Raw genomic sequence first — 144179 nt, 5'->3', positions numbered from 1 at the left:
TTCCGTTAAAGGAATCCAGGGGCTTGCCATTCTTTTCGTCCTTGTCCCTGGCATCGGACTTGGGCCGTGCAAGCCCCAAAGGAACATGAGGGTGAGTAGTGAGGGACTGATGCCCAGCTTCATTTGCTCACCCAATACTTGTTTCCCACTAAGGCTTCCGCTGGTGTCCGGAATGCCTCTGGCTTCCGCTGGTGTCCGGAATGCCAGCTCTGTCCCTGAGGGCATGGACAGATAGTCATAACCAGTGCCTAAGCAACCACTCACATATTTTGTATTTAAATAAAGTTGTGGCCAAAATTATGCCAAAAACCCAAACAAAAATTGATGTGTGAAGTGTGAATTATTGGGGGGTGGCAACTGTGGGACTCAACACGCAAAGCGTGTTCTCCATAACCAGAGAGCACGGGTTGCGGTTGGGGAAACATGCCACCTTGCCATGACTAGGCAGATTTGAGAAAATCCAAGCCTGTTAAAGGGTTAATATTGGGTTGCTGGGGAGTTCTGTATGTTGCTAAATTCAGAGGAGGGGTAGAGTCTATAAATATAGGGAGCCAGGGGTTGGACTTCCTCTTGGCCGTTTTGCTTTCGGATCACCCGCCCTCCCTCCCTTTAATAGGAGGTTTTCCTGATCGCTTGACCTTGCTATTGCCTGTCATGGTGTCGTCCGCCTTGGTGCGGGGGCACAGTAGGAATTTTGCCATTGGCTGATTGGCTGGTGCCATTGGTTTTCGCCTACTGCGTAGCAAATCGTCACAACTTGTAAGGTTGGCGGTTAGGCATTGGTTAAGGTGGTTCTTGGAGGGGTAAGTGCCTACCCCTCCAAATGATGCGAAGGGAATTCCGTTAAAGGAATCCAGGGGCTTGCCATTCTTTTCGTCCTTGTCCCTGGCATCGGACTTGGGCCGTGCAAGCCCCAAAGGAACATGAGGGTGAGTAGTGAGGGACTGATGCCCAGCTTCATTTGCTCACCCAATACTTGTTTCCCACTAAGGCTTCCGCTGGTGTCCGGAATGCCTCTGGCTTCCGCTGGTGTCCGGAATGCCAGCTCTGTCCCTGAGGGCATGGACAGATAGTCATAACCAGTGCCTAAGCAACCACTCACATATTTTGTATTTAAATAAAGTTGTGGCCAAAATTATGCCAAAAACCCAAACAAAAATTGATGTGTGAAGTGTGAATTATTGGGGGGTGGCAACTGTGGGACTCAACACGCAAAGAGGAGAAATAACACGGACACCCTCAGGGAAAGAACCACATATATCTATCTTAATAGAGCAACACACACAAATGTATCATTGAAGATCATTATGAAATGCATTTGGATATGGATGACTTGGATATGCAATGTTAAAACTACAACTTTGCTTTTAAAAATATATTTCTTTCCCCATCTGAAATAATCAGAAATCACTTTATGTTTTAATGCAAATTAAAAATGATAACATTTTTTTCAGGAATCAGAGGCCTTGCACATCAGAGGTGTTGCAAAATAAGGTCTGCTTTCTAATCCTAGTACTTCTCCAGATAATTTACTTATTGAGCACTGATTTGCTTGCATAAAGCTTACTTGGGGGTTATCCAGTATTTATTCAGATTTGTTTGTGGGGAGGTTGTATGATTAAAAGTGTTTATCCTGCATTCAGCCTGATCTATTTGTGGGGTGTTTATATGTCTTCCTATTAATCTCGATTCATCCCACACTTTTTGATGCATGTCCCCATCACTCTACTAACTGCAGGGAGTCACATTGTTAGCTAAAGTGGATCTGTTGCACTAGCATACCAGAGTGCTTTAATCTACACTATTTTTGCAAACCTAAATTTCCTGCTATATGAATCCCTCCTGCAAAACACTTGCAGACTCGAAGCATCCCTACTATGTTGTTATTAAGTTGAATCCACCAAGAGATTCTCCTGCACAAACCTTTGACAGAGCACAGTCATCCTCTTCCACAAGCTCATGTTCACTTAATGGGGCAATCCTAAGCGCGCATGCTAGGATGTAAATCCCATGGGGTGAGACAAACAATTCATAGCAAAGGATTGTGCTGCATTTATATCTATGACTATATTAGTAGGGACAAGAGCAGACATCCTATTTTAGTTTCTTAACTATGCTTAAGAGACTGGGAGCACATGGTGACTTCACATGGTCTTCTTCCTCCTCTGCTCTCCATACAGATCTTCCCACTTTGGTTAATCCTGACACTGGAAGGGGAGAAGGGACCATGCAGGAGAGAGAGGCAGGGACAAGAGGGGGAGCAAGTGTGTATGTTCTTGCTCTTGACTTCTTGGCCATGGTCATGAGAATGAGAATGCCCCAATATGAAAACTAGAATAAAGATGAGGAAAATCTGTATCTTATTTAAAGCCATTAGCAAAAGCAAAAAGTCAATTGATTCTAATGGGTTGGGATTGCACTCTGTAGGTTAGCTCCAGACTTGCACTCGGTGGAATTCTGCTTATCCTGGAGGAAGAGAGCATGGCAGTAATTTCTGCCCATTCTTTCCTGCTTCCCACCCCTCTGCAGTCTCCTGTACCACCTGGATGATGCATAAGACCACAGCAGGGGAGGGTTCACTGCAGGAGAAGGAAGGGGAAATCAGAAAAAAGCCACTCCAATCCCTTAGGTTGGGAACCTCTGCTTGATTCTTGTGCCTTCTATATTCATGGTGGGAGAGAAAGTCTGGAGCCAACCTATTCATATGGTGTTTTTTTTAAAAAAATACAATTTTGGCAACCCGTAGGTAACCAATGACACAATATTCAAACTTCTTACTAAATTAAAGCCCTAGGGATCATTCCAAAGTACATTGTTTAAAGCTGGAAACATGAAGCTGGTGAATATTTTTGCAGTGGCAATCTTTAAAGGCGAGTGAAATGGAAACCCATAGCTGAAATATATCATTTGTTATCTTAAAAGCAATCTTATGGTTTTGAAAAATGTTTCCATTGCTGACTGAGGGAGTAAGGTCAAATATATTAATGCCATCACTAAAAGAAAATGGAAATATCAAATTTATTATGCATTTATAGAGTACTACATCATAATTTAATATGTCCTAGTTCTGCACCTATTCTTCATATGGAGTGTAAAAATGTAATTGTCTTGATGAACGATTCTCAAGGTATCCATAAATGTTATTGATTTTGCTAAAGGTGTTGTGAAAAAGGTATTTCTGTACGTGCAGGCACATGGATTTATACAAGGGCAAGCTTAATGATCATTTGTCTAATATGTTAGTGTTAAGTGTAGTGCCATGACCGAGCCATTTTTAAAAAGAGACTTAGAAATGGAAAGCAATACTTTTGTGCTTCAGACTGGCACCTACCCAATTCCAAATTCATTTATTCAAAAGAAAGTCTCATTTCTTTCACTGGAACTTGCTTCCACCTACATGGTTTCTGATAGGATTGTTGTTTTATTGCTTGACGCTACAAAACTGATCAGGATAAAACAGAAAGGACACATGGAACAACTGTTTGAAATAATTGTGTTTGGCATTATGGTAGCCCAGGATCACAAGCAGAAAGCTGTTATGTGAGACATCTATGTTTATAGAGTTAGGAGAGGACAATCCTAAACTGCTGGAAGTCTCATTAACCTCAGTTGGATTGTCTTCTGAGTAGGCTTCTAATTCTGCAGTCTGTGGCCAACTCTTCTGCACGCCATCCTTGAAAGGGCACTTTGGGTCCATACAAATCCATGCATGAGAAAGTTATGGTCCTTCCTGTTACTTTTGCCTAACAGCAACAGCACATCTTTGAGACATTGCACCTTTGAGACATTTCTCCAAAGTGATCTTCCAAACTGAATGAATGGGTGGGAAAAATGGAAAATGCAGTTCAGTGTGGACAAGTGTAATACACTCTAATTTTAAAAATATATGCATGGAGTTTAAGTGACCAGGAGCAAGGGCTTGAGGTTGTAGTGGATAATTTGGTGAAGATGTTGACCCAGTGTACATCAGTTGTCACAAAGGCAAATACCATGCTTGGGATCATTAGGAAGAAATTGAAAATGAAACGCCAGTGTAATGCCATTAAACAAATATATGGTTTAACTAAACATCAAATACTTTTGCATAGTTTTGATTGCTGCACCTCAAATAGGTTAGTCTAGAATAGGTTCAGAAAAAAATGCAATCTAAATTATCAAAAGATGCAGAAACTCCACTTTTAAGAAAGATTACAGCTTTTGGGGATTTTTTGAGTTTAGAGAAAAGGCAAGTAGGAGTCTACAGTGTTTAAACTATGCATGGTATGGAGAAAGTAGATAGAAAAAAGTTGTTTTCTCTCTCTCATAACACTACAACTCATGAACATCCATGAGACAAATTCATGGACGATAAGGCTATCAGCGACTATTAACCATGATGAATGTAGAAATTGTAGAAGGGTGCTCAGTTCATCTGACTGTTTACCCGGAGGTTGGCTGTTTAAGCCCACCCAGGGGTGGGAGTAGACAGGATTCCTGCATTGCAGAGAGTTGGACTAGATCCCTTCTAACTGTGCAATTCTAAATCTATGAATGGGTTCTGCCTTGACAGTTGGAGGCTGTATGTTTTTGAATACAAGTTGCTAGAAACTTCAGGAGGGGAGATTTCTATTGCACTCAGATCCTGCTTGTGGGCTTCTCATGGTTATCTGGTTGGCCACTTTTAGAAGAAGATGCTGGACTAGATGGGCAATTGGCTTGATCCAACAGACTCAGGATTTTTTTTTCTTCTGCTTCTTCTCCACCAAAGATAGATATGTAATTTTCATGAGGATATGATTTTCCAGTTAGTAATTTCCACTGTACTGCAAATAAGTTTGGAACTTAACATTAGTGTGCATTGTTCCACATTAGTGTAAAGGCAGAGAGACACTTTTAATAAAGGTACTTATGATATAATAGGAATAATAATAATATTTTGCATTTATACAGTACATTTTGGGTGCTCAGAGTGCATCACAGCCGTTTTCATTAATCAAAGGATGGTTCTCATGTATTCTGGACTGTGACGTCAAAGTAGGTTCATCAATAAAGATTCATTATGTTAGACTCAGATTACACAGAATTGCACTTTGTCTACTTAATACCATTTGATTGCAACTGAGTGGGAAGATAGAGGCATATAGAGTTGCAAACAAAGCTTCCTGAATATGTGCTTCATGCCAGTCTCAATAGTATTCCTTTTAAATCTTTTAAAATATGATTATAACAGCTTTTAGGTTGACAAATGGAAATGCTGACGAGTTCCATATGGATTCTCCTGTAACAGCCTGTATTAACTCACATATATATGTGTGTGTTAGATGATATAGACTTCCTAAAGTAACTTGAAATGCCTTAACCCATCTTGCAAAGTACAGTGGTACCTCTGGTTAATACTTAATTCATTCCGGAGGTCCGTTCTTAACCTGAAACCTGAAGCACCACTTTAGCTAATGGGTCCTCCTGCTGCTGCTGCGCCGCCACCGCACAATTTCTGTTCTCATCCTGAAGCAAAGTTCTTAACCAGAGGTATTATTTCTGGGTTAGTGGAGTCCGTAACCTGAAGCATATGTAACCTGAAACGTATGTAACCCGAGGTACCACTGTACTTTCACATTCTGTCACTTAAAACCATTTCAGCCATCTAAGAGTGAGTTGGCAAAAAGAAAAGCAAAAAGAAAAACACAAACAAATTTTGTTATGCCAAACTTCTCATAAACAGAAGTATAATGTCCAGATCAAAGGAAGTAATAGTCCTGCTCTATTCTGCCTTGGTCAGACTGCACCTGGAATACTATGTCCAATACTGGGCATCACAATTTAAGAAGGATATTGACAAGCTGGAAACTGTGCAGAGGAAGGTGACCAAGATTTTAAGGATCTGGAAGCCAAACCTTTTGAGGAACTGTTAAGGGAATTGGGGATGCTTAGACTGGAAAAGAGGAGACAGAGAGAAGATATGATAGCCATCTTCAAATATCTTAAGGGTTGTCATATGGAGGAGGGAGCATGCTTGTTTTCTCCTGCTCTGGAGGGTAGGACTCAAACCAATGGCTTCAAGTTGCAAGAAAGGAGATGTTGACTAAACAGTGTGAAAACTTTCTGACAGTAGGAGCTGTTCAGCAGAGGAACAGACTCCTACAAAAGGTGGTGGACTCTCCTTCCTTGGAAGTTTTTAAACAGAGGTTGGATGGCCATCTGTCATGGATTGGTCCCTGAAATGTCTGCACTGCAGTTCACATGTGTAGAACCCAAAGAATGTAGAACCAAAACATGTGACCTATGCTCCCAAAATGGAATGGACAGAACTTTAGGCTGTCTGCAGCCTCCTAACCAAGCAAGATAACCAAGGGGCAGACATGGGGAGCAAGATAGGCATCCCAAAGTGGAGTAGGACAGCATGATTCTAAACCTCTCCAGCTCCACACATAGGTACATAGGGTTGTTTTATTTTTAATACTAAAGTTATTTGTGAAGATACTAACACACACATCCTAAAGACAGGCATAACTGCAAAGGCTCACAGAGCAACTTTTGTTGACATAGCAACTGCAGATTCAAGAGCACAGGGCAAATGCCTGCTGCCAAGGCTGCATACTATTCAATCATTGCAAATTACACACACACAGGTTTGTTCTGGTGTTGGTGTCTCTGTGATGGATGGAACTGGTATACTGAAATGCATAGGCTGCCATTCTGCTCCAAAAGCCATCCTGGTTGAGGTGCAGCCCCTACCATAGTTTCCATTTTTTACTTTCCCCAATTTGTCTTCCCCCCTTTTATCTTATTACACTATTTAAATTTATATATACAGCCAATCTCCATATGTTATCAAGAAGAACAACAATTAGCTTAGTTCATACTTCATATATCAAACAACAGTCATTAAATAATCAATGCAATTTAGTAATCAAAACTTGCCCGCAACTGTAAGCTATCCAGTATTATTCCATCTTCATATTTCTTTATTCATACTAATTCCTAGATTAATATTTATTAATGACAGAAAGAAACAGCAATCTTCACCCTACAATATCAATTTCTGTTGAATATTGACAGGTGGAACAATACCCACTCCCTTTTCCTTGCATGCTGTTCTGGGGTTTTTCTCAAAACCCCAAGCCAATTTTGGAGGTGTGGGAGAAGGGGAAAGACCCACTGAACAAGTGGAAGTCCTTGTGCTGGGCTCCCATTGATGGGTTCATTAGGTAAATCCTGCCCAGAATATTGAATTTAACATTAATTTCAGTTGGTCTGCACTGAGTAGAACTTAGATAGATACAACCCGTATTCTATATAATTACATAGAGTGGAATTCAACTAGCTTTTACAAGAGTGGACCCAGTGGAATTAATGGCCATAACTTAGTCAAGTTCATTAATTTCATTTTTTTAATAGGATATTTATTAAAAATTTTAAGATATTACAAAATGAAAAAAGAGAAAAACACAAAATAAGAAACAGTTAAAAACAACTCAATCTTTCCATTACTTATTTTTCATTAGCTTGTTTCCCGGACCTCCTCACGCCTCCCTTTTTTGTATTCCAGTTCAATTTATTAGTTCAGCAAATCCTTCCCCTCTTTGTTTATCCTAGTCTTTAATCTTAAAATATTGTAACATTAAATTTTTACCTATTAGTAATCCATTTTTCATATTCCCTTATACAATTACAGCTAAAAACCACTTAATTTCTATCCAACATCGTTCTAACATTCATTAATTTTACAATATTTCTGTAAATAGTCTTTGAACTTTTTCCAATCTTCTTCCATCGACTCTTCTCCCTGGTCACGGATTCTGCCAGTCATTTCCGCCAATTCCATATAGTCCATCACCTTCATCTGCCATTCTTCCAGGGTGGGTAAATCTTGTGTCTTCCCATGTTCATTAATTTCAGTGGATCTACTCTAACCAGTAAATAATTATTTCATTTTTCAGCATGTTTCTTCCATGCTGACACTGTTAAGAATCTGGATCATGTTCCCACATAACTGAAGGCCATGTTTTCAACTTCTACAAGCACTAGCCCGCCTACTATGTCTGGGAAACGTCAGTGATACCAACACATTTTTCAAGGTTTCAGTCTTTTGGGGATGGGCAGCGATAAATGCATCCACTCAGTGACTTTATCAATCATCTTCTTTACCCAATAGTGGTAGAACTGCTATTTTTAGAATGCTAAAATAATTTGGAGAAGGACAGCATCAAAGGGACTCAGCACTGGTTTTATTAAGAAGCTGTCCTGTCAAATCAAGCTGATTGATTTTGCTGTTGTTGACAAAATTGAAGAGGGGAGGAAAAACAGTGAAAAGGGAAAGAGCAGATGTAGCTGTAATGCCGCATGGCATTTGATACTATGCCCTGGAATATCCTAAGGGGAAAATTAAGTTAAGCTGGCTTCGAAAGATATACAAGATTAGATGGATCAGGCGCTGGCTCTCTAACTCAGTGAAGAGTAATTATATGCGCTCCTTTTCAGATTGTCCAGTGGGATACCATGACAGTCAAGATGGGACATCATCCTGCCAAACCCTTTTAAAATTAATTAACTAGAAAATCAAAATATGTATTTGTTCTACCATTATAATCAATGGCAAACAGTCAAGCAGATATTTAAAAGAAAGCTGGGTGCTTTCTTTCCTTTCTGTTGGGTCTCAGTGCAACATTTCCTTCAGCACTGGGACTGAACTCTTCTGCAGCTGACCTACTCCTTTGTCTTTTTCAATGTAGCATAGGAGGTGACCAGCATCAGGCTGGGGAAAAGGGCCAACATCCTACAGGCAATTCATCATCCTTTGCACAATGGTGTAATAGGAGCAAATGTGTTGTTTGTGAGGCCAGCAGAGTCTTCCCATAGAAATGGTGTATTTTATCATTCAATGATGTACATTTAGCACTATGGCATATCAGTACTTTTTCTGGGGGGACGCAGGGGGACACATACCCCTAAACATTTTGGGAATCTAAGTTTGGCCTCATTGAGGGGCAGTATTTTAATATGAGTAAGAAAATGAGAGTACCCCTAAACATTTTGACTCAAGAAAATCACCATTTTGAAGTTCAAATTGGGGAAAATTAATACAGTAAATGGACAAAAGTACAAAGATTCACAAAATGTTTAGGGGTATGTGTACCCCTGAATCCTCCCAGAAAAAGCATTGCCTTTACCCATTGTTGTGTTTTTTTTTAAAAAAATAATGTTTAGGGGTACTCTCATTTTCCTACTCATATTAAAATACTGCCTCTCAATGACTTAGATTTACAAAATGTTGAGGGGTATGCGTCTCCCTGCATTCCCCCAGGAAAAAAAGCACGGGGCATACCCATGCATGTTCAGTGATGCTTCAGATTTGTGCTGAAATGTTTACATGATGCAGTGTAAACTTAACATGCAAGAATTCATTAAAGCACACAATGACTGAATACAGGGCTATTTTGCTCTTTAGGCTTGTGGTTTCAATCAGTTTCGAAAGAAGGCCAGAGAAGCTGTGTGTGGGAAACCTGAGTCTATTTCAACAATGCTGAGATGACTGTCTCCAAATTATTTTATGCCAGTATCAGCAAGTTATACCATATATACTGGGGTATTAGTTTAGCTCTCTTTGATACTATGCAGAATGAGCTTCCTGGGGGGGAAAGAGAGCAGTGCACTAAGCAGAAGCAGGCATAATGTCAGCGTATTCTCTGGAGCCACCTCTTGGGTAAAGCAGTCAGTGAACTTTGCTCTGAAAATATAGCAATTCAGGCACAACCATTTTAGCTTAACTTTTTTTTCCTGATGTGATAGCTTTTCACAGGCACAGAGCATTCATACATGCTGAATGAGGCTCTACTGGGAGACTTAGCTCTTATTTCTGCTTCCTCCTCTTCATTTGGGCTAATGCAATATGGTTATGGAAAAGAATTAGTTTGTCTTTTGTACAGCATAATGGAATAGTTGACACAGTGTAAAAATGGTTACCCCAAGTTTAACTGAGTGTTGTGCAATCCTAAAAAAAATAAAATGCTGGCAGGGTTTTATTTTTCAAAGACAGTAGCCTCAAATTAGTAAAAGTGCTTATTAATAATCAAAGATTGCTGGCGTAGTTGGTAACCTTGGTGTAAAGTTTGGTTATCTCTTCTGCTGCAGCTAGAAGCTACCAGAGAAAGTGACCAGCAGGCTACAGCAGGATTCAAGACCCATCATTGAAGCTACCATTAGAGAGAACAGTAGTTTGGTGGGAGGCAGAACTCATGTGATCACAAGTAGGGTTCAAAGATAGGGTTGCCATATCTTGAAGAGCAAAAAAAAGGACAGCCCAAGCCACTGCCAGCCCAAGCAGGGGACAGAGGGGCATGGATGGGGGTGCATGGGGGTGCTGCTGTGCCTGTGTGCCTCTTTCCCCCACTTCAGCTGGCAGTAGCCGCCGTGTGCAGAGCGCCCATGTGCCTCTTCCCCAGCTTGGGCTGGCAGCGGCTGCAGCATATAAAGGAGCCCAGGCCCGTGCCCGAGCCACTCATTCCCAAGCCTGAACCAACCACCCCAATAAATAAATAAATACCCCCAAATCTGGACATTTCCTTTAAAATGTAAATATCCCTCCAGATGGGTATGTTGGCGCCCCAAAAGAGGACCTGTCCAGGATTTCCCAGACGTATGGCAACCCTATTCACAGAGACAGGATAAAGTTGCAGAAGCTTGGGATTTCTTAAATGACAGAGATGCAACTGGTTATTAGTATGCCTTCTATTGAGCTTTATTAAAGAAATAAAGTGTTTTGCAAATGGTTCTACTAGCCACACTCATTTCATCCCTGTACCTGGAAATTAGATGTTTACTGACTCTGCACTTCAAAGTTCCTTCTATTTCGCTATCATCTTCAACAAAGATTGAGAGGACTGTCCTCCATGAATTTATCTAATTTCATAATAAGATTGTCCAGGCTAATGGTCACTTTGAAGTATGATAAGTAAATTATGTACTGCTGGGATAAATTATTCCTTTTGTCTGTATCATCTAACATTGTACTGTTTTATTTATTTCATTAAAATATTTCTAATTCACCCTTCAGCAAACCTGACCCCAGGACAGGGTACAAGCAAAATGAAAAAAGACAATAAATATCTGTATATTCCATGCCACCATGATGCGTCCAGAAGTCAAAACATGATAAATAACTATTGATCTACAGAACTACACAGTTGCTTCCTCTTTCAGAATAACTAACAATCATTTCAACTGGGCTTGGGAAAATTGCACAATGGCGCCTCTCTGCCCAAGTATGCTAGACTTGTTGGCACACAGCTCTGTGTTTGGGCAGGGGGCTGGGAGTCAATGGGAAGTCCAAAGGGAAGTCCAAAAGCAGGGCATTCCAGGCAAAGGTGCTGTCTTGGCTTAGGATGCATTGAATCTCTAGCTGTCCCCATTGGGTCTGATATGGGACTAATGCTGATCAGCCTGGTAAATCAATTTCCTTCCCCAACTCACCTTCTCCCGCAGCTGTCATGCAGAATAGGGCAACAGATGTGATGGTGGCTCTACAGTTCCATTAAGCCCTGCTTGAACATCAGCTTTGGACTGAAACCTAAGCCCATAGATGTCCAAGTAAATCAGTGTGCTTTGAGCAGGTTCTAAAATGCAGGAAATGCATCTCTTAGGCACTCAGGGTAACTCCGACTTTCAACCACAGGTGGACAGATTTGCCGGTAGAAGCATCCCTTTTCTTTTCTTTTCTTTTCTTTTCTTACTGTAAGCTACAAGTATTTACATGTATCAAATAGACACACCAAAGAACAAACAAAATTCCAAACCAGAGAAAAGCTTGGCAACAATAGCATGGCAGTTTAGCTAACAGAATATTTTTTTCTCCTTATGGTCCAATAAAGAAGACAATCACCATTGTCATATTTGTCAGCCAGAGGGAATAAATGCATCATAAACAACATTAAGGGATGATAATTCCCTGGACATTTGAATCATTATTATTTTTTTACCCATTTTGTCACATAGTGTCTTTGTACTGTCAATCTTATTCGTTTGAAAAATAGAACTACTGCATTCTGCAAAAAGGCAACTCTTTATTTTGTTTTTCCCTTGATGATATGGATTTGATGTGTAAGCTTTTCCACAACAGCATTTCCAAAAGTTTACTTTATCAAAAATCTAAAATAAGAGTCCGATTACTCATCCAGAGTTATGTTTTCACATGTAGCAGCTACTAACTTAAATCTAATCAAGTCCTTAAATAGTACATTATACACACACCCATTCCAAGTCAAACCATAGAAGTAGCATTAATTTTCATGTTTTAACCATAGTTTGTCCAATGATGGTGTTGAATTTCCTGAGTATCTCACCCCAAAATCCTGTGGTACATTCTGCTAATAAAAAGTAGTACCTCATATGTGCAATTCTCTCCAAATCCACCTTTGTGACAGGAAGGAGAATTTATTCGTGTATCCTGAGGCTTTGAGGAATTAGGTTGTTATTTTCAACTGCAATACATGTATATGCTTGGAGTTTGATTTTAACTGGTAATATTACATAAAAACAGCCTGCTGGATCTAGCCAATGTTCCATCTAGTCCAGCATCTATTTCTTACAGTGGCCACCCAGATGTATGTAGCAAACCCTCAGGCAGGACCTAGGCATTCTCCCCTTATATGGTTTCTAGCAAAGATTCTCCTCCCTGGAAGAGAGGGGAGTGGTTGTGGGCGGGAGACCGAGCTCCGCCCCTGGTAGGGGGCATTAGCCCCCTCCCCTGCTACCTGGCTGGCGCCCACGCCCACCGGAGGTGGCCAACCAGGTGCCTCCGGGGGGCGTGTGTAGCAGCTTAATGCTGTGGTGCTAGCTCCGCCTCCTCCTCATTCGTTGTCGTCCCTCAGCGAGTCACCCACCCTCCACTCCCATTTAGCTCAGGGTATAGGTTTTTTGGCCTTGCTATGGACCTTAGGTTGGTCGCCCTGGTTGGCTGGGGGGCCTGGTAGGAATTTTCCCATTTGGCATTAGGCCTTTTGGTTTTTTCGCCTACCTCGTAGCAATCGTCACAACTTTTGTGGTATTGGTGGATAGGTTAGGCATTGGATTCATGTGTTGTGCTGTGTCAAGGGCTAGGTGTGGCCATCGCCTATGCCAGTGTTTCCCAACCTTTTTTGGGCAAAGGCACACTTGTTTGATGAAAAAAATCTCGAGGCACACCACCATTACAGCCCTGTGACGTCAGCGCGCAGCGTCACGCCGGGAGGGACGCACGAAAGTGTAAGTTTCAATTTTTTCCCCTCCCCCTTGCCGGGGAACCTCCAAGCTTTGGGGGTGGGGGGGAGGAGGCAGCAAAGTGAGGCAGGAAGGAGAGCGCGGCTTGGCTGGGTGAGCTTTGGCAGGGGCAGGGAATGAGAGCCGCGAGGCGGGCGCTGCGGACGGAGGCGCTGCCCGCCGAGCTCGCAGGCAGCCAGGCAGGCAGACGGCGAGAGCCCCGCGCTGGGCGGCCTCTCCTCGCTGCCACCGCCCCGCCTCTCGCCACCCGACTCGCCCGCCTCCCTCCAGGCAAAATCTCGCGGCACACCAGGCAACATCTTGCGGCACACTAGTGTGCCGCGGAACAGTGGTTGGGAAACACTGGCCTATGCTATCTACCGTGGGTTATTCCGTTAAAGGAATCTGGCGGTCGTGTATTCCGTCCGATGCCTGCTTGGCGGGAGGCCATGGCACGACCCTCGGTGACATCAGGGGGTGAGCCTATAGTTGGATGAGCATCAACAGGCTCCACCTACTGTTGAATAAACCCACCACCTATAGTCATCCAATGCCTAAGCCAATACCTTTTCACTGCTGTAATCAATAAAGTTGTGGCCTTTTCTTGCCCATTAACCTTATATCACGTGTCCTTGTGTATTTATTTCACATAGCGGGGTCGGGCCCTCGATCCACAATTGATAATCAGAAGTGTTGTCTCTGAGCATGGAGAGAGAGCATAGCCACAATGGCTAGTAGGCATTGGTAGCCTGATCTTCCATGAATTTGTCCAAGCCTCTTTTATAGTTATCCAAGTTGGTGGCCATCACTTCCTCTCATGGGAGCGAGCGCTACAGTTTAACTGTGCACTGTGTGGCATTTACTAATACAATTTACAACAATTGTTATTATCGTGATTTTGTTTTGAATTTATTGGTTGTGTACTGCCTTCTGCACCAACATGAAGTAGAAATTCAGGATTGATCAGGAAGGGGGAATCGAAGACCTTTCAGAGTCAAGATATTGAGCAGCATGCCAAAGGTCTACATATGGCCATCTCACTTGCCCCACTCTCTCCCTATGTTAAGGGCACAATCAGTTCCAATCCTGGAGCAGCAGAGATGTGGTTGATGCAGACATCTCCCAAATTTGGCAGAAGCCTCCAAGGATTTGGTTTTACAGCAAACACAGAGGCATAACAAGCCTCTGCCCCAGCCTTCATATAGGGATGGGGAAGGTGTAGATATGTGGGTTTGCCTCTGTGCTTCAGGGTTGTTCCAGGTGTCCAGCAAGTGAATCAACCCTCCATACTTCCCTCTAGCTCTGACCTGGAGGAGACATGGGTGTGCTATGTATTTGGTGTGCAATGAGCTTGGGTGATGGGAGTTGTAGTCTAGTGACATCCAGAGTGCTGCAGTTTCTCCAGCCCTGTTCGAGGTGGCAAGTTGGGCTATCTAAACGCATAAACATATCAGCTTAGTATTTTGCATACTTTCACAAGCTGTATTTCCTTTTTGTAATCTTGAATAATAATGTATTTGTTTTGAGCATTTTCTCCCTTAAATTATGTATACTCCTCCTTAAAGACAACTTTCCACCTCTTTTTCCTTTAGGATGTATTTAATTAGTTTAATTTAGACAATTACCCTTCTGGCATCATCATTAAATTGAATTGAGTCTAATTAGCATTTTAATGTACAATAAATAGCACTCTGACTTTTTTTGTCACCTCATTCTATTAGTTTTAGTTGCAAACCTACAGACCTATTTTGTTTTGCTTTGTCTCCACGTGTTTTCTCAAGAGCAGTGTCATGGGAAAGCTTAACAAAGATAGTGTCTTTGTTGATAGTCTTCATTGTTGGTTGTTGCCCACCCTCCTCCACTACATCAGATATGATCAGTGAAATCAAATCAAATAGCACACAGAGTGAAATAGTCATTCTCACACTGCAGGCCTCAGAGCATGCTGCTTTCAAATGTATGGGATGAGATGCTCAAAAATAGCTTAGATATCAACAACTAGTCATTGTGCTGATGTAGTCATGAGTGGTAGAGATCATGCTCAACAAGTCTTTGGTCAACATGGTACCCTATATTACAAATATTCCCAGAACCTATTTGATTGAAGTTAAGATCCACTTAACTTTACCACATGACCTTTCTTGTACATCTTGTAGCGTTGGCAACTTTCTAGATTAAAAAGGTCAAGTTTTTTTGTTGGTTTGTCTTTTAGGATTTGGCACAGGCTGGGGAAAGGACTGTTTTATTTCTGATATACTACACTTGAGAAGCAGGTATGGGTGTGTGCAGCATTAGCCTGAATGCACAGCATTAAATTTGATCCCTGGGCATGCCCATGGAAACTTGACAAGGTCAACTCTGGTGAGCTTCCTTGCTTGTTTCAGTAATGACAGGAGTGATGGTGCTGTGGAGAGAAGGTTGAAGAAAGACAACAGATAGTAAGGAGGAACTATACTCCTTTGGTGTCTTATTTCAATCCCTAACAAATGGCTGTTTCATGTCTACCATACCAATCACGGTGCTCACTTGCTTGCCCTGTGTAGCATATGCTTGTAGGTGGGAATGTGGGCAGAGCAGCCAATGGAGAAGAGGAGAAACTATCAGAGAGCAGGTGATGTGTCAGAGTGGACAGTGTCCCCTTTGCAGGTGTATTCAATGGGCAGGTGTGGTAAAGACATGAGAAGGATTTGGGACAATTTCTAAAGTATCTTCTGGGATTGGAGCACTCACTGATTGTCAGAGCTCTCTGATTCTTCAGTCTAAATTACCAATGTAGCTCTGTATGTTCACTGACAAAACACAGCAGCAAAGGAGTAATCATAAAAAAGATTGCATCAAGATTCTTTATGTGCGGGGTTTTATTGCCTCCCTCATGTACTCTCTGCATATTTGTAAAACACTCAGAAGCTTGATAGGACTGTTCATGCAGTCAGTGTGTCCGTCCCAGTGTTCTGTCTATCTGTAAATCTCATTTGGTAATGTATGATTAGGGAAAGACATAAATGAAGTGAAGAACCCGAATGCCACCTAAAATTGTGCATGAATCAAGCAGAAAGCAAGGACTTTTTTGTGCCCCTTTCCAGCTCCTTGGATTTAGCTATGAAAAAAATATTCCAAAGTATTTTGAAGTGACAGATACGTATTTTTAAAAGATACAGTATAGAGTCATATATATTTTAGTAAGTCTGCAGAAGTTTGCCTGAATTAGATGATACCTTCAAACAGGAAGATAATACTGAAGTCTTGTGGGGAAGGAAGAAAAAAACCTTTAATGGATTAGTTGGCAATGCTTTTCTTTAGTTTAGCAGCAGGAGTTTGGTGGTGGTATAATGGAACAGCATGACGCAGTACTAGGAACAGGTGTAAATTGCTCAGTGTTTTTACTTAACACAGCAATAGGGTATTTCAGTTCATAAAGAAATGCAGTTACATTCTCAACACACAGCTTGATTGCATTGTTGGAATAGTACAATTGGTAATGTTCAGAGCAGCCAATGCAGTCAATGGGAATCCATAATAAAGGACTGCCACTGCTCTGATAGGTAGATTGTACAATAATAACCCACGGAAACTGTAAATACTGTCATTTTAATATCAAAATCTTCCAGCTTGCAGAAAAACAGTCTACTAGGTAGAAAGATCTAGCCTAGCCTTCTTCCTGCTACATGCTAGTTTTCTACAAGTGGGGTTGTTTTCCTTTGTTCTTAAGGTGGAGAATATTCAAAGATGCAGTGTCCCACCAAGAGCTCGAAACAGTATGGTTCCAATTACTCAGCACTGCGTGATTTGACTATGTGTGCAGATAAGCTCAAACATAGATAAAAAGCTCCTGGATAGGGGACCCTCTTCTGTGTACATTTTGTGTTGCATTCGGCAACTTCTTGTTACAAATTAAATATTTATTTAATAGGAATGGGGCTGGTAATAACAGTTTGCAATTATTACTACTTCTTAAAAGGAAAGTATCATGTACCACCTTAAATCATGGACTGATTAAAACAGCATGGGAATATATAAATCGACCATCACGTATTTATTTAAACACCATTTTTTCCATAACTGCCAAATGCATTAACAGCTGACCAATATTGTATACTGGGATGCCAGAGTGAGTCAATAGTTCATGATAATAATAAACACAAAAATGAAAAGGTAAAGGAGAATACATTTCATTCCGTTATTGACTCTTGTTTCATATTATTATTTAAGGGCTCCGAAAGAATATGATCCCACAGTTCCAAGTGGATTATTTTTCTGAAAGACAAGAGACGTGGGCTGCCTAGAGGATTTGAACACAGCTATTTCTGAATATCTGATTACTTTAGTTTTTGTAAAGTGAAGCAATAAAAAACAATACAGTGGTACCTTGGAAGTCGTATGGAATCCAATCCGGAAGACTGTTTGAGTTCCAAAACGTTCGGAAACCGAAGTGCGGCTTCTGATTAGCTGCATAATAGAGCTAAACTATTAGACAAGGGAGATCTGTATACATTATAGATTTCAATCCATGGAACTATGAAGCTGGCAGACCTGACCTGAGATCATTTTTCTTTTCTTTTGTTCTCTGTGGCTTGCATGATTGCCACCGTTTCCCAGAATAGGAGGTGTGGCTGAAGAAATTGAGTGTGTCCATACAACTTCAATGCTTTGAGTTTTTATAGCTGGAAAAACCACTCCATGGACAGGATTATATGAACCAAGCGCAATTCACTAATTCCTCAGATGACACTAGTAATAAGTTAACTTTAGAGGTCACTGTCAAATTATACCTTCCATGAAATATTTAAGAACGGAATGCAAAGACTGAATATTTTAAGCTTCAGGCATTTGTTCTCTCTCTCTATATATATAATATATAATATAATATAAAAGAGACACTTCCACTCTGGGTAGCTAGATGCTGACACCTATCCATCCTTCTGTTTTCTTCATGTCCCCAAAGAACTTGCAGACCATAACATGGTGAATCACACAGAGAAGACCAGCTGAATTTATTTATTTTAACTTCAGGGTCAGAATTTTGTAGGTAACAGCCAGGATGTGAATGGAATTTAGTGTGACATGTCAGGATCGAGGTACCGCAGTGTGAAAGAAACAGGAGTGGTAGTCCTATGAGCAGTAAAACTATCAGAGTAAATCCCTTGTGTGACTGCAGCCTGAGCCATCCTTGTATGGACAGTACATTGATAGAATTTATATCATCCTATACTTTACATTAGGGACGCGGGTGGCGCTGTGGGTTAAAGCCTCAGCGCCTAGGGCTTGCCGATCGAAAGGTCGGCGGTTCGAATCCCCGCGGCGGGGTGCGCTCCCGCTGCTCAGTCCCAGCGCCTGCCAACCTAGCAGTTCAAAAGCACCCCCGGATGCAAGTAGATAAATAGGGACCGCTTACTAGCGGGAAGGTAAACGGCGTTCCGTGTGCTGCACTGGCTCGCCAGAGGCAGCTTTGTCACGCTGGCCACGTGACCCGGAAGTGTCTCCGGACAGCGCTGGCCCCCGGCCTCTAGATGTGAGATGGGCGCACAAACCCCAGAGTCTGTCAAGACTGGCCCGTTCGGGCAGGGGTACCTTTACCTTTACCTTTATACTTTACATTATGCAGTCTAGTATAGGGGATGATTTTTATTTTCAACCTCCTTAATTCTTCCAGGATATATATTATAAACTGTCAGGGACTCGAGTGGTCTAATTTATAAGACCATCACACAGAATATAGTGTTCATACCTTTTCTTGATTTGGAATGCCACCAGTAAATGGCATAAACAGAAGGAATTGCTGTGTTAATGTAATAAAATGGACTGGTTTCCTGTTATAGAAAGTGAGATATGGTATTGCATGCATCTTTCGCTCCTTATTGTTCTTCTCTTCTCATGTATAATATATTTACAGCAATGAAGACCACACATTTATTTCCCTAGTCGGAGCAGTTTTTGATGGAAAAAATAAATACTTATTAATCACGGTCAACTCTTCATTATTATAAATAACATCATTTTGCAGTATCTCTCTTTTACAGGGTTTTCTCATTGACTGGTGGCTTAGATTAAGCTTGTCCCTGGGCACTAAAATTAATGGTATTTCTTTGCAGATTATACTGATTTCTTTTGGCTAAGACTTGCATAATTTACACCTCTGAATGGATTTCAAAATTGCCTATTATTTCTGCAATGGGTGCTTCACCTCTTTGAGCGAAGGAGAAACAGAATTATGGATTTGGCTCTGAAGAAATGCAGCAAGGATGGCAACAGCTTTAGATTTAGTGCTGGAGAAATAAAAAAACAAAGAGAATTTTATAGACATTCCATGGAACAATAAAGCTCTTTCATCATGGAGATCACTTTGTAAGTTGGTTTCATTCCTCTGACCTTTTATTTCATTTTCTTTTACTCTAGAATTCTAGGTTCAAAGTTCATCTAACATATGTGTATTTATCACTAGGATAAGAGAAACTAAGTACTTTACTTTTTAAAAGAGAGAGAGAGATTGAGAGAGGGAAAAAATACCAATGAAGGAATATGTTTTACTGGCTATATCGTTATGAATTCCTCCCACATGTAAGAGAGTTCAACAAAAGGTAGTCATTGCACATTCAGAATTAGTCTGTACAAATCTCTGAACAAGCTCATGACCCTGCTTTCATGCTGCACTTTTACACTTTTGGAAAGTGCTTGTTTTATTACCAGCCTGTAAAAAAAATAAAAATACTAATAATGGAACAAGCAGGGGGAAATACATTACACTTGGCTTCACACAATCTGCATTTTCTGTACAGCTTCTTGGGAGAGAGACTTTGCTGGATCACTAATGCATTGATGCCCCTCACTACATCAAGTTTTGCATAAGACAATCATACTAATCCAGGAAATGCATACAGAATCAGGTTGTCACAGTCCTGGAATCAGTGGTCAGCAACGTTAGGAACCTGCTGAGGTCTCAGGGTCACTTGTCACTACCCAATCCTGTTCATCCTTCAGGACTACTACTGGTTGCCCTGGTTGCCATCACCACTACCAAAGCCATGGAGCACCACTGTTGTTGTTGCTGCTGCAAGTTGTTCACTTCATCTGCTCCCCCCTCCACACACACACACACACACACACACACACACACACACACACCATGTTTTCATGGTAGAGAGCAATGGCAGAACTTCCTCATGGGATGCAAGTGAGCACTCAGTTGTAAACTACAGCAACTAGACACCATGTTAAATTATCCATGCACCATGCCCAGCTTAGCATTGGGCATTGCATTTTGAGTAATATAACATCCGTCAGAGCTGATTGCTGGCTCAGTTCCAGTTCAGAAACACAAGTGGCTGCAGCATGTAGGAGCCACCGATTGAGAAATGCATCCAGTGTAGGATTAGGAACCCGATTGGCAAAAGCAGTGCATAGGGGCATGTTTCTGTCCTTGTAACATAAATTCATAGGGAAGTAATTACTGATGGTCATTTCCACTTGGATGACATGGAAGACATTTGTTGCAAAATATTGGATTGTATTTATGTCACAATATTACCCACCACAAATATACCCACAACTCCAGGAGAATGTCATCTACAAAAAGGCATTAAATGACATCAGGTCCAAAGCTTCATTTAGGTGCTAGACATTGATAGGTGTGTTGTCTCATGCCAGTTACAGCCAAACTAGTTAGGAGAGAATGAGGCCATGGGGGAAGTTATGTATCTCCCAGAGATTCTTAACGTTCTCATTATTTTCTCTTACTACATCAGCAGATGTAAAACACTGTTTTGACACTGCCTTCATTGTACAAGTTCTTCTCAGGTATGGTTTCAAACAACAGCTTCCTAATTTCTGGGAGGGAGTTACAGGAAAATTACAACTAAGGTGACTGTAGGCTATTAGGCATCCAAGTCATGCACTGATAGCAAACTAACACACAAGCTGTCATAGTTTATAGACATTGTAGCTCTCTCTCCTCTGCCTCTTTCCAGGATTCATTGACTGCTAGATATCCTCTCCTTTTGCAGCCCATTAGCTCCCAGCAGAAGGTCTCAAGCGCCACAGCATTCCATTTTCTAATTGCTTCAGCTTCACAAAGAGCTCAGATGCAACTATTGCTTGCTACTTAGTCACAAAGCATATTTCCAATCAGAATAACCAACCAATACATCTTCTATAGTTACTGACTATGGCTTGATGGGTAATATGATACCAATTTTTTTTCCAACTATGAAGTGCCCCCCCCCAATATATATAAATCAGCTAGATATCCCCAAAGACCTAATTTGACTCTAAATATCTCAGGATAAGCATGCATACATTTGTTTTTGCTAACCATCATTTACTTATTTAGTTTTTTCATGTATGGGTTGAGCCAATGACCTGGAATGAAAGAGTCTGTGTGCCCAAGTCATATTTACGTCTGTGTTTCTAGAACAGCACTACCTCTCATTTGCTGCATATGCAAACTCTTTTGAAAGAGAGGGGACCTGCATGCACATTTTGTGATAGAGTACAAGAGCCTGTCAAAGGATGATGTAAAAAGTTTCACTTGACATACCCATTTAGTACCCCTTGGGAGAGTGAACTGTCCAAGTCTAATAATGTCCATAGTGATATTTCCAAATCTAACAGCATTGGTCTGGTGCTTCTTTAAAAATAACGCATTTTAAATGTGTATACATATTTATTTATAAATTTGTGAGTTGAAGAGACATACCATTCATAAAGCATGTGAAGCTGATGCATTCTTCTAAGGCTCGTTTGATCACCAACATATTCAGAATTGCTCCAGCTACAGGAAAAGTCAGGGGTCAGCAAGGTTTACCTTGCCTGAGCCAGTTCACTCCAGCGGAGATCCCTCCATGAGCCAGATTGCGGGCGGACGCACAATTTCCAGCATCTGTGGTTGTGCAGACATGATTTCCGGCGTCTGCGCAGATGCGATTTCCAGCACCGCGGAGGTGAGTTCCCGTGCCGCGCTGCGCCAGTTTAGAGCTGCACATGGAGACTCGCCAAGTGGGCAGCTCGGTTCAGGGGCGGCTCATGGCCCTGTTAAACGACCCCCATGGGCCGCTTGTGGCCCATGGGCCTTAGGTTGCCAACCCCTGGGGAAAGTTGTCTAAAGCATCTTTCATTCATGCACGTTATACTTATCCTCTAATTAGCCAGTTAACATATTGGCTAAAGTTACAAATCAGGTAGCTGAAACCATAAGGAGCCTAAAGAAAGGAAATTTCAAGAAACTAAAGGTTGCCAATTAGTTCCCTGATTTTTGAAAACAAGCAAAATCTTTCTTGTCATTCTGCCCCACTGCAAATATTGTGTGTGTGTGTGTGTGTGTGATGAGAGAGAGAGAGAGAGAGAGAGAGAGAGAGAGAGAGAGAGAAGGACTGAACTAATAGAGAAAATAGCCAAAATAGAGAAAATGCATCTCTGAAAACAAATTTGAAAAGAATCAGCATAGGCTAATTTATATTATAGATGCCACATTAAGAAATACTATAATCTAAATAGGCATGCAAAACATCTCATCCTAATGGGGAAGATTGTGGTGAGGACTCCTGGGGCCCTGCTCAGTCTTCTCCTCAGGTGCTAACTGTTGGTGAACAGCTTTACATCCCTATCAATATCTCTCCTTGTGTGTTTTTTATGATTGACCTTGCCTTGGACCAGACATATGACCACCCTGGTTTTAAATGGGGCAGATATAATATGCTTAGGATCTGAGCAGGTTGCAAATATGCAAAGGAAATGCCCATCATGTTGTGTACCACATAAATGAATGCATTCATCCAGAATAGAGATAATTGAACTAGTTTATTTGCTTGCTTAAAATTGCATCAGTAAATTACAGAATTACACTAATGGGTATAAGGCTAAACTAATTTAAATCCATTTGCAGTGATTAACTGGTAAATATTTCCTAATAAAGGAAACCCTATGCATCCTATTATCAACCAGCCAAACCATTGAGGACCATGCCTTATTCCTCACTATTATCATTTAAGCCATGCTGTTTGGATAAGAAAGTGATTTAGAGTGCAATTCCACTAGTATTTGATCCTATGCCACATTCATTAATTTTAGTGGGACTTATTTGGAAGAGGGGTTGATGAATAGTTCCCCTAGGCAGCATGTTTAGCATTTGTGAAATAGTCAACAATTTAGGCATCCTTTTTATTGTTTATCTACAAAATATCAACAACTGCAAAAATATCTGAAATATGTTAGTAAAATTCTATGTTCAAAACAAATCTCTCTAAACTTCTCTAATGGTCAACTAAATCATAATTCATACAGAGATTTCCCATATGAATTGCACTGGACTAAGAAAACAGTCCACTATAAGCTGATGGCATTTGGTTACTGTTAATAGATTAGTAAGAGTTCAAAACATGTTCTAAATGTATCAGATTATAAGCAGCTCAACATTTGCCCAAGACAAATACACGTTCTGAGAGTGCTGCTAACATATTTCCAGAGGGGACATGCATGCCCCTACCCCATTCCTTTCAGAGAGACAATTCATGAATTTTTGCTCCTGAAGGGAGGGGATAGAGAAGTCACTAGTAAACGTTTCACCAACTGGAAAGCAGGTTGAGTCTGGCTTATTAGTCAAGTCCTCACTCTAAATCCTCCACCTTTTTGTCTGCCAATACTCCCTATGAGCAATTTGGGCGGCGAGGGGAGGCAAGAGAGAGAGAGACTCCTTGTTTTGTATCTCTCTCTCTCTCTCTCTCTCTCTCTGCCTACTCCACACAGCTAGCACTAACTAGACTGCCATTTGGGGATGGTGTGACATGCTTGCCAGTCTGGCATGGAGTCTGCACAGGTAAGGAAGTGGGGGAGAAAAACAGTAGGTATAACAAGGCATGATTGGGTTAAGGCAACTTTCAGAAATCTGCCTGATGGAAGAATGCAGGTGGAGCTGTGCTCTAAACCAGTGAGCCTCTTGGGGTTGAAGATCGGAAGGTTGGAAGTTCAAATCCGCATGATTGTGGTGAGCTCCCATCGTTCTGTCCCAGCTTCTGCCAACCTACTGTAGCAGTCTGAAAGCACACTAGTGCAAGTAGATAAATAGGTACCACTGCAGCGGAAAGTTAAATGGCGTTTCTGTGCACTCTGGCACTCATTACGGTGTCCTGTTGCACCAGAAGTGGTTTAGTCATGCTGGCCACATGACCCAGAAAGCTCTCTGTGGACAAATGCTGGCTCCCTCAGCTTGAAGGAAGATGAGCACTGCACCTCATAGTCAAGTTTGACTGGACTGGACTTAGCTGTCCAGGGGGTCCTTATGCCTGATGGGACTTGGGTGTGCCCTTTAGAACTGACACATGCATTTTGGTGAACACTGAACAATGAAGAAGAGATTTGTGTAATACTAAAGTTTGCAAAACGTTTTCTCAGAAGTAACTCCTACTTTGTTCAGTGAAGCTCACCCAGTAATTTGTTCAGTGATGTAACCTGAGGATGGTTTGATAAAAGATATAATCTGGTCCTAAACTTTATACATCCTTCAGTGGTTCTCATATGGCAAGAGTATCCATTATTTATCTGGCATATGTCTCTGTTGCTAGGCAACAAGCGAAGCCATACCACAAAGCATCTCCCACTACTATGCACTTGCATTTCATGAGTCTCTTGAAACATTGTTCTCTCAGTTATTGAGTGACCTTTTTTGGTTACAAATTGGTTTGAATTCATAACCTAGATTTATGCCAACGAACATGAACTGTCTTTACAAACACTGGCTTCGATTTGTGGCTGCTGTAAATTGATGCTGTTTCATACAGTTTAATGGAGCTATGCAGATTTACAGCAGCTGGAAATATCTCCCATTATATAGTAGCCTTTCTGATAACAGGGACTTTCATATATCGACTATAAATTCTGAACCACTTAGAGAGAACCAGAAAGAGAGCTGGTCAAGAAACTGCAAGTAAAGGCATTTTGCAGTAGACATACAGTTTTCATTGAAATCAACATTTCCTCACAATAAGAAATCTATGTAGCCAAGCTTTTCTGGTGGGGGTGGGAGGAGTTAAGAGAATAGTTCTATCCAGCATTACACATGTCTGATGTCCAAAATGCTTAAAAATATTTTTGAAGATGACCAAATACACACAACATTCCTAAGAAGCAAAATAGGAAGAAAACTGCAGATGGGTATAAAATTCAGATATGATGTTTGGATAAAATCACTTCCTTGAAAAGAAATTGTTACAAGTTGTCCAATTTCACAAGAAGCTTCCTCTGAGTTTAAGAAGAATGCTCCTAAATTTTTGACACATTTCATGGTAGATACTGTGTAGCAGATATGGGATACCAAATAAGGATATGAAGGACTGTGACAGAATTTAGACTATAACAGGGCTCAAGCACCTTTAATCTTCTGTGCGCACAGTCTCTGTGTGAATCAGAATCTATGCAAATAATGCCTATAATTTTGGACCCCACTCATTAAAGGGTGGTTATATGGTGTGTAGCTCTCTACAAACAAAAGTCTCATTACAGTATAATGCACAGGTGAGTGAGGTGCACTAGTTCTGGTTAATTTGATGCTTTGTGCAGAGTATAGATGTATGTTTCTAACGATATTGACTCCCATTGTTATATTGGGCATAGACACAACTAAAGCTCAGTTCTGATGTTATTCCAAAACCTGACAAATGCCCATGCATTTCCACCTCTTCTCTTCCTGTCTCTTGTGTACCTTTATGCTAAACTGAACTGAGAAAGTGAGACTTTAACACTGACTACTCTAGGATATCAAGCAAGGGTCAAATGATTGTTTGATACATGACAGTTTATGGCCTAGGGCTGAAATAAAGACATGAGCATGTATAGCTGAGTTGAATAAGGGCCACTTTATAAAACTTAAAACCTGTAGAGGGAAACAAAGGAACTGACTATAAATCAAATCCCACAGCTTTAAGGATGACCTATCCTCTGCCTGTTCAAAGACAAACCAGTTTGCTTGCCCCCTACCTCATCAACAACCTGAAGGTAAGCAGGGAAGCCTTTCTGCATTGCTACCACCCAAGGGTTCCCAAAACTCCAGGTGTGAGACAAATTGACCTCAGAGGCAATCCATGTATTGCTCCTGGTCCTGACAAATTAACCATATTAATCTATCTGAGAAACACTCTGATGACCAGATTAATTTATCTATCAATCAACAATTAGGAGCCAGATCCACCTATTGGACAGAATAGCTGAGTATTAAGACAGTGTACCTAATGGTCTCCTATCACATAGTATGGAGTAGGTGACAAACACCAGTCATACCACAATAAAGGGAGGGAGAGTGGCAGCCAAGGAAGAGAGTGAGGAAAAGGCAGGGCAGGCTTAAAATGGCTCCATTGCCTCATCTCAGCACGCTGACATGTAATGTGCCAGCAATCAAATTGGCAGCAGCTGCTTCAGTACCAGTTGCAAACTCGCCTCACTGTCCAAAGCAAGCTTGAGCAGCAGCATAGGGATTTTCAGTTCAGATGTCATGGGAAACTATGGTTTAACATACCTGGAAGTATTGCATGACAGCATGTGAGAGATGTGAGACCACATGGTCACAATGTTCATTCCTGCTCCAGTCAACCTTAGTATAAGATTCACTGAATACAACAAACTTACTTCTGGACAAAACATGCAAAGGAACATATTATAAATACTACTGGATCATGTTCATTAAATTTAGGTTGAAGGCTTACCTATTTAACAAATTATATTAGAAAACAGATATATTTTATCCTGACAAGAGTTTGCAGAATATGTGAAGAAAGAAATGCAATGGGATAGAAGAGTGAAGGAGTTTCTACACATTTCTGTTTTGTTGTAGAATTATAATTCAGCATCTGTGAAATCTCATATGGCAATCTCATCTTTATTGTGTTCCAGCATAATATGTACATATGGGATATTTCACCTGACAGGGACAGACTCAATATTGCTATAACTGCTGCTATTAATAAGTCACCCAGAACAGAATATCCCCCCAAAGTGTAAGAGAATATGTTGTTTATATTATTAACAATACTGAGCAGTCAACACATTTGCATAGGACAAACATGTGGTGTATTGAAAGATAATAAGAACATCACTGACAAGGTTGTGTTATAGGGTGATGTTGATTAATATGCAGCCTTTAGCTAATGAAATACATGTTGCACACAATGTTCAACAGAGGTGTCATTTTTTATTTCCAGTATGGCAAATTATATTAGCTTTTATAAACAAAACAGGAACTGTGCATATGCACCAAGGATACAATCCTAAACACTTTCACTAGCACACTGAATTGAATTAGCATTACTTATAAGAAAATAAACTTAGTGTTGGGGTGCAGAAGTGTTTTAATTGATCATGGCCTACTTTATCTGATACAGTGGTGCCTCGCAAGATGAAATTAATCCGTTCCGCGAGTCTCTTCGTCTAGCGGTTTTTTCGTCTTGCGAAGCAACCCTATTAGCGGATTAGCGGATTAGCGCTATTAGTGGTTTAGCGGCTATTAAAGACTTAGCGTCTATTAAAGGCTTAGCGGATTAGCGGCTAAAAGGCTATTAGTGGCTTAGCGGCTTAGAAAAAGGGGGTGGGAGCGGGGGGAAATCGGAACACTCGCAAGACGTTTTAGTCTTGCAAAGTAAGCCCATAGGGAAAATCGTCTTGCGAAGCAGCTCAAAAACGGAAAACCCTTTCGTCTAGCGGGTTTTTCGTCTTGCAAGGCATTTGTCTTGCGGGGCACCACTGTATGAGAGTCAAGCAAATAACTACGAAGGTAGCATTTTAATCCTTCCACGCAAGAACAACAAAAACTCCTTAGAAAATCCAGATAACATAATTAATTGTGCTTCCAGATGAGGTTTGCAAAGAACTTGTTAATGTTGCAAATGTGTCTTTATAATGGAAAGCACAGTATTTGTGACTCCTACATGTTCAACTTTCATGAAACACAATTTGTTAGAAAATGGCAGGCTCAAACAAGAGAAGAGCACATGATGCATTAGTCTTGGATTTACAGCGTAGCCTTGAAATTTTGAGATACATAACCAAGAGACCATCTCTTCCCATTAGTTTCTTCATTGTCTCCAAGATGATGTTCATAAGAATTAGGCCCACTGCATAAACATCCTGATTCTTTTTAGTGCAATGAATTGACAGGATGAAATGGATAATGATAGTTCTGATCCATTTCTCTATCCAGAAGCAGCCTCAGCCCCTTCAAACTGCACTGAAACATAGAAAAAACTAGACATGAGAATCATGTTTCCATGTACATGTTATTTTTTAAATATAAATTATAGCTTGCATGTGGGGCCTGATGATCATCAGGATTGTAGCAAGCAGGAGATGCATTTAACCCTTTCTCCCCTGCTGCAGTCTGGATGAAAATTGCTTATCTGACAGGGCAATCTGATATATGCTTACTCAGAAGTAAGTCCTATTAAGGTCAGTGGGGCTTATTCATAGATAAATGAGCATAGGGTTGAGGAGATTTCACCCCTCCCATATCCAAGAATCTCCTGAGGAGTCTGCTGATTCTCCAGAGAGGAGGAGGCGTGTTCTGCTCTCTACTTATTCTGCGCCAGCACCACATCAAAGAGTCAGTCAGTCAGTGTGTCGGAGAGAGAGAGTGTTAGAGAGAGATTGTGTGTTTAGATAAGGTTGCTGCTAAGAGCAGCTGCAGACACTCAGTGCGGTTCAGCATTCATTTATGCTTAGACCTATTTAGCTCTGTATATAGTTGTATAATAGTTGTAGATAGAATAAAGAAGATATTCTACAGAGCTGCTCTCCGAGTTGTTTATATACCCTGCTAGACTCTGCTAGACTCTGCTGTGCGACGACTGTCTTCTTGTGGGAGTGAATCCGGTGCTCACAACTCTAAGCTGTGAGTCCACAGCACTTTGACCTGTTCCTGTGCAGAAGGTGGTCTCTGGAAGTGCTACCCAGCTCGCCAATCCCAGTCGGGGAAAAAGTGGATGAGTCCAGTTAGTGGCACTGGCTCAAGGGTGATGCTGACAAGGGTTATAGCCTAAAGCTGTTATTTGCACAACTGGGCATTTTCTCCCCATGCAATTTACATTCCTAGCAACTGCAAATGTTCAGTACATTTGCATAAAATAAATGTGGTTTATTGCATGATAATAAGATTATCACTGACAAGGCTGTGCTGTTGGGTGCTGCTGATTAATGTGCAATATAAAGCTAATGAAATAGATTTTGTATGTGATGTTCATAGACATAGGATGTCATTTGTTTCTTTTACAATCTGGAACACATTTACTAGCACACTTATTTCAACTGGTCTTATTGGTGCCCAATATGCATTTACTTTCATTGCAGATAGTAGCTTCAGAGAACAATCTTCATCATCAGGACACAGCAGGGGAGTAAAGAGCTGGATTCCCCCACCTTCCATTTCTGTTCACATTAATCAAGTAATGCAATTTTATTATTTTTAAAAATAAACCCTCTGCACATTAGATGCAAGGGCACATTTAGGGTGTTTCCAGTCTGTCACTCTTTTCAAGTAGGATTCAATCAGATACCATCAAATTCATCTTGCACAATTACAGTTAATTGGGAGGTCTAAAATAACAAACCCACTTCCCACAAAGATTGGACTTTTTGTGATAAGGGAAATGTGGGAAACTGTGGGAGAACAGTTGTTTGGTGCAACATTGTCTTACCTTCCCACAAACAAGTCAGAATGAGTGCACACGAGATAGCCAACATTCTCACGTTCCTACAAACAGGGTAAACGCACAAGAAACAGGTTTCCTGGAAGTTTTTCTTTTTTCCGGAAGTGTTGTTAATGTCACATCGAGTTTGGCCATGTGATCCAAATCAGTGTACCCTTATTCCATCTGCATTTCTCCTGATCCTTATTTATCCTCCAACATTTTCACTTCATCTCTAATTATCAAGGGGTTTCTGCTACTTGCTGACATAGATTTTAGGAATCCATATTCCTTTTTCCACTGCAATTTTTTCTAAGCAAAATCTCCTGAAGCTGCTATTTGCCCCATGGGGAAAGTGTATCAATAGTTATTTGATGCACAGCAGCAGATAGTATTGGTGGGTAGCGGTGACCTCCTGACGGCTGATTCACTGGGAGGGATGGAATGAGCAAAGGCAGTGGGGAGGTTGGCACAGTGCAAGGACAAAAGTGGAGCCAATCCAGCATTCCTGATGGTGTGTTTGCACTATGCTGACCTTTCCATTACCTTTCCTCTCCTGCTCTGCACTCCCAGTAAGCAGCAGCAACAAACCAACTTATGATACATGCCTGCTCTTATCCATGGGGAAATGAAGGGCAAGATTCACCTAATGAACCCAATCAGCAGAAGCCCTGTGCAAGGACTGTCACTTGCACAACAGGGCTTTTCCCTCTCTCCTCCCACCATGCATCCTACCCCACCATCCCAATTAGCTGGGGGGGGGGTGTCAGGAGAACCTACAGAACAGCATGCAGCGGGAAGGGAGAGGAGCATCACTCCATTTGTCAGACAGAAATACTGGCCCTGATGGAATGATCATCTCAGTGTGATAAATTCCTCCCTGTTGTTGTTTAATTGTTTAGTTGTGTCCAACTCTTCATGACCCCATGGACCAGAGCACGCCAGGCACTTCTGTCTTCCACTGCCTCCCGCAGTTTGGTCAAACTCATGCTGGTAGCTTCAAGAACACCATCCAACCATCTCGTCCCCTTCTCCTTGTGCCCTCCATCTTTCCCAACATCAGGGTCTTTTCCAGGGAGTCTTCTCAGGAGGTGGCCAAAGTATTGGAGCCTCAGCTTCACGATCTGTCCTTCCAGTGAGCACTCAGGGCTGATTTCCTTAAGAATGGATAGGTTTGTTCTTCTTGCAGTCCATGGGACTCTCAAGAGTCTCCTCCAGCACTATGGATCACTCCAGCACCTTCATGGATCACTGCCTTGCTGTGGCGAAGGGGCTTGAATAACTCAGAGAAGCTATGAACTATGCCAAGCAGGGCACCCAAGATGAACAGGTCATAGTGGAGAGTTGTGACCAAACGTGATCCACCTGGAGGAGGAACCGGCAAGCCACTCCAGTATCCCTGCCAAGAAAACTCCATGGACAAAGACAACAGGCAAATTCCTCCCTAGATTGAGGAAATGACATGGAAGGAAAGGACTGATTTCCATCTTCCACTGCTATGGATCACATTTGTTGATGTGGCTTATTGATAACTTGCATCGTAGCTTGTTTGACCCAAAGCCCCGGTCCTGGCTGCGATATTCATAATTATGCTTGAGTTATACCTCTTTTTTCTTTCTTTTGCTGGAGGCTATGCAGTTGAATGCTCAAGCCACATTTGATTTAAACAGGTAAATTATGTTGGAACTATTGATCTTTTTTCTCAGAAGGCAGAGAGTTCAACCCTTACACCAAATAACATTTATTCCCAAAGGTAATCACATTATCGCCAATGGAAGCAGTCCCGTGAACAAGTGCTAGAAAGAACTGCAGAATTGGCCTGTAAGTAATTCATGAGCTGTGTGTTTTAACCTTCACTCCTCAGTTAAAGCATTTATGAGTCATGACTCACACTTCTTAATACAATATCAGGACATTTTCAAGTGTAGTCATGAATTACACTAATTTGCTTTCACCTCCATGCCCTGAAGTTATCAGACCTTTTCAGTTGTACATGGAGCATTTTGTCAGCATCACTTTAGAACATCGTTTATGTAAACATGTGCTTAAAAGCCTTTCTGTTTAATTATGCAATGCTATGTCTGACAGATTACAAGTGAACAAAAGCTCTCTTATAGTCTGAGGCTTCCTTATGACTATTTTTTGTATGGGTCAATTGCAACGTTCACACATTTTATTTGTATAAGCCCACAGCAATGGATAAGAAAGTTTTGTGGTTCCTTAGGAACTTTACATAAATAAAAATCCAGAATTTGGAAGAGTCTGTTCAGCTGAGAATTAGGTCAGAGTCCATATGCTATATTGACAAGGTTGTATAAAAAGATCATTACCCTCAAAAAAGGAAAAAAAAAATAGGGGAGCTAATCAGGTTAAAATGAGAACATAACAAAATGCCTTCTACTGAGTCAGACCTCTCAGAACTAGTTGGCAATACCCCCTAGGGGATGGTGGGTTACCTAGGCAAGGGGCACTGGTATCAGGTGGCATCACAAAATCAAGTTAATCATTGTTGCTGAATTAAACTAAATAATTTTGAACAAATGTGCAATTAATGGTTACTGTTCTGAATTTTATTGTGTTAACTTGAGTAGGTTGTGCAAACTACTATTCTGAATAATGCTTTTTTGTAGGGTAGTGTAGGGGACACTGGGGAGCCACATGGATGGTGGACTAAAGTGGTTTGGGAACCACTGCTGTAATTCATTTTTTACCCTGGCTAGCCATGGTACTTCTGGTTTTGGATAGGTGTCTTTGACCCAGCCCTTCCTGGAGATCTAGGAATTGAACTTGGGAAATTCTTCATGCAAATAATTAACTCTACTGATGTGTTAAGGCAGCAGGGACAAGTATCTCACTAGCTCTTGGGCACTTGCGACACCTTATTCAATTATTTCTATTACTAATATTATTAATATTATTTATTAAATTTGTATATCTTTCTTCCTCAAATCTCAGGGTGATTGACATCATATATTTTTTCACCAGACATTTGGAAATTTGATGAAAGATCTTCTCTGCTGCTTCTGTAGAGTTTGAAATTTATTGAACAGTGATGTTTTAATTGTACTTAATTTAATACTTCTTATTTTGGGTTTTCCAGGTAAATCTCATTTTTTTGTTGCTAGGTGTTTTTTTTTTTTAAAAAAACAATTTTTACTTTTTTAAAAAAAAAATTGTAAAAAAAATGGTGGTGCTGCATAAACAAGCACATTTTTCCATACCAAGCATTTCCTAAATGGCTGGTTTTGCAGAAGCCACTATAAATCTGACCAGGAAAATTGGGGAGACATGGTGGACACCCACCTTGGGCCCTGGAAATCAGTTCAAGTACAGCCTGTCCGCATGGGAGCAAGCAAGTCAGCATTCCTATGCACATTTACTGGAGAGTAAGACCCACTGAATTTAGTGGATTTACTTCTGAATAAACATGCATTATATTAAGTGGCATGTTGAGTTCAAGGTTGTTTCAGAACAATTTTGCAAAGGTCGTCAATCTTGAGAGGTGACTTTAAAGCATCTGGAACACCACATGCTAAGTTTATTTTTAGTGACCATTTGTATTTCCTTAGTGATATGATTTTGTCCTTGCTGCGCATATATATATATATATATATATGCAGGTTTTGGTGTCTTCGGGTGTCTTCCCGTGTAAGAGTCGGGGTGTCTGTGCGACGTTTCGACGAGGTCTCACTCGTCATCTTCAGGCTGATGACGAGTGAGACCTCGTCGAAACGTCGCACAGACACCCCGACTCTTACACGGGAAGACACCCGAAGACACCAAAACCTGCATTCCTGTACCCGTGAAAATCTACGAAAGCATATATATATATATATATATATATATATATATATATATATATATTCAATTAATTCCACATAACTTTGTTCTATAAAATGGTTCACATCTTAATAAATGCCTTTGAAACACATTGTCCTAGGAGAAGAGGAGTCAATGTGGAAATGATATTGTCACGCATCAGAATATTTGAATTGTGTATGTAAAAGTCTGATACAACTGGTTCTTTGTCCTCCAGAAAGCAGATGAGTTATTAGGAACAGAAGAATATAAGAGGAGGATCAGGTCATTGCCCATGTAGTCCAGAATCCTGTTGTCACAATGGCCACCCAGAGCTCTCAGTCATACAACATGTTCATAGCACATTTAACCTACCCATGTCTATCCCTCTTACAAAAACATGGAATTGGAAAGTTGGAGGGTATCCTGAGGGTCAATGCCAGAATCTCGACAGATGGTTCCCCCATCCAATTTGAAACCATCCCGGACCCTGCTTAACTTTGCACATATGCTAGCAGTTTTATTACTGCACCACTATGAACCCGCCATTGTCCAAAAGATACAGCTCACAATTCATCACAGAGTTTGACGCACCTTAGCAAATTGGTTTCAATAAACTTAAGTCTAACTTCAGTAGGATTGTAGCCACAGTGTGACACTGCCCTAGATAATCTTTCAGGATGGTGCATTGTTGAGAATTTAGATAGAGATGGTTTCCTGTAAGTGAACATGTAAAGGGTCTTTCACATGTACAGCTTCAATAGACATTTATTGTAAGTGCCAACAACTGAGGGTGACATATAAGTGAGTGACCCAATGGAAGACACAGCATTTGAAGCATGCGGACTGTTGACAGGGGAGGTAATAAAAACAGAGAAGGATGTTCATCTTTTATTGCCTGGTATCCATCTATCAGTCCTTTGGAGTCAAAGGCTTTTCCTCTCTCTTGGAGCCTGTGCCTGAGGAGATTCTTAAGAGGCAAGGTGATTTAAGAAGAAGTGTTTAGAAAAGGGTTTTTATGTGGTCCCTGCATTGAAGAAATATAAAAGTTCCCCAGTTACTTTGAAGGGAGGGGGGAAAGAACTTTAAAGATAGAAAATGTCATTCCTATAATAAGCAGTCAGTTGAATCTTGGTAGAGAAATTAGTTTTATTATCAAGTAGAATTTAGAGATTATCACAGAAGATCCTGCGTAACATAGAAAGGACAAAAGAAATGGCTTTGTGCGTACAGCGCCATAATACTGTACCACTGTCAGTATGCTGCATGCATTACGTTTGACCTGTGTATATTGAAGTTTTTGCTGCTAAAGCTACTTTCAAGATATTACAAACCATGCTGTCTGGGCTTGCAGACACAGACTGTAGAAATATGGTTTTCCAAGTGGTTATGACTGCAGTGAACCAGCCTTACTGAAAAGAAAGATTTGCTTTTCAGCAGATGTGCATAGGATAGTGCTGTAAGAATTACAGTATTTAACAAATTGTGTCTGGAATCCTCTGCACATCCTCTACACAGTTTGTTGTACACAATGAGATTGTGAAAACATGCCTAGAATTGCACTGTCAGGGCACATCCAGACCTCAGGAATTTCCGCACCTTTGGCTATTTATGGCAGAATTCTCTGAAACCCCTACTTTTGAGCTAGAAGCATAAATGCCCAAAGTTCAAGTCAACCATGAGCTTTAAGCAAGTGTCTCAGGGATAATTCTGATTTTAGTTTTCTAAAATGAATGCATGCATTTTAGTGTTTTAAAGCAAGCCCAGCAATTTATCCTTATACAAGTGTATTATGATCAGGCTGAAAATGTAAAAGATACATGACTGTATTCAGGCATTCTGTCTCATCATGAGAAGGGAAGTGTGGGGCTGAGCTTGATGGTACTGCCCTCCCTCCACAACTGCTTGAGAAGAAAGAGTTAATCTTTTAGTGTTGCCACACCTATACTTTGGAGCACGCTGCCAATTGGCATTAGACTGACACCTTTACTATATATTTTATAGACACTGGCTATTAAAAAAACAACAACAAGCTAAAGAAGGCATACACATACACATACTGATTTTATCTGTTTTTCAATCAATCATTGTTATACATATATTTGTTTTTTTAACAAATACGTTTTTGTGGTTTTAGCTGCTTTTCATTGAAAGGTTTATTATGTATACCACTTAGATGGCTTTGTGTTCAAGCAGTTTACAAATTTTTCTAAGTAAATGAATAGTTGTGTTGTGCTTCTGGTTTATCTCCAGCCCATTTACAGTCTGCTCCATGCATATATTAACATTAAAAGTAGGTTCCTCTGTATTTGTGAACATTGCACCCAATTATAAATAGCCCCAACTCACTGTGTGAAACTTGATTTTCAAGTTCTTTTTTATGATGGAATTCTTTTTTCACAAGCAGAAAAGCACAACGGGGCTCATTCAAATGTGCTTACTCTTTATATTTGCAAATTCAGCATCATATTTTTTTAATAAAGAAGACTAATTTCAGCTCCGATGTAGAATTTTATGATAACAATTGTGTCTCATGAAAACTTTCTTTGAATAATGACAGGAATAAGAGCATGATCACCGTAGCCAAAAATTGAGAAGTAGACTGTAAAAATGTTTATGGCAATCTATCAAAATTGAGATGGTATATCCAGTAAGAAGCTATACTGGTGGGACCCCTGGTGTTATTTAGCATTTTCATTAATGATTTGGAAGAGAAGGTAAATAGCTTGGTAATTAAATTTATAGAGGATCCTAATTAGAAACTGTTTTAAACATCATTGAGGATAAACTAGTGGTATAATAGGTCCTAAAGGCATTAAGAATGTGGCCATGAAATGAAATTCATCTTGGGAGAAAATGCTAATGTATCTGGGCAAAGATATCTGAACTGCAGCCACTCAAAGGGAGGTAACATTTGAGCTGACAGAGAGCTGAGAAATTGTACCAAAAACAGCTATGAGCAGAGAATCAAACCAAACCTGAATCTGTGCCAAGAATGGAACTGAATTGCTGTTTTTGTCTGGATTCAGAACAAAACCTTAACCATTCTTTGCAAGCCGCCACTGATTCTGCAATGCAATAAAAGGCAACAATTGGATGATCAGACAGACTTTATAAATAAATAAATACATTCTGGTCCCCAACCAGAATGAAACATGGGCATGTTTAAGTAATTTCTCTTTCTGTGTGCAATCATTATGCATTTTGAATTGGTTCTGGCTCCCATCTTCTTGAAGGACTGGAAAACAGTGGCAGGGCAAAGAAAGGCTTGGTGTTTTAAGGATGATGAGCCCAATATGCTACAATGAAAGAGGACAATGTATTAATGAATTCATTTGCTCACCTTGTATCCTGCACCTTCAATATAACTATGCTCACACTGAAAATGAGAGAGAGAAACATAAACTCCTAACAATCATTTAAAAAATTAAGATACAAGATAAAAATCAGCCAATAAGAAATAACAGCACTTTATATAAGAACAGAGCTAGGTTGCATTCAAACAGCATTTTATTCTGTTTTCCTCATGTTTCCTTCCCTAATAATGTCTCAATTTGATCTTATCTTTCACACAACGCAAAAGCAACTTCTTAACTATCTAGCAAAATCTAGTGGAAGTTTAAGACTAGTCTCTGTCTCTGTGTTAGTTACTTCCAGAAATATAGTCATTTACAACCTTGTTAACCTGGAAAATTGTGGGGGTTTTGCACTATAATTTCTCTGTGGTTTTGATGGTTCACACCATGTGATGACACTGGGGGTAGTATTCTGCCAAACAGTTCTTTCCTGCCATTTTCATGAATGAATCATGGGGAAACAGAAGCATGCAAGTGCAAAATGAGTGATGACATGTCCAATGACATCAGCAGTTGCATCAAACCACACCCACTGGCATTAATTACATTTAGCACAATGTGGTGGTAAAAGCCAAAGATCCATAACCCAACAAGTGATGCTGTGTAAGGGAAATATTAGAAACTGGCACAGAAGAACTAATAGTCTCATTAATGCCTGGTACCAAAGTGACATCAAGACAGGCACCTTGGGGAGACTATTCTAAGGTGCAGAAGGCGGTGATCTACAGACAAACATTTGCATTGCTTAGGATTACAGGCCACTTTTATATATTCCCATCACATTGTCATGAAGGCTATTTATAGATATGTGTTTCTGAGATGCTGTTGCAATTTCTGGGAAAACTTAGAATGAATGGTTAATTAATACTTGACTAGATAAATGATACAGTATAATAGAAAACATGGTGTATAAATCAGTCGAGTACTACTTCCTTGATACAGACAAGATGCAATAATTGATCTCTTTTCTTTTATACAACTGTGATAATTTAAGAGATACCATCAACCATATTCTGAAAATGAGTTAATTAAGCATAGTTGCCTTGTAGATGAATGTAAAATTACTGCCGCCTCCTCTTTACTTTTCAAAATGGGGACAGTGTATGAACAGGGAGCAGCCAGAGTCAGAAATCAGGTAAATAATCTGTGGGGCAGGACTGGGGAAACAGTGGCCCTCCAGATGCTACTAGACTACAATTCTCATTAGTCCTGAACCATGCGGGATGTGGCTTATGGGAGTTGAATGACATCTTCAGCATCACATGTTCCTAATCCCTGCTGCAAAGCAAGGGATGCATAGATGCATAATGCACAGGAATATAGCTTGGGCAGAAACCTAGACATGACCTGGATGAAAGCACATAAAAGCACTGCTATTCCTATCACAGAAACAGGATACAGATGGAAAAGATTAAAGACCTTAATAAGGACCCGTGCACAAGAGAAAGAACAGTGGCTCATTTTCCAAGATTCTTGAAGCCAGATCCTGCTTTCAAGACTGCCTGCCCCCCCCCAAAAAAAGGAAAGGAAAGGTGGGGAGGCAACAGTTTCTTTTTCACAGACCATCCAGTGGATGCACTTGCCACAGGATGTTGTGATAGCAGCTGACGTAGAGGATGTTTTATAAATAACACTCCCATTTCCCCATAACTTGGGTCCTATGATAAGTTAGGCTGGCTCCATCCTATATTTACTAGGGAGTAAGGCTAATTGTATTAATTGGGATGTCCTTATCAGCACATGTATGCATACTAAGAAGTAAGTAAGGTAAAGGTAAAAGGACCCCTGGATGGTTAAGTCCAGTCAAAGGCTGTGGTGCTCATTTCACTTTTCAGACCAAAGTTTGTCCATGGACAGCTTTCCCCATCATGTGGCCAGCATAACTAAACTGCTTCTAGAGCAACGGGACACCGTGACAAGTGTCATTGTGCATGAAAATGCCATTTACCTTCCCAACACAGTGGTACCTATTTATCTACTTGCACTGGCGTGCTTTTGAACTGCTAGGTTGGCAGAAGCTGGGACAGAGCAACAGGAGCTCACCCCGTCACACAGATTCAAACTGGTGACCTTCTGATCAGCAAGCCCAAGAGGCTCAGTGGTTTAGACCACCGCACCACCTGCTCCCTTTACTCAGAAGTAAGCTCATGGAAGGGATTATTCCCACCCCTTCCTCCTTCCTGCAACTACCTGCAGCCATGAAAATCCTCTTTCAGAGATACAAGCAAGAGAGAATTCCTAAGCAATGTGGAATGGGGCAGGAGGGGAGGAGGAGAAGATGAGGAACATTACTTTCATGAACTGCCTTAAGTTATCTTAGGATACAAGTCTGATGTTGGGCGATATCCTCTCCCTCAAAATGCCCCATCCTAGATTGTATAAGAATATGTGTTGCAGGCGTTTCCTTGTTTTATGCTTTGAGAAGTGTGTGCAGTCAGAAATCTCACTACCTTAAAAAAAATAAAAATAAAAATCTTGACAGAAGAGGAATGCTTCACCTGTGGACCATACATTGACAATAAGTACTTATTAACTGGGTTTCTTAAAATGTTACCTGTGCAAAGGTGTAATGAAGGCAATTTGTACATCCGACTTACATTTCCGGTTCAGACCAAACTTCAGCTGTGTCATAAGCATTCTCTTGGCAGTTCCCGTAGAGAAAGATGTCACAGTTTATAAAGGAGATGAATGCATTCTTCAGGAGGAAAGGAGATCTTAGCCCAGCAGGCACCTGTCATCACAGTACTTATCACTAACCACAGCTCTTATTGCATGTCCAAGCACAGGGGCAAAGGACAGACTGAATAGCGAACTCAACTTGTATTTTATCTGAAGAAAGAGCTTTCTTCTTGTTCAAGGTTAAGCCTCAATAATGGGCAATGTGGGGAAAGGTGTACTGTTCAGCCCTCTGCTCTACCATCTGTAAATTAATAAAATATTTAAAAGCTTTATTCTCAAGGGCTCATAAACTCATAACTTTCATAAGTACTCTGTAAAAGGCAGAGGGGGGAAAAGAGAGAGAGACAAAAATCAAAGCCCTGCACCAAAAGGTGTCCTTTAAAATGTATCTCCCCTCTAGTCTACTTTAAGGTGGCATTAGAGTTGACTGAAGCAGCAGCAAGATGCCCTTCCTCTTGAGGGCTTAAGTGTATTTAATCTCACTAATCCTGAGTATCCCAATGATTCCCTTAAATGTATTTAAGTTATTTACTGGACACATTTAATCTCTAACATCACCATTGCTATTGGGGGGAGTGCCCTTACTTTGCCTCTTGTTCAGTCCCCACATCACCTGATCACTAGTCATGCTAGCTGGGGGGGGGTGGAGGGTTAGAGATCAATCAATATTTGGTGATTCAAGGTTGTTTGTGGAAGCAGGATTGGCAGCCCCCCAGGCAATGAAGCTGAATAATGCTCTTTGCACCCAGCTGCAACTGAAGCCTCATAGGACTGCAGCCCACTGCAACAGTTGCTACAGCAGTACCTTTCTAGTCCATAAACTGAGCCTTTGATCCCATTCCTTAGAACTACTCCATTGACAATGTTTACACAAATTGCAAGGAAGAGACTCACCACATGCATTATTCTCTTTGCAAATGATGAATCCAAATGACTGGATATCTGTCCCTCACAGTCATAAAATAAACAATTCCACCAGTACACAGTATATATGCCAGTAGACAGTCAAATAGTATTTCTTTGGGTTGCAAAACCTTGACTGTACTGTACTGAAGATGTTAAGTAGCCTTTATTTATGTCAGAAGCTCTTGCATACCAATAGTCTTGGGGGTATGGTGAGTTAACATTTTAGCCATTTTACTCTGTTAATTTGCCTTTAGTAATTCCATATGGAGCAGACTTGATTTATGGAACATCAATCTTATTTGTTTCTGAATTACCACTACAGTGTTACCTTGGTTCTCAAATGCCTTAGTTGTCGAACAAATTGGATCCCGAATGCTGCAAACCCGGAAGTAAGTGTTCCAGTTTGTGAACTTTTTTCGGAAGCCGAACATCCAACATGGTTTCTGCTTGAGTGCAGGAAGCTCCTGCAGCCAATTGGAAGCTGAACCTTGGTTTCCAAACAGTTTCAGCAGTCAAACGGGCTCCCAAAACGGATTGAGTTTGAGAACCAAGGTACCACTGTATTTGTTTTGATTTTAGAGCATAATCTATGTTACCAAGGGAGGAGGCATAAAGCCCTGTTGCAGTAGTAAAAGAACTTCTCCTGACTTTCCCTAGCTAAGTCGATCCCCAAGTGTGCATATTTGCCCACTCATATTTTGCACTAACTCCCATGTCTATACCTGTGTTCACAGATGTGTGATACTTGATATCTTTTTGCCAGAGTTCATTGCACCATGTGGTGATGATTACACTCCACCTTCAATTACTTTAATTACTTGGAGAAATTAGCAAGAATTGCTGGGTTGAAATTTGGGTTAAAAATAGGGGGGGGGGCATTTATTCATAAAATAAAAATGGTGGTCAGCATGGCTTTGTGACTTGAAGACCCAAGTACAATTTGGCCACCTCATGAGAAGAAAAGAAAAGAAAAGAAAAGAAAAGAGGACGGAATGGTTGGACAGTGTTCTCCAAGCTACTAACATGAGTTTGACCAAACTGTGGGAGGCAGTGGAAGACAGGAGTGCCTAGCATGCTCTGGTCCATGGGGTCACAAAGAGTCGGACACGACTAAATGATTAAACAACAACAACACATAGTACCCAAACCCATATTGTCTGGACCATCAGTTTAAGCTTAACATGTTGCTAAGATAGACATAGAGATAGAGGGAAGTGGGATATCTTAATGTAGCCATATAAGGAGTGATACTAGAGAGTAGTGGTATGAATCTGGCAGGCTAAAATGCAGGGCTAAATACCCCAGGGCAAACGACAAATTCACGTGACATGGTTTTGCCACAAAGGGTTTCTACAAGGCTGGAAAGATAGATTTAAGAAGAGGAGGAAGAGGTAGAGAGAAATGATAATCTATTTCAGGGAAAGGAGCTGGTTTCCAAGTTTCAGCTTGACACAACAGTAGGTTGTGAAGCAGGGTTCTTGAAATGGCTAAGCTCAAGTCTAGCAGTCTGCTTCTCAATATATGCAGACTGTGGATACCTATGTCTTGTGCTTCATCCAGTTATTTCAAGAATTCAGCAACCATCCTGAGGGGGGAACCACTTGACTTGCTACATGCAATCTGTAATTTCTCAAGTAAATCAATATATTTTACTATTCAGTTATAATATATACATATTATTTACAATACAAAAGGGGGAAATTGCTAGTGATATAGCTCCAAAAATTCATGGGCAAACAGCTGGAGGATTATTTTCCTTCCCTTGCATGCTTTAGAGAGATTAATATCCAAATTTTAAACACTTTAATTAACCATTCTTCATTATCCGTCATTTTATTTAGACCTTTCTTCAGCTTCTTACTGACACTTTGTGGCTATTGACAATTTGCTTATTGTAGGAGTTGTGAAAACTCCTTTACTTGTTCTTCATCTGCCCTGTGTCAGTGGATTAAATGCTGTATAAATTACATCCATAAAGTTTTATATGAAGTTATGATTAGCTAAATGTTTTAGTTATCCCTTGACTCATTTGGATACATACTACGTCATGAGCATAAGGGGAATCTCGGAGGATTAAAATAATGGAAAAGAGGGCCCTGGTGCTGAAAGGTACTTTTTCTTCTTATTAATTGCATGCATTAGTAAGATCTAATATACTCAGCCTCTAGGTACACTTAGCTAAATGGAAATTATTTAGTTCCAAAATGGTAGTTATTAATGCCAAAGAGGAATGCTTAACTATGTCCCCTTAATATAAGTGAGTTCTCTTGCTACCTATAGCAAAGGAGGATTGTTCTTTATTACCCTATTAATTAACCTTCCATCCCACAGAGAAAACAGCTATATTAATCTCTTGATACTGAAATCTTTTCAAATATGGTTACCTCATGGTCACTGAAAATTAGAGTAGAAGGAAATAGGTAGCTATTAAACACTAAAGCTGCACTCCTGTACATACTTACATCAAAGTAAGTCTCACTGAATGCAGGACTTTTTTTCTGATTACGCATGCTGAGCATTAAAATGTTAGCAAGGATGGATAAATATCTTAACTTCGGTTTTTCTCATTTTCTTACTCTCAGTTTAGGATTATTATTATTTTCATGCTCATCAAAATTTGGTGAGGGGGTCAGTGAGCAGATCAAGCAAGTTGATGTTCCTCAACCCCTGTGTTTGTATCTGTTGTAAAATGCTTAGATTTTTTTAAAAAAATGAAGTTGTGACATACAAAACAAACCAACAAACCATTTAATTTGCCTCATATTGTCCTATTCCCATCCCTGCCAGCCAAGGAAATCTATTTGGGATAAGACAATGCACATTGCTCTGATGCTACAACATTTGATTAATAGTGGGGAGGAACAATTCAGCCTAAAAATGTGTTTTCCCCCAGCAACCAGAGCAGTAGCCCTTTCTCTGCTCTTCCTCTATGTTAACAGCAGATGGAACACATAAAGTACATCACACATTATTATAGCAAAGGAGAGATTGGCTACTAGGAAATTAGGGAGAAATAAGAGAGGGCAGTTGATCTAAAAAACATGGTCAGGAATGGTGGGATGAGCACATCTAAAAGACACAAGGTTTTCTTGTAAATGGAAGGTTGTCTTATTTTTATTTGAAGTAACCTTTTTTATAAAAAAAAGTGAGAGCGGCTTATGGCATGTAAGCATGCTGCATTGTTTTGCTTCATTCCCTCCATATTAGTTAAATTAAGTTTCTGAATATTCTCAAGCTCAATTTTCTTTGAATGCTCCATAGTCTAATATTGGATGCACAATCAAATCAGTATAAATTATACCCTCTGATGTCTGGGTGCTCTCAATTCTCTTTACCTTAGGGTGCCGTAATTTGTTCTTTCTCTGGAGTTAAAACTATATCATTCCTGACTGTGTAGATAACAGCACACAGGCAATGTCATGCTGTTCAAATAAAAGGATAACCTACATGGTGTTTCCATGCTCTGTTATTTGACTTTCACAACATAAAAGTTGATTCTGGGTAAACAGGATTAAATTTCCTCTTTTGTGCTTGTGGATGAGAGAAGTCAAATAAATCTAGTTCAGATTGTGCCATGAGAGATTCTGCTTCTGATTGGCCTTCTGCCTTATATGGGTATCATCAGTGATGAAGGGAAGCCCCTATGCACACATCTTACTTTACTGCTGTAGACATTATGGTGACCTTTGTGAATTCCAGACTCTACATCCCTTCATTGGACCCTGTTGTATCCTCCTTAATACTTTATACTTTTTCATATGGTTACTTAGGGTATTCCCTATGCCAGTGGTTGTCAAACTACTCCTACTGTAGAACACTTGAAAATATGACTAAATATGAAGAAAAATAAAGTTACAATATTTTTTCCCCTAGTTTCAGTGCCAACACCATTGTCAAAACCATGGGCCAGGTTAGCTTTTTCAGTAATCTGGTCACGGGCGAAACAGCCTTGATCTTCTGGCAAAAACAATAAATCTCAATTGTTCTGTAACTTTTCCAATAACTACTTGACTGGCACAAGTCGTTAGTTGTATGTAGACCACAGTTTGAGAATGCATGCCCTGTGCAATGTAATCCCTATTCTGCACACTCAACATTACTAGAGCAGGATTTGCTAGATGTCATGCACAAGGTAGCTTCATCCTCAAAAGCTGGCTGCAACAGAAGGGGTTGGATACCTGAGCCCATTTTCAGTCAGGAGGAAATTGCCACTTTTTATGGACAGAATGATTCATTTTCACTTAGCCTCACAGGCAAATGGGGGTGGGGAGGTACTACATGTTGTTTTGAATTTCATCTGCACCATGCATAGGTTTGGTCAGAGTCTGATCAGGGTCTACATGGGAGACTGCCTTGAGCTTCATTGTGGAAGAATAAATGCACTAAATAAATAAATAGAAAGCCACATAGGTAGTGGTTTGTCACTCTGGCTAGCACACTTCTTCAATAAAGATACTGGCTCTGCGCCATAGGGCCCATCCCCTTAAAGGTGTTTATAACCTCATTTTTAGATCCTTCCATTTCCTTACCAGGGTCTGTATGCTTCTTCAATCTGTTTTGCCAAGCTGCAAGAGGTTCTTTTGGATTCAGGATGGCAATTGAAGAAATACCAAGCATGCAATGTTTTATTTGTTAGCAAAGTCACTTCCTCTCAATGCCTCTCCTTCTGATGGTCGGTGTTGAGATCTTCTGGCATAGAGTACATGTGGATACCAGCCTACATCCTTTCGAGGAGTGAACTGGGTATAGAAATGTATTATGTCATGAGAAAGGGTTGTGAGCTTCTAGTGAGATCATAGCATGAGAGAATACCGTGATGGGGTGGTGGGCTTTCCTTCAAGGCCATTGAGATATAGTATAGGACAGCTACCAGGAACCTTAGGTGCATGAGGGCCACCAGGGGGCGCATTGGAAGATGGCCGACAATAACATCTCTCCAACCCACACGAGGTAATTAAGAGGCTGATATGGGAGTATGCAGCCTCCCTTTGTTGCCCCAAGGGAATGGGGAATGCTGCCTTGCCTGCTGTGTCCATAATTCACCCCAGGATTCAAAAGAATGGGGTGAGGGCACTAGGCACAAAGCCCTCGGGGGGGGGGTCCGGCTCTCCCGGACGCTGTCTCTGATCGCACACTGGTTTGCATCAGCTTGAAATATATAATTGGAAAATGAAGCAAATGCACATATTTCAAGTGAAGAACGGGAGTGAAGACTGCTAACTGAAGTGACCTCTGTGAAACGAGAGCAACGGGCTGGATTTAACGGAATACAACATGAAGAAAATACACCAGGTTCAGTATGCTGGAGCGGGACTGAATGGGGGGGGACTTTTTATTTTCTTCTATGTGATTAATTAATAACCCCTCCTCAAAAAGAACCATGCATAACCGACTTAAGCAGGATGATTAAAAACTGTGTGGATATGATTTACTACCAAAAGTTTGGCTTGAGAGATTGAGAAAAAGAACAAGGCACAGCAACAACAATTTCTTTGTTGGCACAGCAACAAAAAGGGAGTCGCCATTTGGACAGGTCTTGTCGAAAGATTCATGATCGGGAGGAGGAAGCTTTGTTTTCATATTGGATTTCTGGTAGAACCTCCTCGAGGACTGAGAAAGAAGGACAGACCTGCGAAAAGTTAAGGAATAGAAAGCAAGAATGTTTTTCTTTAGGAAAGCGATGAAATACGGCTGCTGTCTGAAATATGACCTTTGAACGAATGGAAAAATCCACACAGGAATACAAATTTGTTGCAACCCGCTTATGGAGACTATCAGAGGTCACAAAGACAAAGAGAAAGGAAAAATATATGAAAACAACTAGAAGAGATGTGTAAAACAGCAAGAAAGGATTGGACAGAACTGTGAACATTATTTGGACAGATTTGTGGACTTTTAAAGCAGCAGCAACAAGAGGATTGGATCCCTTTCGGAACTTGAAATATGGGTACCCCCAACAAAAATTTAAAATTAGGCTCTGTAATTCGGTATTTATGTGATTTGATTTGATTTGATTGGTCTGTTAATAAAAATTATTTTTTAAAAAAGGAATCTTAGGTGCATGTGGTTAGCTCACCACCTCTGCACTATGTCCCTTGGCTATTAGGTAGATCTTTGAAGTGAAACGTTGGCTTTGCAGTAAGCAAACATGGAGGTGGGGATATTTGTGATATTCATTTAAGACACTAAAGATGTATATAAGGCCTTCCTTAGTGGGGACACCAACACAGACCTTAAGAAACTGGCAGCAGTAGCGGACTTTGGGCTCTCAAATTTCAGTGCCACCCTGTGCAACACTAAAATTTGGTGCCCCCCGCTTCTCACGCTCCATTCTACAGCACTGCTGTGGTGCCCCCGCAGTGTGGCATCCAGGGCAGCCAAACCAGTCGCCCTACCCTAAAAGCACCTCTGGGGGCAGAGTGAGAGGATTTGACTTGACTATCAGGTGTTTGGCACTGTTACTAAGGAGCAGATTTCCCAGCAACTCAAAAGTCCATAAGATATCAACTTATCTGTATCAACTTATCTGTGCTATACATTTTCATCTAACAAATAAAATCTGTTAAAGCGCATGTTTCTTTTATGGCTAAAAGAACCCCTTCCCTTTGGCAAGACAGCACCCTCCTTTCTCATTTATTTCCCTGCCCCTCTTTTCACATACAGACTATTTATCACATGGTTAGGGTTGATCCTACGAAGCATCATTCTCCACTCCAACATCACACTTCCTGGGCAGCTGCTAATGCTGTACATTTGCTGCATGCTGGGAAAATCATTAGTTTCTGAATTTTTGCTTGTTATGCAGCTGTTAGAGGCACAAGAGGTGAGTCAGGAAAGGGGGCAGGCAAGCCCTCCTTTCACTATATAGACAATCATGTGAAATAGTTTTGTTTCACGTCTCAGTTTATTACACTCCGCTACCATAATTGTCGGGCTATCAGACAAAACTGGCATTTGGGAAGGTAATACCAGTTATTTGTCTGGTGTGCCATATCCTGCAGATCAAAGAATGAAGCTTCCTGGTAGGGTGCATTAGCAACTCCATTTCATGTCTGATTGTGGTGAGCTGTTCACATTTTCTGCAGATTAGAAAGAGAAATCAGACATAAGAGGTCTTTCTAGTATTTTTGAACTCCTCGGGCAAAAATCAAGGCTAAAATAGTTCTTGAAAGGAAGGGGGGAAACCCTCAGTTTGTGAAAACTTTCCCCATCCCTTACACAAAGCAAACAAAAATAGCTAGGATTTTATAGGCTACTGTTTTATTTAAGGAACATGGCAATAGTTATACATAGCCTGCATAAACCTGCCACCTAATAAAATAATCACAAAGGGTTTCTTTAAGGAATAAGTTATTCTAGTATTTCTTACCTGTCCTTCACCCTCATTGTGGTATAGTGTTTGGAGTGTTGGATGAGCACCTGGGAAACCAAGATGTAACCTCCTTCCAAAGGAGAAATAACACTCAGCTTTTGGTTGGTCAAAACTTTGTTTCACCTGGCATTCAAACTGGGCTGATCCAGTGGCTATCCTCATGTTGCTATCTTTATGACGATTCCATTAACAGTGGAATTAATATAGATTTTAGTTTGTTTGTTTTGTGTTTTGTATTTAAACAGTGCCCTCCTTTCTTTGTCACAAATTGCCACAATTTTTCCTCACTTGCCTTCCATGATGCAATACATACTTCATGAATAACACCTAAAATCTTCAATATACTGAAAACCTTGAAGCAATTCTATTGCAATTCTACCACCAAATCATATGAAAAACAAACAATGCGTACAGAGATTCACTATTCTACTAAACTCAGTAAATAGGTAATGCATCCAGATCATTTCCCATTAAAACTGAGACCTTCACTGAGGAAATAAAGAGTCAAAACAAGACCGATAAAGCCAACTCAATAGAGCATTTTAACTGCTACCATGTATTTCTCCACTGGCAAATCATAGCATAAACATGGCACCTGTATTTCAAAAATCTACAGAACAGGCTAACTCATTTCTTGAATTTAAGAATAGCTCCCTAAAATCTATTTACAGCCCTTAGATATTATGGAGTGACCTTTACTAACAGTACCAGTTCAAAAGACTGAGACTAGTGCCAACCAAATTTGCAGCATTCCTCATAATACACATGTGAATTTTAGCTGGGTGGATACAATTATAACAAATAAATAAAAAGATTGAAGTCCATAGTTTCTTGGCTCTAGTCTCAGTTTCTATCACTTCACGGAACCATGATTATCTTGTAATAACACAACAACAGTGATAAGTTGGCTGTGTAAAATGGTTGTCGCACTTTAGCACAGTTTCAATAAGATGCCATCAATGGATGCAAGCTAAACAAACAATGTGTTTATTGCCTGATAACTATTACCTCAATAAAATTTGTAAACTGGCCATCTGAAATGAACATTTATCTCCCTGATGTTCAATGCAAATCCTCAAACGTGGAACAAAATAAGGAACAGCATAATCATGCTGTTCAATCATTTGGTTTCAATATTGGGAAAATTACATCAGCATGAAGTGCAAATGTAACATCTCTGAATAAGAAGTGAGGGAAGAACAAATCTGTCATGTGGGGATTCTCATTTTTAGGCACACTTTACCTATGCATTTGTGTATACATTGTTTGGAGAACTACATTGCAAAATTCAGAAAAGTGCAGATTTCAAAGGAGGGTGGTGTTTCATTCACCACCAGGCCAAAATATTCTTGTTTTTCCACCAGGCCTTTGACTAATTAAGCAATATATCACTTTTGGAGGTGGGGGTGGTGTTATTTTTGTTTGTTATGATACAGATGAAGGACAGTATAGAAATTTAATAAATACTACTACATTGTTTTAGAAAATATGGGTTAAGCAGGTTTGCCTTTTAGTTTTAACTACCATGCACTATTTCCCTGTAACTCAAAGGGTAGTGCTGTGTGTTTCCCATAGGAATCTAAGAGGAAACTTAGAGAATCCGGCCAGTATTGAAAACCATATCAGAGAAGCATGAGTCAACCCAAAAACTGATTTACAGGCAATTTTTATGCATGTTTGTACAAGGGCACCTACTCCTAAGGAAGTGTGCATAGAATAGCTAGCTTACTAATGTACTAATGTGCAATAATAGTTATATGGAGAAGATGGTCATCCTTTTTTTGCAGGCAGGAGGCAATCACCATTAATTCTTATGGTCCTGCATAATTGTGCACAATGGCCATGTGCAATGGCCCACTAGTTGTTCTAGAAGGAAAGAGACAGTCATTAGACTTTTTTTTCCATGGCAGAGTTAATAATATTTAATAAATTCAAAATGTCTCTAAATTAGTTGAAGAAACTTATGATTAGATATCTTCCCCTGGTGTAATGGATTACAAAATGGTTGCTTGGGGCAATGAAGGTGATTTCACACAGATTACAGTCATTCAAATTACTTCCTTTATATATATATATTATATACACAGAGAGAGCACTCTAAAGTCGGGAAATAAAATAATTACAAATATTAATGTTGTTAAGAAAATGAAGAGTAATTTACATGGATTTTGGGTCATGCATACATGCAAAGATTAAAGTAATAAGGGACTATTTTCCTTGGGTGGTGCTTTCTACATTTCCTGAACAAGTTACTTAGTGCAATTTTAAAATCCTGCACAGGTTCAGTGTGTGCATCAATAAAGAGGATGACCCAGTGTATTAAAATCACCAGGCATTCATATACAGTAATACTACTGCTGCTCTAGTTCACTCTGTATGGCCAATTCAAATGTCTAGTTACAAGGAATTTTCAATATTGTTTTGTTCATATGGATACCTTAACATGGGAGACTACTTCTGTGATTGCAAATTTATGAAAATTGTATTAACCTTCCATTAGACCACATGATATGTGATTAGACATCTCAGGTAGGAATATGTCAGTATAGAGATAATCTTTCAATGCCAGTTGTTTAGTGTATGGTATGAGGAAGGAGTACAGGGAAAGGAAGAGAGAACAAACATGTTTATCTTCTAGGTCACAGAAGGGAGGGAACATCTGAAGACTTTCCCAATATCCTCAGCCTTCATTTTGGATGATAATCATAACAGCAGCAACACAACATCATTCCACAACTATTGGCTACGCAGACTGGGGTCAGTGGCAATTATAATCCAAAACATCTGGAGGGCATCAGATTGGGGAAGACTGTTATAAACTGAGATAAAGAGAAGGTGAATCTTTAATATATACACATACATATGTGTATGTTTACCACCTTTCATCAAAATACCACAAAGCAGTATACAGTATCAAATGTAAGAAACAATATAACCACATAATATAATATTCATGCAATACAAAAATTAAAACAGTTATGTATATGTAATTCAAATAATGTGACATACACAGTAATAAGTAATACATAATGGTGATTAAGAATGAGCAATGCATACATATCCTGTAAAAGGGATGTTTCACTCATCTGAAGTCCTTTGCAATTATAAACCATTTCACTCCCCCATGATCTGCAAGTCCAAAGATGCTGAAGAAAGGAGAGCAGGGATCTAGTGTAGCAAAGTATGGCGAGATTAAGGACCCATAAACTGTGCAGAATGTCAGACAGATTTGCCATTTTATAGCTGAGAGATTCTATGTGCCTGTAGCCAGTAGTCAAGTTTCTCAGATGTGTTGCAAGGGCCTCTGGGCTACCCAATAGCTTGGATTCTTTAGCACACATTCTTCTTTGTTTCTTGGACTGTTTGTAAAAACATAGTATCCCTTTAAAAGTTGACTCCGTGTGTGCCTTTTTCTGTCAGTTCTTTTTGGATGATCCTTCTGCTATCAATGCATAATGATGACAGCTGCTACTAACAACTGAATGCTCTTCAAAGGCAAGGGCTCCTCAAAGACAAGGGCCTAGCTGTAATGTTTCCATTGTTTTTCTTAGAAATCAGATCCTTGAGTTCGTCATCTGCCACTACTTAGTCCATCATACCTTATCTAAAAAGCACAGGAATTGAGCTCTCAGAGAACCATAATGTTCATACACTTCTATCAGGTTGAAAATGTAAGAAAGAATGTCACAAGTGTTATTGTACTAGCTAGGAGACTGAGTTATGAATCAGAAAGTCTGTAGTTGAAATTTTGCATCTGCTATGGATTCACTAGATGGCCTTAGACAAATCTCTCTCACACAGTCTCTGTCCTACATCCACAATATGGCGGATACTGACACCAATTTATCTTATATGGCTGTTGTAAAGATTATGTGAAACATGCTGAACATGTGAAAGTGCTGTACAAGTGCTTATTATCATTACCACCACTGCACAAGTAGATGACTTAAGGATTCTGTGCAAGAAGATGCCAAAGACCCATTGAATCATAGAGGTGGAAGGGACCTTGCAGGCCATGTGTTCCAATTCCCTGCTCAGTGCAGAATCTTCAATACAAGAATGACAACTACCAATAGCTGCCTAGCATCTGCTTAAACGCTGCAGCAAATGAGAGTCTTCTACCCCCCTCCCCAAGCAGTCTGTCAACAGTAGTTTCTCATAAAGTTTAACTAAAATATATTTTCCTGAAATTTACACTCATTGATTCTAGGCTGGCGCTTTGGAGCAGCAAAGAACATGCATATCCAGATTTCTGCTTGTCACTCTGAGGGTTTTCCCAGTGGAAGTAGCAGGACAAACAGAAAACTGCTTGGACCCATGCCTAGAAAGCACAAGACAAGCAGGAAACTTCTCAGACCCATTCTTTCTAGGCATTCGACAAGTGGAAGGGTGGACAAGTCTCGAGTCTGTGCGGTTGACTGACCGACAGCACATTGTATATTTTAAGGCGGCTATTGTGCCCCTGCTTCATCTGCACTTTTCCTGGCAAACATGCCAACTTCTTTCAGCCACTCCTTGCAGGACATGGTTTCACTATCCTGATCATCTAGGATGTTCATGAATCAAAACAGTTGGTTGTTGCCCCTTTAATATGGTTTCTCTTCTTTCAAACAGGTTTTGATCTCTCTCTCTTTTTTTACCCTACTGTTCTCATCGGTTTAGACTGAGGAATAACTTCTGGCAAACCTGCTATGTGATACTATTCTAGCAATAAGGCACCATACCAGAAACATTGTAAGTTATGTTCTAATGCACATACGCATTGCTATTTTGGGTGCTGAGCCGCATATTGATAATTTTTAACACAGAGGAATGAAGATGAAGATGGCGGAAATGAAAACGTATTGAAAATGGAAATGGGGGTTGAATTTTAAAGCTGGAAAAAATTAACACAGAAAAATAGTAAGAAGTTTTAGCTTGTTCCTAGTGTTGGTACCGTTCATGAAAAAGCCCCAATTTCCCTCCAGAATCTTTAACTGTGGGCAATAGCTTCAAGTAGAAGAGATCCTCCTTTTTTCTCAGTGTATCTATCACTCCTCCATTGTAAATGGCTGAATCATTTTAGCATCAGTACTGAAAATGCTTCCATAAGCACAGAAATTAGATTTTACTCTTAGCCATCTGTAGGCAACTAAATCCTCGTCTCCTTAAGGTATTCTGTAAAGTTTGTGCTTTAAGAATAACATCAAACACCCATTTGACAGGAATTACATGCTGCGTTGTTTTAAATGGATTCTTTTTAAATGTCCTGAGACTGAGAGCAACAAATTAGTCTGTTCCTTCAAATTTAACCTCTAGATTTAAAACTTCATCTTTTACATTGTTCTAATAATCTAAGTATTCATCAAACAGTTATGTTTAAAGCCAGCTGAAAAACAACTCATTTTCTATCAACATTAAATTACAGAACCTTAAAATATCATTTTCCACTCTTACACATAATGGAAAATACTTAGATCTTTCTTTCTGTTTTATTCATCTGCACAGCTGAGTAGTCTCCGTGTAAAATTGATTGCCTGGTCAATGATGCATCTCCTAATCTTTGACATATTCTTTAGAGATACCATCCCCTGCAGGTATAACATATCCTCATGTCTGAGAGTTGTCTCTAGAATGCTGGGAGGGTATTAAAAACCATTTTATTGATGTCCTAGATGCTTCAAAAACTGTACTCTCTGTCCAAAACTAAAATACAAGTTAGCCCATAAACCCTGTTACCTGAAGACATATATCGGCCAAAGTGACAGCATTGTTTTACATTTAGAAGAATACCAAGGCACTGATAAAGCAATGGAAGTGACTGATATCCATGTGCTTTTCTCTCTCTCTTTTTACCCTTGCCCTCCCCAAAATATATAGAAATAGTAACAGAACTCTGCTTCTTATTACAGACAGTATAGTGCATTCTCAAAGAAATAAGCTCAGGCTCACCTAAGTAAAGCTAGGTTTAAAATCTATGCAACACCAATAGATCTAAAGTCCAACTATGTTATTTAAACTTATGTGAATATTAAATATAGTATCCATGTATGTGTATAAATTTTGGGGTGTGTTCTTAGCCCACTAATTTAAGTTATTGAATACTTCATTTGTTTTGTGGCCCATCTGTTAAAATCACATTAGTTTCACTATCCATTGTTTAAGACCACATTAATTTTTATTACAAATGTTCATCTTTCTTGTGTTTTCCTTTGCTTTCCTTATGATTTGCTGCTGCCTGTGGTAGTGGTGGCAGAAATACTCTGAGTGGCTATCATTTTATGTCCCCCAGAATGACCCAGACATTAGGCATTCTGGGGGAAATGGCAAGAGTGATCTTCAGAGTGGTTTAACTGTCAATCCCTCTTCGCAGAAAACTATGGAAATTGTAGTTCTGTGAGGGGAATAGACGTCTCTTAACAACTCTCAGCACCATTTACACATTAAAGCTCCCAGGATTCTTTGGAGGAAGCTATGACTGTTTAAAGTGTTGTGATACTACAGTAATTTAAATGTACAATACAGATGGTACCTAAGTACCATCTGTACCACAAGAGTTCGCAGGATCCTCTTGCATTATTCTTGGCATTTGTTTTACACCAAATGAAATTTGAACCAAATGCCCCCCATGTCACAGTGCAACATTAAGGGCGCAGTGCTTGCCAGTTTTTTCTTTATTATTAAATAAAAACAAAATCTCAAAAAAATCCTGAAGCTGTTCACATAATGAAATCCGAACAAAATGCACTAGAGAGTTTGTTTTTTAAAAAACACATAATTCACAGTAATCATGGGTAATGTTACTAATAATCAGGAAAATGTCCAGACAAACTGATATGTTTAAGTTGTTGATTGGCACACTCCATGTCCATCTAAACTCAATTGGGATATCATTCCAAATGGTGGGTGCCATCACAGAGGTGCTCCTCTATACTGCTGCCAGAGGAACAGATATAGATAATGACTACAGGATAACACATGGGTCTCCAAGCTTTCCCTGCTTCAGGCCGGTGTCTCCAGCGATGATTGCGCAGTGGGCCGGAGGGCGGTGGAAGCACGCACACGCTATTTCTGGTGCAAATCCAGGTCGGAGAAGTCCCGTGGGCATGCGAACAAGCTATTTCTGGTGCTCCTTCCGACCCAGAAGTGGGTCCCCGCGCCTCACCGGTAAGAGCGGGCGGCGGCAAGGGTTGCCATGGGCCAGATGAATGAGTCACTTGGGCCTTATCTGGCCCCCGGGCCATAGGTTAGTGGCCCCTGGTATAACAGCTTTCATTTGACTTTCTCAACAGAAGTCAGAACTGCAATGCAGACACACTACTTCAAACTAAGTGTCACGATGGACTTATCCCATTGCAGGACACTGGAAATAGTGTTCCTTCCTGGCAACATAGTGACAACTCACTTCATAATTAGGGCATGTCACGCTACATGCCATGCATATGCAGAAGAACAGATGCTAGACAGAGATTGTTTCCAGAGGCCATTTTTAATGAAATGTTGTTGCGTGCTTTTTTTTTTTGTCACTGAGGGAAATTGTCCTGTGCCAATAGAGAATTTGACTAATTAATTTGGGGTGCAGGAATGGTTAATGACCACCTGTTGCCCTTTGAGAGATAGAGACCCTTCCTTGATGAAATGTAGTTGTTCCATGAGCTGAATTTGTAAGCTACAAAATTTGGATAACTACCTCTTTGAATGAGATAACTTCAGAAGCATCAGAAGCATGTGGGATTTTTAAAACTGCTATTCATGGGATGTATTTCTAGTCCTGAATCATTAATCTTTAATGTGATAATAAATACTGATTATGTATATGCTTTGCTTCCTCATAGGTGTTACATTATGCTTTCAAAAGCAAAACATGAATGCCTCAGGATTAGAAAATGAGTGTCTGAATTGGTTAATTTCTCTATAAACATAAATCAGCAGTATTAAACTTAGTGAAACTTGCATGGTGTGACCGTATACTGTGTATATCTAGGTCAAACTTTTTACAAAATATTCTTGTGCCTGTTTGGTCATCATTCAAGGCCTTATTTATCCTCGGCTCACCATTTTTAGTGCTAAACACCATTATTATTTCACTTTCACTTGCTTATTGAAAAATAACACTCAACATCTGTTGGCTTGCCGGGGCTGCCTAAGTATGTACACCACTTTAAAGAACTGATAATTTTCTGTTTTGATTATGATGAAGATGAGAACATTTATGATGTAGGATTCCATAATATGAACTACAGAAAGCCTCATAACTAATCAAAGCCAATAGTCTGGCTTGGGTTTTTTGGTGGTGGGTGGGTATTAAATTACACAAGAACTGTGAATGCAGGTGAAATGTTTTCTAGAATCCTTCCATGTTTTACATTATTATGTAGTTGTCTACCTATTTCCACCATTGTATATAATCCATTTGTTGTGGTCATCAGGTAACTACTGTAGAACTTCCCTCTGTTTTTTAGCCATAGTTATTAGAAACATCTATTATAAATGAAGCAGAGCTATTTTGCAGTCATTTTGAAAATACAACTTTAATAACATATTGTACAGATCTGGTCAGAAAATCAATGGGAGGATTAACCTTTCTCTCTAGTCTTTAGGCTGCAGTCCTACACTTACATGGGAGTAAATTGCATCGAACTCCTAGATACACATAGGATTGTAGTGGTAGTCTACCTCTCCCTCATTTTAGCATTCATTTGTTGAACACTAGGCTATTTTCATCCTCCCCCTTGTTTTCAAGAAATGTAATAGCCTCTCATTAAGCCAAGCTGGAAGTACACGCCTCCCTTTGCACCTTCTGCACAGAAAGTAATTGTTCAAATATTAACATGCCCTTACTATACCTTCTCTTATCCCTGTGTGAATAAGGCCTGCTTATTCAACCTTAAGACAGAGTAAGTTTCCAGAGTGTAAAAAATGACTCTATAGCTTTAGGTGAGACATTAAATCACCCAGTAATTTAAGCATGAAGAAAGATCTTCAGGGCAAAGTGCTCATTAGAAGCAGCTTTCCTCCTCAGCAGATCAGCACATCGTGTTCTAGTTGATGGAAACTACTCTTCTCCTTTCCAAACTAACCAGTGTTTCTACATTATAGTCATTATGAATGACATTTTGACTTCTTCCACCTTGGACAATATAAAAGATAAGCGACTTGGCTTTTAAGAATGCCAAGCCTTTCAAACGCCTACTGACAGAAATGGGAGCTGCAGGTACACAGAAAACCAAGTCGTGCATGGCAGCGTTTTTCTGCATCAAAAAGTTTAACTTTTTGAAACAGCATTTATGCCCCAGTCTTTTGTCTCTTTCTTGTGGGTTCTGACCAAAGCAACAGATGAACAAAGGAGATAAAAGAAATCGCAGATGATTCTGAAGCAAGCAGCCACGCTTGCTTCAGAAGAGACAAGGGGACAACAACTCAGAGGACAGCCAGGCTATTGGCCGGTTGAAATAAAGTTGTCAGGTGTAATATGTCAGGATGGGAGCCCAATGGATCTTCCAGGTCAGTTAGGTCTGCAATCTGAACTGTTCAAGACCAAAGTCAGGTTCAAGTGCACTCCCAAAGTGGATATCTAGTTTTTAAGGAAAGTTGAACTCCTATCCCTGTATCAGCAGAGCCAGTAGGCTAGTAACACTTCTGCCTTATATAGATTGAGGCTAAGTACACACAACATGTGTTGCTATGTTGTATTGTACTAGTAACATCAAGACTGAATTACTGCAATATGCTCTATGTGGGGCTACCCTTGGGCCTGATCTGGAGGTTCCAACTGGTGCAAAACACAGTGACTAGATTATTGATGAGCACAGTCTAACATCAACATTGGCTATCCATATACTGCTGGGCCTGGTTCAGACTTCTTGAATTAATTTACAATATTCTTGACAACTTGCAACCTGCATACCTCAGGATTGCCTGAACCCTTATATCTCTGCTTCATCACTGAGATCAAATCATTATTAGTGGTCCCCTATGGCTCAGACACATGACTTGTATTCACAAGGAGTTGTATCTTCAGAACTGTAGGCCCAGTTGTGTGGAACTTCCAGCTGAGGTAAGACAGGCCCCTCCCTATGGAACTTATGGCATTTATGTAAGCTTTATTTTACTCCAGCGTGCTTTTTAATTGAATTCTGATATCACAGTCTTAACTCGTTTTAGTCTTATTGTATTCGGTCTTCTGTACACCAGTTAGAGACCACTGTGATTAAGTGGTATACAAATTGTTTAATAAAATAAAATTTTATTCTCATCTAAATGGAGACTGAGTACTTGTTTGTTTCTACATCGCCTACACACAATCTGAATCTATTGCATAAAAAAAAAATGCCCCTGAAAAATGCTTCTTGAAAAACTGGCTTCATTCCAAAAATAAAAGCTCATTGCAGAATGATTTCGGATAACCCAGCAGTATGCCCATTTGAAAACAAATGAGAGCAAGTGTAGGTGGTCCCAGCAATATGTGGGTGTATCCACTCCCACCCAATTACTTTGTTGGTGGGCAGATACCAAGATCACAATTATCACTTCATTCGTCATTCACCCATGGCTTGTGTAGGGAGTATAATCAACAGACCGTCCATAAGTGAGATCAGGCAATCTGGAGTATGACAGAAAGAAAAGTAGTAGCATACCTCAAAAATGCTAGACAATCTGCCCTCCCCCGGTGTTTTTATCACTATTGGGGGACAAAGTTGGACTACAGGGACACAACAAATCAATGGGGAAGGTATGAGAAGGAATTACCCCAGTACTTGTCTCTATACAGATTACAGTATTGATTTATTTAATTCAGATATTGGAAGAGCAGTTCAAGTGGGGAAAACAGTGCAGAAAGCTTTTTATTCTGCTTCAGCAGTTATGAGCAATTGAGATTTCCATCTCTTGGTTATTGGCAGCTAATAATGCCTGTGGGAGGGACAGGTCTCACCACAGCTGTTGTGACTGTCAGGAGCCATTTGGAATATGTCAAAAGAATGGAAGTAGTATTGCCTGAAAATGGCAATTCATAAGGCATGTTACCAGGAAGAAATGGAGAGAAAAAAGAGAAAAGCAATGTGGAGATTGGCTGTTATTTTTGTGGGGGTCCTAGTCCTGAGACAGCAACACTTTCTTGTGGTAAGCTTTCTAGCTATTCATCAAGCTCAGCAGGTTTCCCTAACATGAACAACGGAAAGCATCATCAATCATCAAAGCAGAAGCTGTTTTTCTGGAATCACATTCAAATTAAATTAGACAAGAACTGTGAATACAGGTGAAATGTTTTCTTGAATTCTCCCATGTTTTACATTCTTGTTATCAACCCCATAGATATCTATGAACATCAGATGTTGAATATTAGGGGTGCAGAGTTTGGATTTCATTAGCACAGAATTTGAAACAGATAATTTGGAGAACAAAGTATGGACAGTCTTACAAGTTCTTAACACATCTTTTCTTTCATAAAAGACTTTAACCAATGCAAAACAAAATACCTGCAGCTATGAACTCCCATGTTTCTTCTCAGCAAGCCAACTATTGACTTAATGTGTCAGTTTTTTGTTAACACCCTCCGTTCAAGTGTCCTTCCATTTCTAATATTTGAAAAATAATTACTGGTATGTGAGTTGTGGAGCAAATGTAGGATACGAGGCTTTTCTCCCTTTCTCATACTAGCGGTGCTGTGATTTAAGGGCAGACAGGGACATAAGAAGTTCACATTCATCTGAACATGGCTAAAGGAACCCTGAGATGTGTATGGGTGGATGAGCTGGGTCAAGTGGATATGATCCATCTGTGCCTGCTTGGCTACTCAGTGAAGCACCAACATAGACTGAATGGACTGGGTGTGCATTGCTCTGGTCCCCATTTCCTTCACTAAGAGATTCTCTGCCGTAGGACAGGTTTGATACTACCTTCTACCTTCATTTTGCAATTTCAGGTTACTTGCCACACCAGAACCAAATTTGCATTCACACCTAGCTGTCTCCCAATTTTTTTTAAAAAAAATAATATTTATTACTTTTCCAACAATTTAACCACAACAACAACAAAAAAGACAATACAATACAATACAAAGACACTACTAGCTGTCTCCCAATTAAAGAAGGGGCGACTACATGATGCCCTCTCCATCCTAGTTTTGTCCGGATATTTCCCCACTTAAATACAGGTTTCCCCCGCCCCAATCCTTAGAAAGCCCTCAGCAGGATCAAAGCCCCCACACTTAAAAGGGGGTAGAGATATGAAACAACACTGGAATAGGAAGGATATAAGGTATTAATTGGGAAGACAGGCAAGTGCAAATCCACATATCATTCTAGTGTAGACAAGTTCACTGATGCACAGAGCTAGAGGTTCTTGATTCAAGTAGTGGCTGAACCTGACCCTTGTTGGTGAAGAAGATTATTAATGGAACAAACACCAAAGAGCTGCTGGAATGCCCCTCTGCTCAATTGCTGAATTCCCCCAACTTTGCAGCATACAAAATAGATGGCAAAATTCAGAGGAAATTGAACCAACTCAATATTTATCTTTCTTAAATTCTGACTTCCAGTTTATGCCCGCATATGATTTTACTAGGCAGGGACTCCTGTTGCATAATTCACTATGAGTGCCAAAGGGATAGCTGATTTGCAACTTGATATTCATGTAGCTCCATTTCCATTGAAGTATCAGCTGCTGAAGGAGCTTCAGGCTGCAGTTCCACACAGTTAATAGAAGCAGATTTAGTTAACTTAGATGACACAATCTAGACTGAGCCACCAAGAGTTGCTCTGCTTCTAAACGCAAGTGAGGTTCTGAACTGAAACACGGTCTTGCAGAGCCTTCCAACATAAAATAAAATGAATGCTTTTTTCTTCCTTTTAAAAAATAAATCAATACCAATTTATTTCAGTGTTTTTTCTTGACTTTTATTATCTGAGTTGCAGTGTAGATAATAGACTGTTTGTGCTATTTTTGTTGTTCTCCGGAAGCTTTATCAATTAATAAAGGTCTGTAAACAGTGCTACGCTGTAATTGCACCTTTGGCTATGCCTTAACATTTGACCACACAACAACTATACTACCTACATACAAAAACGTGTCTTACTTAGAATGGCTCTGGGCACCGGAAATTTTTATCAGCTGTGCTGAAAGTATTTATTCCTTTAATCCTTCCATCTTTTTAGTTTCAAGGCAAAGAAGAAACTATTCTTTATTTTATCCAGGAAACTATATATCCTCCTTTCTAGATTAAAACTGATGCTTGGGAAGTACGGTAGTTTACTTAGGAAGAATAAAATACTCCTGGAGTAATGGCTTATAATTTACTAAGGGGGCTTCCAAATGGGTATGAATTGTGGGATCAGGATTTCCCAGGGATGCAATTTCTTTGCAGTGTTCATAGGATGCCAAAATGCCAACCCCTATTTCCCCTACCTTCAATTTAATCCAGATTTCCATTTTTTTAGGGAAAATCCAATAAGTTTTTTTAAAAAAAAAAAAACAAGCAAACAAACCCCGTTGCAGTATCTAGAAACTCTCAAACATTTCACCTGGTGATTGCAAAGAGAGAAATGTCACAACTTCTCACTAACTCAACACCTCAGCTTTGAGATTAACTCTCATACTTGGTGTGTATAGGATGGCAAGGGGGGGAGAGACTAATAACAAGGAGAAATACAAAGCAAAGGAATCAAGGCAACGCTGCACACAAACATTAATTGATGGAAGAAGAAGAAATACGAATGCTCAAGGCTACAATCCTACACATAAGGAGGGACATCTTTTTGTGATGTGTTTTGAATACTGCCTTGCATGTCTAACAAGGTAGGTAGCTAGATATTCAGCCCTTCATTTAAACACGTTTACATGGCAACAAACAAACAACTTTTGTGTGAGCATACGATGTTGGGATGCCCCCCTGTGCTATTCTGTATTGCTGTATTGCTGGCATTTTGCATTAGTTCAGATAGGCCTAATCAGCCAGCAAACAAGGGCTTTCCAGTTAAATCAAATCTGCTCTTAAAGTAATTATTTGGGAACATTGGTTCCCAAAGTAAGTGTTAATGTCATGGCCTTCAGTTGCTTTCCTTCCTCACTTAAAAGTGGGTTGGAGTGTAAAGAACATCCCATACTTATGCCAGGAAGAGAAGCAGCATACTAAATAAGACTGTTAATGGAATAACCATTACTATTAATAATGATTAGGCACCTATTTAAAATAATAGTCATAAGTACGGTGGTACCTCGGGTTACAGACGCTTCAGGTTATAGACTCCACTAACTCAGAAATAGTACCTCGGGTTAATAACTTTGCTTCAGGATGAGAACAGAACTCTTGAGCGGCAGCAGCGGGAGGCCCCATTAGCTAAAGTGGTACCTCAGGTTAAGAACATTCTCAGGTTAAGAACGGACCTCCAGAACGAATTAAGTTCTTAACCCGAGGTCCCACTGTAAATTCCCTTGTGCTCGTTTTGAGTTTTCTTCATATATAGATGTAAATCCTGAAAAAAAATCAGTGCTACTTCTGTGGCAGTTGTCCCAAATCAGGTCTCCATTTGCCAATAACTGGTTTTGGTTTTTAACATTACCAGGTCCACAAGCAAATAGAAGCTCTCACTAAGTGATTCAAAGAACATATGAGGTTTCCTCTCCTGATCCCTGTGCATTAAGCATGAGGGTTTGCAAAGAGTCTAATCTCATCCAGCTGAATGGGTTAGAATCTCTGCTTTGATCAAGAACCCTGACCCAAGGCATTCTACAATCTCTGACACCGCTGAAGCACCAGGACATCATGCTCCAAGCTAGTGCAGTGTAGTGCTTAGAGTGCTGGACCACAACCTTAGAGACCAGGGTTCAAATCCCCACTCAGCCACAGAGCTTACTGGATGGCCTTAGGCCAGTCACAAACTCTCAACTAACCCTACCTCAAAGGGTTGTTGTGAGGAGGTAATGAGGAAGGGAGAAACATTTGCCAGTATGAACATCTTGGAGGAAAAGCTGGGTGCTAATGTAATAAATCCTTCTCTTTTTTTTTACCTCTGACTTAATGGTCGGGGAGGGGGCATAGAGCCATTTGTAGTCAAGTTTAGGAACAGCAGCTTACTCTGTGGTCTTAATCCCTTCATCCATTAACTATACATGCTAGTTATATAGACTGCTATTTGTCCCACAGTTTGATGGTCCCTATTCTTTTTAGCAGTGTAGTACAGGCTACATTGCCCTTCCTTAAAAGCAAAAAATCTTTCTGTCTCTGTGATGTGCCAAACAGCATTCCAAACTGTGATTTCCACCATTTAAAACTGAAGCTGAATACAAGTAACTGGGGCCAGTTCACTGAACTCACTTGAGCTTTCTTTTGTAGCAGCTGTCATCAAATTAGAGTATAGCTATTACCACACTCCTTTCTTACATAAAAGGAACTTCACTTAGAACGTTTGGGAGGGGGGCTGTGTCTTTCTTTTAATGAAAAGCAGCAAAAGTGTTAATTGAATGCTGGCAATAATACTGTATATTTATTGGCAATAATGAACTGGTATTTTTATAGACAGGATCTAATATTTGTCTTTATCTAAATAGCAGATACATATTTGAAAAGCTTTCCGCAAAAAATAAAATGCAGTGTTTGAAAAAGGTGATAGACTGACAGCTTTATAAATATGCCACCTAATGCTCAAATCTATATATGTATTTTAGCTTTGCTCTGAAGAATGAGTGTGATGCCATTGTTCTGAACGAGAGGCAACAACTGTGATTTAACACACAGCTCTGTGCAAGGTAATAAATTTACTATGAATAAAGATGCATGCTTAAGTCATGTTAATTTTTATTTTATTATGTTATTTTTTATATGAGCTTTGATAAGCAACCAGCCCTATCTTTACCTTGGCTAGATCAGAACTCCTGCCTCCTGTCTAAATCTTCCTGCTTCTCAGTCATGTTTGGCATTTTCTCTGATTAGTCAGGATCCTTGTGGGAAGCACAAGCCAGTGTTATCCCAAAGTACACCTTTTCTCTTTTTAAGCTTTATTGGAATGGTTGTGGAAGGTGTTAAGCAGAATTACCTCAAGGGTGGCCTACAAAGGCTAGTCCACCTTTGTTGTTGTTTAGTCGTTTAGTCGTGTCCGACTCTTCATGACCCCATGGACCAGAGCATGCCAGGCACTTCTGTCTTCCACTGCCTCCCGCAGTTTGGTCCTATGCAATATTTTTCTTTACAGCATTGGACTTTCCTTTCGCTTCCAAGCATATCCGCAACTGAGCGTCCTTTCGGCCTTGGCCCAGCCGCTTCATCAGCTCTGGATCTACTTGTCATTGTCCTTTGCTCTTCCTCAGTAGCATGTTGGATGCCTTCCGACCTGAGGGGCTCATCTTCCAGCGTCATAACTTTTATATGCCTATTGTCTTTGTCCATGGAGTTTTCTTGGCAGGGATACTGGAGTGGCTTGCCGGTTCCTCCTCCAGGTGGATCACGTTTGGTCAAAACTCTCCACTATGACCTGTCCTTCTTGGGTGGCCCTGCTCGGCATAGTTCATAGCTTCTCTGAGTTATTCAAGCCCCTTCGCCACGGCAAGGCAGTGATCCATGAAGGGGAGTCCACCTTTAGTCACCCTGTTATTATCACAATAATAAAAAAGGAAGCACTCCTCTCTACTCGGCCTTTCCTTATGACAGAAAATTGTTATCATCTTCCTCTGCCCCCTTCTTCCTTCCTTTCCTAATCTCAGTTTATCTGAACTGCCATGTTAGTCCAAACCCCATTCGTTTGCATACTACCTTTCCCACATAGTGCATTTATGCTTCCATGCCCATTTTGCCTGGCTCCGTGGCATCTACCTTCTCTCTATACAAAGCACATTCTCTCTACTTATCCCCACTTTTGCAGCAGGAACTACTTAAGATGACGATGTCCAGTTGGAAACAGTGGTCCAGACAATGTGGGTGGCCTGTGCAATTGGCAACAACTAAGTGTCTTGTTCTTCTGTGTTTCTGTATTGGAACTTCAAGCCTCAAAAGCTGTTTCCTCATTGCCCATCATTTTGTGTAAAATACTTTAATTATAATGATCACGTGGTTCTTGCTAAATTTCCCTGAATAGGCAAAGCAATATTGGAGTTTTCCACAGTGATCATGTTCACTGTAATAACCTTTGCAGTGTGCAGTTGGTGCAAGTAAAGACCCCCAAATGGAAGTGATCCATGAACATGTGCATAGGGCATGGGTTCATGTATATGGATTCACAAGCAGACCTAGTAACATACCTGCATCATGATCTCAAAATAGGCTCCTGATCTGTGACTTTATATTGGTGAAGCTACTACTTGAGTTAAATTACTTCTGGGGTTTGCTGCTTTCAGAAGAGTATGGAACTTTCTATTCAGTACTGAGTGAGTACAGTTTAGCATTAAGTCTGAATGCTAAACTGTGATTAATCTTAACTATTGAAACAAGTCAGCTTCATAAACCACAGTTTGAAATGGGCTTTCCTTCCCATAAATCATACTTAATACTAACCACAGTTTGCCTGTACTTGGACCCACTGTTAGCTGAAGTTAGTAAAACGCGAATGCAAAAGCTTTTGAAGTCTCTGTATCTCCCACCCAGAAACTCTCTTTCTCATGGAAGGAGAAGGGGTGTGTATGATTACAAAGCTTCCCCAACTAGGCCTCTGCCCCTTTTCCCCCAACTTGATTTGAAGTTTGTATTTTTATATTTATTAGAACCAACCCATGTCAGCTTGAGTCAGGCATGCCAACTCTAGGGGCCAACTCTTGCCCCCTCAACATTTGTTTTAAGGGGGGTGGGTCCCCTCAGTCAAGTGGCCAGTTGCTCCAGAGTGCTTGGTCTCTGTCGTGTGCATTGTCGCATATGCACAATGCGTGAAGCATGTAATGTCACACACCCGTGATGTGTAACAAGCAATGTGCAACACATGACAGGCCCCTTCAATCTTTGGGACAACCCGACACCTCTGGCTTGAGCAAAGCTGCAATGATTCTGCTTTCAAACATTTCCCTCAATTTTTTCTGAAAATGCTGATGGGTGAACATACTTTTGATGTGCAAATAAACATCAAATATTTGATATTCAGTATCAGCATTCAATATATTTTTGCAGGATCAACTTTGGATAGTAGCTGAGAGCAAGCATTCAGGAGTGGTCAGTATCTGATAACTGACATTAAGTAGCAGTGGTCTCTGACAGCATCTGAAATGTAGCAGTTAACATTTGACAATATATGAAATTGACACAAAGTAGAATTAGGTATTGTTAGATAGGAACATCAGTCATGACAATTTAGTGAAGCACCAATTCCACAGTATTCTGCCGAACCCTAATAACTTACTGGGTTCCTAGAAGGAAATACGTGTTTTTTTCTAGAGTGAAACCTCTAAGCCATTAGCCAGTGTTATTTCATAGAGATTTCACAATGTCCAGTAGTAATAGCAGTTAGCAGCTGGAGGGCAGAAGGAAGAGCAGTGGACAAACATCTAACTTGCTCTCTTCATCTCTAAACTGACTGCTCCAGGTTTTCCATACTCTGCCAGGCCCAATGGAAGCTGAAATGTCTGATGAAAGTTCTTTCAACATGTAGGAAAATAGGGCAGCCTATCTCTCTGCAGAAGACTAACTGGATATTTTATGGAGGTTCTGCAATTGGCTTTAATTTAAAATGCACAGAAGGCATAAACCAGGGGTCAGCAAACTTTTTCAGCAGGGGGCCGGTCCACTGTCCCTCAGACCTTGGGGGGGGCTGGACTATATTTTGAAGAGAGAGAGAAAATGATGCAAGAGCACCACGAGCCCCGGTGGCTGCTTACCTGTGTTTTGTGAGCAGCAGGGGCTGGTGGCAGTGGTGGCGTTGGAGGGATGATGAGCGGTGCGTGAAAGGGCTCCAGAGAGGGGCTGCTTAAAATGGAGGCCGCTCGAGCACTGTTGCTGCTGGCACCAACAAATCCCAGCCCCCTCCCTCCTCTAGGCAGGGCAGGGAGAAGCCAGGAGGAGGGAGGGAGGAGGTGCTGGCGCCAGCGCCGTGTGAGGGAGAGGGAAAGAATGTGCACGTTGGCAATCCACACGGCGATTCCCAGACCATCTGTGGGCCAGATCCTGAAGGCAATTGGGCCTGATCCGACCTGCGGGCATTACTTTGCCTACCCATGGCATAAAGTAACCAAGCAGGCTAAGTGGCAACCCACGAAGCTAGACTGGCAAATTGCAAATATTCCTCCAAATTATATTGCTGACTCACACACATACATCCGTCACATGTACATCCCTACCACCTTAAATCGTATCTGTGTGAGGGGTTGCACTTATAGTGAGTGCATTGGGAAATAACCTTGGCTGAAAAGTGGGGTATACCTTTGAACAAGAAAGAAAGAACATTTGGCAGTATCTGACAGCTGATGTGCAGTAGAAGTCAATATTTGACAGCATTTGATGGATTATTTGCAACAAGAGAGAAGAATAGCAAGCAAAATAAACAAGTCATCAAATGATTAAGCATCATTAATTACAATGTTTGGGAATGAAAGCATAGAACTAGTAGTAAACTGGATTTTAAAATAGAATTTTGTCCCCTGCAGCAAATGTAAGCTATAAAAGGAAGCAGGTGAGGATTTATGAATGCAAAGGAGTCCCCGAACAAATGCTGGCTTCCGGAAAGATTTTCATTGCTGCATTATTTGTTTTACTGTACTCTAGATACAGGAACATGGCTGTGAATAATGATAATATATACGACATTAGCAAAATGACATTGTGCTTCCTTTTCGCCATATGTGAGACTGAAAATGTTACAGATGCTTCAAAGTTGAGATCCTCTTTATTTTCCTTTCCCCCCTTAATAGACTAGAAATTTAATTTATCAAACAAAATACTCTACTCTACTTAGCTGCCTAATGTGCAAGTTCAATTCTCCTTGGAACTTTGAATCAATATAATTCTGATGATTTTAGAACACATTTCTGTAATGCAATTATTCGTTCTGAAATCTGACAGCACTTACTACTAGCATAGCTGCTGAAAAGTGTCGCTCTCCCTCTTAGAATGAAAAAATGTAATTAGTTTAAGAAAGAAATATTGATTAAATTCAGACAGAAGGTTGAGAAAGAATCTCTCTCTATAATCCTAGCAGTTCTTTCTTCATTAATGGAAAGAGAATAGTTATTTGTTTCACTTCTGGTGCAAATTCAGAAGTTTAAATGAGGGCTTATTTGAGTTGCACAGGTACGTTTTCTGTGCCAGAACTTTTAAAAGTTGATGCAATGATCAACATGCCAGACACATATGCAATGTTTCACCATTTATTTGGATACAAGTGTATACCTGTAGGGTCCACACAAATGGCAAACTTGATGATGTTGAAGATTTAGAGTGGGATCAACTTCTATATATCAAGAAAGTTCCACATGTCCTCAAAAGAAAGAAGTGCTACTTCTGAAACTCTCCAAAACTCAGCTGTCATGGGGGAAACCCATGTTTGTTTTTGCAAAGAAGGTATTCATGGCCAGATGATGATGATGACGACGATGACGATGATGATGATATTGATATGTGATAAATGAATGTGATAAATAAAAAGGCAACACAATAATGAAATAAGATTGATCCTGTTCAGGTTAGTCTGTTAGGAAATACTCTTAACGAGTAATTTTGTGTCCACTTGAACCTCCCACATTCTGCTAGATGTGTTCCAGACAAGTAGAACGCTTTGGGAATTAGAGACCTATCACATAGCACTGACAACCCAGCTTTAGAAATTGTTTCTTTTGTTGGATGAGTGTTATAATATCTTTATACCTTTGCTTCATCGTTTATTTCCTCGGAGAGTCTGACTGTTTGCTATTTTGTTCACCTTGCCCAGTTTTCTAGTGAGAAATGACTAACTAGTTATCTTATTTGTTTCCTGCATCCCGAGTTTACTTTTAGAAGACGCCAGAGATGCTGAGCCTTTCTGCATCCAAAGTATGTGTTCTCCCATTGATACATATTTCCACTTTGGTGAACCTTTTAGTGTGCAAGTTATCAGAATCTGACAATGTGATTGGAAGGACAAACTGCAGGTGATGGATCTTACCTGCCTCTTTAAATAGATGTTTACCTTAAAGTGTGTTCTGGACCACCCCACAGCCCACATTTTACTTTATTTCAGTTAACTTGGGACACTAACTGCAAGAAATTATTTTTTGCCTGCTATTATTGATCCATTTTTACTCTGTTGACTGAACATATAACTTGAGTATGCATACAGTTATACCTAACTAGGACAGAACCGGATTTTGAAAAATGGCTCAGCTGCAATCTGGTTTCAGCAAAAAATGAGAATTTAGAATTTCAAAAATCAAAATGACTTGCTCTTTCAGACAGCAATAGGTTCTTACTTACCCCTCCACCCCTATCTAAAGAGACAAGTATGATTAATTAGGTGAAGTTAAGTACTCTGCTTATTTGTTTCATAAAATTTATATACTGCTTCATTGTAATAAAAACCTCAAAGTGGTTTACAAAAAGGTAAAACAAGAAAAATCCACAACCATACCATAAAACAAACAAAAGTTAAAATAATAAAGCTGATTACATTTATCTCAACATTCTAAGCATCTAAGTAGGCTTCTCTAAACAAAAATGATTTTAGCAGGCACTGAAAAGGTTACAGTGAAGGCGCTTGCTTGATCTCAATAGGCAGGAAGTTCCAAAGCTCAGGGGCTGCCACACAAATGACCGAGTTCTTACAAATGTGAATGGGTATTAATGCTTTTGGAAGGAATTTTACACATTTGCCAAATTTCAGACTACTGCAAAAAAACAAAACAAAAAAAACCCATAAACACGAAAAAAAACTGTTTTTCTCCATGGTGGCTGATTTTTTTATTTATTGACATTTTAAATGACACCACTTTCGCTTCCAAGAGAACATGGTATTCTGAAAGTATGGCAGAATGGGAAAATATCAAATAGTTATAATTTTATATTTTATTTTTTTCCGGTTGAAATTTTTTGGAACTACTTAGCTTTCTTATGAGGCAAGATGAGGATATTAGAATAATATATAACCACTAAACAAAAGTCACAGAGTGGGATATAAGGACAGTATATAACACATACCACCTAAGAGTTATTATTAAAGGATGGCACTGCCATCTTGTGTTTGTACATCTATAATATGTTCCATTTTCTTTTGCAAGTTGTTTGTAGACAGCTTGGATTTCTATGTGGGGGGGGGGAAATGTGCTTATTGTTTCACATTACCCTCTACTGTGCAGACTAATATACATACCTAATTGATTAAATGAACTTATTTACATAATCATGCTTAAAGTCACTATGTTAGTAAAAATGCAGCTTATGCTAGTGAAAATGTTTTTCAGTGACTTGGTTTTTCATCTGTTTATTATTGTATTTTTTATCCTGTGATTCCTCCAAGAGCAACAAGTATGGGGTTGTCTCATTTTATAATCACTACAGCCCTGTGGGGTGTATGGAGTGTTAAGGGAGGGGTTGGACCTCTGATGGGGGACACATCATGCCCCTTCTGGGTTAGTTTGTCCACCTCTGGTCCCCACCCTGCACTCAGCTCTCATCTGTGGCTCCTTGAAGCTGTCAGCATGTGACAGTGGCCATATCCTGGGTAACAGGATGTGGGTAACAGATGTGCTGTAGAGGGAAGTGGGGGGTAGATAAGACTCATCAACCTAGGTAGCCCATCTAGGAGAAAGGAAACTCTGATCCTAAACCTTGTGGAATATTTTCAGGAGAAGAAAAGGCTACATAGTAAACCCTACATAAATCCAGAGCAGTCCCTAAGACAGTTGGATTGCACCTTTTACACATCCTTCTGGCAGCCAAGATGGTACCAAACATATTGATCTTCTAGGTAAGGATGGTGGTGGTGAGGAGTTTTCCCCACCCAAATATTATGTGGAATATATTTTGTCACATCTGTATCCAATTTGAATAGTTTCATTCACGCACACCACCCTGCAATCCATTTGAACGGAGGGTGGTCTAGAAAGGTTTTAAAGAAAGAAATAGCCATTACTGCCTTCACTGGTTTGAAAGGTAACCTGCTCCAATATTTTCTCAACCTTGAGCTTTATATTAGTGTTTGAGCTGGTCTTGATAATTGCCTGGCCCTAAATAGGGACTACTAATACCCAAGAACAAATGCTGATTCTGATCTCTGTCCACCACCTTTTGCAAGTTATGTATTAGCAGCAATGAGGTGGTTTACCAAGCACTAGAGTACTGATGTGAACTAATGAACCATTACTTGGTACAGCACCTTCGAAACAGCCTTAATAAGGCTTAGCTAATTTGAAGAATAAGGCATTTGAAAGCAACAGCGCAAGTAAGGCAATACCTTGAATGGGAATCACATCAAATAGTATTTGAGATATAACATTTACTTCATTATTCCTTCTTTGCAGTAGCGTTGGTTAATTTAAAATATGGTACATATAAAAGGAATCCGCATCATATTCTAATAATATAAAAGGTAAAGAATTGCAGCCAGTATTAACAAATATATAGAATCATAGAATCATAGAATCATAGAGTTGGAAGAGACCACAAGGGCCATCGAGTCCAACCCCCTGCCAAGCAGGAGCCCAGTTATATTTTCCATGTGTGCAACACTTCTGATAGTGAAGCAGTTTATAAAGCTGTATTCAACCCTTTCCCCAAGACATAGGTGAATGTTGCTTACATTCTGCCATTTAAGGCTACACATGTGGTTCCTTTTTGAAGACGGGAAAGCTCCCCATGGCTTGGGTCAGATTAGGATAGAAACCAACTGAGCCAATTTCTCTCTCCTATCCCCCTAATAATAATAATAATAATAATAATAATAATAATAATAATAATGGTTATTATTTCCAAATTCAGCTCTGCCCTTCACTCCACACCTAGCCTCAAAATTATGTGTGCATGCAAACTTGTCCTGCTCCAAGTCCCATGACTGAATGACAGTTCTGCTGAGAGATCTGGCCATTAGGATCTCTTCTGGGAAGTGGAACTGTAGTGTGCAGTCAAAAGTCATAGGCATCTTGAGTGTGCAAGGACCCAGAATCTTGAGCTGTAAGATGCAAACAGACAGCCTAGTGCAGGGAGCATGTGCTGCCACTGCTCTGCACCTTGAGATCTGAGACTACAAGGTGGCTGCTTCAAGACAGGAAGGTATCAAGGCTGCAGCAGTGAAGGTGGTTTTGACTTCCCAGTAAGCACCTTTTAAACTCTCCCTATTTAGTTCAATGGAGCCTTGATAATTGAAGGGGTGTTAAAAGCTGTTGTAGCCCTGAAAATGCTTGGTGGGCAAGAAGCAAAAGCCTACCATTGAAGACGCATATGGACTGGACTCATGGACTGTAAGGAGCTGGCTACTACATTCCATTTTAATTTCAGAGAAGAATTTGGGGGCGTGCCTCTTCTTTCATCATCACAGGCCCTGAAATGCATGCCCTGCTGATGTTTTATTCATTTATGAAATTTCTACACCACTTTTCATTACACCACGTGACCACAGAGTGGTTCACAGCATTGTGCAACATAAAATACAATCAGTAAAAACAATCACCTACAAAACAGTAAAACACAGCAGTGCAGAATAAACACTGAAGCCCTGGGCAACTGGTTAAGTTCCTCCAATAGCTCATCAAAAATTATTAGTGTCTCTAAGCCTTAGAAGATGGAATAGAATGAATGTCAGGGTGAATGGCATTCCTAAGCAGACTCCAGCCAGTAGCAGTCAATGGGGCAGTGTGGGTGGGGCAGTGTTGCTTCTCTGGCTTCCAAATGCCAAACATCACTGCTGGAGGAGCAGGATGCAGTTCAGGTGCAGCAGTGGAGTCAATATGATGCTCCCACCCCTGTGCTACCCCAAGCTCCACTGCCTCCCACTTCTCATCTTTCCCTTGGAAACTGAAAGTGATGCTTGACATTGGGAAGTCGGGTGAGCTATACAGGCCCACCTTACCTCCTGCCTGCTGACCTCTGCTGACTGTGGCCCAGACTTGTACAATACTTTTAAATGTCCAAAGAAAAGGTATAAATACATACATTAGTAGGCTCACAACAAACATGTGGAGGTCAGCTATGGAGTCTGACTCCACAATTCCACTGCCCACCCTATGCTTCCACACTGATCTCCAACTGAGCATGTATTTTCTTCACCCATCTACAATGCACATGGGAGCATCTAAGGAATCACTGGAGAGGCTACCTACATGACTCAGTTTATGATAATGATTTCAGGGCTGCTACATGCTATGTACTACAATGCTTTCACTCCTATCTGTAGGGTCATTACCAGGAAATAGCACTAGGAGATTGTTGCCAATAGCAACAAATAATAAGCATCTCCAAAATTAAACCTTGACCCCAACAACATCAAAAACTAAACACTCCATCCTGATAGTGTCTTAATATCCTGAGTAGCAGGTCTTTCTGGGCTGGTAACAAGATGATCTGTGGCCCCTTCAGCAGAAACAGCCACAGCTTTTGCAGCTAGAGTCAGTTAGAACCCCTCTCTCCCAGTTGAGGTGGAAATAGGCCAGCAAAGCTGGAAGCAGGCTTCACAGGACTTACAGCAAAGATGGTTTTCTTGCTGTATATATGATACTATATCACCCTAGATGGTGGTAGGTGAATGAGTTGGTTGTAAATTATGATTATTATGCTGCCATGTGTTTTTGTAGACCAAACATTTTCTTTATAATAAATATTTATTTATTACATAGTTAGTGGACATGCATGAAAGCGAGACTTGTATGTGGAAGAGTATTAAGAATAAATCTGAGAGAAGTTACTCAGGATGGGGGGTGTAGCTTCTGTTTCAGTTAATTTGTATAGTTCCAAATGATGCTGTTTGGTGGAGCTTTATTGTATTATTGTATTTGATTTTTACCTGTAATGTTTTTAGGTTTAAGATATTTTGTTTTCCTATTAATTATGTTTATTTAAATGTGTATCTTGTATTTGACCTTCATCTGCAATGTTTTATTGTGACATTTTGTAATGCCTGCTATGATATGTTAAGCAAGATTGTAAACTGCTTTGAAATTTGTGTGTGTGTCAGTCATAGAAATGATTTCAATACACCACCCATCACCAGATATATAAAGGCATCAGATGTCTCTGCTGAGTAGCTGGCTATCCTGGAAGACTACACATCCCTGGTTAATCCTATGCTGTACATGCTGGGAACTCAGCTAACTTTCTAAGCAGAAGTAAAACTCTATGACGCAGATGAGCATTACAAGCTCAAGAAGTTTGTACTCCAAGCCAGGAGACAGACTTCAGTGGCTTGCATTTCCTGTTACCTGTGCATCTTCGTGATGCCACTATTAATGACAAACTCACTGAACTTTCCATTAGTGTCCCTCAGCTCTTAAGAAGCACTTGCATGATTTGAAGTGCATTGTGTTACATGCCATTACTGAGAGAAAAGCAAAGGTGTGCTTTGTGTGTCTTAAGTAAGTCTCTAGCCTTATTAACATGGTGATAAATCACATATCCAATGCACTATGTGGTGCACTTAAAGAAAATAGTCTTCTACAGCCATACATTATGCAAGCTCTTTTTGATACATTGACTGGAGAGATCCAGTGGGTGGAAAGTAGCAACTGCTTGCTAAATTTACCTTTCTGACAATCAAACTCATTGCTTCTTGTCCTTTCAATAGTAGGCAAGGTGATGATACACTCACCTTGGAAAGCTACTGAAGAACAAATCATGAAGATATCTTAATTTTGTTTTTAGGCAGCCATTGCATCGTTCTCACTGTGGGACTGAACTGACCATATTACAGTACAAATGTGTGAGCCATCTTAATGGTGTTGACACAAGAGTCAATATCCCACTCCTCCCATTGGATGAGTCCTTGACATGCTCACTTGTTTACATTACCAGTAAGAAAAACAAACTACAGTGGTGCCTCGCAAGACGGAAAACCCGCTAGACGAAAGGGTTTTCCGTTTTGGAGGCGCTTCGCAAAACGAATTTCCCTATGGGCTTCCTTCGCAAGACGAAAGCCCATAGGGAAATCTCTGGGACAGCGGGGAAGCGCAGCGCGTCTTCCCCACTGTCCTCGGACCTCCTCCGAAGGCTGGCGGTGGGGCGGAAAGCCCTTCTCCCCGTGCCAGCCTTCGGAAGGCTCCTCCGAAGGCTGGCGGTGGGGAGAAAAGCCCTTCTCCCCGAGCCAGCCTTCGGAAGGCTGTCCTGAAGACTTGCGGTGGGAGGAGGGTTTTCCTTCCCACCGCCAACATTCAGAATGCTGTTCTGAATGTTGGCGGTGGGGAGGAAAAACCCTCCTCCCACCGCAAGCCCCTGGAACAGAGGAGAAGCGCTGCGCCCCTTCCCCTCTGTTCCCGTACCTGTCCTGAAGGCTTGCGGTGGGGAGAAAAGCCCTTCTCCGCACCGCCAGCCTGGCAAGCGGTTTCCATAGGAACGCATTAATTGATTTTCAATGCATTCCTATGGGAAACCGTGCTTCGCAAGACGAAAAACTCGCAAGAAGAAAAAACTTGCGGAACGAATTAATTTCGTCTTGCGAGGCACCACTGTATTGTATTGACCTTCCTGGCTTGCCATACCAGGAACTGTTTGGTCAGCTCTCAAGGCAGTGTGCTTTTTAGTGTCAGTTCTGTATTACAAGCAGCAATATTCTGCATGGTTTGTACCCTCCATAAAGTTTTTCATTAAGAGCATTGTGTTGTTAAAGTGAATTGCTGACAGGGTCTATCCCAAATCACAATGTGGTTGTAGAGCTCAGAAGTCGACAGTTGACATGAATTTTGTCACTGCGCCAGTGGCAGGAGAAATGCCAAAAGCAGAGACACATTGCCTTCATAGACCAAACAAATGCCTTTGACTTCATCAGCTGCAAAGAACTCTACACGGCTCAAAAAGAGAGGGTGTTCACCTACGTTTCGCAATGATGGTTCCCTTCCACAAGAACATGCATGGCACCGTCCTTGGATGTCTTCCTTATAAAGAGTTGTGTGAAGCAGGGCTGTATTCTCACCCCAACACCTTTGGCATATTCTTCTCCCTCATATACCTTCAGCACAACTAAAAACAAGACAGCCTAATATAGACCCTCCCCATACCCAATTCCTGTGTACCACTGAACCCCTGGCCTACCTGGCAGCAAGTCGGTAGGCCAAGTTCCCAGTCCAGGGTCAGTCCACATGTCCAAAGTCTGAAGTTCAGAGTCCAGACTGAAGCACAGTCCCACAGAGATCCTGGAACATCCAAGCTGAGGTCCTACAACATGAGCAGTTCAGCAGACACAGCACCTCATCTCTGCTTCCCTTTTGTACTTTGCATGCTGATTGCAACATCTGGGCTTGATGAGGCATGTGGCGTTCACCTGCTCCAAGCCTACTCTAGCTGAAGAATCACACACTCCTTCCCAGAGCTAGCCTGCCCCATCTGGCCAGCTAGTGGACCTCTTCCTCCAGGAGCACCCTCCCCACTTATCCCTATGCCTCAGAGTCCACTGTGTTCATAGAGACAGGGCCCCTTCTGGCCCTGGTGATGGGTCCTGCTGCTCTGGTTCCTGTGCACTGACACCATCCCCTTGTAATCCTCTGTCACCCCATAAGTACTTCCTGCACCCACCTCTCCTTCCCCATCCCCAACTTGCCCCAGTGTATCCCAGTACCAGCTATACCCCTCATAGGGATCCTCCTCTTCCTCCCCATAGTCCTGCCAGTTCATGACACACCGCATGCAGCAGCCTCATGATCCATGGACATATGCAGATACAATGCATTTTCAAATGTTTAAAAAGTAAGCTTTTGTGCAAAACGAAAGCAAAATTTGTATAACTGCTGCTTTGCATTGAATACAAATTTTACTGTCCAGATTTGGTGAACTAGAATATAGCAACTCTGCTTATTATTTTTGACACTATCTTAAATATTAGGAGTATGCCACAATATTACCCAGCCTATGAACCGACCAATCTGGCCTTGTGAGATTCATTGGAACAGTGGCTTAGCAAGCTGCTCGGGTGCTGGCTGCAGCGCGTGTGTCCTGCAGCTGGGAGTAGGGCAACCTACCCATTGGGGCAGGGTTTGCTGCATGGAGCCTCTCCACCATCTCCCCCTCAGCTGTAGGGTGGCTGAGGAAGAGGCGGAGGGCAGACACAAGCTCCACGCTGCCGTTTCAGGCAGTGCAAAGCCTGCAGATGCCCAAGCTACCATGTCCCAGGAGAAATGGGTGGCTCGGGCATTTTGCAGGCCCTGTGGTAAGTGCCAGCCACATTTTGTTATGTTTGTTGACTGAACTAAAAAGTTTTGTGAGCCCGATTTTTTAATTTTTATTTTTTAAAACTCATTTTTTTGTCATTTTATCACCCCCCTCAGTGATGACACCCCCGACACACACCCTTCCTCTGCCACTGCACTGGAATGTTTTAAGGGACCATTTTGAATTCTGGCCAGGTATGAAAAATGAGAATGCCCTGAAAGTATACTGATTGGTATACTGCCACAGAAGTGTGTTAGTCATTAAATACGACATTTCAGGAAACAGGAGCCAGCTCTGTATCAAAGCAAGATCTTCCTACACTCGTGCAGGCAGTCCATCTGTCCACATTCATTTCCCTCTTTTCTAAAATGCGTATTCTCAATTAAGCAACAAGTAACTTTTACCGAAGCTCTGAAAGACCTGCAAAACAGTTGGGCCTCAACAGAACCTGTGCACACTGAAGGAACTGTTTCTGATGCTGTATTAGAAATGCCTAGATCCTCAAGGCAAAAGTAATGAAAGGGCAGCAAAACAATGCCGGAAGCTCATTACTAATGTCAAGCCAGATTTGTCATTTATTCATCAATGACTGTCTTTTCTGATCACTCATCGCTGAACAAAATGACAAAGTCGTTTGAAAGGCAACAGTAGACAAATGATGCCTAGCAAGAGCCGGTGTGATAAAGCTCATTTTTAACATTGTTCCAGTTTTGAAAAACAAGGGCATAGAAAGACCGTGGTGGCTACATTTTCTGAAAGCAGTGCTTGCTTGATATCTTTTCATATTTATTGCAGACTCAGAGATAAACACGAGCCCCGAGGTCTACCTTATTTAAGGAACTGACATGATATTGATAGCAACGTCCATTCAAGTGATGGGACAGTCATTGATTGGCTTCCTTTCAGGGTTCTGTAATATTAATAGTGAAATCAGAGAGAATATCCCTACAGCCTTCCCCCTTACCCCATCTAGACAATATATATTTTTCATCCTGAATGGTGGTAGACAGTTCTTATCATCAACCTAAATATCATTGTTATGAGCAATTTCGGTTAAGAACCACCTATGGTTTTATAAGACATTTTCCTGGCAGCAATTTAGAACTTTTCAGGCACAAAGTCTTTGCTAAGAAGACATGGCAAGGATTTTGCTTGCCATAGATCAGTTACAGTTCAGAAGCCAGGCTGACACATGTTCCAGACTTCCACCATTACTTACTTCCTGTTCACACTTTGTGCTTCCCGACAATTATATTGAACTTTTATATGATTTTCTGTCAATTGGGTGAAAGCATGTGTGAAGCATAAAAAAGCACAGGGTAGGATTCTGTAATGGGTGAGATCCACCAGTAGAGATGAAATTAGTTGTGTGTTTTCCTAGAGTAGGGTCTGCACTCCAGTGCCGCCCACAACACCTCCCATGCACACAGCTGTAACACTCATCTAGCAAAACCCTTGTAGGAATACAGTGGTACCTCAGGTTAAGAACTTAATTCGTTCTAGAGGTCCGTTCTTAACCTGAAATTGTTCTTAACCTGAGGTACCACTTTAGCTAATGGGGCCTCCTGCTGCCGCCGCGTTGCCACTGTGCAATTTCTGTTCTCATCCTGAAGCAAAGTTCTTAACCTAAGGTACTATTTCTGTGTTAGCAGAGTCTGTAATCTGAAGCGCCTGTAACTTGAAGCATCTGTAACCCAAGGTACTACTGTATAAGTAGCTGTGTGAAACACAACCAATATGTTTTGCAAAACACACCATGTTGCACCAGTTTCTTGAATACAATCACAGTTTGGAAAGCTTAAAAGTTTCTTCATGGTACAGTTTTGTGGTATAAAGTTTCTGAATAGTCAGAAGTGGAGGCATTTACTTGCAACATAGAAATATTATGGAAAGCGGGGGATTAAATTTAGTTTGTATTCCAAAGCAGATTTGGTTTTTTTAAGGCTTCAAAATTTACACCCACTCAAAACTAGATATCATACTCCAAGTTTTGTATAAGCAAAAGATACTATTAAAAAAAATAGATTTGTACCTTTGTTAAAGTGGTGATGCTCTCATATTATAAACAAACAGATGAAACATTTCTACCTTATAACTAGTAAGACAGTAGAAATGTACTTTGAGTAAGCACAATGCTATCTCTTTTAATCCTTTTAAGAATGTATGTAGGCATGTACTTTCTTTTCATATCAAGTATATACCATATGTATTTTCTTTATAAGATGTCTAGAATGCCTTCAGCCAATGTTCTCAGTCTTAAATAAACTGTTGTTACATTTCAATAATATTGATCTCAAATGTATATCTGTCTTTAATGTAATATGAATCAGTTGTGGCCTCTCTCATACCTGTAATATGGGTGATAATTCTAATCCATACTATTGTGCATCAGCCCAATCTCTGAGCAATGCAAGATTCCCGGGGTGTCAGGCATTTACACAGGGTTCAGTTTCCTTGGACGGAGAGACAGCGGAGACTCTGGAAACTTAATGATATATGGATTATTTGCACACATATATAGTCTGAGCCTACAATGGATCAGGGGTCACAGCATTATCACTCCAGAAGACCTTGCTTCTCCATAGACACAGCCTGAGGCTCCAGCAGAAATCAGGCATGACTCTCACTCTCTGGCTTTACCCACTTCTAGATCAGCTCTCTCACACACTGGTTTTTCTCAGTACCAGCCAGGTGAGAGAGGGGGCCATTTGCCCAGCTTTGTTACACTAAGGACCATACTTGTGCCCATTACCAAGAAGCTGCCCTGGCTACTTCAACGATTGAATCATCCATTAGATTCAATTAGTGGCTGGGGAAACCCAGCCAGATGGGTGGGGTATAAATAAATTATTATTATTATTATTATTATTATTATTATTAACCATTGCTGGATCCAGGAGTTAGTAGATACTCAGGCGTCATACAGGGACTCGGGTGGCACTGTGGGTTAAACCACAGAGCCTAGGACTTGCTGATCAGAAGGTCGGTGGTTCGAAACCCCACGACGGGGTGAGCTCCCGTTGCTTGGTCCCTGCTCCTGCCAACCTAGCAGTTCGAAAGCACGTCAAAGTGCAAGTAGATAAATAGGTACTGCTCTGGCCGGAAGATAAACGGTGTTTCTGTGCGCTGCTCTGGTTCGCCAGAAGCGGCTTAGTCATGCTGGCCACATGACCCAGAAGCTGTACGCCGGCTTCCTTGGCCAATAAAGCAAGATGAGCGCCGCAACCCCAGAGTCGGCCACAACTGGACCTAATGGTCAGGGGTCCCTTTACCTTTACAGGCATCATACAGCCTACCTGCCCACCCCCACCTGCCAAACTCACAACCCGATTATGTAGATCATATGTATGGACAGCACTTTGAATTATCACAAGCACTATAAACATGTTTATTATGAAGTTGTTACTACATGGTGATAGATGTACAATGCACAATATGTAACTAGAAAGCATGTCAAATTAGAAATCCCATCTTTCATGTTTTCCAACTGGGAAGCATCTAGGAAAAGACAAGTTCATGAAGGTATTTGCAGGAGTCTGTTGTTCAGGAAAGTGATAGGGTATGCTAATTTGCAGACAGTTCATTTTTAATTGCACTGTGCCCTAGGCACAATATATATATGAAACTCATCAGAGGTACAATTAGTTGTAAAACTCAAGACAAATGTAATATTTACACTTTCATTGTCTGTCTAATTTCTTTAGGGCAATTAAAGCCAATTAAAAATACAGAAAGGCAGGAAGTTCACATCTGTTTAGACAGAAATCACTGCAAGTGCCTTGGGATGTTTTTATGTTCCTACAATTGAACCTTTGAGTTCAAAGCAGAAGATAGATCCTTCATCACAAAGCTCTGAAACCTTTGAAGAATAAATATAAGAGATCTCTTGTTATTTGATGATATGATAGAAAAGATGCAAAGAGACAAAAATTGTAGAACCAAGTGCTCAAGAGGGGACTTTCTGAAACAAGCATAATGCATGTCTAACAACACACATCTAACTCTTTCTGGGGCTGCCCTTGAGGTTGGTTCAGAAGCCTCAGCTACTTCAAAATGTGTTGACTTGACTGCTCACTGGAGAAAGATATTGCCAACACCTTAACCCTCTGTTAAAAGAATAGCACTGGCTGCCAATTAGCTCCTGGGCTAAGTTCAAGATGATGGTTTTGGTGTCTAATGCCTTGTACAGCTCAGGACCAATATATATGAAAAATCACCCTTTCATACCCAATTGATCCCTGCCCTCTGCAGGTGAGGGCCCCCCGCATATGTCATCTTATCTGAGGGTCCATTCCACATAATGTTGAAATTGCACCTTTGGTGTCCTTTGGACCTTTCAAATTCCTTCTCCTTCACTATTTATTTTATTTATTGAATTTATATACCTCCCTATACCCGGAGGTCTCTATTAGACAGGCATTGTCTCTGTTGCTTTTTTATTCCTAATGAAGATCTTCCTCCTTCACCAAGTCTTTTAAGTCAAGATGTGCCCAGTGTGCATCTGTATTGGAATTGTTCTTAAGATGTTTTTATTGATTTATTTCTTCTAGTTTGCTGCCATGAGCTCCTTTGGCAGGAAGGGTGAGATAGAAATTTAATTTAAAAAATGTGCTTATTATTTAATACTTTATTTAATATAAAAATATAGGAGGATTCACTAATTCCATTTTACCTTTTTAGAGGTTGTGGCAATTTTAAATAGGCCACCAGTCCACACTAAACAGTGCACATGTCTGTGCATTTTTTCACCCCCCCAACCTGCCACTGTTACATTCCTGCCCTTCCTGTGCTTCATTTGTACCAGCCTATGAAAAATTTCGGTTTTCTCCATTTTTACACTCTTAAATTCACATTTCCACATCAATTTGTGGTTATTATTTTTAACAAGTCTTCATGAAAATCTTCATTTTGGTTTGAACTTATTCTAATACAGTCATACCTTGGATCTCAAACGCCTTGGTACTCAAACGTTTTGGCTCCCGAATACCACAAACCCGGAAGTGAGTGTTCCAGTTTGCAAACGTTCTTTGGAACCCGGATGTCTAACGGGGCTTCCGCAGCTTCCGAGTGGCTGCAGGAGCTTCCTGCAGCCAATCAGAAGCAGCAATTTGGTTTCTGAACGTTCTGGAAGTCAGACTTACAGAAAGGATTCCGTTCAACTTCCAAGGTATGACGGTACATCCATTTTTGTGGAATTTTGCCTAAAATATATCCATTTTATGCACATTCTATTTAATTTGTAAAAGTATTTCTGTACCTCCATGTTATGTACTGAAGTTCTCACCCTGGGCCAGCAGGGGGATACTGTAGATAGTTATGTAAATAAGGGATTGAAAGTGACGTTCAGTGATTGGATAGTTTTAGAAAATTGTTACAGTTACGTTGTACTGGAGCTCTAAGCAGGCTGACTGAACCCTTCAGTTCAGTTCTGTTCTGGCCTGTGAATAAACAAGAGCTGTTTGAAGAATCACTGTGTCGTCTGATATGTTCACCCACAACTTAACACTCCATATCATAAGACTTTGCTTTTAAGACTGTATACATTATCTCCTGTATCTCTATTGTTGACTCTTTGAGCTGATCCATTTGTTCATTCTAGATTGGGTAAGCCGGTGTGGAAAGAAACTGTATTGCAGGCTTTGCCAAATTGCTGTCATCTGGTTGCTTCATACACATTTCACGGTGGCTCTGTGGATTTGTCTGCTGTCAAGCTCTTCTCCAAGAAAAAGGCCTCAAATCAAGCAGTGACACAATCTGTGCCAAATTAGTAAGGGCAAGAGTGCTTTCTAGGCATCAGAAACACAAGTTATTATGCTTTCAGAAATGGTAGATTTTGAGAATGGGATTAAAAGTAGGAGAGGCTTAACAAGTGAAGGTGGGCAGGTTGTTTCACGGTAATATTTCATTGTTCTTTCTGTCTATGATCTTTCTTTGTGTGCTGGATTTTACTGTACATTCTATCTACTGTAAATTTTGGACTTAAAAGTGCTTCCAAACTTTTCTCATAGACAGTAGTAATCTTAGGAATTTATGCTCCTTGGGGTAGTTCAAATAAATGTTGAAGGATAATAAGATATATATTCAGTAGCCTTTCTAATACTTTAAGCAGTTCCCTTGCCCTCAAATCCGACCGGTGAAGAAGAAGAAGAAAACTGTCATTTTGTATGTTTAAAACTTCACACTTGGATTCATTATCATTACAAAAGGAGCTGCATTAATATGGAGACTACTGTGTATTCACTTTCATTTCATGACATGGATAGCAGCTGGGCTTTGCTTCCCTAATTTGAACTTCTGGTTTGATTTCTCTTTTTAAAAAAAAATGATAAGATTTTGTGTGTGTGTGTGTGTGTATGTGTGTAGTTGATGAGCAATGTTTATCATGTCCTTTGAATGTTTGTCCTAGTCAACTCACTTGAATGTCAAGTTTAGAAACAAATCTTGAAACTCCTTTTCATTTATAAATCTTATTTCAAAAGCTGTGTATTTAAGCCTCAAAAAGAAATCACTTGGATACTTATACTATGTTTATCTCATTGCATAAGCAGCTAAAATAGACCTTTTGCGCAACCATATTTCTTCCTCTGAGCAGTACACATCATTCACACACACTCTGTGGACTTTAGGAATAGATTAGCAAATGTCTCCTGATGGCCACAATGCAAATAATATTGTTAGCTTCCACTTTAGTTGATTCTGAACTTAACCCAAGAGTACAACTTGGTCTTATAAACAAAATATACCACTCAATAAGATGCATTCAGAATATTTTTGGTTGGTATCATTAAATTGTAAGATGCAATGTGAGAAAAATTCTTAAATAAAACTTGCTGGATTAGGAATTAAAACAGTTTAGTAGTTGAGGATCTATTTTAATAATTGTGGAAGTTTAAAAGTAAAGATGAATATCTTGCTATTATTCAGAAACATGTTTAGATGCACTTCTTTATTTATCATTTATTTTTTTAAAAACCTGGGATGTTAACTGTATTTCAGTAGTGAGGGCAAACCCCTATTTTTGCACAATCAATGATTCAAGTACAGGGTTTTCAATGGAAGATAAAGTAGTATAATGTATGAACACGAGAAGATGCAAATAGGAATTCTTACCTGTATCTATAACCTTTTATTCCTGTTGTCTTGTAACTAAAGGTTAGCTCTTACCAGATGCAGCACAACACCACATCCTTCAAGGACATTGTGTGAAAAATGGAATCTTTCCATTTTTAGCCTGATTGTGTAGCAAACAGCACTGTCTGTTCATGAGATTTGGTCTGTGGCGCTTGCATACACATATCTTTCTATGCTGTGTGTTGATCAGGATTTACTAGCCTTTTTGTGTGTGGAGGGGATCTGTTTTATAACTGGGTGCACTAGTATCTGGAAAGAGATATTTTATTTATTTTGCATTACATTTCCAGCTATATGATTAAGTGTGTGCAGCTAAGAAATTTTTGGCATTCTTCCTGCTCTTGCGTGGGCATGGCTCACTGTATGTGTGTGTGGGGGGGTGCTCTTTAAGGCCTGACATGCATGTTTTGAGTGAACCATGGACCTGAGTGTTATGCTCATACCCAAGGCTCACCTAACAAGGAGGCCTTATTTTCCTCCCTATCATTAGCTGGAGAACTACAACCTGTGGCTGCTTACATGCCCAGGGGTCTTGAGAGTTAGTTAAAATCATCATCTGCCCAAGCTATTGGAATTTGGTTAATTTGTTTGAAGATCCTCCAAGTTGTTATATTTTAATAGCTCTCATCCCTTTTCTTTTTCCATGAGTATTCATTCCAAGTGTGGGAGTAATGATTGCCACATTAAATATTCCTAATGGTCGCGTCTAATTATTTGATAGTAATAATCAGCATAGGTGTTGTTCTGTTATCATATATTTTTATATTGTCCCCTCTATTATAGATATCCCACCCCCATTTTTTAAAAAGGTTATTTCTTACTCTTGCATGACTGAAGATTCCAAAGAACAGCAAACATATATTGACCACGCTGGGACAGTATTGTGTAAATGGCACCTCATTGTCAATTGCATTGTGTGGCATTGTGTTGTGGCTCTGATCTGTTAAAGCCCAAACTAAAAATGTGGCATTGCATACATGAGCTGACCTATGGAGAGTAGCCGCTGACCTGCACAGCAAAGAGGTATGTTATTCTTTTCTTACATTTTGTCTCTCTGTGTGTTCTTTTATTCTATTGACATTGTCCTCCCCCTTATTAGAAAGTATAAGGCGTAGAAACAGATAGCATGGTTGCTTGCTTTTTACTACAGAATACAAATGGAGTAAAATTTAACTTCCTTTATCCTGGCTAAGAATCTACTGAAGTTCCCAATTGGCTTTCCATCAGGATCTTTAATGCTTTTGGAAACCGGCTCTGATTTCTCAAAGAACTCATTTGATTTGGCTATAACACTTAATGATCTGTGAATGTAAATGAAAAGGATGTAGTTTGTATTAATTAACATTAAAATAATTTGCTGCTGCTAATGAACACTATCTAGACTTCTAGTATTAAACTCCAAGCATATGCCTTGAAAATATTTACTGTACAGCCCACTTAACCTGTATGTCAAGGTCTGTGGGCCAAATGTGGCCTTTCAGGACACTATACCAGGCATCCCCAAACTCTAAGTTTTGGGACTACAATTCCCATCATCCCTGGCCACTGGTCCTGTTAGCTAGGGATGATGGGAGTTGTAGTCCCAAAACATCTGGAGGGCAGAGTTTGGCCATGCCTGCTCTATACAGTCCTTGGCTGGGGCTGATGGGAGTTGTAGTTCAACAACATGTGAAGGACCAGAGGTTAGCCACCCCTATCCTAAAAGTTACGGACAGGTTTTCTGTTTTTGTTGAACTATGGACTATTTCATACATGCATATTCATCACTTGGTGACTTGCAGGTACAGCCTTATTTGCCTAAATGTATTGCATGGATGATTTATTAACAGGCTGTCTTCTGGAATTCCAGAAATGATCGTCTAATGTGTTCATATTCCTCTCTCGTGAGATTCCTTGTACTAAATCTCCTACATGAGCTTGAAGTAACACTGCTCATTGAAGAAAAGCCTGCATATTTGAACTAAATGTTAACATGATAACATTAAATAAATTTGTCTCTAAAAGTCACTGAAAATGGTGAAGCTTAATATAGCATTTTGATTAAGAACAGATGGCTTGTTAATTAGGATTACCCATCTGCCCTCAATCAATGGTAAAACCTGTGTGATAATGACTGATGTGACAGGCAATGCAATATATGTGGCCTCTTGTAGGAATACATTCACCCAACAGGATTAATTATGCCTGATTCATTTGCTCATTTTAAATGTTTTATACCAAAGTGAGGGATGAAAGATTGCTATATAGAAAGCATGCAAATTAAAAATGGATCTAAGAAACAATTACCTAGTTTAGTGGGACAGCACTAGGGTGATTAATCTGTAACATTAATTAGGTAAATTTTACCTCTGTGTATGAATAATCCATAAGCACTTTGAAGATTAAAAAAACAGAAAAAACACAAAGTACAACCTGAGTAATTTTCAGGTATGTTGATTCAGTATGTGCATGAACTACTTGATTTCTTTCAGAAGGCAAGTGAAGTACATGAAGGTTAAACCTTCAAGGCCAAGTTCCTTGTTGAATCATACAGATGGCTTTTCTCTGTCCAGAGGTTAGTTCACCTGGGTCCATGCATGTGGATCCTATCCCTCTGATTACTCCACCAATTCTTTCAGGATTGGGGCTGCTACCACCATGTTTAGTTCGGGTCTTCCACTTTCTTGAATTAAATCCTTGAGTCACTGGCATTCCGGAGCTTACAAAGGTTTGTGGTTCACAGCCTGGAAAAGAATCCCCACCTCTGCACTAGAAACTTTATAACTTCCCTCCCCCCCCCTCGCTTGTCTGTGACTGCAAAAATAAGGTCAGCTGTGCCACAATGGATAGGAGGCCAGTACATATAATGGGTGAACTACTGGTGAGTCATGTGTGATGCAGGCCTATTTTGCAGATTCAACACGAATAGCCTAAAATATCCAGTTTAAGAGGGCTGTGTGTCTTGACATGTGAAACTATTTCAGTCCAATAAAGAATGCAGAAAATCTATTCACTGCCATTTTTTTAAAAAAAGAAATCACCAATGTTTGAATATTATGGAAATGTTTTGTTTGTAAAATGTTCACAGATCCCTATTGTTGGGTATGATTCTGCTTTGTTTTGGTTGCTTTCTCTCAGACCAGGCTGTTATTTGATCAAGAAGTACACAGAAAATGGAGAGTAGAATCCAGGGACCTACAAGAGCCAATTTAGTAGGTATACAGTATTCAGCTACAAGCACAGAAGGGATTAAGAAGTTAGTTCTGTTTAACTCAAATGCAGGCTAACACAAGCACCAGGTTGTACTAGATAACAGTTACTATGGCAACTTCTTTTTTTAGTGTCCCTGTGAAGAGAATATTCACTAGCAGAATAGGCCCAATAATTACAAAACATTTCAAAAGGAGATGTTATTATACTCCACTCCAACAACGTACCTAAATTTCTAAATATATATTTAAAAGCTTCATTCAGAATTAAAGCGTGCAAAGTGAGAGATGTTGCATTGTAGTGTTATGAGTTTTGGGGTCCAGATCCCTCTAAATTCCTGGATTCAGTAAGTGTTTAGAATTTAATCAAGGCTTGAAGTGTTAAGGTGTGTGCCAGACACTTCTAATCCCTGGATCCAGCAAGTGTTAAAAGCTATTTAAGTCAGGCTAGCTTCCTGTGCTGACTGTGATCTCATAGGTGATGGGCCATTAAGAGAACAAAGGATCATGAAGGCTCAAAGAGACACAACATATAGGTGGAGGGAGGGAGGCTCCCTCAACAGATTAAACCAGGGTTTAGAGTAGAAAGTTTAGGGAGAGTGATGTGACAGAAAAGCAAAACATGAAGCTGAAAAGCTAGAGAGGGAGAGCGATGGTTGATTTCTGTTTGAATCCAAGGCTGCAGCTATAGGAGAAGCAAGACCTTTTCGGGGATGTTAATGCTGTGAACCTCTCCTTCACTGTGCCTTATTTCCAAAAGGAAACACAAACCACTCATAAGTGCCTGTAACCCCTGGAATCTCACACTGCTCAGAGATTGGGGTAGCTGCAACAGTGTTAATTTGATGTAAAAAAGGTAAAGGTAAAGGGCCCCTGGATGGTTAAGTCCTGTCAAAGGCGATTATGGGTTTGCGGCGCTCATCTTGCTTTTCGGGCCGAGGAAGCCAGGGTTTGTTCACAGACAGCTTTCCAGGTCGTGTGGCCAGCATGACTAAACCACTTCTGGTGCAACAGAACACCCTAACAGAAACCAGAGCTCACGGAAACACCATTTACCTTCCCGTCGCAGCGGTACCTATTCATGTACATGCACTGGCATGCTTTCAAACTGCTAGGTTGGCAGGAGCTGGGACAGAGCAACGGGAGCTCACCTCATCGTGATTTGATTTTATGTAACCTGTCTTGGTAAGGTATACAGCATTAAAGGTGGGGTAAAAATACTGTTATAATAGGCATTTAAGGTAAGGTTACCAGACGTCCCCGTTTCCTGGGGACAGTCCCCGGATTTACAAATCGGTCCCCTGACAAAATCCATCTATTGAGTTGGAAGTTTAAAAGTGTCCCTGGATTCATTGAAAAAGATCTGGTAACCTTAATTTAAGGTTTAACCTAGAATCAAGGATGCATTGGTAGAGTTTGCCAATGCTTCAAAGCCCAGTAACCAAGCTGGAGAACGGAGCAACTTTGCCTCCATCCTGCAAGATGAATTGTTATAGGAAGGAAGGCACAATGGCTGCGTTCTATCTCCAGTGTCAGAGGCAGTAGTAGTAGTAGAAGAAGAAGAAGAAGAAGAAGAAGAAGAAGAAGAAGAAGAAGAAGAGTTTGAATTTGATATCCTGCTTTATCACTACCCGAAGGAGTCTCAAAGCAGCTAACATTCTCCTTTCCCTTCCTCTCCCACAACAAACACTCTGTGAGGTGAGTGGGGCTGAGAGACTTCAAAGAAGTGTGGCTAGCCCAAGGTCACCCAGCAGCTGCATGTGGAGGAGCGGAGACGCAAACCAGGTTCACCAGATTACGAGTCTACCGCTCTTAACCACTACCCCACACTGGTATTCCACACTGGTATTCCTCACCATCAAAAAAACAAAGATCGTGGCCACTGGTCCCATCACCTCCTGGCAAATAGAAGGGGAAGAAAAGGAGGCAGTGAGAGATTTTACTTTCTTGGGCTCCATGATCACTGCAGATGGTGACAGCAGCCACGAAATTAAAATACCCCTGCTTCTTGGGAGAAAAGCAATGACAAACCTAGACAGCATCTTAAAAAATAGAGACATCACCTTGCCAACAAAGGTCCGTATAGTTAAAGCTATGGTTTCCCTAGTAGTGATGTATGGAAGTGAGAGCTGGACCATAAAGAAGGCTGATCTCTGAAGAACTGATGCTTTGAATTATGGGGCTGGGGGAGACTCCTGAGAATCCCATGGACTGCAAGAAGATCAAACCTATCCATTCTGAAGGAAATCAGCCCTGAGTGCTCACTGGAAGGACAAATCGTGAAGCTGAGGCTCCAATACTTTGGCCACCTCATGAGAAGAGAAGACTCCCTGGAAAAGACCCTGATGTTGGGAAAGATGGAGGGCACAAGGAGAAGGGGACGACAGAGGACGAGATGATTGGATAGTGTTCTCAAAGCTATCAGCATGAGTTTGACCAAATTGCGGGAGGCAGTGGAAGATAGGAGTGCTTGGCGTGCTCTGGTCCATGGGGTCACAAAGAGTCGGACATGACTAAACAACAACAATTCCTCTAAATCTCAGTTGCTGGAAATGTATCTGATTCAATAGTATACAACATAAACATGCATATGTAACATCACATGTCTAATATTTATGCTTAATCAGAGATGAATAGCCTGACATCTTAAGGTCTCCTCTCTAGTCAGCTAATCTATCCTCCTCTGTTCAGGAGATATATGTATAGAATCATTTGTGCTTAATTCCCATCCAGCTAGGACTGTCATGCTGAGCTGAAGTCTGCCATGGCATCATTGCCAAGGGCTAGCTCATTGAGACAAATAAATATCCTAAGGGTGCCTTGTGTCTGTAAGTTTATACATTGGAAAACGAGCCAAGTTCAGCTGCAATTTTATTACTCTGTTATTGAACAATATAGGGAACCATAAAGATTGCTGGTAGCTTAAAATATAGTTCATCATTCCAAAATGAAACGTCAAGTTGCAGTCAACCAGGAAGAAGCTTTCCTTACTAATGGCGGAACTATGACCCACTACATTATGGATTTATCCCAAACTAGATAAACTTTACAGGTTAATTAAAATAATGCATTTCCACTTTTTTTTGTACATTGAGGCAGGGCAATAAGTATTTAAGGGCAATATTTCAGGAAAATCCCATAACGTGAGCATATTTTGTGGTTTCAATTAAATCATCAAATTTTTAAATTTCAACAGCTAATGGAAATCTTACATTTTGCTCTTAGCAACTGATTTTTTTTGTATATATTGAAATGCCTTCTTTTGAAATGCCTTCTCTTGGTTTCAGGAACTGCTAGAGTAGAATCAGAAACCCAATGCCCCATTCCTTTATGTGGGATATATCCAGCCCCATATAACCAACATGCTTAAATCTAATTAATGCATGAAGGAGTTAAGAGCATAGAGTAAGCTGTTCTGTCAGGCTTACCCAAGTCATTTGCCCCTCAGCCAGGGAGGAAGGCTACCAAACTCTGTTCTCTCACTTCCACCATGTGAACCCTACCAGTAAGGAGGTCTAAGCGGGATGCTCCAAGCTTAGATTGTGTGGGTCAAGCAAGCCATCTTTGTGTTTTTTACGCAAACAATTTAGAAACATTTATCATTTTGGAACCAAAGTTATGCTGCCTGTTTTTCTTTCTGCTATATGGAAAAGCACGTGAATCTGACCTTTGAAGTAAACCATTTTTACCTTACCAAGTGTGTGGTCTCTTTCTATGCTAAGAGAAGTGGGAACTTTGAAAGCAACTTAGAAGGGGATATGTTAATCATCTAACAGTCTATATTTCCACTCTTTACTTCACTGCATGTTGTGTGATTTCAAATCTCTGCTGGGGCTCTCTCACCAAAGAATATTTGCCCTAAATCTGAATCTCGGCATCTAAGAAATTATCTGTTTGTTTTTACCACATCTATTTTCCCTTTTACCAAATTAAACCAACACTTTGAACTACCAGGGCAATTTCTCCAAGCAATAAATATTTCACAGGTATTGGTGTGAGATAATTGGCGATCATGAATACAAAGGCTTCTTCTGTCATTTTGACCTCTTGACTTTGATCCTTGACCAATTACCCAGCACTGACTCCTGGCTTGATGCCCCCTCCCCACTGCAACTCTTACCCTTAGCTTGATTCCTGACTCCTGTCCCTGATTAAGACCTGACCAATTTTGGTGCCAATGGAATTTAAAAATAAAAATAAAGTACACACAGAGCTGGAGCTTGGTCCTCATGGCGATGCAAATCATCCCCTTCCGAGTCACCAAATCAATCATTTGATGAGCAGGAAGGGAGCAACAGCCCCCGTTCTTCAGCTGATTGGCATGGATCAGCTGAGAAGGTGGAGCTATTTGCTCCTGTTGGTTGTGTGCACATGTGAATGTCTATGTGAGAGAGAAAAGCCACACTCACCTTTAGCAATACACCCCATGAATATGCACCCCTAGAGGGTTGCCAAAACTGAATGTGGCTCTTGGGCCATAGCAAGTTTAGCCATCACTGATTTGTCTCATTTGTTAGATAAAATGGGATAGTGAATGTAAAATAGGTTTCAGTATAAGTAGTCCTTCAGCTATGTAGTCTCATTGAAAGGGTGAGAGAAGTTAACAATGGTTTTGTTTTGTTTTTAAGGAAGCACATACTAATGTTCTTTAGTCTCCAAGAAAGAGAAGTACAAAGTTGTGGGCCAGCCCTAAGAATTACACTTTATGTGCCATTGCTGTTCAGAAGATTATCACATAAATGAAAGTGCTCCTGTTTGATCTTAGGGATCAAGATGTGAAGAAATAATTTGAAGCGATGTAGCTGTTTGAACAATGCTGGCATTTGAGCAAGGTGAAGGGTAGACATGTGGAATGCCTAATGTTTATGAGACCTGATAGTTGTGAGATGGATGGGGAGGAAGGTTGAAGGTGAGCAGGAGGGGCTGCTGTTGAGGCAATGGAACAGAGTCTACTTCAAAGATAGCCTGATAGACTAGGAATGTAGCTGTGACCAATTGGCTTAAAGTTCTTGGTTTGAGAAGATTGTAGGAATTCATTGTACTATGCCAGGCATAGGCAAACTCGGCTCTCCAGATGTTTTGGGTCTACAATTCCCATCATTCCTAGCTAACAGGACCAGTGGTCAGGGATGATGGAAATTGTAATCCCAAAACATCTGGAGGGCCAAGTTTGCCTATGCCAGTGTTATGCCATGGGTATCTCTTGCCCCCACCTTACTGAGCAGGTGAGAGATCCTGTTGCAGCAGTGAAATACACATCACTCTCCCAGGTGCTTTTGGTCTCTATTTGTATAGTCCCACCTGGAAAATGGACTTTGGTGGGGTGGAAGATTTCCCACAACAAAGAGGTCCCTGAGCTGGATAATAATAATAATAATAATAATAATAATAATAATAATAATAATAATAATTTATTATTTATACTCCACCCATCTGGCTGGGTTTCCCCAGCCACTCTGGGTGGCTTCCAACAAAATATTAAAATACTGTAATATATCAAACATTAAAAGCTTCCCTAAACAGGGCTGCCTTCAGATGTCTTCTAAAAGTCTGGTAGTAGTTGTTCTCTTTGACATCTGGTGGGAGGGCGTTCCATAGGGAGGGCGCCACTACTGAGAAGTCTCTCTGCCTGGTTCCCAGGATAGCTCAGTTAGTTAAAGCATGGTGCTGATAGCACCAAGGTCACAAATTTGATTCCCATATGGGACAGCTTCATATTCCTGTATTGCAGGGGGTTGCTCCTTAGAGTCCCTTCCACACTACAATGATATGATTCTGTGAGATACTGGTTAGTATTTCACTTACGTATATGGATAGAATTTCAAACACCTGCAAGGGATCAGCCTGAGACCATATTCTTTTATATTCCCTCTTATGAAACTGATTAGTATTGCATGCACTAGTTCTGCACTTGCTTTAGAAAATAGGTAGCTGTGGCTTACCACTAAATACTGTGTTTTGTAGCCTAAAGCCACTGATTTAGAGATATTAATAGTTGCAGGAAACATTAGGATTTTGCTTCAAAGAATGCTAACTCCCTTTCTCAAGCAACAGTTTTCCTCAGGATTCACACTGAGTTGTCTAAAAACTGTAATTCTTTGAGTAAAAATCATAGTTATTTTTCAGCATTTAAATGGCTTGATTATATCTTATTAGAACAATGCAGTCCATCATTGTGTTACAAAAAATGATGGGCTGTTCTGCTGCTGAGAAGAGTTTAGTGACTTATACAGTCAATTACTTTACCTTGAGAAGGTTGATTGGAGAAAACAGCTATGCTGCGAATCCTGTTCTAAGAGCTATTATGGGTCCATGGTGTTAGCAGCGTTGGTCTATGAGGCTACAGTTCCAAAAGCAATAAAAAAGTAATGAATTGGCTAGATAGTTCAAGATCTTCCATTGTCATATGACACTTGTCAACATGTGATCACTGTTCAGCTGGTATTAAATTTTGCATAGGTTGAAAAAAGATGTAGCAGCACAACAGCTTTGTCCTTGAAGGATATTTTGTGAATACTTTAAATTGTAAGTCTTTATTGTAAGTAGATATCAGCAGCTATTAGCTGTGACAAAGCAGCACTAGCAAAGTAACAGCAAGAAAACTGATTACAGATGCCTGTCTGTCCATCTATCTCCCTTATTCTAAAGACTCCTAATTTAAGAGTTATCATAAGGAAATGTAAAGTCTTAGTCCCTGAAATTCTGTGAATATAGGTAGGGCTAAATAAACTTCAGTATCTGTAACTGTTCATAGTTCAGAACAGAGCATCCATGCAATGGAAAAAATCATCAAGATACTATTAGACATGTCAGGGCATAGCTGATAAGTATGAATGATTAAGTATATGCACAGTAATTTTACACTAAAATGTTTAAGTGCCCTTGTGAAGCTGCCCTTGCAATGAATACAGAGAACAAGTCATTGTTATGTAGACAGGGGAAAATGGACCATCAAGTTATCTAATTAAAGTAAAATAAAAACTCCAGTGCACTTTTTGTTGTTGTTTAGTCGTTTAGTCGTGTCCGACTCTTCGTGACCCCATGGACCAGAGCATGCCAGGCACTTCTGTCCTCCACTGCCTCCCGCAGTTTGATCAAACTCATGCTGGTAGCTTCAAGAACACCATCCAACCATCTCATTCTCTGTCGTCCCCTTCTCCTTGTGCCCTCCATCTTTCCCAACATCAGGGTCTTCTCCAGGGAGTCTTCTCTTCTCATGAGGTAGCCAAAGTATTGGAGCCTCAGCTTCACGATCTGTCCTTCCAGTGAGCGCTCAGGGCTGATTTCCTTCAGAATGGAGAGGTTTGATCTTCTTGCAGTCCATGGGACTCTCAAGAGTCTCCTCCAGCACCATAATTCACTTAGTGCACTTAGACGTTTATTATTCAGCCTGTCCTAAGATTCACAAACTTGTTATTCAATTTTGTTATATGAAAAACAGTGATCATGTTATCTCACGTTGGTCTGTGTCCAGTATTGCAATCCTTTGTCAACTCAGAAATAAATGTCATGGGACTTGTTGCCAGTTAAGTGGTATAGAGCTGGAGACTCAACCTATTAACAATATTTTAAATTAGGTATTTAGAGTTTCAGTTTCTGGAGCATAGGGCATACAGCCTAGTGGAATCTGCCAGTTTTGTTGGGTTATGCAATGCTTCCCAGTTGTGCTAGGCCTTGTTGCTCATATATTGGGACTTCCAGTGCATCACATGGTTGGTGACGTGACTGACATGTAAAATGTACCACAACAGCCTGAACATACTCAGTGACATTAGCAGCTATTGTGGAGGTTGATTTGGAGCTCAGCATAGCCTTTCAGCAGTCTGAGAGATTGAAATAGCAAGGTTCAACAGGTCCCATCAGGCCAACCCCCCAGTTTTAGGGAAAGGGACCGTAGTTGGGGATGGAGGAGAATTTTTAGTCAACATTTTTAAGTGAAGCAAGTGAATTCATACCTCCCAGGCATATAGATGGACTGAAATATAATCCTTTGGATTTTGGACTTTCCTGAATTTTTATAATAGTTCTCAGCTCATTAAAACATCGGCCACAAAATTTAAAAATGCCTGCTTCTTGGGAGAAAAGCAATGACAAACCTAGACAGCATCTTAAAAAGCAGAGACATCACCTTGCCAACAAAGGTCCGTATAGTTAAAGCTATGGTTTCCCTAGTAGTGATGTATGGAAGTGAGAGCTGGACCATAAAGAAGGCTGATCTCTGAAGAACTGATGCTTTGAATTATGGGGCTGGGGGAGACTCCTGAGAATCCCATGGACTGCAAGAAGATCAAACCTATCCATTCTTAAGGAAATCAGCCCTGAGTGCTCACTGGAATGACAGATCCTGAAGCTGAGGCTCCAGTACTTTGGCCACCTCATAAGAAGAGAAGACTCCCTACCAGCATGAGTTTGACCAAACTGCGGGAGGCAGTGGAAGACAGGAGTGCCTGGCGTGCTCTGGTCCATGGGGTCACGAAGAGTCAGACACGACTAAACAACAACAAATGTTTAGAATTTTGTACATTGATACATAAATGAAATTGGGGAAAACATTCAAATTCAATTTTTGCAGCTTTTATTTAATTTAAAAAAAACCACATGCTCATTTGACAGTGGGACAGAATGGGCACATGGTAAATTGACATGGCCTAGAAATGGACTGTTCCTTTCATCTCTAGCCATAGTTCAGTGTCACAGCAAATGGTCTGCAGGCAAAATGTCCCTCAGGATCTTCATTTAAAAGGATAAGGAAGCAAATGATTTGGAAGACTTCTACTAAAATCCCAGAGAGTTGCTGTCAGTTACTGGGGTCTCAGCATTACTTTTGGTCTCATTACAGACTTGTGACATGGGCCTTCTGTTGCTCATCTACCACAATCCCAGCCTATACATACAGACTCATGAGTCAAGGGAGAAATATTTATATATTAATTCTTCACTGAAAATTAGTTGCAGTTTTCTTTATAATTTTTCAGTCATGCTTCTCCCCCTCCTGCTAATGAGGCCGCAATGTGGGCTGCCACTCTCCCTGATCTTCTTTGTAAGGGGTCTTTGTAAATTGTACCCTCCTCACCCACAATATTGGTCCTGCTGGTCTGAGTACACAGTGCTGTGCTAGATGGATCAACTGTTTGATCTGGTATAGCTTTTAAGACAACTTTCCAAATGTTGGTGGAAGCATATGTAAGCTTTCAATCTCAATTCTCTTCCTATTGCAAATACAGGATCCACACTTCCTATTTTTGTTTTTCTGCAGCATCCTTATTCCTGTACAAATTTCTCTTTTGATCTTTGTATCTTCCCTCTCATTCCCCCTCTCATTTTGGCTAGCTCCGCATGACTGTACCCCCGACTTAAGCAGTAAAACTGAGGGAGTCAGGAAAGAGGAGGAGGAGAGTTTGTTGACAAATTTTTTTTAGTCATTTTGCAAAATGTTAATTTGTGTTATTTGAATCACAGCAGTTCTACAGGAAAATTGTACATTTCTAACAGAAGTTGAGAAAATCAGGTCCTCCGTGTACTTGGCAATACGGTGTATCCTTGATAATTCAAGATCCAAATGCCTTTAAAGCTAGAGAAAAGGAAATATTGATAATATATTAACTTCAAGAGGAGAAGAGACATTTTGTATGGCAACAGAATAGACAATTTCCCATACCAGTTGTAAATAATTTAACATTCAAAGGATGACTTAAAAGCTACTTTGTGGCAGGCAGAGATAAGTCTGGATCAAAAAGGAGAATTTCCCAAAGATATACTACATAAAGCTACTGTTGTTTCATTTGACAAGTGCTTGTTTACTCAGATTCTAAAATGTTAATTACAATGCTTTCGCTGCTCACTGGAACACCCAGTTATGAAACAAGGGATGAATCAAACAGTTTTTCATAACCGGTCACCAAGGAATGGGGTCATGGTAGTTATAAAAGATTTATGAGTGCATTGCAGGAGGGCAGAATGGAACTATATGCTGATCATGAGATCCGAGATCAATAAACAAGGCTATATAACTACAGCTGTAGGGGGAATATTAAAGGCAAATCAAAAATATGTTCTTGCAGACAATCTGTTGATTTTGGTATGAGAGAAAGAACATCCTTTTTTTGGAATGATCTAATGTAGCCCATACCTGATTTATTATGTTCAGATATTATACTAGCATTTACATGTCGGAATTTCTGGACACCTTATCAAAGTTCTTTAAGAATAGTAACTATATAGCACCCATGTGCAGCTAGGAAGTTCTGACTCTGCAGGAATATGATCTCACCATTCCTTGTTCCTGCTGCTTTACAAGACCTGCCATTGTATTTTACAACCAAGATGAGGTAGTATAACACAGCAAAGCTTACTCATGGTCACAGAGGTCACATATTAAGGAGTAATGTCATTTTGATAAAAAGACTACAGTGGTACCTCAGGTTACATACGCTTCAGGTTACATACGCTTCAGGTTACAGACTCCACTAACCCAGAAATAGTGCTTCAGGTTAAGAACTTTGCTTCAGGATGAGAACAGAAATCGTGCTCCGGCGGCATGGCAGCAGCAGGAGGCCCCATTAGCTAAAGTGGTGCTTCAGGTTAAGAACAGTTTCAGGTTAAGAACAGACCTCTGGAACAAATTAAGTACTTAACCCGAGGTACCACTGTATAAGGTTACGTGGATATGCTACAGTAATATGCAATGCAAGTGAATCATTTAGAAGAAATCGTAAGTCACATGGCCCAAATCTTACCAATCTAGTGAATATATCCCCTCTATTTCCAGAATGCCTAATTAACAAATAAGTATGCTGTAATCGGTGTCAATAAAAGCCAACAGCCTATCAAACTGAAAAGGCCAAAATGGCATCACTGAACACTTCAAGTTCTGGTAATACATATCCAGCAGGATAAGATAATCTCTAAAATATTATTTATAGAAATTAGAGAGGACAGTGGTATTTAACAGTGAGCTGAAGAGTTACTATTTTTATAGGGCTTGTTGCATATGTTCACAAACAAGTACTCACTTGGTAATAACTGGTATTGTAGCAGTGTATAAAGCAGCTCTGAATTGTTTCTGAATAGTTTTCAGTCTTCATTTCATAGGCGAGAATTCCCAGATGCCAAGATCCAGGTTTGGGGCAAGTGCAGAATTTTAAAGGTACAAAATATGCAGCAAAGTAAAGCATGGAAATATAGGACGTTAGACCTTTAAAATGTGTCCTTTAAAGTGAGTTCCAATATGTCCCCTTAAAAAGTTTCTTTCCAAAGCTTCTCTCTTCCCCCAGCATATGAAAAGACCACATGTTTGGTAAGTTTAAAAAATGATTGGCTTACAAACTCTCCCAAGGTCAGATGCATGTGCTTCAGAATAGGTGCAGAGTCAGTAAAACTTGCTTTGTTACAAGAATGTCTTGTGAGAGCAGTGCAACTAAGCTGGAGCAGAGAGCTCAAGTTGCTTCATGCACTGAGTTCATCAGATAGACTGCAGGGAGAGACGGGGGTGTGGTGGGTGTGGTTCACCCTGGGTGTCATCCCTGAGGGCGCTTGCCCCGCCCCCACAGGTGGCTAGCCCTGCCCCTGGGTGCACAGCATGTGCGTCGTTCTGGGTGCTGGAGCAGCTAGCTATGCCTCTGCATGGAGAATAAAGTTTTTATTACCTATTTCCTCCCAAGGTGAGGAAAAGTGACATGGCTAAGCCTAGCAAGACAGCTTACTCTTTATAGGTCGAAACTTTGAACTGGAAACTACTTGGCAGCCAGTGCAATCAGACCAGGCCCAGTGTTATATGCTCAAACCATCTTCAGAGGCAGCTCCACATATACAGTAATGCATTGCAATACTCTTACTTAGAGGTTTCCAGGCCATATATGGCAGAAGTTAGGCTATCCATGTTCAGATAGGGGCATAGCTGGACCACTAGCCATAGCTGATGGAAGGCACTCTACACCAGCAAGACCTCTTCAGCCTCAAGTGACAGCAATGGATCCAGAATCACCCTCAAGCTGTATATCCATTCCTTCAGAAGGAGTGTAACCCCATTAAAAGCAGGCAATTAATTCATCTGGTTCTGTTTTTCCCTCCTTCTTGTGGCATCCTTGGATGTCAAACATGTGATTTAGATCCCATGCTTGTATAAAGGTGTGCATGCACATATCACAAAGAGAGAGAGAGAGAGAGAGAGAGAGAGAGAGAGAGAGAGATGCCATTGAATTTTCTAATGGAGAGAGAATGGAGGTATGCAGCTCAGTCTTTGGAGAGGTCACAAAATATGGGGGAAAGAATAAGTCATTCCACAACTGTTTGTGTGCCTGATATTGTACTAGGTAAACGGTGTTTCCGTGCGCTGCTCTGGTTTGCCACAAGCGCCTTATTCATGCTGGCCACATGACCCGGAAGCTGTCTGCGCACAAATGCCGGCTCCTTCAGCCAGTAAAGCGAGATGAGTGCCACAACCCCAGAGTTGTTCACGACTGGACTTAACTGTCAGGGATCCCTTTACCTTTTTACTATGCAAGTTGACATGAATGCAAAACAGCCAACAATAAACATGCAATAGAGATTGGGAAGTTAAAGGAATAGCAAGAAAGGAAACGGGGCCCTAAGTGTAAATGAGAATTGCTGGTTGCTAGATTGCTTGTAGTCAGGAAGGAAGGCCAAAAGGAAAAGACAGATATTGAGTACGGATGTCCCACTAATTAACCAGGTTTGATTTCCGACACAGAGATTGTAGTTAGTGCTGGCAAGTATATTGGACACTCATTATGTCCATTTCTACTCAATTTAATTTCTAGGATGAAGGAAAATAATTAGTGGCAGGCTGTGCAAACTTAGCTTCAAAAGGTAGTGGCCCCATGTACCTTTAAATTATATACTCCGAGTCTAGGATACATGCATGTTTACGTATTACTTCCCTGAAATTTTTATATAGATGATGTAGGATAACTGTATGGATAACTGATGTAGGATTTGCTTTATTTAAACTTAAACTTTCCTTTTCTAATCTGTAAATGTGGCAGAATAGCTACTTTCTGTCTTTGGCAATCACTTGTAGCCGAGTAAGATTGTCTTCCATAAACACGGTTTTAACAATGAGTCTGTAAGTGACTATGGAGACCAATTCTGGATCCACACGTCCTTCCACAGTGGGGACATTGGTTTCCGGACAGGAGTTGATCACAGTGTGGATTTGCCAAGCATGCCTTCCTCTTATCACATTTCTCCCTTTCTCCTGAGTTTGAGTGTCTTCAAAACCCATGACACCTTTGGTAAAGGCTGTTCACCAATTGAAGCACTAGCCGGCAAGTGTTTTCCAATTGCTGGTGTTTATACTACATTTTTTTAGATTTGCCTTGAGACAGTCTTTAAACCTCTTTTGTTGATTACTAGCATTACGCTTTCCATTTTTAAGTTCAGAATAGAGTAGTTGCTTTGGAAGACGATAATCAGACATGACCAGTCCAACGAAGTTGATGTTGAAGAATCATTGCTTCAACACTGGTGATCTTTGTTTCTTCCAGTACACTTGTATTACACTTCCAGTACACTTCCCAAGTGATATGTAAAAAAATTTGGAGTCACCGTTGATGGAATCTTTCGAGGAGTTGGAGATGGTGTTTATAAGTGGTCCATGTTTGACAAGCATACAGTAAGGTTGGTAGTACAATAGCTTTGTAAACAAGCATGTTGGTTTCCCTGTGAATGTCCCGGTCCTGAAACACACTGCACTTCAATTGGGAGAAAGCCGCACTCGCAGAGCTCAGGCGATGCTGGATTTCGGTATCAGTTTTGGCCCTTGTGCAAATATAACTGCCCAGGTAGGAGAAGTGATTGAGATTTTCCAAAATTACACCATTGAGTTGGATTTGTGGAATTGCAGAGGGGCTATTTTGTACTTGTTGGTGCAGCACTTTGGTTTTTTGGATGCTGAGTGAAGGCCAAGTTTTTCGTAAGCTTCTGCAAAGATATTTAGGATGGTCATCCTCAGAGGTCATCCTCTGAGCGTGCACACACTATGTTGTCATCAGCATAGTGAAGCTCTATGACGGAAGTTATGGTAACCTTACTCTTTGCTTTCAGCCTGCTCAGTAACTTGCCATCTGTTCGATATATGACTTCTACTCCGGTGGGGAGTTTCCCTTCGACAAAGTGTAGGATCATGGAAATGAAAATAATGAATAGAGTTGGGGTAATAACACAACCCTGTTTAACACTTGATCCCACTGTGAATGGTTCACATTGAGAGCCATTGTTATCTGCTGTATTACTTTGTGTAATACTGCAGGAACAAAACAATGTGCAGAAATGCAAGATCAAGGAAATTTGGGTTGAATGATGTAGCTGATAGAAAAATGAATGGAGCAGCAACAACTGTGAAGGAAAGCTGTGTGCTTTGGGATTTAATAGGACTGATGAAGGTCTCACTTTCTTGAGACTTATATTGCAAGGAAGACTGAAAAATCCCACAGAGCTGATTAAGAAAATATTTTGGAATAGAGCCTTCAGAGAAATCAGTTTAGATTCATAAACGTGCTTAATTTTTCCACATTAACAACACCCTAAGCAATACATGGATATTCATGCATCCCAATGCACTGGGCTGCTAACTATACAATGTCACCTTTTCTAACCTTAAAAAAGAAAAGCTAAACAATTCACTAAAGGGGAATTAATTGGCAGTATCAAATTGAAAAATGGTTCTGTTCTCTTTGCCAGGCTTTTCATTCAGTGCTAACTATTAAGGGCAGGTGTGTGTGTGTGTGTGTGTGTGTGTGTGTGTGTGTGTGATATAGGAATGGTTATCTAAGATGTTAAAACTCATGACTTAAGTGTTCATTTGAGGAGCGTAGCATATTACACATGAGTTGTAACAATACACCCCAAGGATAACCATAGCTTTTGTTCCTCTCCTATCTCAGGGCCAATTCTGATGTGAATTCCAGTGTTGGAATATAGTGCAAGTTCAGTGTTCTTTTCTGTATTATTTGCTTTTTTAAAAAAACAAACAAACATTTTCAGATAATGTGGACATCAAGGCTATACTTGTGCTATATGCCACCGCAGTTCTGGAAATGGTTCTTATGTTGTGTGAAAGCTCAGATACATTGTGTGATTTAACACAGAAAGAAACATCATGAAAAAGAAATAACCTGCAACATGAATGCAGTCTGTGTTGACAGTATTAGCTGTGCAAGGCAAAAGCTGAGTGAGGGCTAGAGTATACATTAGTAGTGAGTACTAGGCAGTAATCTAGATGATTTTCAAACAAAGCCATTGTTTTACATGAGGAGAAAACAACCCAAGAATGACATGTGCCAGGACTTCATTTCATTATTTTTGCTTATGGAATTGCTTTCAAAAACAAGTCCCTTATTGTGATCATGGACATATGACCTGTGTGAAAGAACTCTAAGTTGGCATGAAAGTAGAGAACTCAATATATCATTGTAATTTGAAAAATGGTGTACTATTTTTGTATGCTTGTCTTATTCTATTTACTCATCACTCAAACCATTTAATCTACTTTCCATTATATTGCTCTGTCACAACCATAAATTTGAACCTGAAGATAATGGATACATACATATCTCATATGACAATCTTCAAAGCAGCCTCTGCTGATCTATTACGTTGCTGAGGCATTACAGCCTTCAAGTTTTGAAGAGTCAGTTTAAATGCTTCTTTAGAAAGTGGGTTTGCTAAGAATATATTTAAAGACAGTCATCCCAATTCATAAGAGATCCACACCACCACTACTAGATCAGGAATAAAGATATCCACTGGCAGTACATTTCTTTCAGTGAGATCTGCACTTGTCTGAACATTTGGAGTCATTTGGACACTTCCAACCAAAATCTGGTGCAACTAAGCATAGGGGCCACACACAGCTAGAGTTGCATTGAAGTGCATGGCTTTCTGCTGAAATGCTTACCTACCGTGACTTTCTTTTAAAAAAGAAAAGATTTTAGAAGATGAGCACATGTAACATTGAAAATGTAGACTCTTAAAAACAAGAAACACCACCACTAGCTGTCACTTAAACCAGTTTCCTTGAGGAAGAAATTCAACAGTAAAATGAAATTTTACAGTAAACATTGAGATGATAGATCACATGATGATTGCATAAAGTAAAGCAACAAAGAGCATAGAAATCTGTGCAAACTAGAGAGGCTAAATGATAGTATTTATATGTAGACCAAAGAAAACGGAAGCACCTCATGAATCCCATCTCTGAATACTGAGAAACTCCATGCAAATGAATGCAGCATTATTTTCTAAAGCGTAGTTCCTCAAATTACAAGACGTGGTGAATTACATTTTGTTCTTGCCCTGGTCCATCAGTGCCCTTCTAAGTGTGTCAGAAATCCAATCCATATTTTAATCCTGAAGTAATTTACATTGATTTGGATCTAGTCTTAGTTATGTTTAGAGCACATCCACTGAAATCAATGGGACTTCAATTATTAAGTCTAAGCATGATTAAGGGTGCTGTCCTGGATCCCATCCAAAACCAGACAGCAGAAGTGTTTGTTTTAAATAAAGAAACAAACTTTTATCATAGCAGTCTAATAGAGACTTAGTGGCTAGGAAATAGTATCTTCTAATTTGGGTCCTCTTACCAGTCTGCCAGCAAAGGGCAAAGTTCAGAGGTCCAAGATTAGTAGCAAGAGTTTTAAGAATGTGTGAGAGCTGAAACAAGTCTCCCTGCCTACCTGTCAGGCTTTTAAGATGGGGCAAAGAAGTCTCAGCAACGTGCTAGAAACCCTATTCCTACAACGATTGCTCCCTGGTCTCAAAGAGGGTGGTTCCCTGAGAAGAATGAACTTTCTCCCTTCTCTTGATGTGTCACCACTCGCTGAGAGAGATCATTGGGTGCACATGGTCTTCACAGAAGGCTGAGCCTCTTAGCGGCATTCATACGCTAGTAAGGACTTTGAGCCTCCAAATTTGTCAGGCAGAGTGGGTAGGTGGCCCTTTAGTGAGTGGGCTCGGCTGCTCCACCCCTTTCCGTCTGGGTCCTCATCCTCTGATGCCCCCCCACTCCTGCTCTAAATACAAGGGCTCAAGTAGGATCATGACAAGTGCTCCATCCTCAGTCCTGTCTCTCCCAGTAACCACATTATAAGGTACACGGGCAGAAGAATCGAGCCCATATCAAGCTCAATGCCATCATACGATGGCAGTGATACTGGCTTGGGATCCAGCAGTTCCCAGGACAGCTCGGCCCAGGCTCAATGAATATTTACACTAACCATAAGCACTATGGTCCAGTGGAAGGCTAGGGCTGGGGTAGTTTGCCTCCCACTCTGCCCCCCTCACTAGCAGGTCTCTCTAAATTGAATACATTTGCGTAGACTGTCACAATATGTTTACAGGGGAATATTCTTTACAACATTAGAAACCCTTTATAGAAACAACAAGAGTTCATGGGAGTAGAAGGGCGGAAATCCTCCAAACCATGTGACCAGTTGTTACACACACACGGGCTGCTGTTATGAGGAAGCATAAAAATACTGAAGAGAGTAGTAGAAAAGTTTCTGATTCTAAAATAAATCTCTAACATAAAAAGTCAAAATCAGAGACTTCATTCTGTCTGCACACAGGCATTGTTCCCTTCCCTGTAAAAATCATTCTCTAAGCATTTTCAAAATCCAGCTTCAGTCATCCCAAATATTCAAAGGCATATGATGCCTCAAACTATATAAATGGAGCAAAGAATCAACGGAGAAGGATCAGATTGTAGTGCCAAAGTTGTCTTCTTCCCCTCTTCTTCCTTTAATTTATAACTGTATATAGATTTCTATTACACTGCTAGGTTCACACTGTGTGGGTCACCAGGAAATTGAGCTATAAATATTCCACTTTAGTTATATATATATAAAGCAAGTAATCCATTTTACTTAAAACCTTAAAATAAAACTATTCAATTCTTTGAGTTCAAACCTTGTGGGAGTACGTTACTTAAAGGATTAGGAAGAAGGGGAGAGTGGACATTTAAAATTCAGTAAGTGAAGACTCACATTATACTTTCATAAGTGCATCACCTGTACATTTACTTTGGGCATGATCCACAAAATGTTCTTCCCTGCAAGCCTCATTGACATGAATAGCAGTTGCACCAGACCATGGTTAATGGAGCAATACCCATTAATTTCAATGAAACTTGTCAAGGACAAGTTCCAGTAGAGTGTGTCCATTCTAGCTTGTTGAGTTTTCAGTTCCCATTAAGTTACAATGGATAAAGGTCAGAGGATTGGAACTTTAGCTACTTCAGTACAAATTGTATATTTCTTTCAGGCAGGGAATGCTTTTTAAAAAGGCTTGTAAACCAAGTTTGATATATTTGCAATCTAGTACCTTGGATGCTGAACTGTGAGACAGAAAGTTCTTTGTTCAAATTTTACTACTCCTATGAGCTCAAGCTGGACGAAGCCTCAGACTCCTATTTGCAATATCAGCATAATAATCATTAGCTTCTATAAATGCTGATATAAACATTACAAAGATAATGGGTGAAAAATGCTTTTAATAATGTAAATGCTATAGAGTATCTACGTATATTTTATCTGTTAGTATTATTGGTCAATAAAAACTTGTGTTTGGGGTGGAAGCACATAATGCAAGTCTAACTAGCAAAGAATTAAAAGAAAGAAAGAAAAAGAGACGAGACTTGGTTACAAGTGAAGTATTTTTGAATGCTCCCATTCATTTTATGTATCCAAATTTGGGAGCATTTGGGAGGCCTTCAGCCTCAGAACATCCCAGGGGTAAGGCAGACTGAGAGATGATGACTGGACCAAGATCATCCCAATGAACTTTATAGTTGGGTGGAGATTTTAATCTGGATCTGCCCAGTCCTAGTCCAACTGTCTAAACCAGGCATAGGCAAACTCTGGCCCTCCAGATGTTTGGGACTACAGTTCCCATCATCCGTAGGTAACAGGCCCAGTGGTCAGGGATGATGGGAATTATAGTTCCAAACATCTGGAGGGCCGGAGTTTGCTTGTGCCTGTTCTAAACACTCCACCACACATTCCTAGGTCACCTGCCTCAAAATCTATCACCACATGGCATGTTTGAAGACATAGATCTCCTCTCCAGACTTTACATATGGAAATACCAGAGTAGTTCAGTTATATACCTACGTTGTTGTTGTTTAGTCGTGTCCGACTCTGCGTGACCCCATGGACCAGAGCACGCCAGGCACTCCTGTCTTCCACTGCCTCCCGCAGTTTGGTCAAACTCATGTTCTTAGCTTCAAGAATACTGTCCAACCATCTCATCCTCTGTCGTCCCCCTCTCCTTATGTCCTCAATCTTTCCCAGCATCAGGGTCTTTTCCAGGGAGCCTTCTCTTCTCATGAGGTGGCCAAAGTATTGGAGCCTCAGCTTCACAATCTGTCCTTCCAGTGAGCACTTAGGGCTGATTTCCTCAAGAATGGATAGGTTTGATCTTCTTGCATCCATGGGACTCTCAAGAGTCTGCTATGTAGTTATGACATATATAATTCCTATATAAAGCTGCCATCATTCACCAAATACTAGAAAGCTTTTGATCCAACGGGGCACCACAAAGCAACTTTTCTTATTGAGATCTTCTAGATCAGTGATGGCCAAACTTGGCCCTCCAACTGTTTCGGGATTACAACTCCCATCATCCCTGACCACTGGTCCTGTTAGCTAGGGATAATGTCCTGAAACAGCTGGAGGGCCAAGTTTGGTCATCACTGTTCTAGATGGATCTTCTAGATGGATTTTCATAAATTATGGGTTGTATCCAACACTGCACACAACAGTGTTCATTAAACCAAATGAAATTAAACCAAGAAACCAAAACCTCCTCTTTCTTCCCATCCCTCACACACCCTCAAAATCAGCTCTGGGGAACTGTGGAACCCCCAGAGCAGGTTTCATTGAAGCAATGGGAGGAGAGGAAATAGAAGTCCCATTGCATAAGCAGAACTCTGAAGGCGCAGTGCTGGACAGAATCCTCTGTAGTTACTTTTTAAACACTTGACCTAGGAGCATATTTTGCTCCTGCAGAAATTCAAGATGCAGCTGCAAATAACACTCCCTTATTCCATAAGTGTTTCATCCTAATAATTTAGTTAAATTGCATTTAGCTATGCAAAAAAGAGAATGACACCCCCCCAAAAAAAAAGGTTGCATCCTTATAAGCAGAAGTTTGAGTTGGACATGAAATCCTAATGTGAATATTCATTGATAATCCCTTTTTGTAATATGCTCCATATTTTTTCACAGTTCTTAACATTTTTATATGGTTGAACTGTAGTTGCTTTGTTCTGTAGTATAATAAAAATAATCATGTCATGTTCATAGAAATTGGCCTATTTTCTACATTGCTGGTCACCACTTACATTTTATAGACTTTTTTGAAGCTGAAATGAAAGGTAAATTTAGTTGGTAAAATGATGTGAGGTCTAACATGCAACTGGTCTGATCATCTTGGTACTCATTCTGCACATACCCATGAACACTCAAAATATATACACATCAGAAGCCTGCATTGCTTTAATTATTAGTTATATTCCTATCTGGACTTCCCTAAAAGGACTTCACCACAATGTTTTCACTCTTAAAACTCAATGAGGGGGGTTAGGTTGACAGATAGAACCTGTGGTCCTTCAGATATTGTAGGAATCCAACTCCTATCAGCCCCAGCCAGAATGGGGATTATGGGAGTTGCAGTATGACAACATCTGGAGGGTAACAGGCTAGCCATCCCTGAGCTGTGGTTTTTATTCTTAACCAGCCCCTTTATCTCACCCACCCCACCCCCAATGCATGCAAGCAAAGATAATCTGGACATAGAAATCTGTTCTCCCCAATGGCAGAGGTTATCTGCAGTAGATCAGCTGGACTTTCTGACTCCCAGTTGCTTAGCAATTGTAGCAGAGCAATGTTCAGCACATAAATTGGGCTGCAGAAATGCAGAAATATGAGCATGAACGGGATTTTATGGAACGACTGTGAATTCAGTTATGTTCTGGGTATTGACAGCAAACCTTTAGCTCAGATGCACCCTGCACTTTCATTCTAATTGTCTGTCTTTTGTGCCTAGTTCTGACTGGTCAATCTAGAAATAAACAAATTTGGAGTGTGCCACAAGGGCCACTCCAAAGAGAGAGCTATTTTCCATATGTGAAGTACATGTAACATTAACTTCATAGCTACTGGATGCTTGCTTTTTTGCCTTCAAAAATGGTCATCATGGGGGCCCAGATCTAGGCTAGGATGCTAATGTGTAGGATTAATTTCTCCTTTTTTTTTGTCCCCTGCTACAGTCCAAGGGACGCAGGTTACGCTGTGGGTTAAACCTCAGAGCCTAGGGCTTGCCGATCAGAAGGTTGGTGGTTTGAATCCCTGCAACTGGGTGAGCTCCTGCCAACCTAACAGTTCTGCCAACCTAACAGTTCAAAAGCACGCCAAAAAGTGCAAGTAGATAAAAAGGTACCGCTACGGCGGGAAGGTAAACAGAATTTCCATGCGCTGCCCTAGTTTGCCAGAAGCGGCCTAGTCATGCTGGTCACATGACCCAGAAAAACTGTCTGTGGACAAACGCCAGCTCCCTCGGCCAGTAAAGCGAGATGAGCGCCGCAACCCCAGAGTTGTCCTCGAATGGACCTAATGGTCAGGGGTCCCTTTACAATCCAAATTGAAATTGCTTCCCATGTTCCTACAATTATAGCTTTTGCCCCATACAGAATTTGTTGGTGCAGGGTGCCCAGTCTGGGTCAAGAGCATAGTGTCAATGGGTAAAAACCTCCTGCTCCCCCTGATCAGAGTCGTAAAAAGTGTGCTATTATAAAGCCCAGAATAGATTCAGGCAAAACAAGATGTCAAATTGTATCAGTATAAGTGGATTATTCATTTTGAAGCGCATGTTTGGAGTCAATTCACATCAACTAGTGATCAGAGGGAAGTGATCTTGACCTCTCAAGATCACCTTCTCATTTCTTGTAGGAAATATCTATCTGCAGGAGTTGTGGAGGCAGGGATGCTGTCCCCATCCTTAACCCACCGAGTCCCAGACCTTCCCATGTTGAGCAGGAGGTATCTGAAGGGGGCTCATACCTCTGTATACTCTGGGAGGGTTTCTTCTTTATATGTGCAAAGCTTTGTATTTTTATTTGTGTATATATATATATATATATATATTTAAAATCTGCTCTGTTTCCCAGTTGCTTTAGTCTGCTTCACTCTGTTGCTTAGTTATCCTCAGGCATTCAGCTTCTAGATTTCACTTGTTTGTTCTTCTAAATAATCTAATATCCACATCCTGCTTCATCTCAAGCATACACTCTTTTTAAAGCCATCTGTCTTACAAAGAAGAAAAAAACACAACCGTGTGATTATTCTTTTGGGGATCAATATCTTACAGCAGCTTTAAGAATAAACGCTTGCCTAACATGTTACACTTGGAAGCTGACTTGTTCCTCCTAGCTTACCTCCTCACCCCACTGTAGAGCTGCCTGTCATGTGGATCCTCATCTAGATGCAAATCCGGCAATGACTATAATGATAAATCTCAGAGTGCTAATAATTAATAGTGGCAAACTTTGTTTATAAGCAATCAACAGGCTTAAAAGCTCAACAGTTTCCAATTAGGTCATTTCAAAGCAACCTGTTTCAGAGACACGGGGCTCTTCTCAACATTCATGGACATGAACAGGCAAAGAGGTGAACTTACTTAATTCATAAAGTGTCTTTTGGGAAGTATGTCAGCTACCTCTGAAGAAACCCCCAAAGCCTGTGGCATACAAAACTGTGATAAACATGACGTTTCTAGTCAGCCACTGATTTGCAACAATATGTAATTAGTGCATTGATCTATGCACTTAATTAAGCTCTAGTGAGATGCCAAGTGGTTAATGAGTTTTTTGTTGCCTGCCATTGTTTTAAAATTAGGTGCAATTTTCAAAACCCGTCCTTGCCACTCGTTTTCCCCACACATTTAATAAGGCAAGAATAAAATGCCCCTATCTCTGATTTTACAAAAAGGTGGCAATCATGCTTACACCAGTGCAATCTCATGGAAACAGCTGTACTGATGCCAAGATGAATGAAAAATGCCATTGTTTTATAGATTGCTAGCGTAGAGATAATGGTCAAAAAGAAATCCTGAGCCAAACAAGATGTTCCCATTATTTTATCTTATCTTTAGTTGTGTGAAGTCAGAGATCAATGCACAGCCCTTGAACTCTGAGCTTCGTGCAGCTTCTAGGTAGCTGGATGTGTGTAAATTTCCAGATACCATACTGGAAAGCCTTTCTTTCAAAGTAAATAGAAATCCAGGTCTATTGAACTGTTGTCATTTCAAAGTGTTGGACAAAAGTAAAGTCGCCTCTTCATACTTTCCCATCTTGCAAGCAATGACTTCTAAACAGCTCAATTTGACACTGGCAGAATGACATAAATTTAATAGTTCCAAGCAGATTAAATGAAAGCTAACAGTTTTCTGTGAATTTTTCTTACAGCTTTCAAGCTTCTTCACTTATTTTTTTTTTTTGTAATTGGGAACGTAAAATTGCTTTATACTGCCGAGTCATTGAAGCTGAGTAACTTGCTAAAATAATAATAATAATAATAATAATAATAATAATAATAATAATAATAATTTATTTATACCCCGCCCATCTGGCTGAGTTTCCCCAGCCACTCTGGGCGGCTCCCAATCAGTGTTAAATACAGTACAGCGTTACATATTAAAAACTTCCCTGAACAGGGCTGCCTTAAAATGTCTTCTGAATGTCAGGTAATTATTTATCTTTTTGACATCTGATGGGAGTGCGTTCCACAGGGCGGGCGCCACTACCAAGAAGGCCCTCTGTCTGGTTCCCTGTAGCCTCACTTCTTGCAATGAGGGAACCGCCAGAAGGCCCTCAGCGCTGGATCTCAGTGTCCGGGCTGAACAATTGGGGTGGAGACGCTCCTTCAGGTATACAGGACCGAGGCCGTTTAGGGCTTTAAAGGTCAGCACCAACACTTTGAATCGTGCTCAGAAATCTTAAGAATCTTAAGAGCTTCTTTAAATTTCTATTGGTATAGTAATTGGTATAGTATTGGTATAGTAAGCAAAAGCAAAAGTAAATTGTATAATTGGGGAACGGATACAATCTTTTTCTGAAAAAGGATACTAATTCTAAAGAAGAAGAAGAAGAAGAAGAAGAAGAAGAAGAAGAAGAAGAAGAAGGAGGATAAGAGCTACAGATTATGCAAAGTCTGGCAGAAAAGACATCCTCATTTGAAGAATCTTGTCCTGAGATGATATTATTATTATTATTATTAATCACATTTCATGCTGCAGTGAATTAGTCTTTCCCCCTTCATAATTTTCTTAAATTCAACACTCCAACATTTTATGCACTTACAGAATAATCCTAACCATGTCTACTGAGATGTAAGTCACTATCATTTCAGCGTAGAAATCAGGGGGAAATGTCTTCAGTCCATATTTTTAAATCCACAGCTCTCCTTCAAAATCTATACTTCTCCAACTATTGTGATTTACTTCTCCAAGCAAAAAGTGTGTACAAAAAAGTATGTGAGGGGGGAAGTGTGCGCAAAGAAAGCATACCTTGGTGAAAATAACATGAAAAATGCATTGTGCTACAGAAAATTGTTTTCAAAAATGTGTATTTTAGGAGGAATACACACAAAATTAAATTTTACTTCAAGCTCAAGGAACATTACTTCAGGCTCAAGGAACAACCAAGGGAATGGGGTGGGATGGAAAACATCAGGATGGTGTACAACAACATGCTTTTTTAAAAATACATTTTTATGTTCACCATGCAGATCATCAATGAGAGAAGCAGGGGCAAGGTTGAAGTGATCAGCATGGTGTAAACCACAGGCAGGCCTGCTAGATTGGCACTCCTGGTGCACTTGCGGGTGTTAGAATTCCTGCTCCGTGATTGCAGTCATGCGATTGTTGTCTATCACATGATGGTATATGTTTTGACTCCACAAAGTGGGAAGTGTCGGAGACAGGATGTTTGTGTTACTGTGTTTCGTGAAGTGGGACTATTGTCCTTTTGTTCTTTTTCTCTTTGCTGTCTGATGCTAGAGAGAGAGGGAGCCATGTTGCAATGCCCCATGTGTGTTTATATGTAAAAAAAAAGTAGATTAGCCAAAATGCTGAGTTGCTGAGGTCTGTTACGCAAGCTGCGCAAACTCTGTGGATCCCTAAGTGTGCCAGTGTCTGTTGGCATCGGTCTGTTCGGGCTGAAGTAAGCTAATGAAGCTCCCGAATGATCGACCAGGAGGGAGGGAACATGCCAGTAGGGCATGTGTCTCTGCTAGGGTCCTACTCGAGTGTAGGACGAGCTCCTGACAGCAGGATTTCTCTACTCATTCAGAAGTATGCCAAGAAGTATGCCAATAATCTTAGAGACCACCATCTCTGGATGCGATTCAGACAGTTCCTCTTGCTGTGCTCCTACGCTTCTCCATACATGCAGTCCCATGGATGCAGCAACACGTAAAATCATGTCTAACACAATATATCAATAGTTACAGGCATCAGTTCCTAGAGTCAAAACATAGCAGCATATTCACTGATGATAACCACCATACTCAAGCAAATCACTGCTTGGAAATGCCGCCTATAGCCATAGGCATGTTCAATCAGATAAACATTCTTCACACACAGATGGCTGTGACATGGAGACATTCCGTTGGCTTATGGAACAGTTTAGATGGTCTAGTTGATCTAAAGTTGATGGATGAACTTTCTACAAAACATTATGGATTTCCTTCTTTCCTTCACACAGAAACTAATGTTACTTCTTCTAGGGGACCAAATTCTGGGAAGGTTCAGAACTTCTGACCATTTCGTGCTTGTTACGAACATCAATAATTACCTCATGATTACCTACATTTTGTAGCTATTATGGAACATACCTCTAATTCTGTATACACTGACATGAAAATAGCAGTTAAAGAGGTAATAGGTACAAATTATGGATATTAGTTCCTTGATTTGTGGATGGTGGATTCAAAGATAACAGTGGAAGGCTGTGATATTGTAATTTTACTTTTGCAGAGAAGTCCTTTAATGGATTCCTATTTTCAATTTTGCAATCACCTCTTTCAAAAGAATGGATACAGGTTGTTCCATTTTTTGGTGAACTTTCTGAAAGCTGTTTGCAGAGAATAGCAAACCAGAATTACAACTTTACAGACACAGTGGTGTTCTTTGCTAATTTAGGGACACGTTATGTCTCACATTCACAGAGGAACACAGAAGGGTGGAGTAATGTGGGAGTGAGAAAACTTTTATCCTTTCTTCCTCTTCCAGTTCGCAGCAGGATTCATGATGGGATTACAATTCTTGTCAAGATTTAGTTTTGTAAGCATCCGAAACTGAAAGATGATAAATGAAAGTGTGAACTTTCTTTGACACTTTCCTTTACTGATTACTTGCTCATTTCTTGTGGTGCTGTTTAATAAACATCTTGCTATTGCAAATGCAAAAGAGAGGAACACAATCCAAAGATAAAGTCATAACATTCATTTGGGAAACTAATTAGTCATAGAAGATAATGGTGATAGATTGTTCAAATAAATGTCTTGAGGCAGGACAGTTTTTACCTAATAACCTGCTGATCCATGCTGAAAATCAGTTTATTTATCTTTCTTCAGTATTTCACATAGTTGAAAACTAGTGTATCATGAATCAACAGCTGTATTACAAATCCTTAAAGTAACCCACCAATAGGAAAACAAAAAACTGGCTGCAACTATCCTCTATCAGCAGTAGAGGGAGGAAAAAACCTGGTAGAAATTATTATTATTATTATTATTATTATTATTTATGTATGCCTTGCCCATCTGGCTGGGTTTCCCCAGCCAAACTATTAAGCACAATAGTATTTGCAAGATAATAATAGAAATAATAGCAATTCCAATTAAACAATATAGTTGCAAATATGTCATTGGAGTCAAAGATAGCTGGCACTGTAGTTTTAAACCTTTTTGAGTCCACGGCTTACTTTACCAACCACATTCTTTCTGCAGCTTCCGTGTGGAAGCCACTCAAACTGGAACAAAGAAGAGCTGGATGCCAGGGAATGGCATGGGCTGTTTTAAACCCCCCGGGAGTGGACCTGAGGGAAGCCTGATTGTTCCCTCAGACTCATCCCCCAGAGGGCTCAGCTGTTCACGTCAGCCTGCCATTGGCCAATCCGGCAGGCTGACACAGAACAGGATTTTAAGCCTGAAGCTCATGCTCCAGCAAGAATTGAACCCCCAATACTCAGCCCTGCATCGTTGATGGGATGCGCTGGCCATCCCACAATGCAACCACACCCCTACAGGGGGTTAGCTGACTTACAGGACACACATAACTGGGGATTTTACTGTTCCACCCTTGCCCCAATCGGCCCTGCACCATTTTCAGTACCATTTTCAGCACAATTTTGGCACACATGTAAGTGAGAACACACACTCCACATGGCAGCCCCAGCCTGCCTTTTCCCAAAATTTGGGTGCACATGGTGTGTGTGTGTGTGTGTGTGTGTGTGTGTGTGCAGAGAGGACAAACCAAGATGAAGATCTGAAGCAGAAATATTTTGTCATTGCAGGGAAGGAAAGTGAGATACACACAGTACAGGGCTCACATACAGACATGGGTCTTTCCTGCAACATTCTCTCTGTCCCCATAAAGCTGAATGGCTGCTAGAGACAAGGGGGATTGCCTGTGGGAAAAGGTAGAGTGGGGAGGGATGTTGGGGGTAGAAGAAGAGAGAGAAACAAAAGATACTCCTCACTTTCAGGGTTATTTTTAAATCCTTCCTTATAGAGCACACACACATCCAGGCACACACACCATTAAGCTTCTTTGCTATTTTCTTGCATTTCACATGCCCTCTGTGTTAAACTAAGGAACTGTTTCTGAAGCTGGGGAGATTTTTTAATGAGGAGATTTTAAGAAGATAAACAGTCAAAATGATTCCCCACTTTTTTGTCACTGTTTTATTTCATGAAGTTGAAGTTGAAGGTGCTAGTTCCCCTTTAATGTTTCTCAGAGAAAAAGTGCTAAGCCACAATGAAAGTTCTAACTGGGAGGGGATGGTTTAAACATTCAGGTTTTTGTAAACCTGTGGATGTACCTTTCTATTTTTATTTTTTAACTATTTCTAACCCAGTCTTCAGCAAAGCACACCACTCAGGGTGGCATACGACATTCAAATTATAATTTCATATTGTTATTGTGGGGGGAAGTAGGCTGTATGTGAGACCCCTCTAAATCCTGGATCCAGCAGGGGTTAAAATTTAATCACGGCTTCTAATTTTTAGAATAGCCAGGCTAGCCTCCTGGAGAGGAAGGGGCCCTGTGGGAGATGGCAAATGGGTGAGGTCCCTCTCTCAACAGACAAAACCAGAGTTGAGAGCAGAGAGTTTTCAGTGATGTGAGCTAGAATCAAAGCAACAAGCTGGAAAGAGAGACATGCCAGATATTTAATCCAAGGCTATGGCTATGGAAGAAACAAGACTCTCTTGGTGTGCTAATGTTGTGAACCCCTCCATCGTAGGCTCTGGTTGTATAGATGTGTCAAGAAACCATATATCATAAAGACACCACAGTCTGCACTGTTCCTCATTTCCAAAAGGAAACACAAACCCTGGAACTCCTGAAATCTCACACCACTTGGAGTTTAGGGTGGTGTGCAACAATAGAGACATCAATGCAGAGCTGTAGCTAGGTGACCTTGCGCCCCTGGCAGAACCATCCAGATTGCGCCCCCTAGCCAAGGACAAATGAGCTCCTCTTTCTGCCTCTCTTCCAACCCCACCCCCTCCACCCATTCAATTCACCCTCCATTTATAAACCTTTCCTTATGAGGCAATAATTGATATTTTTATTTATAGACATATTTGCAGACATATTTTAAGCCAATTTTGCGCACCCCCCTCGCCTGCACCCCTGGCAGGGGCCCACCTCGCCACCCCCTAGCTACAGCCCTGCATCAATGTAGAACAGTTGATCCCTAGTACTGTTTGCAGAGATGTTAAGGGAAGTGATCAAGGAAATAGACCAATCAGTGTCTTCCGATGCTCAGCCACTCCACATTGAGCTCCTCATGCCTCTGCCTCTCTGCAAGAGGCAGTGGTGCTCAGCATTGGGAAGCCAGACCTGCAACTCTGCCCTACCTGCTAAGCTCCACTGACCGCTGCTGAGGCCAAGTACAGTTCATTCATGCTCTAGATTCCTTTCTCAGGAGCCATGGAAAGGACAGGCACTGCTAACCTGACAAGTAACTAACAAATTGAATGGCACTTGGAATGGTTTCTTTGCTCCTGATACCTTATGTTTTGGCTGACACACCAAACTTTTGTGACTCCCCCCACCCCCAGCACTGTCAGAGTATATGTTTGACACCATCTGTAAACACAAGGTTATACAAGGCATGCATGAAAGTCCTGAACTTATTCATTTTATCAACTTGCAAAAATAAATAGACTTCCAATATGAGAAATTCTATTTTAAAATCTGAAGGAAAAAAAATGCTAGCTGTTCATTAGAAGCTTTAAACTGACATTAAAATACTGTTTCGATTCAAGGCTTAATCTGAGGCAAGGTTCAGCCCAAGAATCTGGCCTGATAATCTGTCCTTATTTTAAGTAGTTGCTTCTCAGGCAAGAAGTATTACGGAAGTCAGAATGGCTGACAGTTATATTTCCCCCTAAAAATAAGAAAAGCTGTTTAAGAATTTGAGCTGAAATACTTACAGTGCAAACAGATAACACAGACAAAGATGGTTTAATACATTTCTCTATGCAGAGGGGAAAATGAAGTTCAGGACATCATTTTTAAAACCCAAAGAGACTTTGCACTCCATCCACAGAAAGAAAGTTGCACTTAGAGTCATAGAACTAGGGAGTTGGAAGGGATCCAAATGGTCATCTATTCCTTGGGTCAGCAAACTTTTTCAGCAGGGGGCCGGTCCACTGTCCCTCAGACATTGTGGGGGGTTCGACTATACGAATTCCTTTGCCCCACAAATAACCCAGAGATGCATTTTAAATAAAAGGACACAGTCTACTCATGTAAAAACACACTGATTCCCAGAACGTCCATGGGCCAGATTTAGAAGGTGATTGGGCCGAATCTGACCCCCGGGCCTTAGTTTGCCTACCCATGATCTAGTCCCACTTCTGACAATGCCTGAATTGCAGCTAAATAATCTTTGACTGATAGCCAACCAATTTATGGGAGAAGGCAAATTATGACTAGCCCAAGACAGTTTGTTGCTTGAGATGAAAGTGAAGGGGGAGGTCCCCTACCCTGAGGGCAGCAGGCTAGCCAGAGGGCAAGCCACATCATCATATATTGAACCCTGTTGCCCAACAGCTTTCTGCAATTCTTTGGCCTCCAGCACCTGCCATTTGAAGTGGCTCCCTCACTCTCCCAATGGGAGGGCCTGATCTGGTGCAACTCTCCTTCCTTGAATGAAAACGTATTCTGAGAACAGAACAACATTTTAGATTCCAAGCCATTATTTATTCAACGCATTGCTCAAGCATAATTTCAAAGGGCATTTATAAGAACTCTGCTACAAATTTGGTTTTGGCATATTTGTCGTCCCCCCCCCCCCCCGGGGAAATGCTTGATAAAGAAGGTTCCAAGTTATATGATAGTGTGAATGTTTGAGCAATGCCTTTTTCTCTTTGTATCTGTTATGTCAGATATGCAATATAATACAGGCTGAGTTAAGCCCTTTTAAAAATCCATTTAAAATCATTGGGAAGGCTAAGCAAATACTTAAATGCCTCTCCTTGAAATTAATGGGCTATTAGAATTCTTAACTTTGGTCATTCATCCCATCCCTTCAGAACTTCTGTTCAGAATGTGATTTTGAATAGGAAAAGAAAGAGTACACAATTAGCACTTACTTATCTACAAATAAACTGCACGTTTTTCTTCTTGAAGGAATTAGCACAATTTGCTAAGTGCTTTTGATATCACTATTTGGGATTTTCTTGCTTGCCTAGGAACACTCATTTTCTTGCATCTCACAGTGTCACAGCTTCTACGGTATTTTATCCCTGTTGAAACAAAATTGCAGTATCAAACATCAAAATAATATTCCTTTTTGCAATTAGAGATGTGCTGAGCATTTCAGACTATAGCCGACTTCTATATTTCAGTGCTTTGTGCCAAGACAATTTGAAAACAATCTGCCTTCTTAAAAGGAGAAGTTGGAATTCATCAATTGCAGAAATGCAAACAATTACCTTTTAAAAGTCCAGAGAGATTTGTGTTGGATGTTTATTCTGAAATATCTGGACGTTAACGAGTCACATCAATTTGGATCAGTCAGATTGCTTTGACTTACCCAGAACAATGAATGTAGCCAAACTAAGGCAAGATGGACATGTAATCAAATGTATTTTATTGAAAACTGTATGTAAATCTCAAAAAACTTAACAGTTATGATTAAATGTTTGCATGTATCTGTGAATAAGTGTAAATGCCTCCCCTCTCTTTCTTGTAGAATGCCAACATTTTACAATACTGCATAGAAAACAAAAATTATAGATATTCAGCTATAAATTCTGTTGCTCTGACAACAAAGGAGCCTGTGGTCATAGAATAAACATTTTGTGTCACCCATAAAATTCATTCTTTACTGTGTCTATTGACATGTATTGGATATATCACAAGAATGTAGAAGGAACAAATAAGCATTGAAGACACGCAACATTTTTCTGTCCTTTTTATATTTAGCTATAGCATAGCTATAGACTGTGGGTCAGATGTAGCAAGATTAATTGTCACTGAGGGTTTGGTGACAATCTGTTAAATTTAATAAATTTAGAGCCTCTTTATAAGAGAACAACATTCCTGTTCTCTGTGGGGGCAAATTTGCCTAACCCACCCCCCACCAAATGGGGAAAAGACACAAAGGTGAGGGATCAAGAGTCATGAGAGCCTGAATGCCCCACCCACTCTTCTACCTGCTTTTGCCTTGCCTTCTCCTGTTGTGTAAGGTCAGCGAAGAGAGACAACTTATCTAAAGGGAACATCTTCTCCTCATCAGTGTTGGTGGAATAGAGAACCAAAGCTTCTACAAGTGGAGGGAACATCCCAGGGAGCATCCCTGTGGCTAAGTGGAGGCTCCCTTACCTCTCCAGGGGTTGGTCTGAGGGGGTTGGTTTTTCAGCTCTGCATTTAGACTGCAGTGATTCCCAGTAGCCCCCCTTCCTCTATGTGGGCCAGTCCCCACCTTTCTTTAGTGGGCAGCTGCCATTTGGTGGTGGCCCACCATTTAGCTTAGGTGACATTTTGCCCTGAAAGAGTGGCAGGACTTCAGGGCCTGTTTCTTTCTGAAGTGGCAGGCGTTTATGTGGCCTTCTTTGGATGCCTATTTATCCACTTGGGCATTCATTACATGTTTAGTATCCTTCATGCCTGAGTTCTTGTTTTGTTACTTGTCCATTGGAATCTTTCCCCACAGTTGTCCACCTACTTAAACAACAGCAGCAGTAGCAGCAGCAACAACAACAACAACAACAACAACAACAACAACAACAACAACAACAACAACTGTTTAGACGTTCTGTTGCATTCAGACTGCATGTACCGTATTTTTCGCCCCATAGGGCGCACCGCCCCATAGGACGCACCTAGTTTTTGGGGGGGAATAAAGAAAAAAGAATTTATTTTCCCCCCAGGCACAGGGGGGGGCGAGCTTCCCCCGACCCCAGCCCCGAGAACAGCCTGCTATCCGCAAGCCTAGCGAGCCCAGTGGGAAGTCGCGCCGGTCTCCCCAGGCTTGCGCAGAGCTGCGGTCTCCCCAGGCTGCGCAGAGCTGCGCGAAGCCCGGGACTGCAGGCAGCTCTGCGCAGCCCTCGTGAGACCGGCGCGACTTCGCCTGTCTCCCGAGGGTTGTGCAGAGCTTCCTGAAGCCTGGAGGCTTCAGTGAAAGCCTGCATTCGCCCCATAGGACGCACACACATTTCCCCTTCATTTTTGGAGGGGAAAAAGTGCGTCCTATAGGGCGAAAAATACGGTAAGTCTTGGTTCCTTTCTTCTGCTTGCCTTTTTCATTTTATGCCACTCAAGGTGGGGATAGAAGTATTTTGACTTCTAGCCACCTTCAGTTTCGTTATGTATAGTGGTCTAATCTATCTTTTATCTCGCTTTGTGATTGGTTTTCAAGTTGAAGCAGTTGGTGGAGTCTCCCCAGAGAAGCCCAGTCTTTAATTTTGGCTCTTACTGTGATTCCATTTACTCCTGCTTTTGGGATTACCTCATGCCTTTATGTTTCCATGGGTCCTAAAAAAACACACACATTAAAATATTGAGGATACGTTGTTCTTAGGCAAACAAAGCATGTGCAAGAAGACCACCAGTCTTCTGATGAGGAGCTGAATCTTTGGGATGGGGGCTGAGCACTCACGTTCTAAGGGATCCTGATGCAGTCTCTAAGAAACTACCCTCCCAAGCATCAGAAGGCTTCTATGTCTAGTCTGGTCCACAGTTTACTTATCAGGATAGCCAAGAAGGGGTTGACAAAACTAGCCAATTTAATCCTGGTATTGTATGAGTATGCAGAAATCTGCTCCCATGTGCTTATCTTCCTTGCTGATTGGGGAAATAGTACATAAATAAAGAGCCCTTGGGGAATGGGGTGAGGACCCATTAACATATTGGTTGCATTGAAGTGTTAACCTCTAGCAAATTCCATCAGTTCAATATCTGCAAGCATAAAAACAGAGTACAGTGGTACCTCAGGTTACAGACGCTTCAGGTTACAGACACTTCAGGTTACAGACTCCACTAACCCAGAAATAGTACCTCAGGTTAAGAACTTTGCTTCAGGATGTGAACAGGATGAGAACAGAGGGTGGAGGCACGGTGGCAGCAGGAGGCCCCATTGGCTAAAGTGGTACCTCAGGTTAAGAACAGTTTGAGGTTAAGAACAGACCTCCAGAACAAATTAAGTTCTTAACCCTAGGTACCACTGTGCAGTAAACATATGAATACATTTGGAAACAAAAGGAGAGCTAATTTTGAATGACAGAAAACTACTTTTCCATAAGCTGAATGTCAGCTTTTGTCTACAGTATCCAAACAAAAGGTGCAGAAAAACAAACTGAAGGAATGTACTTGAACTGTGCAAATGCTAACAGTGGCTGCATAGTTTATTGTCTGTGTCAAGAGAGAGAGGTTTTCTGCATTGAAGCAAGGAGGATTATATTGTATTGCTTCTATTCTCTGGGAATTTTCATAGTTACAAACAAGTTTTTAGGTTAGTGCTTAAGGCAGCTCTTACTAAATCCACACAAAGTAGTATGACATATGTGGATTCACTTTGTCCTGGGTACAAAATTATCATCTCAAATCATCACGATAGAAAGAAGGAAATGTCTCCTTTGAACTTTCAGAAGTTAAGCACACCTGTTTCTCTTCCATAGTTGCTTCTACTTCTGATTAACATGACCAAAATTGTATGTAGAGAAGGGTCTGAAAATGATGCATGTGTGAATCTTTCTAGTAACCAAACTCTCATATGTGAATCTGAGCCAAGCATCTTAAAACACTTCTAGAACCTGGGCAATAATAGGGAGGCTTAAAGAATTTGATCTTTCTGAATTCTAGTATGCACCGCCATTATGATCCACACTTTCCAGGCTATGTGTGCGTTGGGATGTAATATAAGGCACTTTTGTATGCTATTACTCCTAATAAAGCATTTTATGCACATTTCCCCCTAATATAGACTTCTTTTTTTACATTTTGTACTTTAGTACAAAAGCATTGTAGGATAAGCTATAAATCTTCATCTAGAATAATCAGTTTCCCTATCCGCAGTATCTCCATCTTGTATGGAAATAATATCAATTTATTAGTCTATTCCAAAACTGGCTCCAGACTCTGGTCCAATAATTATTAGGCCTCCCTGAGATTAATAGATTAGAATAAGAGGTAGAGCTGAATATCGAGCACCTGGAAAGAATGACCAAGCATCTAGATGACCTCATACTGGTCTACTTGGAAGTAATTTCCATTGAGTTCAATGGAACTTACTCCCAGGTAACCATGTATAGAATTGTAGCCTTCGGTTTCTATTGAAATAGCAGTATTCACTCAACACAGTCTTTTGCATCACTTGTAATGAATCCACCATGAAAAGCTGCCTATTGTTAACACTAGACCTCTCAACAATAGACTGCTTCAGCAGTTTCTGTTCATGTGATCTTATTTTACATTAGAATCATAGAATTATTTATTTTACATTAGAATCATTAGAATCATAGAATCACATTCTTTGAAATCTTTACCAGCAGGGTCTCCATTCTATTGAAACATCTTGAAGCTCATTATGAGTTAAACAGCACATGAACACAAAAACCATAGCAAGAGCAGTTCCTTCCCCCCTGTTTTATATGCCAATTGTTTAGTGGCTGTTTTTTGTTGTTGTTTTTAATGATACCTTTCTTGGTTGAGAGGGAAGGCTAGGAGCAGTGGGAGGAGAGAAAAGTGCATTTTGTTCGAACATTTAATTGGCTGGTATATAGAGAAAGGAGAAGAGATTGAGATAGATGTTAGCAACATGTGACAATATTTTTTTCAACATAGTGAGTGAGAGAAAGGATATCCTAAATATTTTTTTTCTTATGGTGGATCAGTCAGCCTCCATGTTTGGACTCTGCTTGGATTCTGCCACTTCTTATTGGCTTTCTGCCAATTTCATAACCCCGGCCTTTTAGAATACAAACCTATATTTCAACAAAATGACAGAAGAGAGTGATCTAATGTAGAACATGAAAAAAAAAACCTTTCTGGTTTCTGGTTACATTTCTCAAGTCAGAATGCTTTTAAATTTCCATCTTTCTGCACAGGATTTATTGATAAACCTCCAGTTCTGATGTACCGCATCCCTGTTTGTGAAGTTGCACAAGCATGCATGCTTTCTCCATCTTTCTATTTCCCTGTGTCACCTCTAACTTTGCTCTGTATTGCCTACATGGGAGATCTACCATGTAGTAATGCAGCCTCTGCTTTAGAGGACAACCAGAGATTTCTTATAAAATCCAACTACGACTAACCACAACTGCTTTGGGACTTGTGATTCACACGGGTTAAGGGTTCTGGGCGTGGGTGTGTTTTTAGCTACAGAAAAGTTATTTGAGCTGGGGGGGGGACTCAGGGTCTAAAGATTACAATGTGTTTGTTATATTGGGGTGAAAAGAGGGCTTAAGACGGAAGAGGCTGCATTTTGACGAAGCATCAGGAGGTTTAATTACAGATTCTAGAAAACTATCTATATAAATTAGTCACAGCTTAAGAGAAAATGGGAAAATAAGAGATGTAGGTTATTTATTTAGAAGACATTTAGGTCCTATTTAATGTGACCAATCTTTAATATTTATAATATATTAAATATATCATACACATCACACAGTCTATTCACAACATGTGTGCAGCAACAGCTGCTGCATATTTTGGCATTCTTGCTATGCTGACTTTCCTCTTTCAGAGATAAGCAGTGCATGATCCTTATATTGTTCCTGCTCTGCATTTTCATTTTCTGCACTGCTAGCCACTGATCCCACAGCACCTTTAGCAATCATTAGATTTATAGCCAAGGCAACATGACAACAGAATCAAGAACCCACAATTTGCTTTAAAGTTTGTGTGTGTGATTACTCTGGTGTGAAATCTTTAAAGCCACAAATCAGCTTATTTTCCTTTATTTGATGCACCCTGAAGTGAATGTCCACATACACATGTGGTTGTTTTCTGCTGCTCCAGAGAAGCGGACACGGAGCAATGGATCCAAACTACAAGAAAGAAGATTCCACCTAAACATTAGGAAGAACTTCCTGACAGTAAGAGCTGTTCGACAGTGGAATTTGCTGCCAAGGAGTGTGGTGGAGTCTCCTACTTTGGAGGTCTTTAAGCAGAGGCTTGACAACCATATGTCAGGAGTGCTCTGATGGTGTTTCCTGCTTGGCAGGGGGTTGGACTCGATGGCCCTTGTGGTCTCTTCCAACTCTATGATTCTATGATTCTGTGATTCTACATGCATCCTTATATGACCCAGAGACACAAAGTATGGCAATGCAACAGTCAGAAAGGATGTTCCACATTTTACAGAGCCTAATGCTTCATGCCAACTACAGATTCCAATGTGGATTTCAGTGGTGTGTGTTGTTAAAAGTTTTGGGTGCCAGAGTTTGTGGGTGCAAGTTGTTAAGTTGTGGGTGAACATATCAGACAACACAGCAATTCTTCAGACAGCTCTTGTTTATTCACAGGCCAGAACAGAACAGGGCTGAAGGGTTCAGCCAACCTGCTTATATAGAGCTCAACTACACGGCAACAGTAACAACTTTCTGTAACTATCCAATCACTGAACGTTACTTTCAATTCCTTATTTGCATATGTGGACCTTCATTACATAACACAAATCACCAATAATTTTTGTTTTCAGCAAATATTAGAATCATTTAAGGTGTGACTAACCTTGTGCCAAACACGAAAACCCCTGGATTCAGTTTATGCTAACACGCTAGGCCAGCTTGGCAGAGGGAGCTGAGAGTGGAGGAACAAAGCCTGGTGATGGCTGGTCATTAACTCATCAAGGAAGTCATTAAGAGAAGGAAGATGTACAACAGCAACAGCCCTTAAGCAAACCAAGACAACTAAAATCAGGTAAAGGAGACAGGTAAAAAGTCATTTTTGGGAGAACTAATTATTATTTTTCAGAATGTTTTGTTGTTTGGTGGTTGTGAAACCTGGATGGAATCTTCAGACTCAATGTCTGTGTCAATTTATGCTATCCTATTCTGATGTAATATATTTTAAAAACTTACTGGCATGTATAGGAGCAAGTTCACCATTTCTGTGTTCAAATAATGACATGAAGTTTTCACTTCTATTCCCTTCACTGGGATTTGAAAAATTCTGCTACTTTCCAATATTATCATTTTAAAAAGCATTATTTAAAATATCATAATAATATTGTGTTTTAATACTAATGTTGTGTTTTAATTGTTGTGACCTGCTTTTGGACCTTTGGATGAAGGGGGAGTAATGAATTATAGTAACAATAGTGATGACAGTATTTCATACGATACTGCTATATCTGTTTTCTATAACCTAAAACAGAGCAAAATGCCAACAACTCTCAAAATGACTTTCACTGTACTTTATAAACACAGTCAGCAGAATATAGCTTGCCTTCACTGGCTTTTCACTGTTATTTGCAGAAGAGGTTTTACATATACAAAATCAGAGTATATCCAGTTTCTTAACTAACATTAATCGACCTGCAGATATATAGACTTTAGAATAAACTCCAGCCTTCCAAATCTGATACCTTCAGTTTGGAGAGGGATTAAAAAAAAAATCACACAAAATGAATGTCAATAGATATTTTCTCCCCTTTTCCAGGCTTTCTGACTGCTGCTTCTCCAGGGTTTAACTTGGATTTCTAAATGACAGCATCTCAGAGGTAGAAAATAATTTCCCCAAAGAGTTGGCTAATTTATAGCTTTCAACACACCAATGACCCCTGCAATTTGGTGGTTGCTTCATTAATTTCTGTACACCTGCTCCATCCAGCTTGGGGGGGGAGGGTGTGGAACACAGATCAAAGGAGCAATTCATTTACACTGCATTCACTTCTGAAGCCATTGTGCACAATGCTGCCTTACAACTCCCCCCCCCCCCCTACAGTAAAGTATACCCAAGGCTGAAGAGAGTAAAAACTAAAAATAGAATGTCAGGTTGAGGTTGCAAATCTGACGCTGTTAAAAAGCATAGAAAGAAAGAAAAAGGATCTCTGATGCATCACCACTGAAATCAATACTTCACATGCTTCTCATAGAAGAGCCAAAAGTCTCCATGCTCAGAGAGCTGCTATTTGCACTACAGGCTGCAGTAGCTGTTCCTTATGCTACATATTCCTATAATTCCCCAATTACATTTTAGAGGAAGGACCACAGCTCAGAGGTGAAGCATCTACTCTGGATATAGAAGATCACAGGTTTAACCGCCAGCATCACTATGTGGGGTTGAAAATAACCACTGTCTAAAACTCTGGAAAGTTGTTGTTGTTGTTTAGTCGTTTAGTCGCGTCCGACTCTTCGTGACTCCATGGACCAGAGGATGCAAGGCACTTCTGTCTTCCACTGCCTCCCGTAGTTTAGTCAAACTCATGCTGGTAGCTTCAAGAACACTATCCAGCCATCTCAGGGTCTTTTCCAGGGAGTCTTCTCTTCTCATGAGGTGGCCAAAGTATTGGAGTCTCAGCTTCAGGATCTGTCCTTCCAGTGAGCACTCAGGGCTGATTTCCTTCAGAATGGATAGGTTTGATCTTCTTGCAGTCTATAGGACTCTCAAAAGTCTCCTCCAGCACCATAATTCAAAAGCATCAATTCTTCGGCGATCAGACTTCTTTATAGTCCAGCTCTCACTTCCATGCATCACTACTGGGAAAACCATAGCTCTAACTATACGGACCTTTGTTGGCAAGGTGATGTCTCTGCAATTCCCATCATCCTTGACCATTGGCTAAGCTAGCTAGGGATGGCAAAAGTTGTACTCCAAAATCATCTGGATGCCCAAAGTTTAAGAACACTCTACTAACATGTAAAAGCAACATGCAAGTGGAAAGAGCAGCTATTATCACACTAAGCTCTCTCAACAAACCTACTCTGTTGCTGTGTTCTGTTCAAGTCATGGAGGGCAAATATTTGAAGCAGGGACACACTATGGTCACAGGAGGCTCTGTGATTCAGAAGCACACCATTCAACTCATGAAGGGTGGGGGGCAACTGTGTGTGTGTGTGTGTGTGTGTGTGTGTGTAGCTTAGTGGGATTGTCTTCACTCCCCTGCTACTTTTTCATGTAAACACAGCACCTTGAAGAGGTGCTATGGGTTCCATTCAGACTGAGAGTGCATGGCAACTAATGCACAGCATATATGTTTATAACTTGTGGATCACAGTCTGGTTTCCTGCCAGTAAATGAGACCCACAGAATAATCTGAACCCAATGAGAATTGTGCTGCTCTTACAAAATGGTGAGGACATGATTAAGTTCATAGAGAATGTAAAGGGTGTGATGTGGAGCCATGTGCAAATCATCCGCACTACATAAGGATCCATGCATTTAGATTACACTCAAATAAATGTGGAATTTCGAGCTCACTACTATTTGAGTATAAACAGAACATAAAAAGAGTTTTGATGGATCAAACCAAGGGTTCATCTAGTCCAGAGCTTTCCAAACTGTGTGTCGTGACACATTAGTGTGTCGGCTGGAGTGCGTAGGTGTATCACATGAACGCTCCCTACGCTCTTCCAGGGACTGGAAAGTGTTAATTTAACCTCTAGTTTGCTAGTAAAATTGAATTACTGTGTCGTGAAATAATACAAAAATGAATTACTATGTCACAATATGATGCACGCCCAAAAAGTGTGTCACCAGCTTGAAAAGTTTGGGAAGCTCTGATCTAGTCCATCTAGCCCACAGTGGCTAACCAAATATGTACTTTCAAGATTTTTGTCTCGCTGCTCGCTTGTTTTACAGCACACATAAATAGCATGCCACAAGCCACTTTGAAAGTTCTCTCCCAATGTTTTGCTAGGTTTTTATGGTTCTAGAAATTCACATTCAAAAGTCTTTCAGGCCGATTTGCAGTTCTTAGTGTCCTACTAAATGCAATCCGTTGCCTAGATGTGTCTTTCTATCATTAGGAAGTCCCCAGCTCGCAAGCACAATTTAGAATAAAATAATAATAATAATACTAATAATAATAATAATAATAATAATAATAATAATAATAATAATAATAATAGCCACACCTTAGGGTTATGGTTGTTTTATTCAAACCAATGGATTTTAAACATAATGGGATTTTCAGTGGATAGTGTCTCAACTAGAAAAAGATCCTAGAAAGAAAGAAAAATTACTACCTGGGGAATAATTGTTAGTTTAAGAATATTTTAATGGACCCATTTTTCAACAGGGTAATTAATTAATTAAGAGTAATATCACTTCAGAATCTGAATTATGGGGAATTGAGACTATTGCAATTAATTTGCAATGCTATGAGGTATGGATGTGCGATTACACCTGGGCACAAGCCCACAGAAAATGACCTCTAATTCCAATATATACATTTGATGATACAGGGCAATTACCTTGTAGCTGTTAATAATTGCCTTTCATAAATTAGTGATAAATTATTGATTTGTTTTGGGACTTGATTGGTGAACTATTCCCTCCTTGCCAAGATCACGACTAAGCTGTGATCTACCAGTTTGGCTAAGGATGATTCCCCAAGGGCAACTAATTAATTTGCTTATGGAGATAATTAACGTGGCCCATTTAACCTTCCTATAATTTATTGTTAATTCATTCTGTTGGTTTTATGGAAGGTATATTTTCTCCAGAGTGATTACTATTAATTTCATTTTGAGGGCTTGATAATGGGGAGTCTGGACTCTGGACAAGGTAGTGAACTTTTTATATAGCATTTGGCCATTTTGTACAGTACTATTTCTCCTCTGAGAGATATGTAGGTCACTTTCATGACTAAAACTCATCTCATGAGACGTGCAAAGGTACAGTAAGGTACAGGGGGTGGGCATCTGGGGGGGAAAGGGCTTTGGCAATCCCACCTGCCATTGAACCCAATATAGTCAAATGTAATTTCGGTTAGGTGCGATCCCTAGAACATAACCCCCATGTAAGTTGCAGGCTTACTGTGTTGCATTTATATATTGTGGACTGATTCTCATCACATGGAAAGCAAAACGATAGGTTAGCTGCTGCCAAAGGTTAGTAAGGAAAGAGGTTGACAAGCGAAATGGGGCTTCTAACTGGAAAATAGCTAAATGCAGTAAGAAGCACCTTTACGACGAGACAGGTTTCCTGATTGTGCAGTGATTTCTAACAGCACTCAGCAGAATATCACTTTTAGAAGACCCCTTCTAAAAATGAAAAAGTTGGGGAAGGAGGGGGCATACACCCAGAAGGCAAGGGGCATTTGGAGCAGAGGAAACATGCAACAGCTCAGCCCTCTACAAACATTTACCTCCCCCCCCCACACACAACCAGGCTGAACACTTAACTAAAATTCCTGTCAATTTAGATTTGTAGTCTACCCCATCCAATCAGTCTGGCTGAGTATTCTCAGGAGCAGAGGTTCTCAAACTGTGGTCCACTGACCACTCTTTATGCCAGTAGTCTGTGGCATGACACTGGGGAACGGTGGAAGCAGCAGCCACTGTGTCATGATTTTAACAATTTTTGTGGGATTTAACAACTCACCCTCACTACTAGCCTGTTTCCTCCTGCACAGTATATGATGCAGAAGTGAGATCCTACTAAATAGAGGGTCCTGGTTGCACTCGGGACCCTTAAGCCACCCCCACGGCGTGTGTTGTTGCTAAGCATAGCCCAAGCCTTGTCTGTTGGGCCCCGGGATTGTGCTTGGCTGTTTGGGCCAATTGGGGTGAGTGGGCGTGATCCCGGGGACCTATAAATGCAGCAGTGCTACAGGGGTGGGGGCACTTGCTGCGCGCTGCCTAACAACCGCCCTCCCTATTTTAGGTGCTGCTGCTTTGGCCTTGCTTTGGATTGGGTCGCCTGCTTTGGAGCAGGGGCTGGGTAGGAATTTTTTCCATTTGGCAGATTGGCTTTAGCCACTTGTTTTTCGCCTGCCCCCTTAGCAATCATCACAACTTTGTGATGATTGGGGTTAGGCATTAGTTTATAAAAATGTGCGGGAGGGGAAGTGTGGCCATCACCCGCCCCTCCAGAAATAGGGTATTCCGGTAAAGGAATCTGGGGGTCCTGGATCTTGTCCGAAGTCCGCTTGAGGGGCTAGGGCCATGCCACCACAGGAACCCCGGGGTGAGCGTCAATGAATCTTCACCGATGTTGCTCCCGCGTTTGGTGTTTACCCTTTTAGACTGCCAGCCAGAGAGGCGGGGGTCAGTTATAGTTCCTGACTAATGCCTAGGCCAATACCGCTCAATTTGTTTTGTAGTCAATAATGTTGTAGCCTAAATTTTGCCCAAAAACTTAAACTAAAATTGCGTGTCCATTTGAAGTTATTCACTGGGAAAGGGCTTGGGGGCCTTGGGGCGCAAATAGAAGAAATCTAAGCATGACTCAAGGCCATTACATAAATGGGTTTACATTTGCATCATCTAACTCTAGATTTATTTCATTGTATTAGCTGAAAGATAACTCTCAGCAGGGCATCCAGCTAAATGATCTAAATACTTGTGTGTGTGTGCACGCGCGCATGCACGCATGCAATAATTTATTGTTTGTTAAGGGAAAAAGGAGGGGAGGCAAACGAGGGAGTATTTTCTGAATGCAAAGTCCCAAACCATGCCCAACTCTAGCATTTCCATTCATTTGGGTTTATCTATATATAGAATGGAATAATTAATCTGTATGCAGTAAATTGTTACATCGTCCCCATCACATTACAAAGAGAATGCAGTTCATAATGTGCCTATGCAAAACCCCAGATGTTGACTTAATCTGTGCCTAGTGAGTCATTGATTTGCATTGTTTGTTACTTTTCCTAACAAAACAGAGATGTTTAGCTGTGGTCTTTTTTTCCTTTCTTTTTTTAAAATGCACTAAAACAAGAGTCCTTTGATATATTCCAGACAGCTATAGGTGTGTCACAATAAAAGGAAACTTTAAAGTATCTTTCGAAAGAACTTTTGTCTTCAGTTACTTATATCTCTTGGTTTTGTTTACATTTTGGCTCAATTGTAGAAAACTAGTTGCATGTCCAGGCACAGTGAAGCTGCGGGTGGTGGTGCCAGTGCAAGGTTTAAGTTGCAGTAAACACAGGACAGCCCTGTGGGATTTAAACAGGTCACAGCTTTATTGATTACAGATGTCAGCAGGTTTTGGCCCAGGCACTGGATGTGTATCTTGACTCAAACAACCCGTCTGGTGGCTGATTCTTTGGCAGGGTTAACCAAGGTTAAGGATCACCCTATGACATACATCAAATTGGGAAAACCTTCCTCCAGCTCACCATTTTGGGGTGTGCTATGGCCCATCAGCTGCTCCCGTCTGGGTGTCAGGACAGAAGCACGTCCCTTTAATAGGATACCCTGATTCCTTGGACCAGGCTTGGGGGGGATCCTGATATCCTATCCACCTAGACTAAGGATCCAACCCCATGCCTTATCCACCATGAAGCTGTGACCATTTCTATGAGGTAGGCAAAACCCCTACACTGGCCCAATTTGTCTGTGGGCAAATTCCTCCCTGGCCCCAAATATGACAACTGAAGGCCTGGACACGGTCGGCTTTTATAGCCAGGGAGCAAACCAGAGGGAAGAGGTTTTCTGTGTGGTCCATTCCCACCTTTTTCTCCAAGGATGTCAAGGCGGTGTACATTGATGGAGGTTAGGGTCCACTCTCTTGACATTAATTACACAAATGCAATGAACATGTATCATTTTTGTTATGTAAATATTAGCAACAGGGAAGCTTGAGCTTGTAAGGGGACCACGACTACAGTTCAGTAGGACAGAGGGACAAACTAGATGTTATGCTCATTGTGTTATTCTGTTCTTATTTTTGTAATGTAAATAGTGGTTATGAGTAGTATTCCTGAGCAGCCTCAGTAACAGAGAAAGGGCAATTTTAACTCTTTCCTTGCTAAGGTCTTGACATAAATTAACTCTTCAAAGCTGCTATTTATATTTCAAAGGAAGCGCCCACAGCTGTCAATGGAGACTTTCCTTGAAACTGAAACAGCTATTTATGTGAGATGATTTTTGTTACAACTGTAGCAGGAGATAGAGTTAAACATCTGTTTCTCAGATTCCCCCCCCAAAGCATCTCTCATTTTGCAAGTCCAAAGTAACCGCTAACTTCTTTCACCTTTAAGTACACTGCTTGCAATTTAATTCTGAATACATCCAATAAACAGCTTTTGAAGTGAATTTCTCCTTCTCAGTTCTGAAACCTGAAAAGGCATCTCTGTATAAAAGAAAGCAATAATTTTGAAAGTATATATGTATGTTGGTGGGATTATTTTGGCAGTCCTGTTGTGTAACAGAAGTTTTTTTTTCCCATCGAGATAAATATTGTGAAGTTTCAGGATATAAGTTGAAGTTGAAGGAGCTTGTAAAACGCACAATTAATGAATACAAGGAGCACTGAAAATACTGAATGATCAAATTCACAGTTTTAGGAAACAAGCATTGGAAACTAATTTGAGAGACTTGGGAGTTTTTTTGACCGCTAAAAGTAAGCTTTGAGTAAAAAAAATCCTGGCCCATGGTAACAAAATCTCAAGCTCCACATGATCATGGACAGATAAGACTGCAATTATAAAAATGAATTTATTTTCTAAATGTTTAATTCGTTTTTTGCTTACCTATCTTTTCCAATTTCTTTGTTATTGTATAATCTGGGAAAAGTCAGTTACTAGACTCACATGAACCAAATGCTGGATGAAATCCAGCCAAACATAACCTCTTTTAAGGGTCGTTTATGTCACATATGTTATTGTCTCACACTGGAATCAATTTAACATAAAAGTACTTATGCTGGTTGGATCACATCCAGCCTTCATGAAAAAGCATGTGTAAAAGAGGGTTATAGCACTACCATTTACTAAAAAGATTTATAATAATTACATATTTTTGCAATGTAGATTAATAAAGGAGTCATTCAAGTATTTAACAAGACGGAGGTAAAATACTAGTAGTTTATCTACTCTAACAAGACCAGTCTTTGTTAATAATCTTTGCATTACAGCAGCTCTGGATGCCTAGGAAAAATTAATGATAACTACAATATCACCTTTGATATAACATATTTTGTCAAAAACATTTATTTAAATGGATGTTCCTCTTTAAGCTTAGTTCCAAAATGTACATCTGTGAGAAGATGACATTTGCCACTCTTTGGCTTGAGCAAGCTCCGAGGTACACCTTCCTCAGGTATTCCTGCCTTCATCCTTCATAGCACAAGTTCCTCCTGCTCTTAAACACTGCAAAATATTTCAGGGATCCCTCTATAATTAGCCGTAGTTTCCTATGAGCTAGGGCTAAGGGCATTACCACCCCACCCCAGGACTCCTTAAGGGAATCGCCTCATAATCTATGGATCCTGACTAGTTCTCCCCCCTGTCAAGTTGTGACAGGTGTATGCAGGACAAACTGGAAGAAGACCACAAGCTTGCTTTGAAGAAAGCGAAAACTCTAGGTCTATTTAGTTGTGGGCAAAATTCCTTCCCAGCCCTGTCAACCAATAGTCCTCTTATCTTATTTCTATGCTAGTGGCTACTGCAAATAAAGTTTAGATCGTCTATCTATCATCTATCTATCTATCTATCATCTATCTATCTTTCTATCTATCATCATCATCGTCCATAAGAAGATTCTATCAACTGAAGGAGGGAGGGTCAGTTGGCAGTGAAGTAGAGACTTCTGTGTGCTCACCCCAGTCCCAGCCCTGGGAATCTGCCAAATGCTCTGGATGGTTGCCAGCAACAGTCAAAGCTGCACCACCCACAACTCCACCTGCTCCCCACCACCTGGCATGCTGGGAGCACAGTGTCACCCACCACAGAGGAATAGTCAAGTTGTATTTATTTTAAGAGGCATCTCACAAATCAATAAATAAGCAATCAAGCGCTCATATATTAGTGCTTACCATAACATGGGGAATGGCCAAAGCTGAGTGATACAGTACATGCTTTACATACACAATGTCCCAGTATCACTTGCTAGCATCTTGAAATAGAGCTTAGAAATATTCCCGTGGTAAGCCACTGCCAGTCAATGAAGGCAATAGTAAACCAAATAGACAGTCTTAGAAAGCGTGTTCTCCCTCATGGAGAGCACGTGTTGCGGTGGGGGCTGACAAGACACCTCACTGTTGCTGGGCAAAAGAGTTTGGCCATCTTTAAGCAGGGGCAGGCTGTTACTGGGGAGAATTATATGTTGCCATTTATTGATTGACAGCCCTGTTTGTTAAATACACTGCACGCAGTGACGAGCTTCCTCTTTCGCTGCATGCTTTGGATCACCCGCCCTCCCTTCCCTAATGTTAGGCTGTTTGCTTGACCTTGCTATGCCTGCCATGGGGTTGTCTGCTCTTGGAGCGGGGGCCTGGTAGGAATTTTGTCCATTTGGCTGATTGGCTGGTGCCATTTGGTTTTTGCCTACTGCGTAGCAAATCATCACAACTTGTAAGGTTGCGGTTAGGCATTGGTCTGGGAATTGGTTGGTGGAGGGGTATGGATTTGGCTGTGCCTGCCCCTCCAAAATGCTGCTGCTGCAAGGGTTTTCCATTAAAGGAACCCAGGGGCTTGCCATGCTTTTGTCCGAACTCCCTGGCAAGGAGCTAGGGCCACGCAAGAGCCCCTGGGAGCATTCTGGGGAGAGGTGAGGCATGGTTCCCAGTCCCATCTCTCTCCCCAGGTGACTTACCCCTGCTGACTTTGCGGGGGGGGGGGGGTGAATGTCAGAGCTGTCCCCGGGCGGGGTCAGGTAGTCTCTACCAATGCCTAAGCAACCACTCACATAGCTGTATTTTTAATAAAGTTGTGGCCAAAATTATGCCAAAAACCTTAAACAAAAATCAAGTGTCATTGTGTTCTTATTTGGGGTGTCTTGGGGACCTCGATGCACAATACACATACAAACACCAAAAACTATTTCCAGAGTAAAAATTAGGTGTTAATGGTAATAGAGGGATTTTTCTCTGAACAAATCTATCAAATGGATGAAATGCAGCCCTGGAGAGGACTGGGACACTCAATCCATGTATCGGGAGATTCATATGGTCTTTTTTTTTAATGTATGGTATAACCCAAATAGAAAAGAAATCAATTTGGCATACAAGTGATCAAATAGAAAACAGTCTAAATGCAATAACTGTTATCAATTCATGTAAACCAATGAGACTTTCTTATCTGAATCAGATAGCATTTTTTATAGTAATATCTGTTTTAAGATAGGGAAGCCTCATCAGATTGTTGTAATCTCATTCATGAAGGTTCTTCTAATGCTGAGATTAGATGTGGGGGTAAAATGCATTTTTTTAAAAAAAGAAAAACTTAGCATATCCGATGAAGATTCATTGCTTACATTTTTATCCATCTGAAGCAAAATCTCACCATCTGAGTACCTTATCTGCCTTTCTGTCATTTACATTGTTCTCCTAAGCACTTCTCATACATAGGATTACAAGCATCAAGGCCACAACACAAAGGTAAGCATGCCTCAGACAACTCAACTCATTTTCAAAACAAATTGCTCACAGCTACCAATGCCCTCTTCAGTACCCGCTAAGTTTTCATTGCACATAAGTCTCAGCTTGAGCTCTTGATCTATTACCTTATTTTGTTTAGGGCAAATCTTACTCATTTTACTTATGTCTATGTTCCCCTGAAGTCATCACTATTATTTGCATGGGTAAGCCAGGAAAGGCCTGGCCTTGTACATGTCCGTCATCCTCTGATGTACAAACAATGAGCCATAGCAGCTCATTGCTTCCAAAGCAGAAATTTCCACAGAACTCAATAAACAGTTCTGCCTACTGACAGAGGGATACAGCTCACTGGGCTTGAATGTGTTTGCATCCTGAAGTTTATACCCAGAATTTTGAAGCTATGCTTCGTTAGTATATTTTGAACCATATGGTGTTTTGAGAACCATTTTCCTTTCCTATCATTTTCACACTTTGATTCAAATGCAACAGTTATAGGGAACTTCAATATAGGAAATGGTATCTAAGCATTGCAATCCAGATTAATTGACAGGTTCTATATTTCGATTGAGTTTGATAGCTGGCTTTTTTAGGAATTGATTTCCTAAGCAGGGAAGTTTAATCTAGTAATTGGCAGAATAAACTTTTAAAAAACAATATCAGCAACAACCTGATATTAGCCTTAATTGCACAGGATTCTCACATTATCTAGGAGACAAAGGGCATAGGAAACTGCCTTATAGTGAATCAAACCATTGGTCCATCTAGCTCAGCCTTGTCTACACTGGCTGGCAGTGGCTTTCCAGGGTTTCAAGCAAAGGTCGCTCCCAGCCCTGTGTGGAAATGCTGTGGAATGAATTTAGAACCTTCTGCATGCAAAGCATTGCTTGCTTTCATAGTTAAATATGAATTGCCATGGAAGTTAGAAAACGGAAGAATGATGCATCAGTGGAATAGTGGGCAAGAGTGTGACCACAAAGCAAGACGCCCCAGTTCAATTATTACCTCAGGTCTTACTTGCTAAAACCCTGCACAGGTGTGCAGTAAATGCGTTTAGGGAGAATTCTGATTACAACTTTATATCTGATCAACTTTATATCTGATGAAATTGTTTTGCTGTTTTTAGAGTTTGTATGGATGGGTTTCTTCCTTTGAGAGTTTGCTGAGTTGATTTTATTGTGTTTAAAGCTTCTGTTCATGTGTTTTATTTTGTTTTTATCATGTGCACCAATTCAATATGACTGCATTTTTTAATTTATTATTATTAATAATAACTCTTATTAGCCAGTGTGGTGTAGTGGTTAAGAGTGGTAGTCTCGTAATCTGGGAAACCGGGTTCGTGTCTCCGCTCCTCCACATGCAGCTGCTGGGTGACCTTGGGCCAGTCACACTTCTGTGAAGTCTCTCAGCCCCACTCACCTCACAGAGTGTTTGTTGTGGGGGAGGAAGGGAAAGGAGAATGTTAGCCGCTTTGAGACTCCTGAAGGGGAGTGAAAGGCGGGATATCAAATCCAAACTCTTCTTCTTCTTCTTCTTCTCTTGCCTCACCACTCCTGATACAATGTTAATAAGTTTAGCTGCAGTTCTAAACAGAAAATTTAAGTGTATTGTCTGCACGAAAGCGGCAGGGCACTTTAATTGTACAAGCCTACATTTCTGGCGGGACGCGGGTGGCGCTGTGGGCTAAAGCCTCAACGCCTAGGGCTTGCCGATCGAAAGGTCGGCGGTTCGAATCCCCGCGGCGGGGTGCGCTCCCGCTGCTCGGTCCCAGCGCCTGCCCACCTAGCAGTTCGAAAGCACCCCCGGGGGCAAGTAGATAAATAGGTACCGCTTACCAGCGGGAAGGTAAACGGCGTTCCGTGTGCGGCTCTGGCTCGCCAGAGCAGCGTTGTCACGCTGGCCACGTGACCCGGAAGTGTCCCCGGACAGCGCTGGCCCCCGGCCAATAGATGTGAGATGGGCGCACAAACCCCAGAGTCTGTCAAGACTGGCCCGTTCGGGCAGGGGTACCTTTACCTTTACCTTTACATTTCTGGCATGCTGTTGAATCTCTCCCACAAAATACTGATAGTCTGGAGGTGACATAATAATTTACAAATATTCACTTCTTCAAACACCCCTAGCTGTTAATGGAGGAGGCAGTGGGTACAATTCTGATACCCCAATTAAACATCTGCTTTGTGGTGAATAGCTTTAGAAAATAGAACTGTTCTTGGTTTTGCAGGACCTGGACAGTTACTACTTTGAAATTAGATGTGTCTGGGTATTTGCTGTTATGTTTGTTGTACTGTTATAAATGAATGGATTATTACAAAGATACTACAACTTTAGACTCTTGTCTCCCCTCCAAGGGAATTCTGCCCTCAACTTTCCTTCAAGGATGTCAGAATAACAGTAGATCTTGGATAGACACACTCCAAGAAGAAAATCTTTGCTTCCTCTTTAGATACTTCCACAATTCTTTCCCTTTGGAGTTAATCTTTCTGATATACCACAGGTTGAAAAATAATGCTTAGTTCTTACTCTACAAAGTGAGGCATCTTGTATCCTTACATCTCTAGTTCCCCAACCTCACACTGTCAAACAGAATCTAGCCAAGTTCATTCACAGACTTCTGAACAGATTCCTGTTTTCTGACAGATTTGACCTGCCTCAAATATGGCTAGTTTCTGAGTCCAGAGATCAGCCCTGAAGGAGCAGAATATTCAATAAATGTATCCTAACAGCCATTTTTTTCCAGCTGGGAACTTGTTTCCTGTAGTTAAAAAACAGGTCAGGTGGACATGTTCTTCTGCCGTGGTGCTTTGTGTTATGATTGCTTCAATCCACCCTGCTTGTGATCTCAGCTGCTCTTAGCCCATGCTGTTTTTAATTAATCATCTGTCATTGATGGGCATGTTTTTACAAGCATATCAGCAGTCAGATAAAAAATTAGGCCTATATGAATTAAAGCTTGAGGCACGTTGTAATAGCATCATATATTTTTTTTTAAAAAATATTATTATTAGATTATTTCTGTCTATCAAAACTGGAACTGCAAGGCTGCAAGGAAGGCTATTTATGTATATACTCTCCATATATTGAGATATTTTCCTCCTGTTGCCATGGAATTAAGCAAAAATTTCCCCTCATTTTGCAATGTGATTCAAACAAAGTTAAATAGGGAAACAATTTGGCAATACATATATGATGCTGTTGTTTCTTTGGACGGAATAACAGTGAATTTCAGGACTGGGGGCCTGAGCATGGTTGATTCTCTCATTGACCATGAACTGAAAGTCACACACACCACACAATGCCCTAGTGAATGATTACATAGTTTCACACAGAGGAACATTAGGGAAGGGAAACATTATTAAGCAAAACCCTGCTGTCACCACATCAGTGTTAGGGTGAAAGAGTATTAAAGCAGGTAGATTTCATTCCCAAGCACTCCTAAAATGACCCAAAGGTTCAAACCTTTGGCTCACTTTATGCTAGAACTTGGTTGAAACTGATTGGCGGTAGATTCAGGTCAAATAAAAGAAAGTACTGTTTTAGTACAATCATTATTTTATGGCCATCAGTGCCACACTATGTAGTGATGGTCACCAATTTTTATGGTTTTAAAGGGGGATTAGAAAAATTCATGGAGGATTTGGCTGTCAATGGATGTTAGCTGGGGTGTTAGCTAAAATGAACCATCACGTTCAGGGGCAGCATAGCCCTAAATAATATCTGCCAGGTGGGAGGGGCAAAAGGCTCCAGAAAGCTATTGTCTTCATGTCCTGCTTATGACCTTCCCAGAAATATCTGGTTGACCATTGTAGGGAACAGGATGCTAGAGTTAGAAAGACCTTTGCTTTGCTACTAGTCCAGAATGCTAGAATAAGTGGACATTTGTGAATATTTGTTCATTACTGGCAAAGATAGAACATCAGCACAACATATTAGGCAGGGTGTTTAATAATAATAATAATAATAATAATAATAATAATAATAATAATAATTTTTATTTATACCCCGTCCTCCCCAGCCAAGGCCGGGCTCAGAGCGGCTTGCAAGCAATAATAAAAACAAGTTAAATGATTACAACTTAAAAACAAAATTAAAAAATACAACATTAAAATATTGAATCATTAAAATATTAAAATGTAGCCTCATCACAGAAGGAGAAGGAAAAGAAAAAAGAAAGAGAGGGAGGGAATCAAATTGGCTCCAAGCCAAAGGCCAGGAGGAACAACTCTGTCTTACAGGCCCTGAGGAAAGAAATCAGATCCTGCAGGGCCCTGGTCTCATGAGGCAGAGTGTTCCACGAGGCTGGAGCCAGTGTTGAAAAGGCCCTGGCTCTGTTTGAAGCCAATCTAACTTCCTTAGGGCCCGGGACCACAAGGGTGTTGCTATTTATGGACCTTGAGGCTCTTCGTGGGGCATACCGGGAGAGGCGGTCCCGTAGGTACGAGGGTCCTAGGCCGTGAAGGGCTTTAAAGGTCAAAAGCAGCACCTTAAATCTGATCCTGTACTCCACCGGGAGCCAGTGCAGCTTGAAAAGCACTGAGTGGATATGCTCCCATGGCAGAGACCCCGTGAGGAGTCTCGCTGCAGCATTCTGCACCCGCTGGAGTTTCTGGGACAGCTTCAAGGGCAGCCCCGCGTAGAGCGAATTACAGTAGTCAAGCCTGGAGATGACCGTCGCATGGATCACTGTGGCCAGGTCGGGGCGGGAAAGGTAAGGGACCAACTGCTTGATGCGGCGAAGGTGGAAAAATGTCGCCTTGGTTGTTGCTGTAACTTGCGCCTCCATGGAAAGGGAGGCGTCAAGGATTACACCCATACTTTTAACGGAAGGCAATGGCACTAATTGGGCCCCCGCAAGAGAAGGGAGTTGGTTCCTCATCCCCATGCCATCCGGACCCAGCCATAGGACCTCTGTCTTCGAAGGATTTAGTTTCAATCGGCTCCCACGAAACCATCCAGCCACAGATTCCAAGCATCTGGTCAGTGTGTTCGGGGCTGATTCGGTGTGGCCATCCATCAGCAGATAGAGCTGAGTGTCATCAGCCCAGCCCAAAGCTCCGGATAATCTGGGCAAGGGGGCGCATAAAGATGTTAAAAAGCATTGGGGAGAGGATTGCACCCTGCGGTACTCCACACACCAAGGAGTGGTGTGACGACATTTCCCTCCCTAGTGCCACCCTCTGTCCCCGACCAGAGATAAAAGAGCACAGCCAGTTACGGGCTATGCCCTGTATCCCCACGTCCAGAAGATCATGATCAACCATGTCAAAGGCTGCTGACAAATCTAAAAGGATCACCAGTCCTGACCCGCCTCGATCCAGCTGTCTACGGAGATCGTCTGTTAGGGCAACCAGAGCCTTCTCGGTCCCAAAACCAGGACGGAAACCGGACTGAAATGGATCTAAAGCCGATGTTTCTGCCAGAAACCTACCAAGCTGTTCAGCAACCGCTCTCTCAATTACCTTACCCAGATATGGAAGATTTGAAACTGGGCGGTAATTGGATTGCTCTAAGGGATCTAATGAAGTTTTCTTTAAGAGTAGACATATCACTGCTTCCTTCAGTTCCCCTGGGAATGTCCCCGTGTCAAGGGACAAATTGATAATTTCAACCAGGGGGGTCCGCGCAACATCTGGACACTCCCTAATCAGCCAAGATGGGTACGGCTCAAGGAGGCAGGTGGTTGGCCTACTAACTTGGAGGAATCTATCCACATCAGCAGGGAGTATTCGATCGAAATGGTCCAACACTGGACCTGAAGTCAGTCGAGGGGCCTCCAGTTCAGTCACTGTATCTAAATTGGCAGGGAGGTCACGGCGGAGCAACAGGACTTTCTCCGCAAAAAAGCTCACGAATGCCTTGCAGCTGTGGGTCGAATTTGTGCTTAAATTTGGTTGTCCTCCTAAGGATGTTATTGATCTAATCATTCTAAAAAGTTGTGCCGGGCAAGAGCTAGCGGATGCAATGGAAGCTGCAAAGTAAGATTTCTTAGCAGCTTTCATAGCCATCTCATAGGCTTTCATAAGTGTCCTATAAGATGTTCTTGAGGCTCCGTCACGAGTCTGTCGCCATACTCGCTCTAGCCGTCTGAGATCCCGTTTCATTTCCCGAGCTCCTCAGTAAACCAAGGGGCCCGGTTTCGACGGGGTCGCAGAGGGCGCTTAGGCACAATCTCATCAATAGCTGCCAAGAGCCGGTCATTCCAGTCCTCAACAAGGTCATCTAATGAGTCGCCAGGAGGAGCAGGGTCCTGCAAGGCTTGTCGGAATCTACCAGGATCCATCAGTTTTCGCAGACGAGCCCAAATAGGGGAGGAGTGGGAAGTCAATCTTGGCTTTCAGAGAGTAGTGATCAGACCATGGCACTTCCACAGGGGGGAGCATGATCACATCTATGCCAGCCCCAAAGATCAGATCCAGCGTGTGGCCTGCTTGATGAGTGGGGCCCAAAACAAACTGGGAGAGCCCTAGTGTTGCCATAGAAGTCACTAGGTCCAGAGCCTGTGAGGAGGGAGCGGCATCAGCATGGACGTTGAATGAAGAACATGGGGTACAGTTCACTGGGTGACATTGTGTAAGCCATTGATACAACTGACTAAAGTTGCTCTATCCAATGCATGGTTCTCCATCAATCCATCCTGAGTATATTAGTAGTACATCCTACATGTGGAATGGAAATAATGTCCCTGTGTTCTTCTTGCCTTTAGGAAATGGAAAATGGGAGAAAAACTTTATGATGTATTTCCTATCTAAAAAATGAGGGATACTGTTGACCGGGTCAACACATCTTTGAAAAGGTGTTTGCACTGGGAAACCCCCAAGAGTGCAATCATACACACCTTCTATCACATCAATTTCCCATATAGATTGCCTGGCTCTGAAATTCAGCAATGTCAGCTGATGACTAACCAAGGCACAACATGCTGCAAATTGCACAGAATCTTGGAAATTGGCCTAAAGCATCACTACAGGCAAAGCATTATTGGCAGTTACAAAGAGGTCCTTTATCAATTAAGACAGTATGTTGAGACCTTCAAGTAATAATATTAATTTTGCTTCCTTTATTGTTTTATTCAACATAAGATTGACACAAACACACACAAATCCCTTTTGTTACTCCTAAAAGCAGGGAATATATCAACATGCATTACTAGATTCTCAGTGAGGCTTTTTAAAGAACAGCTAGCATGGTTTGTTTTGCTTGGCTTCAATTCACTTTAGCCAAATCTGCTGCATAATCCTCATTAAAACCTTTTTGGCTGGCTTAAAACTCTGAGGCAGGCAGGTATTCCAAGCTGGGTCTCATTGGAAAATTCTTAAAGATGGAAAAATTCTTTGTCTATATAATTTTGCTAGTGGACTCTTAAAAAACTGTTTGCAGGTAATCTACTTTTTATTCTCCTCCACCATCCACAAATCCCATAGCTGGGGGCTTTAAGGTTCCACTGGGTAGAGGAATGAGGGGGGAATCAGCTGTGGGTGGATGTTGGACGTCCTCCCAGCTTCTAACAATTCATCTGTTTGAAGTATGCAGTAATTATGAAGTATGCAGTAACTATATGGTTAATATTGTTTTGGGCTTTGCAAAAATGTTAACAAAAAGATAAATATTTTGTTTCAACCGCATCCTTCATTATTATTGTAATTCATGGCAGGTATTAGCTGTTTCTCTGGGCAAGTATGAGTCAATAAAATCCAGATCAATATATTCTATGGGCCATGGAATATTAACATTATAAGCTTCATTATGGTAGCATAAGGGAAACTATGAGTCATCTCATATCATCCGTATTACAAGGAGAATGAAATATCTTTTGGCTGCAGTGCTGAGGACAGATCTACTTCTTATGCTGCCGGTAGCTACATTCTGGGAGAGACCAAACCAGGCAAAAGATTCATTCTTAAAAGCAGTTGATCAGAAAGAACACCTTTGAAGTCAGTATAGCTCTGTTTGAGCAACTGCTTTTAGGATCACAACATTCAGTAGGAACATGTTATTCTGGAGGAAATAAGCTCCAAACAACCAGGGAGAAGTATGAATTTTGTCTGATCCATATGCAAAATAAAGATACTTACACCAAATTTGTGAGCAAATCTAAAATGCCAACTCAATTCATCTTTTATATTGCCATACACAGTTTCTTGACCTTTCCCTGACTATTTTTCTACAGAAATATGATAAGGTATTTTAGTACCCCAATTCACTAACATAGGCTGGAGTAATAAACACATCTCAATGGCAAAATCTAATGCATTTCTGGGTGTGTGTGCTTTTAATCCCCCACGTCTTTTTGTTGTCCCCAAAAGGAAAACAGTAAGTGTTAACTGGCTGAAATTTGGGGGTGTCATGCAGTTGACAATTTATGACAACGTCCTTGAAGGACTACCCTGTAGTCTACTATTGTTTGAACTGCACAATGAAAAGTTCACCTGGGATAAATTTTTC

Source organism: Podarcis vaucheri (assembly GCF_965113315.1).
Source record: "Podarcis vaucheri genome assembly, chromosome: 4".
Taxonomy (NCBI): Eukaryota; Metazoa; Chordata; class Lepidosauria; order Squamata; family Lacertidae; genus Podarcis; species Podarcis vaucheri.
Note: the sequence above shows the minus strand (reverse complement) of the source record.